At 46.1% G+C, this 144,179-nt stretch overlaps 1 protein-coding gene across 2 annotated transcripts; it reads right to left on the bottom strand.

The window, feature by feature from the left end:
• Positions 1-34,736: 34,736 nt before the first annotated feature.
• On the bottom strand, positions 34,737-138,892 carry PEBP4 (phosphatidylethanolamine binding protein 4). Of its 2 annotated transcripts, XM_075343042.1 has the most exons (8): positions 138,788-138,892; positions 136,954-137,019; positions 134,026-134,144; positions 129,556-129,679; positions 66,992-67,090; positions 42,160-42,208; positions 36,695-36,811; positions 34,737-35,036 (listed from the first exon to the last, which is right to left on the bottom strand). In XM_075343042.1, the coding sequence occupies exons 2-8, from the start codon at positions 136,954-136,956 to the stop codon at positions 34,927-34,929; spliced, it is 621 nt and encodes a 206-aa protein (XP_075199157.1). In that variant the 5' UTR covers positions 136,957-137,019; positions 138,788-138,892; the 3' UTR covers positions 34,737-34,926. The 2 variants fall into 2 exon arrangements, with proteins under 2 accessions (XP_075199157.1, XP_075199158.1); XM_075343043.1 differs by lacking the exon at positions 136,954-137,019 and having other exon boundaries at positions 138,788-138,885.
• Between the last annotated feature and the right edge of the window lie 5,287 nt (positions 138,893-144,179).

The following is a 144,179-nucleotide window of genomic DNA, read 5'->3' as shown; positions in this document are numbered from 1 at the left end:
CAGTACCTCGTTTGCAGGCCGTGTTCCTGCCTTGCTGCTCCGGCAGTACCCCCGTCAACAGGCCGTGTTCCTGTCCCAGGTGAGCTCCTCAAGTCTCCATTGGACTCACCTGCTTATTGAAAGCACACGTGCGTGGGCACCTCTGTGCTACCCTCGTGCCATATTCTCGTGACTTCCACTGGCACACGTGCGTGGGCACCTCTGTGCTTCCCCGTGCAACAGGTACACCGAGACGTGAGATCTGTGCCATACAACCCTCACGGGTTAGGGCAGATCGGTGTACATAGATCGTCTGTGACATTCCAGACGATCGCTAGCAGCAACCCGCTCACTCTTCACCCACCATAGCGGCGGTCCCTTACACCGCACAGTGGACCTTGACCGGCGGAAGCAGTCCATTTCCCATCTTGGCACGCTTCCCCGGGTCCCCCTCGTAACACCCAATGACTTGTAGGAAGGTCTCCATGAGGTATCGCTTCACATCCGCAGCCTTGTGAGTTTTACACGTTCTAATCATAGCATTTCTGTATGCAAGGTGTCGATTCGTATTGAATTGATGATGCCCTACAACTTTGTAATTCACTTTTTTCTCTATCTCATTCCGTTTTCAAGATAAATATGCCAACTCCGTTGTTTTCCACCAGGTGGCGCTATAGGTGGTTTCATTGCGTAGCGCATGGCTACTTTACTATACCCAGACACCACTTCTATGCTTATAGCTGCCGCCGTTCTCAAGTTAATGGCGGTGGACATGATATGGGTGGACACACTGTATATAACTTACCTATGTCATTAGCAAAGTTTCACAAATGTATCTGCTTCATTGCTGGTCCTGGTACCCAACAGCTACTCCTCCATAATTGCTTTTGACACAGGAGAGAGTCTACTGTGCCATCAAAACCAGACCATCCTGTAGACACACGAGGGTTAGGGGTGCTTGTCCACTGACCTGGCTATCTTTAGCAAGACCTCACTAACCGGAGCTCATCCCACTGAATGCCCGTATTCCTTACCCGTGAGCAGAACACTACTGAGATAACACAGGGTGAGGTTACCACACTCCGATAAGACTATTGGGTTTCCAACAGACAACAGTACATAGTACATTCTCAGCAATGACACGAGATGGTGCAAATGACAGAGTGACCCTTCAACTGACTCACCAGGTATTCGAACCTCATCGAATTCAAGGCATCTAGGGCCACTACCTCAGCCACTAGAACTCCTCTTTTGGCAGGAACTGACTGAGAGGAGATAGCAGCAAGCTAAGGAAGCCAACTAAGCACAGTGAGGTATGTGGCCAGGTGACCGGATAGTCCCAACCTGGGTTCTCCAAACAAATTTGTGGACCCAGTGTTGGATAGCGGAGCAGTTCTGTAATCCACCAGCTGGAACCATGGTCCCTAGGCTGAAGTCAAATAAAAATACCGGTGATAGAAACAGACCCCTTTTTATATCCCTCAGCTCCCATTTCAGGACATTGTGCTCCACAGTATTGGGGGAAGAAATTCGTGGCTGTTCCCTCATTGTTTTGCTAATTCAGTTGTCCTCCAGATGACACAGACTAGTACACCGCAGGGGGCTGATGCAATCCCCAATCAGCAGGCATTCCAAAAGTTACCATACATGAAGGACATCTAGACTGTCCTACATGAAACAATAGGCCATGTCCCTTGATTTACCAAACAAAGGAACAATACAACTAGTATCACAAGGTGTCTGGCTCAAAACTCGCTGAATGACAGGCCTACTTCTGATGCTGTTCACACAGCAGAGTCAGACACTCCACACAATGCTGCTTTTTAGTTGCACAGACAGGCTTGGGCGTCGACCAGCTGTACTCTTGTTAGTAATCAGCCTTGCAGGAGTTAATTTCTGCTAGCCGGTGGATTACTTTATGAGTCACATGTTGCAGGAGACCTATCAGAGTCGCCTCTGCCCTTTTTAAGATGGAGGGGTCTGGTCTACCATGAGGATGATAGCTTTATGCGATCCCCGTCCCTGTGCTTTGACATTTCCTGTTGCTGGTGAACGTCTGTGTGCTGTTTGGTGTGTTGTGGAAATACTCTTGTTGTCTTTCCTTTCTTCCTTTAGATTCCTCCAGATCACGTATTGTCTATACCTCTGTGAGTGATTACTGTGAGTTTGAGTTTTGTTTCCCCCCCCCCCCCATCTGTTTATTTGTGTGGGATTAATCACTTCTGTCCCGGCCCTCTTCTGGGTGGAGGGAAGGGGGGCTACTAGACCAGGGTTGTTAAGGAGATAGGGTAAAGAACGCGGCCCAAACATCGTCACCTTCAGACGTATGGGATCAGGGTCAGCCAGGGTTCCCCTAGCCTGTTTAGGCTCTCCTGCTCCTAGTGATTTCATCACACCCTGTGACAACCAGCATAATTAAGAATAGTTCACCCCTACACAAGTGGCTAAATATTCCATATTGACGCTTAGTTGTCACACATCCTGGCTTACCTATTGAAAAAAGTCAGCCAGACCCTTTATCATTCTGTTCTAATGATCTGCTTGGCACAAGTAAATATTTAAAAATGCCATAATGTGGGTTGCCAACACCCAGAACAAGGCAAATATTTTGGGCTCCCCTAAAGGGCGCTTTACACGCTGCGACATCGCTAGCGATCGCACCTGCCCCCGTCATTTGTGCGTCACGGGCAAATCGCTGCCCATGGCGAACAATATCGTAGGTACGCGTCACACGTACTTACCTGCCTAGCGACGTCGCTGTGGCCGGCGACCAACCTCTTTTCTAAGGGGGCGTTTTGTGCGGCGTCACAGCGACATCACACAGCAGGCCACTAATAGAAGTGGAGGGGCGGAGACCAGCCGCATGAACGTCACTCCCACCTCGTTGCCGGAGGACACAGGAACGTTGTTGTTCGTCATTCCTGGGGTGTCACACGTAGCGATGTGGCTGCCTCAGGAACGACGAACAACCTGCGTCCCAAATGAGAAAAGATATTTGGGAAATGAACGACGTGTCAACAATCAACGATTTGGTGAGTATTTTTGATCGTTAGCGGTCGCTCGTACGTGTCGCACGCAACGACGTCACTAACGAGGCCGGATGTGCGTCACGAATTCTGTGACCCCAGCGATATCTCGTTAGCGATGTCGTTGCGTGTAAAGCGGCCTTAATCCTTAAACCATTTCATCTTCCTGAGTCCATTTCATCAGTGCAGAAGTGAACCTGAACCCTGATGCTCCTAGTACATGTATTCTAAATTTAATTTAAATACATAGTTCATGTTTTAAGCTACTTTCTTCTGCTTTTTGTTGAAATTTGTCATTAAATGAATGATTTATTTTTAAAGCACTATTCTTTGGTGATGTACAGTACAGACCAAAAGTTTGGACACACCTTCTCATCATTAGGGCAACTATTAAGAGGAGACTTTGTGCAGCAGGCCTTCATGGTAAAATAGCTGCTAGGAAACCACTGCTAAGGACAGGCAACAAGCAGAAGAGACTTGTTTGGGCTAAAGAACACAAGGAATGGACATTAGACCAGTGGAAATCTGTGCTTTGGTCTGATGAGTCCAAATTTGAGATCTTTGGATCCAACCACCGTGTCTTTGTAGAAAAGGTGAACGGATGGACTCTACATGGCTGGTTCCCACCGTGAAGCATGGAGGAGGAGGTGTGATGGTGTGGGGGTGCTTTGCTGGTGACACTGTTGGGGATTTATTCAAAATTGAATTCATACAGAACCAGCATGGCTACCACCGAACCTTGTAGCGGTGTGCTATTCCATTCGGTTTGCGTTTAGTTGGACCATCATTTATTTTTCAACAGGACAATGACCCCAAACACACCTCCAGACTGTGTAAGGGCTATTTGACTAAGAAGGAGAGTGATGGGGTGCTACGCCAGATGACCTGGCCTCCACAGTAACCAGACCTGAACCCAATCGAGATATTGGGGTGAGCTGGACCGCAGAGTGAAGGCAAAAGGGCCAACAAGTGCTAAGCATCTCTGGGAACTCCTTCAAGACTGTTGGAAGACCATTTCCGGTGACTACCTCTTGAAGCTCATCAAGAGAATGCCAAGAGCGTGCAAAGCAGTAATCAAAGCAAAAGGTGGCTACTTTGAAGAACCTAGAATATAAGACATATTTTCAGTTGTTTCACACTTTTTTAAGTATTTCATTCCACATGTTTTAATTCATAGTTTTGATGCCTTCAATGTGAATCTACAATTTTTAGAGTCATGAAAATAAAGAAAACTTTTTGAATGAGGAGGTGTGTCCAAACGTTTGGTCTGTACTGTACATCTAACCAGGGTTACAAACATAAAGTCATTGCTGAAAGTGCGGTCACCCTTGAAATTGTTCCAGACAATAAGTATTTCTCCCTGAATTATTGCAATTACACGTTTTGTCATACCCATCAGTGATGAGATGCTCCGTACTTATTAGAGCAGTTGGCTACTCAGATGGGCGTGACTCGAGCACCTCAGTATAATGGAAGTCAATAGGGGACTAGAGCATTTTTCTGGAAGATTTCGCTTAAAAAGGCTTGCGCTCCCCAATGACTTCCATTATACTTGGGTGCTCAAGTCACGCCCATCTGAATCTCCAACTGCTCTAATAAGTACAGAGCATCTCATTAATTTCAGTTATTTATCCTGAACATGGTAGTGCTCTATCATCACTAACTGCAATCAGGCACTTCCTATAACCATCCACAAGCGTCTTCCACCTCTCACCTGGAATTTTGGACTCTTCTTTTGCAAACTGCTCCAAGTCTCTCATATTTGAAGGCGTCTTCTCCCAACAGCAATTTTAAGATCTCTCTACAGGTGTCAATGGGATTTAGATCCGGACTCATAGCTGCCACTTCAGAACTCTCCAGAACTTTGTTTCCACCCATTTCTGGGGGCTTCTTGATGTATGTTTCGGGTCATTGTCCTGCTGAAAGACCCATGACATAGGACGCAAACCCAGCTTTGTGACACTGGGCGACTACATTGCGACCCAAAATAATTTGGTAATCCTCAGATATCATGATGCCTTCCACACAGTGAAGGCACCCAGTGCCAAAGGCAGCAAAACAACCAATTTGTATGAATCAGCTCACCGTATAAAAGCTCAATCCCGATTCCGTCCTGGAGCACGGACAGGCACTGCCACAGCCCAATGAAATGCAGAAAAAAGAGGATGTCCAGCTCTTCAGGCAAAGAATCACATCTTTATTTCATCATGCAGACACAGAGAATGACATGACCAGCACTACGCGTTTCAGGTGAAAACACTCACCCTTAATCATGATCATGATTAAGGGTGAGTGTTTTCACCTGAAACGCGTAGTGCTGGTCATGTCATTCTCTGTGTCTGCATGATGAAATAAAGATGTGATTCTTTGCCTGAAGAGCTGAACATCCTCTTTTTTTTCTGCAGTAAAACAACCCCAAAACATCTTTTGAACCTACAACATATTTGACTGTGTGTAAATTTTTTTTGTTTTTTTTTTTGTGGGTTTCTTTTTTGGTAAACAGTAGAATGATGTGCTTTATCAAAATATTCTGTCTTGGTCTCATCTGTCTACAAGATGCTTTCCCTGAAGGATTTTGGCTTACTCACGTACATTTTGGCAAACTGAAGTCTAGTTTTTTTTTTATGTTTTTGTGTCATCAGTGGCGTCCTCCTGGGTCTCCTGCCATAGCGTATTATTTCATTCAAATGTGGAAGTATAGATCACACTGACACAGATGCACCCTGAAGCTGCAGGACAGCTGGAATTTCATTGGAACTTGATTGGGGATATTTATCCACCATTTGGATTATCCTGCATTGCAACCTTTCATCAATTTTTCTCTGATCTTTATGTCAAGGGAGACTAACTACAGTGCAATGGGTTGTAAACTTCTTGATTATGTTGCGCACTGTGGACAAAGGAACATCAAGATCTCTGGAGATCGACTTGAACCTTGAGATTGTTGGTATTTTTCAACAATTTTGGTTCTCAAGTCCTTAGACAGTTCTCTTCTTTTTCTAATCTCTATTCTTAGTGTGGCACAAAGAGAAACACAATGCAAAGATTGAGTCAACTTCTCCCTTTTTTTTTGTTTGGGTGTGATTTTCATATTGCCCACACCTGTTACTTGCCACAGGTGAGTTTGAACGAGCATCACATGTTTGAAACAAAGTTATTTACCCACAGTTTTGGAAAGGTGGCAACAGTTTTGTGAGGCCTATTTTTGAGGTTTTGAGCAAAATTATGTCCAATTTGCCTTTTTGTTCTCTGTTGTGTTTTTTTTGTGTTGTTCCAATACACATAAAGCAAATAAACAGATGTATGACAAAATGTGTATTTGCAATAAATTTCTGGGAGAAATACTTCATTTTCTTGAACAATTTGAAGGCTGCCAACACTTTTGGCCATGACTGCATATTATACATAACATTTAACAAACTGACAGACTGGTTGTAAGGAGATGGTCATGCTGCAGCATTTGCCCTTAAAGACACATGTGCTGTTGTGATGTGATGTATTATAATGTTTGCCTATTTAAAATGTTTTGTGTTGTCATGTGATGAACCTCTGTGTTCTGCCCAGCAACAGGTAGTGAGCAGGCATTGATAAAGTTAGTGTTTAGTTGATTGATAGAGTTAGAGTTAGTGAGACTAGCCCAGAGAGGGAGGGGCTATGTAGCAAAATCAGATAGGACTTCCTGGCAGTGAGTCAGACAGGGCCAAATGTGCAGTAGTGACGACCTAAGGTCTGGCTAGAGAATAGAGCTACTTGATTTGGGTTTCCTTGGAGAGAGTGGAGACCGAGACAGAGGATAGTTAGAGCCTGAGGAGAGCTCAAGAGAGAATTGACCCAGATACAGAGTGAACGGCTGGAAAACGGGTCCTGGGGCAGGATGCCTAGCAGTTTGGACCCTAGTTTATCTAATATATAAAGCTGAATGTGTGTGTGTGTGTGTGTGTGTGTGTGTGTCCCCGGGATTGGCATCTGCACTGTCGCAGCTACAGCCACAAAATTTTGCACTCTCACACGTCTGGACCCCAAGAGCGTCATAGGCTATGTTGTGAGGTGAAATTTTAACCCCGTGCGTTCCAATTTACCAATCAATTTTGCCCCTATCTACATAATGGGGAAAAAGTGAAACGAAAAGTGTATTCGTACCGTCGCATTTACAATCACGAAATTTTGCACACTCACACGTCTGGACCCCGAGAGCGTCATAGGCAATGTTGTGAGGCGAAATTTTACCCCCGTGCATTCCAATTTACCAATGGGGAAAAAGTGAAACAAAAAGTGTATCTGCACCGTCGCATTTACAATCATAAAGGTTTGCACAGATACCTCATGTGACCCAGGGAATGTCGTAGACTATGTTTTGACAGGAAAATTTAACCCTGCACTTTACAGTTACTCTCTAAAAAACATGCCTTTATTAAAGTAAATGGAGCCTGGAACTACAGGTTATTAGTAGAAGCTGTGGTTGGTTGCTATAGGAACAAAAGACATTCATAGTATAAGAAGCTTATATGTGAGGTAATAAGATGTATGTGGGGAGACGGACAGAGAGAGACAGAGAGACAGACAGACAGAGAGAGAGACAGACAGGGAAAGAGACAGAGAGATAGAGACAGACAGGGAAAGAGACAGACAGAGACAAACGGTGAAAGAGACAGACAGAGACAGACGGTGAAAGAGACAGACAGAGATAGATGGTGAAAAAGACAGACAGAGACAGACCTGGAAAGAGACAGACCTGGAAAGAGACAGACCTGAAAAGAGACTGACAGACATGCAGACAGGGACAGAGACAGGCAGACAGGGAAGGAGGAGACAGCCAGAGAGAGAGACAAAGATAGATGGGGAAAGAGATAGACAAAGATAGAGACAGACGGGGAAAGAGACAGAGACAGGCAGACTTGGAAAGAGGCAGACTTGGAAAGAGACAGATCTGGAAAGAGACAGACAGAGCACATTACTTGGCCAATTTAGTTAAATCTGTGTGGAATATCTGTGGTGTTGAAATATATGTTGTGAAATGCTTCTATTACCTTACTTTTTGCCTTTTAATAATTACATTTCTATCTATTTGTTTTGTGGTTTTTGTGTGCAGAATACATTTTTGTTAATACATTCTATTTTGTTAACAGCAGTTATTAACCCGGGCGAAGCCGGGTACTACAGCTAGTAACTCATAAACGGAACAAGCCAGGGAGGAACACAAGTGAAAAACGAAATGAGTGCACCGGGCAGCAGTTCCCTAAGCGTCAGAGAGCTAGAGACTAAAGGGTGCTTTACACGCTGCGACATCGCTAGCGATCTCGTTAGCGATGTAACACGCTAGATCGCACATACGATTTGCCGAGATCGCACATGTGACCGGCGCTACAAAAATGACCTATGTGCGATCTCAGCAAATCTTATCTGCGATCTGGCGTGTCACATCGCTAACGAGATCGCTAGCAATGTCGCAGCATGTAAAGCACCCTTAAGTTCAGCCATATTGGCAAATCAGCTCCTTTAAGAGGAGGACAAGTAACATGTAACTGTGGGTGGAAGATATGACTTTTACGGACTGTACTGTGGTGCTAAGCTGGGTTTTGGTGTAGCAAGTGAGTAAAATGGAGGTAGGAACAAGTGAGTGTGAAGAAGTAAAGGAACGGTGTTAGAGATGCTCTGCGTTCAAGACAAAATGTACGATAGGTTTGTGTACCCACTATCTATTGTACATAAAATACGAAATAAGTCCTACCCAAAAACAAGCCCTAGCAGGAATTTTCAGCATTTTCAGCGTAAGGCATAAAGGGAACCAATCATCAGGATTTTCGTATATATGCTAAAGCCAGTGCTGGATACCAGGTCAAATGGGTATGACCTCACACAGGTCCTGCTGGGTCGATTGTTTAATACTTATGCTAATTCTAACAGAGGGAGGGGATAAGTATACATACCCCCAGATATTATCTGATCCTCAGCTGCTGTCACTCAACAAGCAGCTAATTTTATAAACTTTACTTTTTTAGATTTCAAAACCTATACATCCGAGCTGACCACTAAAGGTATATATAGACTCAGCCTGATAGCACCAGGATAGCACTGGCTTTAGGTTATATAAGAAAATCCTGATGATTGGTTCCCTTTAAATATAAGCCCTGCTCCGAAAATAAGCCCTAGTCGCAGATCAATAATGAAGTGCCCATGCAGCCTAAAAAGTTAAAGAATACTTCATTATAGATAGTAGACACCCCAAAAGAGAAGACAGAAGACTGCGCACTCATAGGCTATGTGCGCACGTTACGTACTAGCCCTGCAGAAATTTCTGCAGCGATTTGAAGAGCACACGTGCGCTTCAAATCGCTGCAGAAAATGTCCGTAGAAAAAAAAAAAAGCCGATTCCATGCGCTCTGCCTGCAGCTCCTGCCATAGACAGAGCAGGAGCTGCCGGCAAAGCGCACGGAAGAAGTGACATGTCACTTCTTGAACGCAGCGCTTCGGGCAGCAGCCGAAGCGCTGCGCTCTAAGACGCCACGTGCGCACGGCCCCTGCACAATCTCCATAGATTATGCAGGGGACGCAGGACGCATGCAGTTACGCTGCGCTACAAAGCGCAGCGTAACTGCATGAATTACGCACACGTGCGCACATAGCCATACTCACCAGATGCCAAATGGGAGGACCTGCAGTGGAACGCACACCCACACACATCAGATAGCACACTCACATCAGATCTCACACACATACACACACACACACACACACACACACACATCATCGAATCGCACACCCACATATCTGATCCACACACATCAGATCACTCACACAATAGATCATACACACACATCAGATCGAACACCCACACACATGTGATCGTGCACAAATCAGATCACACACAAATCAGATCACACACACATAAGATCGTACACACACACACACATGAGATCGTACACACACACACACACACGAGATCGTACACACACACACACACACACACAAAGATTGTACACACACATCAGATTGCACACACACCACATCCAGATCTACTGATTTCTTTTGTCTGGCAGGGGAATCTGGGACGCAGTGCAGTAGAGCGTAAGGACCTGCAGTGGAACACATGGAGGACCTGGGGGGAAACACATTCATGCATTACACTGCAGGCCCTCGCGCTCCACTGCACTGCGTCCCATTTTCCCCTGCTGGAAGCAATTGGTATCGCCGGATGCGGTGAGTATGTGTGAGTGTGTGTGTCTATGATCTGATGTGAGCGATCTGATGTATGTGAGTGTCAGCCAGAAGCAGGGGAGGACCTTTGTGGAGCATACCGGCTGGGAGCACCCGCCGAAGATTGCACGAGGACCTGGGTGCCACGCAGATGCCCGGGATCTGGTAAGTATGATCCTCCTGGGAAGGAAGAGGCAAAACTTTCCCCCAACAGTGTTTCCTCGAGAATAGCCCTACCCCAAAAATAAGCCATAGCGCATCCTTCGGGGAAAAAAAATAATATGGGGAAACCCGGTAGTTGTCATCAAATGGCTGATAAGTAAAACAACGTTTATTAAGAACTGGTGGCCTCCCTCATTGAACTGTTTAACATCTGCTCCTGACAAGCGGAGGTCATTGGCATCATGCTGCCTACAAGGGCTTAACGCCTCCCCAGCACAAGGCCACACATCCAGCCAAACCCGCACCTTCATGTAATGTGCCAGGGTGTAAGAGATGACAACCTTGCCCACGGCTAGAGGGGAAGAAGACTCTGTCCTCACGGGCTTAAAGTCTATAGGGTAAAAAATATATACATTGTTAGATATTTTTATACTTTTTAATTTTTATTCCAATTTTGTTTGTTTATTTTTTATCAATTTCCTTACCTTAACTAGGCTCCAAGCCTAACAGGAGTTGTCCACTACTTTTACATTGATGTCATCCTTAGGATAGGTCATCAATGTCTGATCGGCTGGGGTCCGACACCTTCCGTCAATCAGCTGTCACTGGTGCCACCAAGTGGCTGAATATGCTCAGTTCCGGAACTGCCCTGTATTCTGATAGCGGCCGCGGCCGGGTACTGCACATCCGCCACCTATTGATTTGAATGGGAGGCGGATGTGCAGTACCCGGCTTCAGCCGCTATCAGTAAACTGGGCAGCTTCGGAACTGAGCATTTCTGACAGCTGCTGCCACCACCGGCACAAAGAACAGCTGATCAAGTGTAGCATAAACAGTGTCGGGCGCACCATACTATGATCATTTAACATTGTATGTAAGGGGGACAAAATATTCTGGCTTTTGTAGACTTTTATGTCCCAGGCAACTGCCCCTGTGCCCTCTCCCCCAAGTTACGCCACTATATGGTGATGCTAGCTCTTACTTTTGACTGTAGAGACGAAATTACACATAGGAGGAACTACACATTGTAAACTCATTTGAATGGTTGACACTTGTATGGTGATGATATAGTTTCACTGAATGAAGAGTAATTGAAATTCCTCAATTCTCTTAAACATATTTAATATTCTGATAAAAAGAACAAGCTAAATATTACAATACTTGTTTATAAAATATAACAACTTAATGGGCCAGACTCGGCCAGTAGCTTTCCCTCTATTTGCCTTAAAGGAAACGTCATGTAAACATTTCTTAACTAAATCATCACTCCAGCGTTTTTTTTCGGTTTTTTTATTTCACTGCTGGTGTAGCGTTTTAAAGGGAACCTGTCATGAGAAATGTCCCCTAAAACCTCACAGATTCCCCCTCTGCAGCTCCTGGGCTGCATTCTATAAAGGTCCCTGTTATGATTGTGGCCACTTTCTGACCTAAAAAAAGTGTTTATAAAGTTGTACCTTTTTTGCTTCTGATTCTGTAAATCCGTCACGGGGGCGGGCTGCCTGATGGCCGTTATTCTGCCCCCTGGTCCTGTATGCCGCCCCCATCGCTGATTACAATACTTCTGGACGCCGCCCCCTGCTCCATCCATCGCCGCGCATGCCCAGTGCCCATCTCTCGGGGATGAGCACTGTGCCTAGCGTCACCGCTGGTGACGTGCACGCAGGGTTAAGATTATGGGCGGTGCTGTGATGTTTATTCCTAAGCAACCGCCCATAATCGCGGGGCCGCGCTTTCCCCCTCGGCCTGCTTCGTTCTGCGCAAGCGCGCTGCTGCTGACCCCCACGTCACCTCCTTCCCATCTTGCCCCGAGGCAGGAAATAGATGGGAGGAGCGGTGACTACACCGATCAGGAGGAGACGCGGAGATCAGATTACCAGCAGCGCGCTTGCGCAGAACGAAGCAGGCCGATAAACATCACAGCACCGCCCATAATCTTAACCCTGCGTGCACGTCACCAGCGGTGACGCTAGGCACAGTGCTCATCCCCGAGAGATGGGCACTGGGCATGCGCGGCGATGGATGGAGCAGGGGGCGGCGTCCAGAAGTATTGTAATCAGCGATGGGGGCGGCATACAGGACCAGGGGGCAGAATAACGGCCATCAGGCAGCCCGCCCCCGTGACGGATTTACAGAATCAGAAGCAAAAAAGGTACAACTTTATAAACACTTTTTTTAGGTCAGAAAGTGGCCACAATCATAACAGGGACCTTTATAGAATGCAGCCCAGGAGCTGCAGAGGGGGAATCTGTGAGGTTTTAGGGGACATTTCTCATGACAGGTTCCCTTTAAATCAAAGTCTTATCCTGGTTTTATACTCTCCCTCTGAAGTGTTCATCCTTTTACCGCATTATTCCCCTTGGTCTCCAGCGATTTGTAACCTGCTGGCTTCTTCAGTGTCTCATGAAGCGCTCTGGAGATCATAACTCAGTGCAAGTCTATTGGAGCCTCATTCTAGGTCTCATAGAGGTTAGAGATGGGCGTACCCGGACTGTAAAAGTCTTGATCCGCGCCATTTCAAAGGTGCCTGGGTGCCAGACCTGGGGCCTGAGATTCCAGGTATTGATCCGAATCCGGCACTCAGGAAATTTAAAAAACGATAAAGGAAAAATAATGAAAATAAGAATAAAGCAATTTAAAGCAAGCGCTTCATACTTACCAAAGCTCCGTCGCGGCTCTACGCTGCTCCTGCTGCCTCTCCTTCACTTTCTGGGCCGCTCATCATTGCTCATCCATATGCACTGCTTTCCTGTCCTGGCATCTGTGATTGGTTGCAGTCAGATGCGCCCCTAGCCGGTGTGACAGCATCTGACTGCAACCAATCACAGGCACCACGACAGCTGGTGGGCGGGGAAAGCAGTGCAACTGTCTGCGGGTACATATCGTGGTTTAATCATAAATAAATCAAATAATTGGCATAGGGTTCCCCTGTATTATGATACCCAGCACAGATAAAGCCTACAGCTACAGGCTGCAGCCCCCAACCATGCGCCTATCTTGGCTGTGTAGCAAAATAAAAGGAACCACATGTGGCTTTTTTTTTATTTAAATTATTTAAATAAATAATGAAAAAAGCCCTGGTGTGCGGTCTCCCCTAATTTTGAAACTCAGCCATGATAAAGCCCAACAGCTGGGGGCTGGTATTCTCAGTCTGAGGAGTCCCATGGTTATTGGGACCCCTAAAGGCTAAGAATAGCAGCCTACAGCCACCCTGAAATTGTCACAACCACTAGATGCGACAAGCTATCCCTGAGTGCCCTGGCGCCACAGAACTGGAGCGGCACTGAAAAAGAATGAAAATGCCAGAGGGTAAGGTTAAGCATGGGGGCGGGGTACTTGCATTTAAAGCACCGCTCCAGTGCTGAAAAAAATGTCCTGCTGGAGTTGTGCTTTATCCTGTAGATACGGGGGTTAATCTGCTGGTTAATAGCGATCTCAAACTTCCTGGCCACCAAATGGAAAGCCCAGTTACCGGGAGGAAATTAACTGTATTCCTCCCGGCAGTCTCTGGCTTTCACTCCTAGATGTGGCTGTAACCACACCCCAACATTGACTGACAGCCGACTCATCAGTTCATCAGTACAGAGCCGGCTGTCAGTCAGTGCTGGGGGGACGTGTAGCTACTCCTTTGTGAGTGAAAGCCGGAGGCTGCCGGAAGGTATAAAGCTAATTTCAGGCTTTTCATCTGTAGGTTAATAGCGTTTATTTACACGTTTCTTTTAAAGAGTAGCTAAACTTTTATTTACCTATTTATTAATTTTGTCCAACATAGAAAGTTAGGAAACTTTGCAAGTCACAAAGTATTAGAGGATTTTTCTTGATTGCTGTAAAACAAAAGTTGCATGTAAGAAGCTTACAAATCCTGGCTTTCCCCAGTATACAGTGGCATTCAAAAGTTTGGGCACCCCTGGTCAAAATTACTGTTATTGTGATCAGCTAAGCAAGTTGAAGATGAAATGATTTCTCAGGCATGAGGCTATGTGCCCACGTTGCGTTTTTTCATGCATTTCTGCAGCGTTTTGAACTGCACCTTTTTAGTGCCAAAATGCATGCGTTTTGATTTCCCAGCAAAGTCTATGAGAAACAGGAATTTCTTGTGCCCACCATGCTGTTAAAAACGCTGCGTTTAATTTGCATAAATTTGGGTCAAAAACTCAGTGTTTAAAGAAGCAACATGTAATTGTTTTTGCCATTTGAGGTGCGTTTTGCTAACATTGAAGTCAATGAGAAATGTCCGAAACCAAGAAACATCAAAATTCCTGCGTTTTACCAGCGTTTTAGGTGCAGAAAACATGCGTTTTGGACTACCTAAACGCATGCTTTTTGCACATCAAAATAATGATTTCATATGTCCCTTTACACACACACATAGTCCGACAATTAAAACATAGAAAAATATCTATTTATTGCTATTTTTGTGATAAATATCATATTACCGCTAAGATTTTAATAAATATATCTATTTCCATTATTTATCTACAAAATATTGATTTGATTCTTTTTTTTCCCTTTTTTCATTTTGATTGACTATTTAAACTTTATTTAGCAGTGTCTTTATGTTCAAAACGCAATGGAAAAGCAGGTAAAAAGTGCTAAAAACGCATCAAAAACACGGTAAATACGCGTGCGTTTTTAGCGCTATTTTGTGGTCAAAAGCAACTTTGGCTAAATCAATTACTGCAAGAGGATGCGTTTAGAAATGCAAGGACCTCAACGCAACATGGGCACATAGCCTAAAGGTAAATATGACACATTTCCTTTGTATTTTAGGCACAAAAAAAAATTTCCATCTCTTACATTTTAAAAAATTACAAAAAAGGGTAATGGCCAGATGAAAAATATTGGAGACCCTTGGAGATTTGTGTGCTCAGATAATTTTGACTAAGGATTCAGACCTGAATTAGCATGTTAGGGTTATAGCTTGTTCACTGTCATCGTTAAGAAAGGCCAGGTGATGCAAATTTCACAGCTTTATAAAAATCCAGCCTTCTCTAACCTTGTGCCAAAAACAGCAGCCATGGGTTCTTCTAAGCAGCTGCCTAGCACTCTGAAAATGAAAATGGTGGAGGCCCACAAAGCAGGAGAAGCATCATCTTATAACCTTCTCCTGCTTTGCGGGCCTCCACCATTTTCATTTTCAAAGATGATGGCAAAGCGTTTTCAAGCTGCCCTTTCCTCAGTTTAAAATGTAATTAACAAATGGAAGAACAAGCAAAATTTCTTTGAGAGCTGCTGGTAGGATTGCTAGAGAGGCAAATGAGAATCCCTTCTTGATTGCAAAAGACCTTCAGAAGGATTTAGCAGACTCTGGAGTTGTAATACATTGTTCTACTGTTCCGAGACACCAGCACAAATATGGCCTTCATGGAAGCGTCATGAGAAAAAAACCCTCTCCTGCATCCTTACCATAATATTCAGCTTCAGAAGTCTGCAAAAGAACATCTAAACAAGTCTGAGGACCGATGAAGTTAAAATAGAACTATTTGGCCACTATGATCAAAGGTACGTGTGGAGGAAAAAGGGCACAGATTTTAAGGAAAAGAACATCTCGACAACCATTAAGCAATGGGGGTGGATAAATTTTGCTTTGGGTTGGTTTTGCAGTCAATGGCCTGAGGAACATTTCACGGGTAGTGGGAAGAATGAATTCAATGAAATTTCATGAAGTTGAAAAGAGGATGGCTTGTACAAATGGATAATGATCCTAAACACACGCCGAAATCCAAAATAGACAACCTCAAAAGGCGGAAGCTGAAAGTTTTACAATGGCCCTCACAGTCCCATGATCTGAACATCATTGAAAATCTGTGGCTAGACCTCAAAAGAGTAGTGCATGCAAGACGAGCCAAGAATGGAAGACGAGCGAGGAATCTAACAGAACTGGAAGACTTTTCCAAGGAAGAATGAATGAAAATCCCTCAAACAAGAATTGAAAGACTCTTGGCTGGAAATTGTTGGCCTACCACTGGCTGGATCCAGCTCCTCCAGCTCTCTGGGAATTTAGGGATAGATTTAATGCTATAACTTCGGCTAGAGAGGGGTGTTTATTTTGAAAGAAATGCACTGAAAAAATTCTACAAGATCTGGGGGCATGGCTGGATGCCTGGGCCTTCCCTCCTCGGCGCTGCTTCAGGACAATATTGGAGATCAGGTCCTTCTTCTTATATCTGGTTAATGATTTATCAGAACAGGGTAGGAATGTGTATATCTCTGGAATGTACAGGATTTCTGTTTAAACGGTGTGTGTGTGTGTGTGTGTGTGTGTGTGTGTGTGTGTGTGTGTGTGTGTGTGTGTGTAAGGTTTTCTGACACGAGTAGAATAATGCAATCGATTTTTCAAATTGTGGCTTAAATTGTTTTTAGGTGTGGACTGCAAGTGTACTGTTATTGTATGGTTCAGTTGCTGTTTTTGTAACTGTATGTCTCCTTTTTTTTCCTGTTTTGTGACTATATATATATATTGTTGTTTAACCTTGTTGGTTTAATAAAAATGAACATGGTTTAAAAAAGAAAAGGCTGCTAGAAAAAGTGTTTACAAGCTATGATATTTGCCAAAGAGGGTGCTACTCGGTATTAATCATGCAGGGGGTCCAAACTTTTGCATCAGCCCATGTTCCATTTAATAAAAAAATAAAATAAATATATATATATATATATATATATATATATTTTATTTATTTTTTATATATATATATATATTTTATTTTTTTATATATATCTATTTTTTTATATATATTTACATTTTTTTTATATATATTTGTATTATATATAGAAATAAATAAATATATATATATATATATATATATATAAATATATGTATATATATATAAAAATATATATATATATAAATATATAAATATATATATATATATATATATATATATATAATTTCTAATAATATAATATATATATATTTATAATATATATGTGTATATATATATATAAATATATATGCTATACATATATCATTTCTAATAATATAATATATATATTTATAATATATATATATATATATATATATATATATATATATATGAATATATATATATATATAAATATATATGCTATACATATATATAATAATTTATAATAATATATATATAGAAATATAAATATATATATAATTTATAATAATCTAATATATATATATATATTTATAATATATATATATAATAGATATACATATATATATATAATTTATAATAATATATATTTATTTATAATACATATATATATATATGTATATATAATTATTATTGTTTATTTATTTTTTTATTTTATCTTTTTGCCTAAAATACAAAGGAAATGTGTCCTCTTTAACGTTATGTTTTTTAGAGATCATTTCATCTTCAACTTGCTTAACTGTTCACAATAAAAGTAATTTTGACCAGGGGTCTCCAAACCTTTGCACCCCACTGTATTTGTCTGCCTTCAGCTGCATTGATATCATTAGACTCATTTGGAGTACAGATGATGGCAGTGAAAGGTTCTGTTCAGCCCTGTCTCACTAAATGGGGAGAAGATTGTAGATTTGTAGATTGTAAGCTCTCACGAGCAGGGTTGTCTTTTTTCCCTCTAAATATTGTATTTTCTATAACTGTTACTTGTTTGTATATGATCCTCCTGAATTGTAAAGCGCTACAGAATATGTTGGCGCTATAGAAATAAAGATTATTATTATTATTATTATTATTATTAAGAAGCTGCTGCAGGAAATTGTTCTCATAAGCACAACACTCAGGGGAGACAAGAGATGACCCATCACTGCCATCATCCGTACTCCAAATGAGTGCTGATATCAATATTGCTAAAGGCAGGAAAATAGATGTAATAAAAGTAGGAGTTTCAAAGTCACTTATATATAAATTTTAACAGGTATGAAGACAAATCTGCAAAGTTTAATAGCTTTCCACGATGGATAAAATTCTTTAAAAAAATGAAAGTTTAATTAGTCTTTAATAATAAAAGTTCCGTCTTACAACACTTGAAGATGACGCACAGCTGAATGTTTGGCCAGAATAGATCCAACTTCCACAACTCATAATTTGCCTTTAAATAATGAAATTGAGATAAGACAGAAGGAATAGTGGCATTGCTCTCGTAGCTCAGCCTGCCAGCTGTTAGTGACTATTGTCAGGAACAGACAGTTTTGTAAAAGCTACAGGGTAGGAAAATGGTTACTAGGCAATGTGATTTCACATGTCTTTCCCGTGGTCATGTGCTGTCACTATGCTGTTCTTGTGTTATGTTATTGTCTTTGTTAGCGGAGATGTGAACTTCCCTGCTGGATTCTCTATGGTCGTCCATTCAGCGGTGTGAAAAGGGCTAGTAAGGGTTAAGGTTGCGTGCACGCTGTATTACAAGGCTCCATTAACACGATGGAGGCCAACAAATATTTGTCTCCTGTTAGCCTCCGTTAGAGTATTTTGGCTTTTTTTTTCAAATGCCTATAGGACTACTCCATTAAATGTTATATCAAGTGACAAACCTATTCTATATGGGGACCCTATGGGCGACATACAGTATGTCACTATACGACGTATATGTGCAACCACAGATCTACAAATTAGTAATTTTTGCTTTAGCCATTTTTTCCTTATTTTCTTTACCGTTTTTATGTTTTTTTCCAATACATTTTTATCATTATAAAAAAAATAGATTATTATTATTATTATACCAGTAAACTATTATTTTCACAAATAACTAAAGAAAGACATATAACAAGACGTCCAGAGCTGTCAACATCAGATTGTCTTGGCTTCAAGGTGACAATTGGTGTTTTGTGGTTTTTATACTTAAAGGGATGGCCTCATAATACTGAACCCTTATATATGTCTTAGGCCTCTTTCACACATCAGTGAAAAACACACATTTTTCACTGACGTGATAAAGGTGCGCATGTCTCTCCGTGTGCTGTGATAATGCACGGAAATCATACTCCCCTGTCCCAGCTCCTGCTGTCCATGGTGCTGAAGTCGCCTGCTCTCCTGTGTCCGGCCGCTGTCTCTCTCACTGCTGCAGCTACTACCGGGCCAGTTGTGCAGTGCATAACTACATATGTATGAGCATAATTAGCCGGCCTGGAAGCAGGAGACAGCAGCGGCCGGATACAGCATCGCTGGAGACAGGTGAGTATAAAAAGCTTTTTATTTTAAATGTACATGTTTTTCTGGTGCGTGTTTCACAGATCACATCATAGTGTGGGATATTAGTGTTACCAGGAAAAAAAACGGACTTGTCTCAGTGTGGAGCACACACGTGTACGCCTCACAGAACAACGTCAGTGATAAATCACTGATGTGTGCACAGATCTATTGATTTTAATGGGTCTGCGTATGTCCGTGATTCTGGTATGTATTAAAACTGTCACATACGTACCAGAATCACTGACGTGTGAAAGAGGCCTTAGAGGGAGACCCATGCTTATAAGGCACATGTCAACAGATAATTCTTTAAAATAAAAAAATAATTAAAATTCTTGAAATTTTCCACCAAGTCTATTAAAACACTCCTACTTCTTATTCTGACTTTTTAGCAGTTTTGTTATCATTACAGACAGGAGTATAATGAAAGAGAACACCGCTCTATACAGTAAATAATGTAGTGTCTACCATTCACAATAGATGAGATCACAGCTCACCTCCTCCCCCTCCCTTCACAATGACAATGCACAGATCAGGACAAATCTCTCCTATAGAAATCAGTGTATTAGAGCCTATTGCTGCCTTTGTTTGCTGAAAATAAAAGGAAGTCTGAGGACATAATATAATGCCTAGTGGCCAGTGTGAAATTAGCAAGATTTCTAATTTTTATAAATATGTAAACTTAAAAATATATATAAAAATTCTGGAAAAAATGCATTTATTGTAAAAAGCTGATTCAACCAATGGGTCATTTTTTGATGATTCATGCCCTTTAAAACACCTCGAATTAGCTAAAAAAAAAATGTAATACTTAATTTTGTCTTCAGCCACCATTACTTTTTGTGTTTTCATTTTTTCTTTGTCTACCTCAAATATTTTTTCCTTGTAAAAAAGAATTTCCTAGTATTTCAAATCGGAGTTGATATCTTTATACCTTTGGATTGTTTATAGGTCTTATATAAGTATAAGTTGTCAGAAACCTGTCACACAATGTTTGGCACTAAACTTACCGAGTGTTGTGGCGGCATCCAACGCTGTTCACACTGCAGAATCTGACACTTCTCACTATACCTCCTTTGGTGCTTCTGCGTTACACAGACAGGCTCAGGCCTTGACCAGCTGTGTTCTCAATAATGATCGGGCTTGCAGGCAATAAATTCTGCTAGTCTGCTGGTTACCACCCAAATCACATGTTGTGAGAGACCTATCACAGTCACTCACCGCCTTTTTAAGATGGAGGAGCCTGTCTTCCCATGCCGACTATAGCTTTAGCTACACCGTTCCGTGTGCTGTTGGATCCTAGTCCTGCATCTGATTGTAGTGTGTTATGATTCAGGGACCGAGGAGAATCCAAAAATGCGGAATCCCCAAATGGTAACAGAGTGGCTAGAACCTTAACGGATTGCAGACCTAATCCTAACACACAACTAGAAGTAGCCGTGTGATGAGCCTACGATGACCTAGTCATCTCGACACAGTCGGAGAACTAAATATTCTCACAGATAGAGATAAAGAAAGCTAATCTGCCTCGGAGCAGTCCCCAAAGATAGATAGATAGCCCCCCCACATGTAAAGGCTACGGTGATGTAGAAAAATACAGTACAAAGCTAGAAAAGACAGATTCAGCAAAGGTGAGGCCCAAACTATCTTTATAGGAAAGGATTTGAAGGAGCACTGTCTGCAACCGTAAAAAACCCTAATATATACCAGCACTTCTGATATAGAAAAATCCTGAGGTCACACAACCTCTCCCCCACGATATCAGCACTCTGATGTTACTGGGATCCAAAAACACTAATATAGATAGGGGACTGAATTAATACCAAGCATGACAAACACAATACCTTGAAGAATCATGGAGCTAAGTATACAGACACTCCCAGTAGGGAATGATACCAATCCACCAAGAACTCCACACAAACAAAATAGGAATCAAGCATTAGTATCAAAGCAGAACAAACAACAAGAAAGTGGAAAACAAACAGCAGAGGTACAAAGACCACTTATCTGAGAGGAGTTCTCGTAGTAAGCAGAGCTGGTTACAGAATGTCCTTAACACACAGGAGACATTGACCACCGGCAAGTAACAAGAGAAAACTACTCAGTTAAATAGCCCAATCTGACCCTGATTGCCAGTCCTCTACAGGTGTGTAGCTTTCATTCCACAAATCAACCGCACCGCCAGCACTGACCACAAGAGGGAACCCCAAACTGGAAAATGTATTCACAACAGTAGTGGGTTTTGTGTGAAATTGTTGTGGAGTTCTCTCGCCGTCTCATTGTTTCCTCCCTGCTCTTATTTTCCTCCTATCACTTGTAGTAAAATACCTCTGTGTGAGCGTGCTGTGTGATCAAGTTTTGGTTTCCCCTGTTTGTCCTTATCTGTGGATTGTACCACTCCTGTCCCGGCCCAATCCTGCGGTGAGGGAGAAGGGGTATTAGATCTGAGCTGTCCAGGAGCAGGGCAAGGAAGGTGGCTCAGACATCATCACCATTAGATGTATCTCTGGGATCAGGGACAGCTTGGGTCCCCATGGGCCTGAGGGCTAGTTTAAGAGTCCCAGGTGCCCGGTTATCCCATCATAAAACCTTGATCCACTTGCTGATAGGGCACTACTGGTCTAGTGGCCATGGACTAACATCTTGTCATTCGTAACGCCTTTTCTGATTAGTAGACCTGGCCTCTTGTCATTTGTAGACCGCTATGCAGCAATGAGCCTACTAATCAGAAGAGGCATTAGGGATGACGACATAGAGGAGTAGGTTTGCCAGGCTCTGGCCATGGACCACCAATGAGGCAGCTGAACTAAGGTCCTACAATTTGCTCTGCTCAACTCTAGTAAGTTTTTTAGTATTTGAACAAAAACTGAATTAGCCTTTTTTTTCCAAGCTAGAAAACTATGGCAAATACTTTCCCATAATATAGAGGATTCTCCACAGGATATAACTGTTGTATGAAGCATGTACCTTTTTAGAAAATAGTGACATCATCTTCTTCACTTTTTTTAATGCGATTTTTGTGTTATCTTACAACTAACATTTCTCACCTACCCACAAGACAGGTGACAAATCTATGCCCCCTGAGGATTCGATCACTGAGACCCTTTGAGAACGAGGGTTCGGTGTTTCCTGTGAGAATAGAGTGATAGTGGACATGTGTGACCATTGCTCCTTTCACTGTCTGTGTGTCACGCAGTGACTACTGGGGTTCCGCTAGGAATAACAGAGCCCCTGGCAATTGCCGCAACAAACAGGGTACACTGCGAACACAATACAAAGGGTGGACCCTGGCGCTAGGGAAAGGGGAGCGGGGTCACCTCCTACACTTACCTGAGGCTGTTCTTTGCACTCCCTAATGTCCCTATACGAGTCCTTCTCTTCGTTGCCGATCACGTGCCTAGACCCTTGCTTGCCCTGAACTCACTTTGGCTAGTGAGCAGTCTGGTGAGAGCACTAGTCTCATCTCTGCAATAATCCAACACAAGGGTAGGAAGATAGATGGAGAAAAAGACTCAAAAGGAAAACACTCTAAGTAACTCCAATGCAGATAACACCACAGCTAAGATTGTCTCAAAACGCCGGCTTCTTCCAGAGACTGGTTACTTCCAAAGTGGTCAGCTTAGATATGAGAATCTATAACCGACATCAGATTTTAAAACACATGACTATTTAGAGAGAAGAGGAGTAGTTAGGCTAAGCGTTTTTCGCTGCATTTTTCGGGTGGATTTTTGTGTGTTTTTGGGCTCAAAACTGCATGACTTTGCTTCCCCAGCAAAGTCAATGACTTTTCATTTTTGGTGTCCGCACACAACTTCTTTTTTAGCTGCGTCTTTGAGGTAAAAAAAATAAAAATAAAAAATGGACATGTCAATTCTTTCCTGCATTTTTCACCCATGCAATGCATTGGAAAAACGCAGCCAAAGACGCAGCGAAACGCGGTAAAAATGCATGCCTTTTTTACTGGTGCGTTTTTGCCGCAGGTGCTTTTTTCTGCCTTTTTGTGCGTTTTTTGCGGCCAAAAACGCACAAACACAGCGTAAAAAAACCCGCTGTGTGCGCACATAGCCTTACAAAGAGCTGCACCTGAGATTAAGGCTCCAAAGAATAGCCAGATAAGAAAGAGTCCTTAACCCCTATAGCACCAAAAGAAAGCAATTCTATTTAAACATAAGCTGCAGCCCTGCGCACAATAAGGTGCTGTGAACTTCTGGTCCCAGGCTTGCCATGACACTATGGGGGTAAACTCTGCTGCTCTATTCACACGGGACTTTGTGATCTCCATTCTCAGAATAGGGATAGGACCCACACATACAATCATGAAACCCATGTATATGGAGGTAACCGTTTAACATTTTAAAGATTAGTCAATGACAAAAATATCAGTTCTCAGAAAAGCTTAAAAAGAGTCCCTTTCTTTTTCTTCAAAAATTGTGCAACTTATTTTGTTGCCTTAAATGATCTTGCCTCATGTCAAAGGAAACTGCAATTTTAGCTAAAGCAATCTGCCTGAACTTAATTAGCACAGCAACTCGCCATGAAGGATAAGGCTCCTTTCACATTGCGTTTCAGTGGCTCCGTCGGGGCATACGTCCAAAATACCGCCCCTCCCCCCACAAAACGTGTTTCGGACGTATGCTCCGACAGGGCCATCGAGTATAATGGAGCAGACAGAGCAAGCGTATGCTCTCTTGCACCATTTTCGGGTGTATACACTTTCTGCAGGCGGATGCCCAGACGTAGCAGACTACATTCGGGCATCCGCCTGTAAAAAGCGTATAAACCCGAAAATGGTGCAAGACAGAGCATACGCTTGCTCTGTCTGCTCCACTATAATCAATGGCCCTGTCAGCGCATACGTCCGAAGCACGTTTTGTGGGGGAGGGGCGGGATTTTGGATTTATGCCCTGACGGAGCCACTGAAACGCAATATGAAAGGAGCCTTAAGGCCAGTTTACACGCTGCGATATCGTGACAGATATCGCTAGCGTGGGTACCCACCACCATCTGTTGTGCGACATGGGCAAATTGCTGCCCGTGGCGCACAACATCGCCCAGACCCGTCACACTACTTACCTGCCCTGCGACGTCGCTGTGACTGGCGAAACGCCTCCTTTCTAAGGGGGCGGTTCGTTCAGCGTCACAGCTGCGTCACTGAACCGCCGCCCAATAGAAGCGGAGGGGCGGAGATGAGTGGGACGAACATCCCGCCCACCTCCTTCCTTCCGCATTGCGGGCGGGACGCAGGTAAGGAGAGGTTCCTCGTTCCTGCGGTGTCACACGGAGCGATGTGTGCTGCCGCAGGAACGAGGAACAACTTCGTTACTGCTGCAGCAACAATTTTTGAGAATGGACCCCCATGTCACAGATGAGCGATTTTGCACGTTTTTGCAACGATGCAAAATCGCTCAAAGGTGTCACACGCAACGGCATCGCTAATGCGGCCGGATGTGCGTCACAAATTCCGTGACCCCAACGAGATCACTTGAGCGATGTCGCAGCGTGTAAAGCGGCCTTAAAGTGTCTTCTGACATCCCACATGTGGCTGATGTCTATGGCAAGCAAAGGATATGACATAAAAATTCATCCTGCCCAATTTTCTCCTAATGGTCTTCACTCTACTGGTCCTAATGGAAATGAGACAAAACTATCTGTTATCTGTTTGCAGGTGTTCCCTTGATTATCAGGTGAACATCATAGGGTGGTCCCCCCACTCTGGAGTTCCCTTTATGAGCCGTGGAACCTCTGCAAAAAATTAGTCTACAGTTTCTATGAACACCGTGTAATTCTAAAAAGTTGATTAATGGGGGGTTGGTCCTAGAAATTGGGCATTTGTCTACAAGAAGGTGCCATGTACACAATACAACTATTCACAATTGATTTTTTTTTGTACAGCTCTGGGGGAACCAAGGTTACTGCAGCAGAAGAAAATGTTGGTCATACAAGGCCACCCACTCTAGACCACCAGGAGTGACCCCCATAATAGCAGCCCACCCTTAAAGATACTGTGACACATAAATGTGGAAAAATTAAGTGCACTTGTACATTAACCCTTAATCTTGCATAATACCACAAGAAAAACATAACTCCTTACTTTGACCTTTCCAAATAAACAAAATGCATGCGTGCTAACGCCACAGTTCACTTCTGCTTTTGTTATTTGCTAAGTCTCTAAAATTTTTGGAACTCAAAGAGGGACATGTGAATTCCTATAATGGGGACCAAAGTATAGATGTCATGCACTGACCGGCAGGTACAATTGAACCCCCAGTGAGTGCCACAACACATCACACAGGGTACATCAGGGACACCATACAATGGTGCTCTCTGCACTAGGGAGAGGGGAGCGGGGTCACCTCCTGCACTCAGCTGAGGCTAATCCCTGCCGTCTCTAACGTCCCTATAGGAGTTCTTCCCCTCGTCGCTAATCACGTGCCTAGGTCATGGCTTGCCAGGAATTCACTCTGGCTAGTGAGAAGGCCAGTGAGAGCACTAGTCTCATCACTGCAATAATAGAACACAGGGGAAGGGAGACAGACAAGGGTAAAATAGACACAATAAGGAAAACACTCCAAACTCCTCCAATGCAGCAAAGTTCCATGGCTCCAACTGTCACAACACCACAACTTCTTCCAAAGACTGGCTCCTTCCAAAGTAGACAGCTTAGAAATTATTCTCTCACTGACATCAGATGGTAAGACTTGTGACTTTTAATAGCAAAGGGGAGTGATCACAAGGAGCTGCACCTGAGATCAAGGCTACAAAGGATAGTCAGACAGGAAAGAATCCTTAACCCCTACATCACCAAAAAAAAACAACAAAACCCAACAAATTACATTTAAAAGGAAGGTGTCACTTATTTTTGTGTTACAAATAGTGATTATGGAATCAAGTATTTTTAATACAAAATTAAACTCCCTATTTATTTAGTTTTTTATTTAATTCTAGTTTTACTGAAATACTGGGGGCTGCCATCTTGGATATGCTGTGTGCTGCACTCTCCTCGTCATCCGGAATGTGTGAGTAGCGGCGGCGGGCCACCACCGCTACCTTCCCCACGCTGCCGCTGCCCTCCCCCTGCTCTTCCTGCAGCCGCTACCCTTTCCCCGCTGCCACTACCCTCCCCCCGCTTTCCCCGCCGCCGCTACCCTCCGCCCTTGCTCTTTCCGCCACTACCCTCCACCCCACACGCAAATTATATATGTATATCTAATATATAAAGCTGAGTGTATGTGTGTGTGTGTGTCCGCTAAAGGAATCCGCACCGTCGCATTTACGATCACGAAATTTTGCATAGACACCCCATGTGACTCAGGGAACGTCATAGACTATGTTTGGGCGGGAAAATTTAACCCCGTACTTTACACTTAAGCGGGCTTTACACGCTACAATATCATTAATGAATTATCGTCGGGGTCACGGTGTTTGTGACGCACATCCGGCAGTGTGTGACACTTATGAGCGACCTTAAATGATCGCAAAAGCGGTCAAAATCGTTTGCTGTGGAGAGGTCGTCCTGAAACAAAAAATAGTTTTCTGCTTATTAGCGATGTTGTTCCTCGTTCCTTCGGCACCACACATCGCTGTGTGAAGGAAAGAGGTGGGCGGGATGTTACGTCCCGCTCATCTCCGTCCCTCCGCTTCTATTGGACGCCTGCCGTGTGACGTTGCTGTGATGCTGCACGAACCGCCCCCTTAGAAAGGAGGCGGTTCGCCGGCCAGAGCGACATCGTAGGGCAGGTAAGTGCGTGTGACGGGTTAAGCGAGGTTGTGCGACACGGGCAGCGATTTGCCCGTGTCGCACAACCGACGGGGGCGGGTACGTAGACCCCATTTACAGGCGTATTGAATTGATGATGCCCTACAACTTTGTAATTCACTTTTTTTCTCTCGTTCCGTTTTTGAGATAAAAATGCTAACTCCGTTGTTTTCCACCAGGTGGCGCTATAGGTGGTTTAATTGCGTAGCGCATGGCTACTTTACTATACCTAGACACCACTTCTATGCCTATAGCTGCCGCCGTTCTCAAGTTAATGGCGGTGGACAGGATATGGGTGGACACACTGTATATGCCTTAGTGTCTCATGAGATATATCTACCCCAGCTCCTCCTGTGATTTATATATGCTCCAGCTCCTCCTGTAATGTACATGCCCCAGTGTCTCCTGTCACGTATATGCCCCAGCGTCTCCATTGATATATATTCCCCAAAGTCTCTTGTGAAGTAAATGACGCAGAACCAGCATCTCCTGTGATATACAGTACAGACCAAAAGTTTGGACACACCTTCTCATTCAAAGAGTTTTCTTTATTTTCATGACTGAAAATTGTAGATTCAAATTGAAGGCATCAAAACTATGAATTAACACATGTGGAATGAAATACGTAAAAAAGTATGAAACAACTGAAAATATGTCTTATATTTTAGGTTCTTCAAAGTAGCCACCTTTTTGCTTTGATTACTGCTTTGCACACTCTTGGCATTCTCTTGATGAGCTTCAAGAGGTAGTCACCGGAAATGATCTTCCAACAGTCTTGAAGGAGTTCCCAGAGATGCTTACCACTTGTTGGCCCTTTTGCCTTCACTCTGCGGTCCAGCTCACCCCAAACCATCTCGATTGGGTTCAGGTCTGGTGACTGTGGAGGCCAGGTCACCTGGCTTAGCACCCCATCACTCTCCTTCTTTGTCAAATAGCCCTTACACAGCCTGGAGATATGTTTGGGGTCATTGTCTTGTTGAAAAATAAATGATGATCCAACTAAACGCAAAACAGATGGAATAGCACGCCGCTGCAAGATGCTGTGGTAGCCATGCTGGTTCTGTATGCCTTCAATTTTGAATAACTCCCCAACAGTGTCACCAGCAAAGCACCCCCACACCATCACACCTCCTCTTCCATGCTTCACGGTGGGAACCAGGCATGTGGAGTCCATCCGTTCACCTTTTCTGCGTTGCCCAAATCACAGTGGTTGGATCCACAGATCTCAAATTTGGACACATCAGACCAAAGCACAGATTTCCACTGGTCTAATGTCCATTCCTTGTGTTCTTTAGCCCAAACAAGTCTCTTCTGCTTGTTGCCTGTCCTTAGCAGTGGTTTCCTAGCAGCTATTTTACCATGAAGGCCTGCTGCACAAAGTCTCCTCTTAACAGTTGTTCTAGAGATGTGTCTGCTGCTAGAACTCTGTGTGGCATTGGCCTGGTCTCTAATCTGAGCTGCTGTTAACCTGTGATTTCTGAGGCTGGTGACTTGGATAAACTTATCCTTCGCAGCAGAAGTGACTCTTGGTCTTCCTTTCCTGGGGCGTTCCTCATGTGAGCCAGTTTCTTTGTAGCATTTGATGGGTTTTGCCACTGCATTTGGGGACACTTTCAAAGTTTTCCCAATTTTTCGGACTGACTGACCTTCATTTCTTAAAGTAATGATGGCCACTCGTTTTTCTTTACTTAGAATATGTATTATGGCAAGAAAAAAGCAGCTAACAGTCTATTCAGTAGGACTATCAGCTGTGTATCCACCAGACTTCTGCACAACACGACTGATGGTCCCAACTCCATTTATAAGGCAAGAAATCCCACTTATTAAACCTGACAGGGCACACCTGTGAAGTGAAAACCATTTCCGGTGACTACCTCTTGAAGCTCATCAAGAGAATGCCAAGAGTGTGCAAAGCAGTAATCAAAGCAAAAGGTGGCTACTTTGAAGAACCTAGAATATAAGACATATTTTCAGTTGTTTAAAACTTTTTTGTTAAGTATTTCATTCCACATGTGTTAATTCATAGTTTTGATGCCTTCAATGTGAACCTACAATTTTCAGAGTCATGAAAATAAAGAAAACTCTTTGAATGAGAAGATGTGTCCAAACGTTTGGTCTGTACTGTAGGTACAGCAGCCTCAGTGTCTCCTACGTGTAGAACACAACAGTCTTGATGTCCCCTATATGATGTATAGAACAATCTTGATGTCCCCTATGTAATACATACAGACGTCTGGGTGTCTTCTATGTGACATATATACAGTAGTCTCAGGGTCTCCTACGTGACGTCTACTTCAGATTTCCCACTCCTTAACTTCTATAAATGTAATGTGAGCAATGATGAATTTCCCACTGTGAGGAGACAGACATGTAGTGTAATATACTGTACACCTTGTTCAGAAGTCACTGCAGATAGCCGTACTTTTCAAACTTTATCACAAAGAGTCGACTGATCTCCAGACCGACCAATGCAAATCTGGAAAAGAAGTTGCAAGAAGTATCATCAATACCGCCTGACATCACACACCTCACCAAAGAGAAGCGGCTCCAGCCATCACATTAGGGGTGAGCTAATTGTTTGTCCAAACATAGCAGGATAAATTTCAAGTTAGGCTACTTTCACACATCCGGCTGTAGCAGTGCGGCACAATCCGGCGCTCTGCTGAAAAAAACGAAACCGTTTTTGTTGCCGCCAGTTTTGTTTTTCCCAGCATTGACTTGCGTTGGTGCCGCATGGGCTTGTGTTCCGTCTGGTTTTTGCCGCATGCGGCAGATTTAGCCGATGCGGCGGCTGGATGGAACACTCTCTGGCACGTTTTTTGCTCTTTCAATGCATGCCTATGGACGCCGGATGCGGCGCGATGCGGCAAAAAACGCATCCGGCCGCCGCATGCGGTTTCTTACACTGCGCATGCTCAGTAGCGTGCCGCAACCGGAAAAAAACGGACGGGCCGCATGTAAAAACTTATGCAAAGGATGCGTTTTTTTCACCACATCCGTTGCATAGGTTTCACAGCCGGATTGAGCCGCAGTGCTGAAACCGGATGTGTAAAAGTAGCCTTAAAGGGGTTATCCGGCTTCTTTTGACTTTTTTTTTTTTTTATTACCCTATTGGGCTACATTGGGGCAGGTAAGTAGATAGAGAGCACTTACCTGCCCTGCTGTCATCCCCTCTCCCCTAGAGTGGTCATGTGACCGCTCCTGCCGCGATTTTGCTGCTTCCGGTCATTTCATGTCAACATGGGCAGGACCTTGTTGACATGCAAATCTGGAACAGCATGTCGCCTCCCTGCTGGGCGGCTACAGTGCGATGAGCCCCGCCCCCTTCCCTACACCCTCCCACACATTCCCCCGCACCCTGTACTCTGCCCACAACCTCCCCCTGCACTGCTGTGGGGTCCGTGACCTGGGGGAGGGGCCTGGCGGCGGCTGCAGCGGTGTCAGCGCCAGCATCGGGCCCCTGCTCAGGATCGCACATTCAAATGTACCGGCATCACAGATCACAGATGCCGGTATATTTGAAAGCTGTGCTCTCTTCAGCACAGCGGTGACGTCACTACTGTGCTGATATGTCCAGAGCACAGACAGCGTGCGAACGTGCAGGAGCGGCGGGGACCGAGGACGGGTGAGTATGTACTCCCTACATGTGTTCCCTATGGGGGTAGGGGGGTCGGTACAGAGCGCCGTGTGTGCGTGCGGTGCAGAACCATGTGTGCGTGCGGTGCAGAGCCATGTGTGTGTGTGTGGTGCAGAGCCATATGTGTGTGTGTGCGGGGCAGAGCCCTGTGTGTGTGCGGTGCAGAGCCCTGTGTGTGTGCGGTGCAGAGCCCTGTGTGTGTGCGGTGCAGAACCCTGTGTGCGTGTGCGGTGCAGAGCCCGGTGTGCGTGTGCGGTGCAGAGCCCGGTGTGCGTGTGCGGTGCAGAGCCCAATGTGCGTGTGCGGTGCAGAGCCCAATGTGCGTGTGCGGTGCAGAGCCCAATGTGCGTGTGCGGTGCAGAGCCCAATGTGCGTGTGCGGTGCAGAGCCCAATGTGCGTGTGCGGTGCAGAGCCCAATGTGCGTGTGCGGTGCAGAGCCCAATGTGCGTGTGCGGTGCAGAGCCCAATGTGCGTGTGCGGTGCAGAGCCCGATGTGGTATGGTGTGCAGAGCCCTATGTGCGTGTGCGGTGCAGAGCCCGATGTGGTGTGCGGTGCAGAGCCCTATGTGCGTGTGCGGTGCAGAGCCCGATGTGGTATGGTGTGCAGAGCCCGATGTGGTGTGGGGTGCAGAGTCCGATGTGTGTGTGGGGGTGCAGAGCCCGATGTGGTATGGTGTGCAGAGCCCGATGTGGTATGGTGTGCAGAGCCCGATGTGGTGTGCGGGGCAGAGCCCTGTGTGTGTGCGGTGCAGAACCCTGTGTGTGTGTGCGGTGCAGAGCCCGGTGTGCATGTGCGGTGCAGAGCCCGATGTGCGTGTGCGGTGCAGAGCCCGATGTGCGTGTGCGGTGCAGAGCCCAATGTGCGTGTGCGGTGCAGAGCCCAATGTGCGTGTGCGGTGCAGAGCCCAATGTGCGTGTGCGGTGCAGAGCCCAATGTGCGTGTGCGGTGCAGAGCCCAATGTGCGTGTGCGGTGCAGAGCCCAATGTGCGTGTGCGGTGCAGAGTCTGATGTGGTATGGTGTGCAGAGCCCTATGTGCGTGTGCGGTGCAGAGCCCGATGTGGTATGGTGTGCAGAGCCCTATGTGCGTGTGCGGTGCAGAGCCCGATGTGGTATGGTGTGCAGAGCCCGATGTGGTATGGTGTGCAGAGCCCGATGTGGTGTGGGGTGCAGAGCCCAATGTGCGTGTGCGGTGCAGAGCCCTATGTGCGTGTGCGGTGCAGAGTCCGATGTGGTATGGTGTGCAGAGCCCTATGTGCGTGTGCGGTGCAGAGCCCAATGTGCGTGTGCGGTGCAGAGCCCAATGTGCGTGTGCGGTGCAGAGCCCAATGTGCGTGTGCGGTGCAGAGCCCAATGTGCGTGTGCGGTGCAGAGCCCAATGTGCGTGTGTGGTGCAGAGCCCAATGTGCGTGTGTGGTGCAGAGCCCAATGTGCGTGTGCGGTGCAGAGCCCAATGTGCGTGTGCGGTGCAGAGCCCGATGTGGTATGGTGTGCAGAGCCCTATGTGCGTGTGCGGTGCAGAGCCCGATGTGGTGTGCGGTGCAGAGCCCAATGTGCGTGTGCGGTGCAGAGCCCAATGTGCGTGTGCGGTGCAGAGCCCAATGTGCGTGTGCGGTGCAGAGCCCAATGTGCGTGTGCGGTGCAGAGCCCAATGTGCGTGTGCGGTGCAGAGCCCAATGTGCGTGTGCGGTGCAGAGTCTGATGTGGTATGGTGTGCAGAGCCCTATGTGCGTGTGCGGTGCAGAGCCCGATGTGGTATGGTGTGCAGAGCCCTATGTGCGTGTGCGGTGCAGAGCCCGATGTGGTATGGTGTGCAGAGCCCGATGTGGTATGGTGTGCAGAGCCCGATGTGGTGTGGGGTGCAGAGCCCAATGTGCGTGTGCGGTGCAGAGCCCTATGTGCGTGTGCGGTGCAGAGTCCGATGTGGTATGGTGTGCAGAGCCCTATGTGCGTGTGCGGTGCAGAGCCCAATGTGCGTGTGCGGTGCAGAGCCCAATGTGCGTGTGCGGTGCAGAGCCCAATGTGCGTGTGCGGTGCAGAGCCCAATGTGCGTGTGCGGTGCAGAGCCCAATGTGCGTGTGCGGTGCAGAGCCCAATGTGCGTGTGCGGTGCAGAGCCCAATGTGCGTGTGCGGTGCAGAGCCCAATGTGCGTGTGCGGTGCAGAGCCCGATGTGGTATGGTGTGCAGAGCCCTATGTGCGTGTGCGGTGCAGAGCCCGATGTGGTGTGCGGTGCAGAGCCCTATGTGCGTGTGCGGTGCAGAGCCCGATGTGGTATGGTGTGCAGAGCCCGATGTGGTGTGGGGTGCAGAGTCCGATGTGTGTGTGGGGGTGCAGAGCCCGATGTGGTATGGTGTGCAGAGCCCGATGTGGTATGGTGTGCAGAGCCCGATGTGGTGTGCGGGGCAGAGCCCTGTGTGTGTGCGGTGCAGAACCCTGTGTGTGTGTGCGGTGCAGAGCCCGGTGTGCATGTGCGGTGCAGAGCCCGATGTGCGTGTGCGGTGCAGAGCCCGATGTGCGTGTGCGGTGCAGAGCCCGATGTGCGTGTGCGGTGCAGAGCCCAATGTGCGTGTGCGGTGCAGAGCCCAATGTGCGTGTGCGGTGCAGAGCCCAATGTGCGTGTGCGGTGCAGAGCCCAATGTGCGTGTGCGGTGCAGAGCCCAATGTGCGTGTGCGGTGCAGAGCCCAATGTGCGTGTGCGGTGCAGAGCCCAATGTGCGTGTGCGGTGCAGAGTCTGATGTGGTATGGTGTGCAGAGCCCTATGTGCGTGTGCGGTGCAGAGCCCGATGTGGTATGGTGTGCAGAGCCCTATGTGCGTGTGCGGTGCAGAGCCCGATGTGGTATGGTGTGCAGAGCCCGATGTGGTATGGGGTGCAGAGCCCAATGTGCGTGTGCGGTGCAGAGCCCTATGTGCGTGTGCGGTGCAGAGTCCGATGTGGTATGGTGTGCAGAGCCCTATGTGCGTGTGCGGTGCAGAGCCCGATGTGGTATGGTGTGCAGAGCCCTCTGTGCGTGTGTGGTGCAGAGCCCGATGTGGTATGGTGTGCAGAGCCCGATGTGGTGTGGGGTGCAGAGTCCGATGTGTGTGTGGGGGTGCAGAGCCCGATGTGGTATGGTGTGCAGAGCCCGATGTGGTATGGTGTGCAGAGCCCGATGTGGTGTGGGGTGCAGAGTCCGATGTGTGTGTGGGGGTGCAGAGCCCGATGTTGGGCTGTTATTTCCAATGCTGTAGTGATAACAGGTCAGTGCTGGGGCAGAATACTGACATGGAATGTGTGTGCAGGGGGCGGGCAGGGGTGAGGCTGGACACTGGGGAGGGGTTGGACACTGAAGCTGGGCGGTGCCAGCTCTGACTGAGGTTTTGCACAGGAAGTGGTCAGTTTGCTGGAGCTGAAGGTAAACAAAGAGCTGCAGAGAATAAAGGGTGAATTCAAGAGGAATAAAAGTTAGTAAACAAAAAATAACAATGTAGGGTGATTTATATGACAATACAGCACAGATTAGCTTAACAAAAATTTTTCAGTTTATGTCGGACAACTCCTTTAAAATAATTTTATATGGCCCCCGAAGGAGGCTATAAATATCCAAATGGCCCCTGGTAGAAAAAAAGGTTCCCCACACTTGGTCTAGGTCAATTACTGTGCAGGGAACTGCAACATTCCCCTTTACTTTGAGTGGAGCCATGTATTTTTTTGAACAGCAGCGCCACTTTGCAAAAGACAAGAATGGAGGGGGTCACAGATGTCAGACCCCCAATATCCCATATATCCTAGCTCAAAGCCACATCTTTGGGTGATTTTCCAAATTTTAAGTTTAATAAAAGAAACAACTAAAACATGAAAGACTGAGGACATTTCATTTTATTTGAGACTGTCCAATGTAAATGAGTAGACCAGAATGAAATGAATCAATGACCATTGACAGTAATCATTTATGCTGAGGCATAATGCAAGTACATCAGTCTGATTATGGAATAATGTAGCTTTGCAGGGTGCAGTGAGCCGTAGGTTGTTACAAGGTGACCTGCACTCTTCAGAAGGACGCAGTATCCTTTTGATGGGAATTCTGGGTCATGAACTGAGTGGTGGCCACGGGTTTCTTTAAGCTGAAGCGCGATGCGAATTCATCAGGGTCAAAGTTACCTGAAACAGAGAAGATTAATATTGTTATCGCGGCCTGATGAAATGTGTTGTCTCATACAGCTGAATGTCACTGAAGGGGGATCACTCCTCGTGACCCCACTCTGAGCTCTGCGAGGGCAGCTGTTCTGGTGGACTCGACCGTGACCAGGAATTACAGTCACAGCTAATATGGTACCAAAACTTTTTTTCTGTTAACCTTTAAAAGGGATAGCGTCAGGTCATTTTTAGTCATGCTACTAAACGGTATTCCAGAATAGTAGAACAAGTGCGCTCATTAAGATGCAGACCACCAAGTCCTCCACATGGTAATGAGTCTGGAAGACACAAGCCCAACCTTTTAGTTTCTAACCCGCTCTGCCGCCAACGTCTCTACATGATGCATTGGCAACTCTAGTGCAAGCGAGGGTATACATAGCGCCTCATGAAAAACCCCACACTCTGTTAGGCTATGTGCGCATGCTGCATTTTTTTGACGCTGCGTTTTTGGCTGCTAAAAACGCAAAAAACGCACCCGAGGCAAAAACGCACAAAAAAAAGCACCGTAAAAAAGAATGCATTTTAACCGCATTTTGCTGCGTTTTCCCAATGCATTGCATGGGGGGAAACCGCAGAAAAATGCAGGAAAAAAATTGACATGTCCATTTTTTTTTAAGCTCAAAAACGCAGCTGAAAAAACAAGTGGTGTGCGGACAGCAAAAATGAAAACTCATAGACTTTGCTGGGAAAGCAAAGTCATGCAGTTTTGAGCCCAAAAACGCACCCGAAAAATTGTGTGTGTGTGCGCGTGTGTGACAATCTTGCCAATACCAGGGCATGACACATTATGTTAGGGGGAAAAAGGATTGGACAGTTGAGACGTCTGGCAGATTGGCAGATGTTCACTCCACTCTTCCCATAAAGAACACAGAAACACTCACCCGAGTTGAGTGTATGAAGGAGTCAAGACAGATGGCAGTCAGCAGATCAAGTGCACGCCGATAACTTCTGAGGTGTATGGGCAGCTTTTTGTGGAATTTTCTTTTAAATAGGTGGTTTCTACATCCAAGATGGGGTGACGTAGCGCTATTTTGGGTTGCACTATTATCCATTTTAAGTGTAGCACATGAGTAGAAAAGGGTTAATAATGTTACCTCCGATGGAAGAGACATTAGTGTGATGGGGATAGTACACTTTTCTTTTTGCCATCCCTGCATTTTTCAAGAAATTCAATTAATATTATGGCAGGAGCACAAGAGATTAATGGGTCGGCACACCGGTGGGCGTTATTAAAGCCTGGAATGTTTTGTCCCTTCAAGACCCTCCAATTGTCCTGAACTTAACTGCTCCATCACCTCTTTATTACTGAACCAATGAGCAAAAACTTTCTTTGGAATGTGGATGAAAAAAATACACCCAAAATTCCATTTCTGTTTAGTACTTTGTTGATGAACAATGGAATTCTGGTGTTCCCCTATTTCTATCCCAAGAAACATTTCGAGCTCCCTATCTACCTATACATTTACACCATCTCTTCTGACCAGTGTCATACACTAGTAACCCAGACTATTGGATATCAGAAAAATATAGGCAGTATCCATATATGAACTGTGGGTACTATGAGTAGAGTAAACAAAAACGTTTTCAAGTGGATCGATTTAGTTATTGAGGAGATAACATACCTCGATGTTTCTCCTCAGAGGATGGGAGAGAAGGAAAGGAACCTGGAGGCTGCAGGTACAGACGGAATTCATATCTGTGGTATCCAGTGTTCTCAGGGGGAGTGGGGCCTTTGTAGGCTGTGAAAAAATAGTGGGTTTATGAATAAATTCTGTACAAGCATCAAAGTTAAATTAAATTTAACTAAAGTCATGTAATATGTGATGATTGACATACTCCCCGCCTACGCACACATTCCCAAATTGAAGGGGCTTCTTGTCATAAAGCAGGAGCCCTCAACCATGGCTCAGGATTCACATGTGGCTCGTGGGCCTGTGATGTGTGGCTCACGGCTGTCTTCCAGCTTGGTGGATTAGCATCAGGCCTTGGAAATAGCTATGAAGAGAAGGTCTCCAGATGGTGACTTTTGGGAGTTGCCCCAGATAGAAAAGCAGATCTGAAAGAGGTAGCGTAAGAACCACTGGCTCTTCGTGTCATGCCTCGGTGTGATTTCTGTGGAAAAATTTTGGCTGTCCTTATACTAGTTATGGGGGCTTTGGTTGTCACTACTGTGAGGGGCAGGAGCTGACTGCGACTCGTAACCTTTTCTCAGAGCTAAATGCAGGTTACGACCCTTTCTCAGAGCTAAATGTAGCTCACAACCCTCTCTCAGAGCTAAATGTGGCTCACGACCCTCTCTCAGGGCTAAATGTGGCTCGTGACCCTCTCTCAGAGCTAAATGTGGCTCGCAATCCTCTTTCATAGCTAAATGTGGCTCGCGTCCCTCTCTCAGGGCTAAATGTGGCTTGTGGCCCTCTCTCAGAGCTAAATGTGGCTCGCAATCCTCTTTCATAGCTAAATGTGGCTCGCGTCCCTCTCTCAGAGCTGAATGTGGCTCGCATCCCTCTCTCAGGGCTAAATGTGGCTTGTGACCCTCTCTCAGAGCCAAATGTGGCTCGCGACCCTCTCTCAGAGCTAAATGTGGCTCGTAACACTCTCTCCGAGCTAAATGTGGCTCGCAATCCTTTCATAGCTAAATGTGCCTTGCAACCCTCTGTCAAAGCTAAATGTGGCTCGCAATCTTCTTTCAGGGCTAAATGTGGCTCGCAACCTTCTTTCATAGCTAAATGTGGCTCGTGACCCTCACAGAGCTAAATGTGGCTTGCAACCCTCTCTCAGAGCAAAATGTGTCTCTCAAGGTTAGAAACGCTGGGGACGTCTGGCATAAAGAATCCCAAATCCCAAAATATCAAATCTGGACAAAAGTTATTTGTCATATTCTATGTACTATATATTTTTCCATATACATAGACTTTCTGAGTTCAGTTCTCTCTCCCCATTAATAGCACTGTATGATTTAATTGTACTGGGAATGATTGTGCACTCTTGCTCATCTTAAAGGCTTTGGGAACCTTTGCAAATACATTTTTATTATTATTCATTTGCTTCTTAAATGCAAAATTAGGAATTTTCTCAACAGTCTTTTTATTAAAATATTTCACTATTTTGATACTGCATCTGTAAATCCTTTATCTAGAAGAGTGCTCTGCAAAAGTGTTACAAATCTGTCCCACAGGGTTTGGCTCATAACTTGCCTGGTGTCATGATTGCATCAGAAACTGTTCACACAAAAAATTAACACGCCACACTGTGGTTTCTCTGGTGCTTCAGAATTACACAGGCTTGGTGGTCGACCAGCTGTGTATTCATTTGTGGTCAGGCTAGCAGGAGTTCAATTCTACTGACCTGCTGCTTATCTCTGGGATAACATGTTGTAGGAAGACTTATAATAGCTACTCCCCGCTGTTTTAAGATGAAGGAATCTGTCTTCCCATGCTGACTATAGCTTTTGCTACATCGGTCCGTGTGCTGTTGTATCCCAGTACTGCTGGTGATTGTAGTGCTTTATGTGTGGAGTTCTTTTGTCATCTCGTTGTTTCCTCTCTGTTCTTATTTTTCTCCTTATCACTTGTTGTCTAATACCTATGTGTGAGGATGCTGAGTGAAGAAGTTTAGGTTTCCCCTGTTTGTCCAGATCTGTGGGTTCTACCACTCCTGCCCTGGCCCTCCCCTAGGGTGAAGGAGTGGGGGGGCATTATATCTGGGCAGGACTAGGAAGGCGGCCCAGACATAGTCACCATAAGACGTATCTCTGGGATCAGGGACAGGTAGGGCCTCCTAGCCTGAGGGCCCGTTTAGGAGCCCTGGTCCCCTGTGCTCCTACCACACCCCGTGACAATCAATAAAAGCTCCAGCTCCTGATGACTCTTTCTGCTCCCCTTCCCTTCTTTTAGTGTTGGAGATAACAGCAAAGAGGGAGTGGTACGCAGACCCCAAAGAAAAGAAGACAGATAAGGAAAGCACAACAATTATATCTGTCTGTATACATTGAAAATTCACATTCTCATACTATTTTGAAAACGGATTATGCTTGGGAACACCCCTAAAATGTCCAAACGTGCTCTACTCTAATTATAGTTTGCATTTTAAGACTCCTCCTTAGGTCTTCCCTTCCTTCGAGCCCTCAATGTATAAATCTTGCATAAGAAACACACAGATAAGGTGCCTAATTGATCACTGATCCAACAGAAGCTACGAAATCAAGTGTTTTATACCATACTAGAAGGTGGCCCGATTCTACGCATCGGGTATTCTAGAATTTACGTATTGTGTAGTTCATGTATGATTTTTGTTATATATTATATATATATATATATATATATATATATATATATATATATATATATATATATATAGATGTTGTTGTGTGTAGTTACCAAGTGTTTGTGTAGGGCGCTGTACATGATCTGGGTGTTGTCTGGGTGTGGCAGGGGGTGAGAGCGGTGTTGTTTGTGTGTTGCGTTGTGTGTGTTGCGTTGTTTGTGGAGCGCTGTGTGTCTGTAGCATTGTGTGTGTGTTGCGTGGTTTGTGTGTGTTTTGGGGGGAGGTATGTTTTGTGCAGTGTGTGTGTTGCGCGGTATGTGCGTATATTTATGTATGCCGCGGTGTTTGTGTGTTGGGTGTTGTGTGTGTGCAGCGTTGTCTGTGTGTGTGGGTGTCTGTGTAGGGCGGTGTTTGTGTTTCCCAGTGTGTGTGTGTTGTGCAGTGCACGTGTGTGTGTGTGTTGGGGGGAGGTGTGCACTTCCCATCGTGCTCAATCCCCCAAGCTGCGCACCCCCCATCGTGCTCCATCCCCTAAGCTGCGCACCCCCCATCGTGCTCCATCCCCTAAGCTGCGCACCCCCCATCGTGCTGCATCCCCCATGCTGCGCACCCCCCATCGTACTCCATCTCCCATGCTGCGCACTCCCTATCGTGCTCCATCCGCCATGCTGCGCACTCCCAAACGTGCTCCATCCGCCATGCTGCGCACTCCCAAACGTGCTCCATCTCCCATGCTGCGCACTCCCCATCGTGCTCCATCCGCCATGCTGCGCACTCCCAAACGTGCTCCATCCGCCATGCTGCACACTCCCAAACGTGCTCCATCCGCCATGCTGCGGACTCCCAAACGTGCTCCATCCGCCATGCTGCGCACTCCCAAACGTGCTCCATCCGCCATGCTGCGCACTCCCAAACGTGCTCGATCCGCCATGCTGCGCACTCCCAAACGTGCTCCATCCGCCATGCTGCGCACTCCCAAACGTGCTCCATCTCCCATGCTGCGCACTCCCAAACGTGGTCCATCCGCCATGCTGCGCACTCCCAAACGTGGTCCATCCGCCATGCTGCGCACTCCCAAACGTGGTCCATCTGCCATGCTGCGCACTCCCAAACGTGGTCCATCCGCCATGCTGCGCACTCCCAAACGTGCTCCATCCGCCATGCTGCAGACTCCAAAACGTGCTCCATCCCCCATGCTGGCCGCAGCATCAGCCTCTGTGCCCGCAGCATCAGCCTCTGTGCCCGCAGCATCAGCCTCTGTGCCCGCAGAATCAGCCTCTCTGCCCGCAGCATCAGCCTTTTCTGTCCCCAGCATCAGTCTCTCTCCTCCCAGCCTAAGCCTCCCCCAACATCAGCCTCTCTTCTCTCAGCCTCCACCCTCCCAGCCTTCCCCAGGATCAGCCTCTCTCCTCCCAGCCTCCTCCAGCACGCCGTGCTCCTCTGCCGACACTCACAGATCCGATCGTATACACTCACACACACTCACACCCACCCGATCGCATACACTCACACCCACTCGATCGCATACACTCACACCCACCCGATCGCATACACTGACGCACACACACATTGACGATATTACACATACGCGCTCATACTCACAACATCCGGAGATACCACATGCTTCTGGCCATGTGATCCTCCGGCAGGTCCTGAAAGCTCACAGCACAGTATCGCGGCCGAGAAGCAAGTGATATCCCAGGATGTTGTGAGTGTGTGGATGTGATGTGTGTGTGTGTGAGGTGAGTGTGATGTGTGTGTGTGTGTGAGTGTGTACTCACCTGGGGCTCCGTGTCAGTTGGGGGAATGCGTGCGGGGGGCGGGGCCAGAGCGAGCGTGCATTGCGTGAGGGGGGCGGGGCCTGCAGAGAGCCGGGGCGAGAGACCAATCCGTGAGGGGGGGCGGGGCCATGGCGAACCCAGCGGCCAATCAGCTTTGTGTCACCGTAAGGACATGTCACCGTGACACAATTTTGGAGCATGACAGACAGACAGACAGACAGAATAAGGCAATTATATATATAGATTATGTAGTAAAGATGTCAGTTTAAGGCCCCCTTCACACGTCAGTGATTCTGGTACGTTTGTGCTTTTTTTTGTACGTACCAGAATCACTGACATACGCAGACCCATTATAATCAATGGGTCTGCTCACACATCAGTGATTTTTCACTGAACGTGTCTCCGTGGAGCGTACACGCGTGTCCGTGATTCTGCACGGAGACAAGTCCATTTTTTTTCTGGCATCCAGATGACCCACGGACCACACTATGGTGTGATCCGTGTGTGATCCGTGAAACACGTACCAGAAAAACACTGACATATTAAATAATAAACATTATTCAACTCGCCTTTCCAGGTATCTCTGCAGCTCCTGTCCGGCTCATGAATATTCAAAGCCGGAACAGACGACCTGGAAGTAGCTGCAGAGAGCGGTGGGCGGACGCTGCAGAGCAGAGGAGTTCAGCACCATGGACAGCAGGAGCGAAGGCAGGTGAGTAATGTCCATTTGCAATCATTGATCACGGATTGCACATGGACAACCCACGTGTGCCGTGAATCATGGAACACGGAGGGACATGTGCGTGTTTTATACGTCAGTGAAGAACGTCATTGTTTTTCACGGACGTGTGAAAGGGGCCTAAGGAAAACATAAAATACTATGAAATCAGAAAATAAAGTGAATTCTTCAATACGTGAATCCTAGATTAAGCCTACGTGCCTCACAGATCACCCGTCCACATTTTGCTTGCACTCGTTTGGATTTCTTTTTCTGCATTCCAATCTCATCCAAATGTTTGGTTTTTTTCTGGATCCAAATTTACCTGTTATTACTCTTCCCTTGAGACTTTTTCCAGACAGAAGAGCCGTTCCCTATATAAAAAAAGACAACACGAAGAAATTAATAAATTGGGTTGATGTTGAGGGTCCAAGAACCAAACCGAAGACTGATAAATGTTTATTTTACTGTATCCATCATACAGAGCTACAGTGAATATAAAAAATCTACACACCCCTGTTAAAAATGACAGGTTTTTGTTATGTAAAAAAAACAAAACAAAAAACATACTACAAGACTAATTCCAGAACTTATTTGCACCTTTAAAAATCACCCATAATTTGTACAATTCAATTAAAAACAAATTGAATATTTTGGGGAGGAAAAATAAAAACAAAAAATAACTAACATAATGCTGTTGCATAAATATGCACGCCCCTAAACTAATATTTTGTTGAAATACCCGTAAAATTTGTGAGAACATTCAGAGTTTTTGGTTCTGAGTCTATCACCATGGCACATGTAGAATTGGCAATTTCAGCCAACTCTTCCTTGCAGTAGCTCCAAATCCAACAAGGGGGCATATACCGTATGTACATGGCCCTCTCCAGGTCGCGCACAGATTTTTTTTTTTTTTTTTTTTTTATTGGATTCATGTCTATGCTCTGTCAGGGACCAGGTATTTTGGTGCCCTCTGCAGACAAAACCGATGGTGCCCCCCATTCCCTGAGGAAACCTAAACCCTCACTCCCCCAAGTTAATGAATAGTTCAGAGACCAAACTAAAAAGGACCCCTAATGCACCCCTATCCCCCTCTTTATACTTGCTGGTATTTTTTGGTGAAAATAGTAACAAAAGTGATGAGGGTAATCAAGGTTCATTTTCAAGGTTATACATAGAATCATTCATTGTTTAGGAACCATTTAAGTAATACAAGGGACCTATAGCGATATCCATTCCTGACATCCTACAATATAATGTCAGATCCACGGTTAGACATATGAAAATTAACGGGGGGAAGGGGGGGGCAATTGGTTTCAATTAACCTCTTCACCCCTGAGCCTGTTTTCAGCTTCCTGACCAGGCCACGTTTTACAATTCTGACCAGTATCACTTTATGAGGTTATAATTCTGAAACGCATAAACGGATCCCAGTGATTGAGACTTTTTTCATGACCATATCATCAGGCTTCATCCACCGAAGTTGACAGTTCCTTCAATTTCCCCTTCCGTTAGACCCTTTTTGCCTTGTTTCTTCCAGACCCATCTGCCCCCATCAGAGCCCAGTCTATTGACTTTAGTCTCATTGCTCTAAATCACCTGTTTCCAATCTTCTATTGTCCACATCTTTGCAAACTCGATCCGACACTTCTTATGACGATATTGAAGACTAGGCTTCTTCACCTTTTTTCGGGCCACCATTCCAGACTTATGTAACGTGCGTCGCACGGTGCTTGTATGGACGTCTGTGATCTCACTATTATAAAGTATACAAGTCGCCTCCACGGTCATGTTTCACCAGAACTGATAGACCTTTTGATGAGCTGGCGGATTCTGATGTTTTGCCTGGATGTCACCTCTTGACTTTTGAATGAATGGACGGACTTTATTACGTATTCTTCCAACTGTCAAGGCCTCACATGATGCAGTTTGGCAGTTTTCTTGGCCAAGAGACCGCTATTGATGAGCTGGATGAAGTGGTTTCTATTTTCTTGGGAAGTCTCCTTCATGACTGTTCTTTGATTGGAACTAGTGACCTTTCGCTTGGGAATCAACTTAATAATACGCTGAGCAATTAGGAAATATGAGAACAGCTTGTCATTTGTAGTATACAGTAAAAAAAAATATTTCAAAACACGAGGAGAAAAACTGTCACAATGCAGTGACATGACGAGAATCTGCATAAATAATTATATGGTAAATCGTTCCAAATCAAATTTATGTATGAGATAGCCAAGATGATTGTCTATAAAATAAAGGTCATCTCACGCTTAAAGCTGTAGTGGATGGTGAGATATGGAGCATGAAAGTCAAAAGTTCAAAACATTGTTACCCTTTTGCTCGTCACTGTATATTACTAGAAGGGGCCCAGGATGGGGAACATTATATGAGGATGGGGGACATATATTACTGGAAGGGGCCCAGGATGGGGGACATTATATGAGCATGGGAGACATACAGTCATATGAAAACGTTTGGGCACCCCTATTAATGTTAACCTTTTTTCTTTATAACAATTTGGGGTTTTGCAACAGCTATTTTGCTATGAGGTTTATTGTACTAACAGAAAATGTGCAATCCGCATTTAAACAAAATTTGACCGGTGCAAAAGTATGGGCACCCTTATCAATTTCTTGATTTGAAAACTCCTAACTACTTTTTACTGACTTACTAAAGCACTAAATTTGTTTTGTAACCTCATTGAGCTTTGAACTTCATAGGCAGGTGTATCCAATCATGAGAAAAGGTGTTTAAGGTGGCCACTTGCAAGTTGTTCTCCTATTGAATCTCCTATGAAGAGTGGCATCATGGGCTCCTCAAAACAACTCTCAAATGATCTGAAAACAAAGATTATTCAACATAGTTGTTCAGGGGAAGGATACAAAAAGTTGTCTCAGAGATTTAAACTGTCAGTTTCCACTGTGAGGAACATAGTAAGGAAATGGAAGAACACAGGTACAGTTCTTCTTAAGCCCAGAAGTGGCAGGCCAAGAAAAATATCAGAGAGGCAGAGAAGAAGAATGGTGAGAACAGTCAAGGACAATCCACAGACCACCTCCAAAGACCTGCAGCATCATCTTGCTGCAGATGCTGTCAATGTGCATCGGTCAACAATACAGCGCACGTTGCACAAGGAGAAGCTGTATGGGAGAGTGATGCGAAAGAAGCCGTTTCTGCAAGCACGCCACAAATAGAGTCGCCTGAGGTATGCAAAAGCACATTTGGACAAGCCAGTTACATTTTGGAAGAAGGTCCTGTGGACTGATGAAACAAAGATTGAGTTGTTTGGTCATACAAAAAGGCGTTATGCATGGAGGCAAAAAAACACGGCATTCCAAGAAAAGCCCTTGCTACCCACAGTAAAATTTGGTGGAGGTTCCATCATGCTTTGGGGCTGTGTGGCCAATGCCGGCACCGGGAATCTTGTTAAAGTTGAGGGTCGCATGGATTCAACTCAGTATCAGCACATTCTTGACAATAATGTGTAAGAATCAGTGACGAAGTTGAAGTTACGCAGGGGATGGATATTTCAGCAAGACAATGATCCAAAACACCGCTCCAAATCTACTCAGACATTCATGCAGAGGAACAATTACAATGTTCTGGAATGGCCATCCCAGTGCCCAGACCTGAATAGCATTGAAAATCTGTGGGATGATGTGAAGCGGCTGTCCATGCTCGGCGACCATCAAACTTAACTGAACTGGAATTGTTTTGTAAACAGGAATGGTCAAAAATACCTTCATCCAGGATCTCATTAAAAGCTACAGGAAGCGACTTGAGGCTGTTATTTTTGCAAAAGGAGGATCTACAAAATATTAATGTCACTTTTATGTTGAGGTGCCCATACTTTTGCACCGGTCAAATTTTGTTTAAATGCGGATTGCACATTTTCTGTTAGTACAATAAACCTCATTTCAATCCAGAAATATTACTCAGTCCATCAGTATTAGATATATGAAACTGAAATAGCAAAAACCCAAATTGTTATAAAGAAAAAAGGTTAACATTAATAGGGGTGCCCAAACTTTTCCATATGACTGTATATTACTGGAAGGGCCCCAATGTGGAGGGCATTATTCCAGGATGGGGAATGTATATTACTGGAAGGGGCCAGGATGGGGGGACATTATTACAGGACAGGGCCAGGCTTGAGAACACTGTTACACGAGAGGGCGAACACGCAAGTCTTCACAGGATCTGGAATGCTACAAGGGTCCATACATCTGATGAATATGCAGGTGAAGGCCCAGGATTAAATTATGCATCAGGACCTATCGGCCTCTAGTTACAGAGCTGCACTTACAGTTACTTTACATCTCCACTTGCTTGTTTCAGGGTTTCACCCTAGGCAATCACCTACCCGTCTTTCCCACCCTGTTCAAAATGGGCATCATATCAATGTCTAGAGATCTGCTTACCTTACGAAAGGTTAAATAACTGTATGCCAGATAACAGCTGCAGGCTTTGTGACTATTACAGAACAGTTTTTAACGTATAAGGAAAGACCCTGTAATTTCTTCCTCTGGGGTCATCAATACCCATTAACTTCACCGACACCCCATTGATTTTAATAGAAACTGTAAAGATTTTTTTGTAAATGTCCTCTAAAAGGAGAACATACAACAAGCATAGGTAAATGTTTCTCTGGTTCTTATATAGTAAAGCACATGGAATAGCATTGCTATAGTAATCGACCACAAGTCAAAGGAGGTTGTGGAAAAATAAAAAATTGAGAACATGCAAATTTATGTAGTAGTTTAGCATTGGATGAGCCCGATTGTAGACTAAAGGCCGCTTTACACGCTGCGAAATCGCTCAAGCGATCTCGTTGGGGTCACGGAATTTGTGACGCACATCCGGCCGCTTTAGTGATGTTGTTGCGTGTGACACCTATGAGTGATTTTGAATCGTCACAAAAACGGTCAAAATCGCTCATCGGTGACATGCCCCCCTATTTTCGAATTTCGCTGCTGCTCGGTGTACGAAGTAGTTCATCGCTCCTGCGGCAGCACACATCGCTATGTGTGACACCGCAGGAACGAGGAAGCTCTCCTTACCTGCAGCCGCCGGCAATGAGGAAGGAAGGAGGTGGGCGGCACGTTCCGGCCGCTCATCTCCGCCCCTCCGCTTCTGTTGGGCGGCGGTTCAGTGACACTGCTGTGACGCTGAATGAACCGCCCCCTTAGAAAGGAGGCGGTTCGCCGGTCACAGCGACGTCGCTGACCAGGTATGTGCGTGTGACGCTGCCGTAGTGATAATGTTCACTACGGCAGCGATCACACGATATCGAATGTACGATGGGGGCGGGTGCTATCACGCTCGACATCGCTAGCAATTGCTAGCGTTGTCGTAGCGTGTAAAGCGGCCTTTATGCAATTATCTGGTAATAAGGAACACTGCTAATCAAACTTTTCCATTGGTATTAGCAACTATCGCTGTATTGGCCACATGACGAGTTGTAACAAGGTAACTACAGCCTTCTGGATGAAAATAAACATGCTTTTCATAATTTGCTTTTGTGAATACTTAATAAATCTGGTGTGGAGAAACTAGAAGTGCACTGTACTTCACTAGGAGAGATCTGTTTTGCCTGCATTTCTTCAGTGATATCTGAATTTCTCGGTTTCCCTACAACTATGGAGGCTATTCAGCTAAGTACATCAATGCACTAGTAATGCTCATCCAATGATGGAATATTACATCAATTTTAAGTACTGTATGTCACAATTCCTCTGTGCAGAGCATTTTGCCTTTGGAGATGCTCTGCTGCACTTTCCTATGTTACTGAGATAGCAGTGTGTTTGATAGCACAGGATTCCATGTTGATGCTGATTTCTCAGGTGTTCCACCTTTCACGATTCCTCTGTGCAGAACATCTTGTCTTTGGAGATGCTCTGTTACACTTTCCTGTGTGCTGATTACTCAGGTGTCCCACCTTCCTGGTAATTGATCAGGCTTTTTTACTAAGCATGCTTGCCAAGGACATTGCCAGTTGTATTTCCTGGTTCTGCAGTTGTGCTGTTGGTTTGTGTCTTTGTTCTGATCTTTGTTCTCTGACCCTGGGATGATATTTGACTCCTCTCTGCCCTCTTCCCATTCCTGTTGTGACCTCCTGCCTGTTTGACCTCGGACCGTTACCTGACTAAGTCTCTGCTTTCTCCCTAAACGTATTACGTGCTCTCCTGGACTTCTGACCCTCGGATGTTTCCAAGAATATGCCTCTGTTTTCTCTTTGTGCTTATAAGTGTCCTCCTGGTAACAGACTCTGGCTTTCCTGACTATGCTCCTGCCCACACTCCCTGTAAGTAGTGGCTAGCATCACACTGTAGTTTTCGTTGTCATCACTTATATGTTTGGTACGCAATCTGAAGTCAGCATGCTGTAAGAGTTAACATGCAGTTAACAGCCAGTCAACTCTTATCTCAAAGTGTGTTTTTGTTTACATGCACTGTAAGTTTAAAGGCCCCGTCACACTAAGCAACATCGCTAGCAACATCGCTGCTAACGAACAACTTTTGTGACATTGCTAGCGATGTTGCTGTGTGTGACATCCAGCAACAACCTGGCCCCTGCTGTGAGGTCGCTGGTTGTTGCTGAATGTCCTGGGCCATTTTTTAGTTGTTGCTGTCCTGCTGTGAAGCACAGATCGCTGTGTGTGACAGCGAGACAGCAACAACTAAATGTGCAGGCAGCAGGAGCCGGCTTCTGCAGAGGCTGGTAACCAATGTAAACATCGGGTAACCAAGAAGCCCTGTCCTTGGTTACCCGATATTTACCTTTGATACCAGCCTCCCCCGCTCTCACTGCCTGTGCTGCCGGCTCCTGCTCTGTGCACATGTAGCTAGCTGCAGGACACATCGGGTTAATTAACCTGATGTGTGCTGTAACTAGGAGAGCAGGGAGCCAGCGCTCAGTGTGCGCTGCTCCCTGCTCTCTGCACGTGTAGCTCCGTGCAGTGGTAACCAAGGTAAATATCGGGTTGGTTACCGATATTTACCTTAGTTACCAAGCGCAGCATCTTCCATGCGGCGCTGGGGGCTGGTCACTGGTTGCTGGTGAGCTCACCAGCAACTCGTGTAGCCACGCTCCAGCGATCCCTGCCAGGTCAGGTTGCTGGTGGGATCGCTGGAGCGTCGCAGTGTGACAGCTCACCAGCAACCTCCTAGCAACTTACCAGCGATCCCTATCGTTGTTGGGATCGCTGGTAAGTTGCTTAGTGTGACGGTACCTTAAGCCTCCTAGCTTTATCATTAGTGGATCAGAGTGCCTCCTCTGTGATTAGCAGCTTTTGTCTAGGGAAATGTACACTGACAGCCTGGTGTGGGCGGGGGCAGCTCCAATATCTTTAACTGTGTCAGAACGACTGCAGCAAGTAATCTAAGTCAGTGTTCCTCCACTCCAGTCCTCAAGACCCACCAACAGTGCATGTTTTCAGGACTTCCTTAGTAATGCACAAGTAGTGGAATTATCACATACGCACGTGATAAAATTATCATCTATACAATACTACAGAAATTCTGAAAAAATGAACTGTTGGTGGGTCTTGAGGACTGGAGTTGAGGAACACTGATCTAAGTAATACATCATTAGATTCAGAATCTCTTTGTCTACATCATGCTGCTCTCAGATGAGGTAGCAAAAACCTGCTGACAGATTCCCTTTAAGCCCTGGAATAGCACTATTCCATGTGCTTTACGAACTGTGTAATGCGTCATTTGCCCAGTGGAGGTGCTGCAAAAATAACAAAACACAGTGCTGTTAAAGCTGATCATGAGGGGTTCCACAACAACCTTTGAGATAGGCTTCAAACAGATGTCCATGTTTCAGGATCCATGTTTGGACTGTGATTTCTTCACCAACCCCTTGTCCAAATGCAACATCCTAATGTATGCCCATGGGCAGGGGAGGAACAACCGCGGTTGCAAGGATTGTGACCGCAACCGGACCCAGGGCTGCAGGGGGCCCGCCGGCCCCAGCTTCAGCTGGATGTGCGTCGGAGGTTGCACATCCAGCTGAAATGCATCGCGGCTCAGAGACCTGTTGGGTACCTGTACTGCGATACATGGTGTCGGCCAAACAGAAGCTGGTAGCTTTCAGTTGTATCCCAGTGACTGAGGCGGCACATGGCAAAGATGTCATGTGTTGCCATGGCACGGATGCCAAAGAAAGCTGCAGGCAGGCTATAGAAGAGGATGCTGCACAACGTGGGAGCCAGGGAAAGTTAGTACAGTATATAGCAGGAAGGGGACAGTATATACCAAGAGGAGCCCAGGAGAGGAAAAAAATATACCACGAGGGGGACAGTATATACCAGGAGGGGCCCAGAAGAGGAACATATATACCAGGAGGGGACAGAATATACAAGGATGGGCCCAGGGGAGGAACATATATACCAGGATGAGGGACAGTATATGCTGTACCTTGACGGGGGACAGTATATACCAGGATGGGGGGACCATAATTTTCCAGCATGGGGGCATATATACCAGGATGGGGAACATATATACCAGGATGGGGAACATATATACCAGGATGGGGAACATATATATCAGGATGGGGAACATATATATCAGGATGGGGAACAAATATACCAGGATGGGTAACATATATACCAGGATGGGGAACATATATATCAGGATGGGGAACAAATATACCAGGATGGGGGTCATTTACCTGGATGGGGGACATTTTCCAGGAAGGAGCCCAGTATGGGAAACATTAGTACAGGATGGGAGGACATCACTACATAATGAGGGGGAGTGGGCGACTTGTGTGTCTTTATAGGATTTAAAACACTAAATTAATACCTATATCTGGCCAACATGTGGGGATGGGGGTCCCAGGTCCAAAGTTTGCACCGGGGCCCATCAAACTCTAGTTACACCACTATCGATGGGACTGTTGAGTTTGGGTTAGGAGACCCATTGCCAGTCTGGAAATCGCAGTCTGTGAAACATGCACAAGTGAATGAAATCTTATTATTAGATGAACACTGTAATGAAAGAAGGACTGCACTAATATGACAATACGTCCCTTATATGTACTTGGACATGAGTCTGTGACCACGTGTTTCTTTTCTGTTATCAGCCAGCCTGACTGTTGTGCACTTAATTTCTGAAGACCTCCACAATGCACACATGCACAAGGGTATATAACATCTAAATATACTACGCATATCATTTTCATACACTGTATTTAGTGCAGCTGTAAAATAATTGAAAGCAAAAAGGAAACCCAAGAGAAGCAGCGAAAAAGAAATGGAAGTAAAAATGAGAAGTAGAAGAAGCAAAAGACTAGAGAATAGAAAGTATGTAATGCAGAGAGAAAGGAACAGCAGCATCACTCAGGAAGTGAAGAGGAGGTACAGAAGTGTGGGAGCGAGCCGCGCTGAGGGGGCAGAAGATGCGGCACACAGGGGATCCCTGACACTGGCTGTGTGGGTGGGCTGGTAGGAAAGCCCCATGCTAAAGGCATAGATATGAAGGTTCTCCATATACAGAGTGATATGGTTATTCTGTAGCATAGATATTTTGTGTTTCAATTCTTCGATATTATCAAAATCTCTGCTTGTGCTGAATGAATGTAAACATTTTTATTCTATTTAAATAGTGAGATTATACTTTGAAAAGAAAAAAAAAAAAAAAGGACTTGAATGTGGTCTACGGAAAAAGTTGAAGAAGCCCTAATTTCCGCCAATTTTTTTTTTTTGCAGCATGCTCTGCAAGAAACAAAATCATTAGTCCCTTCGTCAAAGTTTAGAGGTCTTCTGTGCCCACCACGCAGCATTGGACCCATAGAAGTACCAGGAGGTACGAAACGGCCGTCGTCCCCAGGGAGCCTGCGCCCGGCCCTCTTAAGCTGGTGTCACACATAACGACGACGACGTCGCTGCAACGTCACCATATTCTGTGACGTTGCAGCGACCTCAACAGCGACGTCGCTGTGTGTGACACATAACAACGATCAGACCCCTGCTGCGAAATTGTTGCTCGCTCCTGAATGCTTGAAGTCATTTTTTGATCGCTGCTATCCCGCTGCGCCATTCTGATAAGCTGATAATCCTTGTGTTTGACACCGCAGCAGCGACGCTACGCTACGTCTGAAACCACACAACGACCGTCGACGTCGCTATGATCGCTGCTCCGTCGCTGCTTTTTCTAACATGTTTGACAGCTTACTAACGATCATCTATGGTCGCTGCTACGTCACAGAATATGGTGACGTTGCAGCGATGTCGTTGTCGTCGTCGTTATGTGTGACCCCAGCTTTACCACTCTTTTAGCTTGCTTATGGAGAGAATAAAGAACGGCATTGGATTTTTACTGTGAGTGCCGTGAATTTCTTTCTCATTGTGGACCACCACGCAGCATTACACCAGGCTGCGAGACCTGGGTGGCTCCAGAATACTATGTCTTTCCAGACAGAATTGTGAAACTTAATCATATTGAAGGGTCCAGGCCAGATAGTCCAGGCTAAAATGGAGGCAGCTCTGCTCTCAATCACGAAGTACCGTGTTTCCCCGAAAAGAAGACCTACCCTGAAAATAAGCCTTAGTGTATATTTTCTGGATTTTTGGAGTACGTTTGAAATATAAGCCTACTTCAAAAAAATATGCCCTAGTTAAAATTAGGGCTGCCATTAAGGGGAGTCAAACTTTACAATATCTCAGGGCCCCCAGAAACTCTATCCCAATGTTGAGAGCGTTTAAGGACCTTTGATGACTTCACAGTCATGTGACCAAAGGTTTTAAAGAGAATATCACCAGGTTTTTGCCATGTAATCTGAAAACAGCATAATGTAGAGACCGAGATCTTGATTCCAGTGATGTGTCACTTACTGGGCTGCTTAATGTAGTTTTGATAAAAACACTATTTAATCAGCAGTAGATAATTATCATTACAGGACTACTTGGCGTGCTGCAGGTAGTTCAGTATATTCATGAGCTCTGTATAACTGCTATATCTCCAGCACAGAAAACATTGATTTTATCACAATGACATCAAAGAGCTCAGTAAGTGACACATCACTGGAATAAGGGTCTCTGTCTCTACATTGTGGTTCTCTCAGATGGGGGAGCAAAAACCTGCTGACAGATTCCCTTTAATTGCATCTTTCGGAGCAAATAATATAAGATCATGTCTTCTTTTTGGGGAAATATGGCACATGTTTAGGTGAACACTACTCATCAAGACATGTTCTTGATACTCAAAACCCTTCCAAATAACGATCTGATTTGGTGGCATGTTCACATTTCTGCACTCCTGAGAGCTGAAATCTCCCATTATTCCTTGCTAACCACCTAGAGATATCTCGTGTGAGCGGCATTTTGGGAAGTGTACACTTTACTACAGGCTCTGTACAGAAAAAAAAAGGAAACTGTCCCTTTGCTTATACACTGATCCGTTTTTACTCCTGACAATGGCACCTGTCAGGGATGAGATATATTAGGCAGCCAGTCAACAGTCAGTTCTTCATGTGTTGGAAGCAGGAAAAGTAAAGAAGCGTAAGGATGATGACAGAAGCCAAATAGTCATGACTCGACACCAAAATTGCAGGTCTTCTGGCGTGTTCATGGCATAGAGTGATTAATACCCAACAAATAATAGTGCTAGTGTTCATGGCATAGAGTGATTAGTACCTAACAAGTAATAGTGCCATTCCTGGTGAAACCAAGGTGAAAAAAATCAAACAAATTCCAAACTGGTTAAAGTAAAGCTGTAAATGTAATTTAAGTCACTACTTACGGATAGAACAGACGGAAAAGTAGTCAGGTAAGCCGGGGTCTCTTGTAGCAGGAGAACAAGTATGGATACAGAAGTACACAGAAGTGTAGGCAGGTCACAATCCGAGGGTCAGAATTCCAAGAGGACATGTAATAGATTCAGGGAGAAAACTAAGATGTGGTCAGGAAACGGTCTGAGGTCAAAAGTCAGGATGTCACGACAGGAACAGGGAGCGGGGAGAGAGAAGTCAAACAACAGTCCGGGTTCAAAAAACAAAGATCAGAATACATGCAGAAACACAGGCCAACAGCACAACTACAGAATCAGAATGTATGACTGGCAAGGTTCTGGGAGAGCATGCTCAGTAAAGAAGCAGAGCAATTACCAGGAAGATGGAACACCTGAGTAATCAGCACCTCCCAGAACCAGCCTGGAATCCTGCGCTGTCAATCAACCTGCCAGCTCAGTAGCTCAGGAAAGCACAGCAGAGCATCTCCTAATGGGCAAGATGCTCTGCACAGAGGAATCGTGTCACTGACGGCTCAGTAGTCCAGGAAAGCGCAGCAGAGCATCTCCTAGTGTGCAAGATGCTCTGCACAGAGGAATTGTGTCACTACCAGGTCAGTAGTCCAGGAAAGCGCAGCAGAGCATCTCCTAGTGTGCAAGATGCTCTGCACAGAGTAATCGTGTCACTGCCAGGTCAGTAGTCCAGGAAAGCGCAGCACAGCATCTCCTAGTGTGCAAGATGCTCTGCACAGAAGAATCGTGACAGTCAAGTTGTATATGCCGTCCGATCTGTGGACAGCATGGAAAAGTAGAAGCGGAGCAGAATAATATATAGGTTTGTTGGAAAAGAGTAAGAATAACTTGTATTTTATTTACTGAAATCCCTGGTGTTTGTACATGCAGGAGTCCAGTGGGCGGTCCTACTAGTGACTGACAGTCTTTCCTGTATGACGCTGTCAATCAATGAATAGGACCGCCCACTGGACTCACATGTATACAAACACCAGGGATTTCAATGAATAAAATACAACTTTCCCCCCCAAAATGTCTAAGTCTGATCAGCCGCTCCTGCAGATCAGATAACATTCTCATCATGACACGTTCCCTTTAAAATCACTGGTGGGTATACAGAATAAAGTTTTCAGCGCTGGGTGTCGGGCAGGTTGTGTGTTCCTGAACATATTCTAATATTAGCCGCAGAGATCAGCCTATAAAAGTGACAATGGATCCAGCTGCCTCATAATCAGAAGTCACAGCTGGCTCGGCCGGGTTATTAAAGTGTAAGCTGCGTGTTCTAATGATGAGCTGGATCTTGGGGAAGCTCTTTCAGTCTCCCACTCCCTGGCCACGTGTGACAAGGAATCTCCCACTCAGACACGTAAGAGAAACAGGAGGAAGACCAGGCGTGGGAGACGGGGAAAGTGGAAAGCAGAACACAGGGGAGAGGGAGAGTGAGGAGAGGCAGGGAGAGGACCAAGGAGAGACAGGAGAACGCAAGGGGTGAAGAGAAGGTGCCCTCTCCTCAAGTGCCAAGAAGGGGGCCGAGCAAAGTCCTGCAAAACAGATCTCTACCTGACCCTGCTCCTGTCTATAATTACCCACCATAAAGCTAAAACTCCCTGTTGACTACTCTCAGCCCTCCATTACCCTCGGAGGCACTCCCCACCCTCCACATCACTTATCTTGATGGTTCCCTTGGTAACTGCAGAGAGTTCGGCTTTTGGGATGAGTCAGGTTGGTGCTGTGAGATTTGCTCCTGCATATGGGACAGGACAATTCTGTATCATCAGCATCATCCTCTCTCTCATCCCACAGCCTTTTCCTGCAACATATGTCCAGACGCGGGATAGCGTCTCCTCCATAGTGCACCATATATTATATACAGTACAAGTCGCAGAATACAGGGAGAGGAGCTCACTTTACAGCTTTTACATAACTTCATATTTCCTTTACTGCAGGAAGAATCCAATAGTTATGGTTGCCTTTTTAAAAGGGTTGTCCACTACATTTTTACATAAAAAATGCACCCACAGAGTCCAAATTTAACAGATACTCACCTACCGGACCCCCATCGCTCCTCCGCAGTCCTGTCTGTGTTCCCCTCCGGTCTCTTTGCTTCCTCTTCCAATTGCAGTTCAGGCTGCACTAAAGGTGACCGCTGATTCGCTGCAGCGGTCAGATGACATCCCAAACCCCCACTAGAAAAGCAAGGGAAGAGAGCGGTAGGGGACACAGGAAGCGAAGTGGAGGATTGGCTGCAGCGGTCACATGACATCCCACACCCCCACTAGAAAAGCAAGGGAAGAGAGCGGTAGGGGACACAGGAAGCGAAGTGGAGGATCGGAGGGGTTCTTGGAGGTGAGCATTTATTCTTTTTTAGTTTCATGAGGCCCATGGGCAGAGTTTTGATTAAAAAAAAATAAGTATTCCTACTGTCCGAACCTCATGAAGTGTGAATCAGAGACTGGCTCCATTATTCTAGCGGTGTATATTTTATTCTGAAATGCTGGGTTTTTAAGAGCAAACATACTTTAAAAAGTCAGCCAGGGAGGACTAGGGTGACGACGAGTGGCCGGTCCCTAGTGGCTTCTCCCCTAGACTGACCGGTCTCTCCATACACATACATATAGAGAAACCTGTCGTGAAATGAGAGCGGTCAGGGACCTGCCTCCTGGACTAGTCACCTTACATGCATCATCCCTGGCCGGCTTTTTGAAATATGTTTTTTCCCTGGAATGCTGCAGATTCAGACAGCATCAATAAGCTGTCAGGTTTTCTTTAAAGGAGTTCTGTGATATTCATGTATTTTAGAGCATAGCTTCTGCATAACCTCTTTTAAAAATGTGACTTGCTTTGATTACCGTTCATTGATTGTATACTTGTTTATCCTCAAATGTCAAAGCTTACAGGGAAAAGGTGAGAATGCGAAAGCGTTGAAAACAACTTTTGGTGTCACACAGAGTTTTGTACAAACTTCGCCGACTGTCATGGTGGTGCTAGGCTCTGTTCAGATTGAAGATTCTGGCACTCCGCCCGCCTTATGATTTATCTGGTGTCTTGGGTCAACACAGGCAGACTCAGGCATCGACCTGCTGTGTGCCGATTCAGAGATCTGCTGGTCCACTTGCTTCTTTGGCCACATGTATTGGGGAGCCCTATCACATCTGCTCACCTCCTACTTATGCTGGTTGAAACCTTCCACCCATGCCAGCTGTAGTATATTCTATACTGCTGTGTGAGGTGTGGTGTCCCAGAATTTCTGGTGAAAGAAGTGCTCATTGCTTGGGGCAGTTGTGGAGTTTACTCATGTTTTTATGTAGCTTCCTTCCTGCTCTTGTTTTTTCTTCTGAACCTCTTATTGTCTTTACCTTTGTGTGTGCCTGCTGTGTGATAGTTCTGGTTTTCCTTTGACTGTCTTTATCTGTGAAGTTTTATCACACTCCAGGACTGGTCTGGAGCAGGGCCAGGAGGGAGACTCAGGCCTCTCCACAAACAGGAGTATCCCTGATTATAGGGATAGAAGAGGGCCCCCTAGCTTGAGAGACAGCGTAGGAGCCCCGGTTCCCAGCTATTCCATAGTCATTGTGACATTTTGTGGATTGTTCTGATAAAGAAGATTTGTTCTTTGAAATGCGTTGACAAATAAAACCGCACTTCAATTTGTCTAGACTCCTGGTTCATCGGTAGCGTAAATTTCTAACCCATTCATACATTGATTTGATACTTTCTACAATGTGCTCTCACAACCCCATCTGGTGAGCATCATCCCTCATTGTGTCCCTGGTGGTTGCTTGGGTAAGACCCTATTTGCCCTTCTTGTCCTTTCAACCTTTCTATTCTGAAAGACAATCTTGGGCACACCGTTAAAGGGGTAATCCCATCTCGAACTTTTATGGCATTTTCTTAGGACATGCCATAAAAACATAGTAGATGCAAATCCCATCATGGGATTTATCTCGAGTAGGGGCCACAGAGGTGGTTGTTGTGACAAACAGTTTGCATTTCTCATGATTGGGACCTGCATTGGCATATCCCGTGGTTAGTCATTAAAGTTATGAGTAGCCTCCTAAAGCCTCCTGGAAAGTAGCTCTTCCGAATGGTATTGTCAAGATTCATCATATGATTGTTATCCACAAAAAAAAAGAAAACTTTTTTTCATCTGTATGGTCATCCGCTTGCCATCAGTTTTTGTAAAAAATGCTCTATTGCTAGGGAAAGGGGAAGTCGTGACCCCTGACAACAACCTTTAACTCACCCTCACCGACCCTATAAAAAATGCTCTATTGCTAGGGAAAGGGGAAGTCGTGACCCCTGACAACAACCTTTAACTCACCCTCACTGACCCTATACAAGCTCTGCACCTGTCGCTGAGCAGGAATACCTCACCCTAGGCAAACCCTTATCTGAGCCCTAAGTAAGAATGGCATGTATGAGTGCTTGTAAACACCACTAACGCTAAGGGAGACAAAAGGAAACAATAAAGGGGAAACACAAATGCTACCACTTGATCCCAGGTAGATAGGAAAAGTCCAATACTTATCTTAAGAGTAGCTACCTCAGAAGTCTCTGAAACAAAAAGAGGAGACGACCGCTACAAACCACAGCCAGGAACAACTATAAACCGCACCCAAACCACCCCCAGAGTGAGGTTTATAAAGGAAGTTAGAGGCTGACAACTGAGAGGAAAACTGAAAGTTCTCCAGGGTCATAGAGTTCACTGCTGCAGAAATAGGGAACTGTCAGATAACAACACGTGCTGCCAATCTCTGGGATTTTCTAACACCTGCTGCCACTGGATTGTCAGCCGGCCATGACACCTCCATGACACTATCAGGATGTAAGCTTGGGGTCGGGAGACCCGTGGTGAGTCCAGGCATTTTGTCAGGATAATGACCTTGAAATATGCTTGTGTAAACCCAGCCAATGGGGACAGGAAAATGGGTCTGACCTGAAAAATTGAGGAAAAAAATGTTTCAAAAACATTGTGTTGTTCATGCAGGAACCTACTAGTCAGGCCACTTGCACACAACTATTTGCTGAGTTTTTTTATCTTAGTATTTGTTGCCAAAACCAGGAGAGGAACAGCCAGAGGAAAAGTAATAGTAACATGGGCACCACTGCTGTATTTATCACCCACTCCTTGTTTTAGTTTACAAATACTGGAGGTAAAACCCTCACCAAATACTGTGCCCGGGGCCTACGAGAACTCTACAGGTTGGCAAGTAAAATTTATTGACATGACACAATATTTACAAACCAAGAATCTCCTTTGTGTTATGTATTATGATGGTTCATTATCCCTTATAATACTGAAGCTGCTGCGGAACCTCTTTGGTCCACAACTGGAAGTTTTATGTCAGCCACTGCTTAGATCACATGAATCTCTTTCTTCCTCTTCAAAAAGAGATGGATGACTAGTGAGGTACAAATATAATTGCGGTGTTCACACACAGAGGTCATGCTGTGACTTTTATCCTCAACAGCCCCGTATTGCTGCAGGCTTTTTACCGTTTTCTGCAAAATCACTTAAAGGTTGAATGGCTTTTCAGGTGACACAGCTGTTTCCCTGTGAGATTAAGTGATTGTACCGCTACACTGTTTCCTGAACACAGCGGTCGAGTGGCTGCAGCAGCCGTACATCACCAAGCACATTGGTGGGCGTCGTATGGAGCTCGTATGGAGCAGTGTAAAGCCGCCACCACTGGGCTCTGGAGGAAACGTGTTCTGTGCAGTGACGAATCACACTGCTCTATCTGCCTCTGATGGATGAGTTTGAGTTTAGTTAATGTCAGGGGACCATTACCCGCCTGACTGCATTGTGCCCGATGTACAGTTTAGTGGAGGAGAGATAATATGAGGGTGTTTTTCAGGGGTCGACCTCAGCCCTTTAGTTCTAGAGACGGGAAATCTTAATTTTTCAGCACAAGACATTTTGGACAATTGTATCTTCCAGCTTTGTGGGATTAGTTTGGAGAAGGCCCTTTTATGTTCCCTATGACTGTGCCTGGTGCACAAAGCAAGGTCCTTACAGACATGGTTGGGGGAGTTTGGTGGAAGAACTCGGCCGGCCACCTAGCTTAGTAGGAATAGTTTGGGGAAGGCCCTTTTCTTTTCCCCATGACTGTGCCTAGTACCTAGGGTCCATACAGACATGGTTGGGAGAGTTTGGTGGAAGAACTCAGCCGCCCATCTCGCTTAGTAGGAATAGTTTGGGGAAGGCCCTTTTCTTTTCCCCATGACTGTGCCTAGTACATAGGGTCCATACAGACATGGTTGGGAGAGTTTGGTGGAAGAACTCGGCCGGCCACCTAGCTTAGTAGGAATAGTTTGGGGAAAGCCCTTTTCTGTTCCCTATGACTGTGCCCAGTACACAAGGTCCATACAGACATTGCTGGGGGAGTTTGGTAGAAGAACACGATCGGCCACGTAGCTTTGTAGGAATAGTTTGTGGAAAGCCTTTTTCTGTTCCCCTAGGACTGTGTCCAGTACACAAGGATCATACAGACATGTTTGGGGACGTTTGGTGGAAGAACACGACCAACCACCTAGCTTTGTAGGAACAGTTTGGAGAAAGCCCTTTTCTGTTCCCTAGGTCTTTGCCTAGCACACAATGTCCATACACACATGGTTGGGGGAGTTTGATGGAAGAACACAACCAGAAACCTAGTTTTGTAAGAATACTTTGGGGAAAGCCCTTTTCTGTTCCCTATGGCTGTGTCCAGTACACAAGGTCCACACGGATATGGTTGGTTGAGTTTAGTGGAAGAAAATGACTGGCCACACAGAGCCCGGACCTCAGCCTCATCCATCATCTTTGGGATGAACAAGAATGGAGATTTTGATCCCTCTCCAACATCAGTGTCACCTCACAAATGTTCTTCTGGATGAAGGAGCTAAAATTCCCACAGACGCCTCCAAAATATTGGAGAAATCCATCCCAATAGACCAGAATCTGTTAACGTGGCAGTGGAACCGACTCCATATTAATGTCTAAAGATTTATCGCAGGAGGTAACAAAAGCTCCTGTAGGTGTAGTTTACGGGTGTCCTAATACTTGTGTCCATACAGGGTATGCATCAATGATATGAGCACATTATTTTAGGTGCATTACAGGTGCCATTTTTAGATGTGCTGCTCTCTCCGCAGCCAGGAGCACATGTCAAAAAGATCAGTGATAATTATGACGGCTGCCTTCTATCTGCAGTGTGAATAAGATTTGCACATAATCAGCTTCTCCTGTGTCTTAAGAAGAAGAGAAAAAAAATAATCGAAATGAAACCATCTTATTTTCCCGGTGCCTGGACTAATTATTCTAGTAATGTCAACTCGCTAGAATATCTCATTAACCCCCAATGGGAGGAGCAATATCTGCAATTACTGCAGGGAGAAACAATAAGAAGCGCTGGTTATCAGGTTGGCACAATTATAAGCTATTATCTTCTATTGTCACCACTAGTCTGTGATAGGAAAATGTAAAAATAATCGGAGTGATCTCGTTTTACTTTTCTCCCCACCCTTCCCCCCATTTATTATATCTGAGGGCTGCATTATGTCATTGTATTGTCTATTATTCCACTTGTCTTCTTTCTTTATATACTTGATATAGTCTACGGTGTCTTTCCACAGCATTTCTTGTTTATTACGGGGTGAACTATTATTGGTGCAATGTGAACAATGTACGGTATTAAGATTTCACAGGTTTTGTTCCGATTTTAAAAAAAACAAACAAAACAAAACACCATGAATGTAATTTTTTTTTTTGTATTTACAGTATATAGTATGTTTTTTTTCTATTTCTATTTTTGCTATATCCTATATCAAAACTACCAAAAATACCAAGCACAAAAAAAGAATAAATAAGTTTATTAAATTACGTTAAGTGTAATAATGAGCAATGACACAGGAAAAAAGTATTCAACGCATAAAGAAAGAAGTGCAAAAAGCCATGGAAAGTCATGACACTGTCAGCTAAAATCTGTAATGCTCGCGGGTGCATACGAGAGTTGACCCAATGGGCCACAGCACACAGTACACCTGAGGGGCATGACTTAGGCGCACACTGGGTATTCACAAGAGCCTCTAATGGTGAGGATGGACTGGACTGCCCGTAGCCACCAGAGAGAATCAGTGCTACGACAGCTGGCCCCAGTGGTATGGACACTGACAGTCTCCGATAAGGCAGATGCAGCCGGGACGGTTTATGTGACAGGCACAGCCAGTATGGATAAATGCAGCAGCGGGTACGGCAGATACTGGAATACAAACTGGGGTAAGTAATACAGCACCACCACAAGGGACTTGACGACAGACAAAATGTGTCCAAAGGATAGAACAAGTTTCTCAGGCACCTCCCATAAGTGGAGGATAACAAATACATAGTGCCGCTCAGCCATAGGCTGAGAAACACTTTTGGGTTAGGGCACACTGGCCCTTTGACAATAAGTGTGCACACCCTAAGTGTGCTCCCAGAAGACCTGTGTGATGTGTGCAGGTCTTAGGAGGTGGCAGAAAGAACGGAGGAAGCATGTAACCACTGCTGAGCGGCCATGAGGGAGGGGGGGGGCAGTGTGGTGACGCCGGTAATGGTGTTACAAAATCTTTCAGTAATTAGAAAACAATCCTGCCACTCAGTGAAAAATAAAATCGGCTGGTTCAACTGTTGGCCTATAAAAAGCAGTCTAATTACCAAGATGCCACACAGGAAACATCACATGATGGGTAAAACCAGTGAGCTGTCTTAAGACCTTTGCAATTCTATTGTTACAAAACATACTGATAACATTGGTTACAAAATAAATTTTTAAACTACTGAATATTCCAGTGAGCACTGTTGGGGCCATAATCAACCGGCCACAGCCAGGAGCTCCCCGCAAGATTTCACACAGAGGAGTGAAAAGAATTATCACGAGTTGTCCAAGAGACAAAATCTTCCTGTGGAGAGCTACAGAAAGACCTGGAATCAGCAGGTACAATTGTTTCAAACAATAAGTTATGCACGCAACCTCCATGCCCTGTATGCACGCTCACCATGCAAGACTCCATTGCTGAAAAAAAAATCATGTTCAGGCGCATTGTAAAGTTTCCTCAACAACATTTAGACAAGTCTGTGAAATACTGGGAGAATATAGTCTGGTCAGATGAGACTAAAATTCAACTCTTTGGATGCCATAATACACATCATGTTTGGAGGCCAAAAGGTGGCACTGCATACAACCCCAAAAACACCATACCAACAGTGAAGTTTGGAGTTGGGAACATCATGGTGTGGGGCTGTTTTTCAGCATATGGCACTGGCGAACTTCATATAATTTAAGGAAGGATGAATGGACAAATTTACAGAGACAGTCTTGATAAAAATCTGCCATTTACCAGGGTGATGAAGATGATATGAGGGCGGACATTTCAGCAAGATAATGATCCCAAACACAAAGCCAAGCAGACTCTGAATTGGTTTCAAAAAAAGAAAATGCTGCTAGACTGGCCGATCACCGGAGCTGAATCGAGTAGAACATTTATGGCAGGAAATAAAGCTCAGAGTTCAGAGAAGGAGCACACGGGACCTTCAGGATGTGAAGAGTGTTTGGAAGAGTAGACCAAAATCCCACCTGAGCAATTCATGTGACTAGTTACTCCGTACAGGAGGTGGCTTGAAGCTTCATCACCAACAAAGGCTTTTGTACGAAGTATTAGGCTATGTGCCCACAGGGGAAAGTATCCTGCAGGTATATCCGCAGGACATTCCGCAGGAGCTGCCAGAAAACCACAGCACAACTTTGTCTGTTTCCATGCTGTGGTTTATTTGCGGAATGTCCTGCGGATATGGTGCGGGCATTCTGCATTGAGGATACAGTACCATGGCTTCGGCACTGCATCCTCAATGCAGAACAAGTGCTGAGTGATCGGGGAGTTTATACTTACCTCCATCACGCAGCACTTCACTGTCTGGCCATCAGCATCTGCACTGTGCAGGAGAAGGTGGGCGGGCCTGAACTCGCTCCGGCTGTCACATGACCGGAGCTCCTGCAAGCCCCACCCACCACCTCCTGCTTCCTGCTCCTAGCTCCACTGCCGTGACGTCCTCTGCACCGGAAGAAAGTGACGGGGGGGCTGCTATCAAGGCAGGTTAGGCTACTTTCACACATCCGGTTTTTGCTCTGCGGCACAATACGGCGCTCTGCAGAAAAACCGCAACCGTTTTTTTTGCCGCCGGTTGCGTTTTTTTTTGCATAGACTTACATTAGTGCTGTATTTTGCCACATGGGCCTGCGTTCGGTCCGGTTTTTGCCGCATGCGGCAGATTTAGCCGATGCCGCGGCCGGATGGAACGTTGCCTGCAACGTTTTTTGCTCCAGCAAAAAAAACGCATCGCGCCGTGAAACCTATGCAACGGATGCGGTGAAAACACCGCATCCTTTGCATACGTTTTTACCTGCGGCCGGTCCGTTTTTTTCCGGTTGCGGCACGCTAAGCATGCGCAGTGGAAGAAACCGCATGCGGCGGCCGGATGCGTTTTTTTACGCATCGCGCCACATCTGGCGTCCATAGGCATGCATTGAAAAATGCGCCGCAGCGGCTGGATGCGGTGCGATGCGGAAAAACTGCATCCGGCCGCCGCATGCGGTTTCTTCCACTGCGCATGCTCAGTAGCGTGCCGCAACCGGAAAAAAACGGACCGGCTGCATGTAAAAACTTATGCAAAGGATGCGGTGTTTTCACCGCATCCGTTGCATAGGTTTCACAGCCGGATTGAGCCGCACGGCTCAAACCGGATGTGTGAAAGTAGCCTTAGCCTCTATCTCCATAGTGGAGCGCCGGGATTTCCGCAGGTAAATACGCAGCAATAATTGACATGCAGTTATGTGCGGCTGCGGGACATCCGCAGGATATTCCGCAGCCGCACATTCCGCAACGTGGACACAGCACTCCCCATGTCCCATAGGATAACATGGGGAGTGTCTGTACATGCTGAAACCTGCAGATTTATCTGGAAAATCCAGATAAATCCGCAGGTTTTCCGCGGAAAAATCCGCAGGAGCAAGCTCCCATGGGCACATGGCCTTTACATAAATTTCAGTAAGGGTGTTCAATACTTTATCCGGTGTCATTTCTCATCATTACAAATCACAAAATTTATGGACATCTATGTTTTGATTTCTTTGCATGTGTGGATTGGATGGGTTGTCACGGACATCTGATGAGAAATTCATGGTAATAACACCTTTAGAAATATATTTACTTTGACGTTTTCAGTTGGTGACTTTGTCAATACTTATTTCACCGTATGCTGTATTATATATACACAAACACACACACACACACACACACACACACACACACACACACAATATCACAAGAGTACACCACTCACATTTTTGTAAATATTTTATAATAGCTTTTCATGGCACAACACCGAAGATATGACACATTGATATGTAAAGTAGTTGATGTACAGCTTGTGTTATGCCTAGGACACACTGCGAATATAATCGGAAGAGTGGAATGCAATTTATTTAAAAAAAATAAATAAATTGCTGTTGACTCGGACCAATGTTACTCTATCAGGTAGTTCCTATCTGTTTTTTTTTCTCAGGCAGCATCGCACAGAGAAAGCAATCACAGCATGCTGCGAGTGTATGCGAGAGCCGTATTCACTCGCTCCCATACAAGTTTATAGGTGCGAATGAAACATTGGATTGCACTCGAATGACATCCAAGTGCAGTGCGATATACACATCAGCTGACAATGCAGGAGATGGAGAGATTAATCCCTCCCTCTCCTCCGCAGCTGTGCTCCGAACACAGGATCGGATCACAGTTGCATGACTCTCAGCTCACGCTTGCTGCATAGTGGAAGCTGAAGGTCATTAGTATATCGCATCGGATCCCATACGCTTGTGTGGCCCTAGCCCAACAGTGTAAATTTTGTGCCCTCTAAACAACTCAACACACAGCCATTATTGTCTAAACCACTAGCAACAAAAGTGAGTACACCTCTAAGTGAAAATGGCCACATTGTGCCCAATTAGCCTTTTTTCCCTCCCCGTTGTCATGTGACTCATTGGTGTTACAAGGTGTCAGGTATGAATGTGGAGCAGGAGTGTTACATTTGGTGTTATCGCTCACACACTGGTCACTGGAAGTTCAATGGCACCTAATGACAAAGAATTCTCTGAGGGTCTGAAAAAAAGAATTGTTGCTCTACATAAAGATGGCCGAGGGTATAAGAAGATTGCCAACACCCTGAGACTGAGCTGCAGCATGGTGGCCAAGACCATACAGCGGTTTAACAAGACAGGATCCAAAGATCCAAGAACAGGTCTTGCCTTGGTCGACCAAAGCAGCTGAGTGCACATGCTCAGTGTCATATCCAGAGGTTGTCTTTTCAAAAGATATGTATGAATGCTGTCAGCATTGCTGCAGAGATTACAGGGTTGGGAGGGTCCTCCTGTCAGTACTCAGACCATACAGTGCAACAAATTGGTCTGCAAGGCTGTCGTCCCAAAAGGAAGCCTCTTATAAAGATGATGCACACGAAAGCTTACAAATAATTTCCTAAAAATAAGCAGGCCAAGGACGTGGAGTATTGGAACCATGTCCTGTGGTGTGATAAGACCAAAATAAACTTATTTAGTTCAGATAACGTCAACCGTGTATGCGGCAACCAGGGGAGGACGACAAAGACAAGTGTCCTGCCTACAGTCAGGCATGGTGGTGGAGTGTCATGTTTTGGGGCTGCCGGGTGTGGGGGGGCTACAGATTATTAAGGGAACCATGAATGCCAACATGTACTGTGACATACAGAAGCCGAGCATGATCCCTTCTCTTCATATTCTAACATGATAATGACCCCAAACACCTCCAAGGAGACCACTGCCTTGCTAAAGAAACTGAGGTTAAAAGTGCTGGACTCGCCAAGAGTCTCCAAACATAAACCATATTGGGCATCTGTGGAGCGTCCTCAAACGGAAGGTGGGGGAGGACAATGTCTCCAATATCCACCAGCTCTGTGATTTCATCACGGAGGATGGAAGAGGATCCAGTGGCTCCTGTGAAGATCTAGTGACCTCCATGCCCAAGAAAGTTAAGTAAATTTTTGAAAAATAATGGTGGCCAAACAAAATATTGACACTTTGGGCATAATTTGGTTTTGACGTAGGAGTTTATTTACTTTTATTGCTAGCAGTTTAGAAGTTCATGGCTGTGTGTTGTTATTTAGAGGGCATCAATTTTACACGGTTACAGAAGCTGTACACTGACTACTGTACATTGTATCATGTGTCAGATCTTCAGTGTTGTCCCATGAATAGATTTAATAATATATTTACAAAAATGTGATGGGTGTACTCACTTTTGTGATAAACTGTATGTATTATATATTTGTCAGCTCACACTACTGAACAGATTAGCAGACCACTTCCCAGTCACCTGTATGTCTGCGAGCATCCAGTGTCTCCAGTACTTGGCTCTTGGATTTTGTCTGCTGGGGGCATCTGGATCGACCATTATCAGAATATAGACCTTATCCTAGGATGAGAAAAGAAGACAAGAAAATTTAAACTGCTACTAATTTTTATCAAATTAATTTAACAAAACTTAGTTGAAAAAAAAGGAAGAGTGTTTGGTTCTAACAGTAAAACAAATCAAAGTTCAGAATGTTAAGGCCCCTGACATACATTACATGAAAGTTGGCCGAACCCTCCCATTTTGGTGAGACCAGATGACCCTCTGATGTGTATGGGGGTCTCCTGATATCTGTTGGGGGAGAGGAGGAACTCTCTAGCAGCAGCTTTCTTCCCCTCCCCAAGTGCTAATGTGTATGGGGGAGTCGCATGACCGTTCTCATGTGTATGGCCAGATGTCTTCTTACGTTTCGACTACCCGAGCATGGTAGATGTTCTCATCACTACTCTATACTTAACAGCACAGCGTAAAAGACGATGGCAGAGAAGATGCAAGAACAACCAAGCTGCCTCAGGAAAGCCACCACTGGCATTTTCCTGAGGTGGTTTTGCCTTGGAAAACTTGGGGTGTGCGCCAGTGTCTAAATTATACACTGGGTGTAGAATTATTAGGCAAGTTGTATTTTAGCAAATTTTTTTTTTTATTATTAAAACAACAACTATGTTCTTAATTAACCCAAAAGACTCATTAATATCAGAGCTTAAAGGGAACCTGTCAGCAGAAATTTCCCCTAAAACCTAAAAGATTCCCCCCTCTGCAGCTCTTGGGCTGCATTCTAGAAAGGTCCCTGTTATTATTGTGCCCCCTTTCTGACCAAAATACAGAGTTTATAAAGTGGTACCTTTTTGGATTTGGATTCTGTAAATGTGACACGGGGGCGGGCTGCCTGGCGTCCGTTATTCTGCCTCCTGCCTCTTTAGGCCGTCCCCCATCACTCCTTTCCATAGCTGTGGACGCCGCCCAGTGCTCATCTCTCGTGGATGAGCACTGTGCCCAGTGTCACCGCTGGTGACGTGCGCGCAGGCTTTAGATTATGGGCGGTGCTGTGATGTTTATTACCAAGCAACCACCCATAATCGCGGGACCGCGCTTTCCCCCTCGGCGTCCTTCGTTCTGCGCAAGCGCGGTGCTGCTGACCCCACGTCACCTCCTTCCCATCTATTTCCTGCCTCAGGGCAAGATGGGAAGGAGGTGACGTGGGGTCAGCAGCACCGCGCTTGTGCAGAACGAAGGACGCTGAGGGGGAAAGCGCAGTCCCGCGATTATGGGCGGTTGCTTGGTAATAAACATCACAGCACCGCCCATAATCTAAAGCCTGCGCGCACGTCACCAGCGGTGACACTGGGCACAGTGCTCATCCACGAGAGATGAGCACTGGGCATGTGCGGGGACCTGTGGAGCACTGGGCGGCGTCCACAGCTATGGAAAGGAGTGATGGGGGACGGCCTAAAGCGGCAAGAGGCACAATAACGGACGCCAGGCAGCCCGCCCCCGTGTCACATTTACAGAATCCAAATCCAAAAAGGTACCACTTTATAAACTCTGTATTTTGGTCAGAAAGGGGGCACAATAATAACAGGGACCTTTCTAGAATGCAGCCCAGGAGCTGCAGAGGGGGAATCTTTTAGGTTTTAGGGGAAATTTCTGCTGACAGGTTCCCTTTAATATTTTTGGAAATTGAAGTGTTTTTTTTTTTTTTTTTAGATTTGGCTATCTTAGGAGGATATCTGTTTGTGCAGGTAACTATTACTGTGCAGAATTATTAGGCAACTTAATAAAACCAAATATATTCCCATCTCACTTGTTTATTTTCACCAGGTAAACCAATATAACTGCACAAAATTGAGAAACATTTCTGACATGCAAAAACAAAACCCAAAAAATTAGTGACCAATATAGCCACCTTTCTTTATGATGACACTAAACAGCCTACCATCCATAGATTCTGTCAGTTGCTTGATCTGTTTACGATCAATATTGCATGCAGCAGCCACCACAGCCTCCAGACACTGTTCCGAGAGGTGTACTGTTTTCCCTCCCTGTAGATCTTACATTTTATGAGGGACCACAGGTTCTCTATGGGGTTCAGATCAGGTGAACAAGTGGCCCATGTCATTATTTTTTCACCTTTTAGACCTTTACTGGCCAGCCACGCGGTGTAGTTGGATGCATGTGATGGAGCATTGTTCTGCATGAAAATCATGTTTTGTTTTTTTTTAACGATACCGACTTCTTCCTGTACCACTGCTTGAAGAAGTTGTCTTCCAGAAACTGGCAGTGGGTCTGGGAGCTGGCTTCACTCCATCCTCAACCCGAAAAGGTCCCACAAGTTCATCTTTGATGATACCAGCCCATACCAGTACCCACCTCCACCTTGCTGGCGTCTGAGTCGGAGTGGAGCTCTTTGCCCTTTCAGCCTCTGGCCCATCCATCTGGCCCATCAAGAGTCACTCATTTCATCAGTCCATAAAACCTTTGAAAAATCAGTCTTAAGATATTTCTTGCCCCAGTCTTGACGTTTTATCTTATGTTTCTTGTTCAAAGGTGGTGGTTTTTCAGCCTTCCTTACCTTGGCCATGTCCCTGAGTTTGGCAGTTTCACAGACTGCTGCATCCCTCTGCAAGACATCTCACAATTTTGGACTTTTCAGAGCCTGTCAAATCTCTCTTCTGACCCATTTTGCCAAAGGAAAGGAAGTTGCCTAAAGTAAGCACCCCTTATATAGGGTGTTGATGTCATTACACCGCACCCCTCCTCATTACAAAGATGCACATTACCTTATTTACTTAATTGGTAGTTGGTTCTCAGCCTATACAGCTTGGAGTAGGACAACATGTATAAAAATTATCACATGATCAAAATACTCATTTGTCTAATAAGTCTGCACACAGTGTATGGCTCAGCCTATAGTATATGTTTTGTAGGAATCTTGTAGGGTATGTACACATCCATCTCAAAAACACAAACCTTGACAAAATTTTGGACATTTTGCTCATTGGCTATGTGCACACATTGCCTTTTTGCTGAATTTATTTTTCTATGAAACTGAGCAGACACTCAAAATCCATCTCAAAACTGCAAAACTCCTCAAAAACAGTTTCCTCTCAGTTTCTGCTCCAAAAAACTCCTAGAAAATTGTTGTGTGCACAGGTTCTGCTCCAAAAACTCAGCAAAATACCAAGTACACACTAAGGGGGCTATTTATCAAGATTGGAGATTCTCATCCCATTCATCATGTCCCGTCCCAGCCTAGCTCCGTCCACTTTGTCAGAGGTGGGGCAAAAAGGTATGTGAAAAAGACAGAAAACGCATTTTTTTTGTGCAATCTCACATTGTGCAAATGAAAAAAAAAAAATGCGGCTTTAAACTCTTTTGGGGACAGAAATCTGGCAATAAGCCTTTGATGAGTTGCCTCCTTAAGGCCCCGTCACACACAGAGATAAATCTTTGGCAGATCTGTGGTTGCAGGGAAATCATGGACATAATGTTCCATTTGTACACAGCCACAAACCTGGCACTGATTGTCCACAATTTTACTGCAACCACAGATCTGCCGCAGATTTATCTCTGTGTGTGACAGGGCCTTTAGTCTTTTTGCTTAGTTTTTGGAGCAGAAATTGGCTATGTGCACAGTTTTTCAAAATGTTTTGAAACTGGAAATTTAGCAGAAACTCCCCAAATCCTCCTCCAAATCTCAAAACTCCTCAATCTTTAGAGTTTGCACTCGGTGCCCATGAGCACACGGAGACTTTTTGCTGAGTTTTTGGAGCGGAAATTGAGAGGAAACTCTCCAAATCCTCCTACATAATCACAAAACTCTTCAAAAACTTGGAGGCTTTGCTCAGTACCGCCTCAGAAAACTCTTTAAAAAGATTTCATGTGTATATTAGATATTGAGCAAAAACTCCCACGTTTTTAATGAGTTTTTGAGATTTGTGGGTGAATTTGTAAATTCCAGTCAATTTCTGCTCCAAAAATTCTTCGAAAAACTCCATGTGCACAGCTAAAGGCTATATTCACTCTTGTGTTTACAGGAGCATATCTGCTTCAAAATCTTCCTCAAAAACAGCTTTGAAAACTCTTGGAAGTCTATTTTTATGGGAAATGTATTTTGCTATTCATATGAGGAGTTTGAGTGTTTTTTAAGCTTTTTCTTTTTCCTTGAAGAAGTTCCAGTGAACACTTGGAGGGATAAAAAAAAAATAAATAAAGGTTATGTGTTTGTCATTTCTTTATGGATCCTGAAGGAAACATCTTCAGGCTATCATTGCCAAATCAAAAGCCTGCAAAGAAAAAAAACCAAACAAACAATCTACAGGTAAAATCTATACTGCAGGACAATTTTGGATTTTAAACTTCACGGCATGGGAATAATATCTGGTATATTGTTATCCACTTTGCTGCTACTTTAATCCACCGCTCACAAATCCAAATCCAGAGTTTCCAACCTTCATGGTTCCTTTCCATTTAGTGAAAGCATTGCTTTTTTTTTTTGCTCGCGCCCGCTTCAAAATACGCAAAGTCATGTGCATTGTTTATTGTGTTTGTCCCATTTGTATGTTTTTCTTGGTGCAAAACAGGATTTAAGGTGTTTTTTAATGCAGAAATACAGTAATTCCGCACCTAAAAACGATATAGCGATTTTACACGCTATTATGTTGCTTGCCAGTATATGGAAATAAAAATGCACAAATAAAACCTACACATTCTGCAACGTCTTTTAATAAACAGTAGGCGTTTATTTTCCGGAACTCACATCCACTTTGCTTAACTGTAAAATGCAGTAGAAAATGTGTTGTGTGTGCGCTACCTGGGAACGTACAAATAAGGCTAGTTTCACACTTGAGTTGGGCGAAATCCGCTGGGTCCGTTGCTGCGTCGTTTTGACGCATCCAATATTTTTGTGGTGTCAACGGATCCGTTATTTCAAAGTAATCCTTTAGCTGATTCCTGTGAAATAACGGACCGTTGCATCCGTTTGGCGTCCGTTAGGCGTCCGTCTAACGGAATGCGTCAGCTCTGGGTTTTTTTCTTTTTTCATTCTGGGCATGCTCAGTAGAAATTAGCGGAATCCAGCAGCGGATTCCATTGTTAAGCACTTAGCAACGGAATCCGCTACCATAGGGAACCATTATAAATTTTAATGGAAGCAACGGAATCCGCTGGTCGGCATCATTTTGACGCAAGCATTTAACGTTACATTCAGAGTTGCTTCCGCTCGGCAGAAGCAACGGAGCGTCGGCCAACGGAAGCAACGCAGGTACTTTTGGCACAATCCGTCATCAATGCAAGTCTATGGGAAACAGCGGAATCCGTTAGCGGATTCCGCTGTTTCTCAAGACAGCGGATTGCGCAAAAAAAAAAAAAAATAACGCAAGTGTGAAAGTACCCTAAGGCGATTTCTCAAATATTTATTTTAATTTTTTTTTGAAAACCTAACTTCAGATGTTCAGGATTTGGTGCGGATTTTATGTTCAGATTTTCCACATGTCAAATTTAATTTACAGTCCTAGTAATGTGGTTGAGTTTTATCTTAATCTCATCCACATGCTGCATTTATTTTCGGTACAGAATCTGAGTGGAAATTGACTTTTGTGATTATTTAAAGCTGCAATATGTCAACTTGTGGAAATATTGGTGCAAAATTTACCCCTTCATGTGAACGGGAAACCTAAACTGCATTCCTGGCATTGCTTTTTTTTTTAATATGCTTCTACAACAAAAAAAAAAAATCTTAAAATAAAAAACAAAAACAAAACATAAAAACAGATGTGGAAAATATCAGAGGATTTTTGATACTGAAACATTTCGGAACCTTCAAGTAAACTCCGCACCAAATATGCAATTTGTGAGCCCATTCTAAAATGCCATTGCAGAATTTTGGTTGTTTATTGAATAATTTACGGCTTGGAAACCTTGCCACATTTTTGGGTATGTGCACACTGTTTTTGAGGACATTTGGGCAGCAGAAACTGATTGGAAATTCTTTAAATCCTCCTCATAAACGCAAAAGTCTTCAAAATGATGTGTAATTTCTGCTCAATTAGGCCAGTTTCACACATCCGGCTTTTCGCTGGTTTGCCGGATTCGGCGCACGCCAGTACAGCGTAGACAGTACTGTATACAATGTACTTGGTGTGCGCCAAATCCGGCGAAAAGCCGGATGTGTGAAACTAGCCTCATCGGCTCCAAAGAATCAGCAAAAAGACTCAGTGCGCATATACCCTACATGTATGTACAAGAAATCTTTGACACTGACAAACCTTCAGGAAACTAGTGTTTTTGGTTTTTTTCTTGAAGTGTATTTTGTGTTTTCTTTTGCTTGTTTCTTGAGCTTTTTTTTCCCAATGGTTTTAGCTACTGGTAGTTTTTTGGAGGGATTTTCCATGGTTATTATGAACTTTCAAGCGCCCTCATTCAGAGAGCGGCGCAGCCCCTGAGTTTTCCAAAGCAATGTCATTTCAAAAACAAGACTGAGCGCACGTACGTTAGGGATACGTTTCCATGCAGCGTCTCATAGTTTAAGCTAATTGGATGAGCTTTATAGAAATCTCATCCATGTAAAAAAACAAAACGCAAGTACTAATAGGTGTAAAAAATGTTAACATATAAACCTCACTAAATACTCATGGTGGGAACGTAGCCTTAGGCTATGTTCACACTAGAAAAATGATTTTTCTTAAGAAATTTCTTAAGAAATTTCTTAAGAGTGAAGGATTAGTGCACCTGCGTTAAAAAAACGCATCAAAAACGCACCTGCGTTTTTGCCGCGTTTTCGGTGCGTTTTTGGTGCGTTTTCGGTGCGTTTTTGATGCGTTTTTACCGCTGGTTGCTCCCTGCGTTATTGTGCCAATTATCTATGGCAAAAAACGCAGTTAGCTGCAGAAAAGAAGTGACATGCTCATTCTTTTTCTTAAGAAAATCTACTGAAAGAATTTTCTTAAGAAAAAAACGCAGTGTGTGCACAGCTAATTTTTTTTGCCATAGGTTTTGCTGGGGAATGTCTGCAGAAAGGTTACAAGAATTTCTCAAGAAATTTCTGCAGCAAAAACGGACCCAAAACGCAGGTAAAAAACGCAGTGTGTGAACATAGCCTTAGATGCTAATTTTTCAAGAAGGTGCTTCAGGAAAACTCGGGAAGTATTCTTCCAAGGTGTCTTTTTTGGCTTCATATGGGTTGTTTTTTGTAGTGGCTCAGCCAGCAGTGTTGTTGTTTTTTTTTTCCTTCTATGTATAAATTAGTTAACGGCTTCTGCGCATGAAGAATGGAACGGTCACTTCTTTAAAAAGGTTATCCACTACTAGGACAACCCCTTCTGATTCCACATGTTTCCCCCAGGCAAAAAAATAAAGCCTATACTCACCTACCTGATGGCACAGCTGGGTAAGACAGGCGCCGTCTCTGGTATAGCAAGTACTACCGGGATAGCTGAGGTTGGTGGCATGGCCAGGACGAACAGTCACAGTCTCTGGTGTAGGAAGAACTACCGGGATAGCTGAGGTTGGTGGCATGGCCAGGACTAACAGTCAGTCTCTGGTGTAGCAAGAACTACCGGGATAGCTGAGGCTGGTGGCATAGCTGGGACGGACAGTCACAGTCTCTGGTGTAGCAAGAACTACCGGGATAGCTGAGGTTGGTGGGATGGCCAGGACGAACAATCACAGTCTCTGGTGTAGCAAGAACTACCGGGATAGCTGAGGCTGGTGGCATAGCTGGGACGGACAGTCACAGTCTCTGGTGTAGCAAGAACTACCGGGATAGCTGAGGTTGGTGGGATGGCCAGGACGAACAATCACAGTCTCTGGTGTAGCAAGAACTACCGGGATAGCTGAGGCTGGTGGCATAGCCGGGATGGACAGTCACAGTCTCTTGTGTAGCAAGAATTACCGGGATAGCTGAGGCTGGTGGCATGGCCAGGACAGACAGTCACAGTCTCTGATGTAGCAAGAACTACCGGGATAGCTGAGGTTGGTGGCATGGCCAGGACTAACAGTCAGTCTCTGGTGTAGCAAGAACTACCGGGATAGCTGAGGCTGGTGGCATAGCTGGGACGGACAGTCACAGTCTCTGGTGTAGCAAGAACTACCGGGATAGCTGAGGCTGGTGGCATAGCCGGGATGGACAGTCACAGTCTCTGGTGTAGCAAGAACTACCGGGATAGCTGAGGCTGGTGGCATGGCCAGGACAGACAGTCACAGTCTCTGATGTAGCAAGAACTACCGGGATAGCTGAGGTTGGTGGCATGGCCAGGACTAACAGTCAGTCTCTGGTGTAGCAAGAACTACCGGGATAGCTGAGGCTGGTGGCATAGCTGGGACGGACAGTCACAGTCTCTGGTGTAGCAAGAACTACCGGGATAGCTGAGGCTGGTGGCATAGCCGGGACGGATAGGCAAGGAAGTAGTAGGCTATGTGTGCACGCTGCATTTTTTGGTTTGTTTTTGCGCGTTTTTTGGGTGCAGTTTTGGTCTCAAAACTGCATGAATTTCCTTCCCCAGCAAAGTCTATGAGATTTCATTTTTGCTGTCCGCACAATACAGTTTTTTTTGTCTGCGTCTTTGTGGTGACCACAAAGATGCAGCAAGTCAATTCTTACTGCGTTTTTCACCCATTGAATGCATTGGACAAAAACGCAGCAAAAACGCATGTTTTTTTCATGCGTTTTTCCTGTGGGTGCGTTTTTGTGTGTTTTTTTGGGGACAAATATGCTGCATCTTTGTGGGCAGAAAAGATGCAGCGTGCGGACATAGGCGTACACTGTAACAAAAGCACAGTTTAAAAGGAGACCTGACAAGTAACTGGCTAGGGCACCGAGACACTAGCTAACTAAACACATTGACCAGTCACCTCCCCTAGTGGGAGAGAGCCTTATGTACCCAGTGCCTCTGAGCGATAGGCTGAGAGGCATTTCCTGGGAGTGACACGCTGGCACTTTAAGAGAAGGGCAGAGGCGCGCATGCACCCCAGTTACACTCCTGGAGGACCTGTGCCACGTGCACAGGCCCCGGTAGAAGGAAAAAACAAAAAGCCAGCACCAAATGTGCACTACAGCACTAAACATTCCAAACTGTACTTATGATTAATAAATTTTTGAGATTTTTGGCAAAAAATTGCAATTTCTTGAGCTGCTTCGCCACGTCACGGCAAATCTCATTTGAAGCAGTCCTACACTAAAATATTTTTATAAAATGTGCCATACGGCCTCACATATGAATAGTAGAACTGCTCTTAGCAGCACTCACCTGGTCTATTTCAATCCCGTACCCATGACTGAGTCATGGCTGTGGGCGGGACAGGTCCAAGCAAATGCTGCATGAAGTAAATAGCCTGTGGACAAAGCCTGATGACTTAATGTGAACAGTCACCAACCGCCAAAATCCAGACAGATGGAATACATCCCAAATTGGGGTGCATAGCAAGGTGGAGGTCAACCACCGACCAATTCAATGAAGAAAAAACAAAAAGCCAGCACCAAATGTGCACTACAGCACTAAACATTCCAAACTGTACTTATTATAAATAAATTTTTGAGATTTTTGGCAAAAAATTGCAATTTCTTGAGCTGCTTCGCCACGTCACGGCAAATCTCATTTGAAGCAGTCCTACACTAAAATATTTTTATAAAATGTGCCATACGGCCTCACATATGAATAGTAGAACTGCTCTTAGCAGCACTCACCTGGTCTATTTCAATCCCGTACCCATGACTGAGTAAAAAAATTTTTTATAATAAGTACAGTTTGGAATGTTTAGTGCTGTAGTGCACATTTGGTGCTGGCTTTTTGTTTTTTCCCGGTAGAAGGAAGAAGAGTGCGCACATGTGGGGGAATGAGGAGACACCGGGGCATATGGCGAGGGACGGCCGCACCAGTGAGTCAGTGAGCGTCCCTGCATGGAGGAGAGCGGAGAGCGCAGGGACATCAGAGCTACAGGTGGTCCTACTAGTAGACAACCTCTTTAAACAGTGTTGAGTCTTTGAAAACCGAAGCTCAAAAGATTGAGCATATGAACGTAGAGTCGGTTTTACATAGAAATGCATATTCTCTCTTTTCAGTGTTTCATAAGCGCTTTATCAGGCGGTTATGGAGCAAATCCACCTGTAAATTATGTCGTGTGCACATACGGTTATTGACAACATGACAACAAAAAGAAGGTAGCCCTATAATAACCATGAAATAACAGTCTACTCAAAACTGAGGGCTCACTAATGAACTAAGAGCTGACACTCTAATGACAGATACAATAGTGTAAAAGAGCTGATATGCCATATTGCTGGAGAATAGCTATTAAAGACCCCCATCTGTTTCCACCCCACCCCCCAATCAGTAAGTGTGCGGAGAGTCACACAGCTTTCTTGCTTGGGAAAAACAGGAAGAGAGAAACACTGGCAGCAAAATCCTACAACATGAAGATGATAAAGAGCTCCTGCCCTTCAATAAGCGCGGAGTCTATGGTTATACGAGGCTGTGATCTCATTATGGGGGCTGCAGACAAACAGGACCAGAAGAACCTGCTGTAACGGATAACATCAGTAAAATGATTTGTGAATGCAAAAATTTGGATACTTATAGATAAACTTCCAACCACTCGTTTTGTTAATGGTCAGATCCACCTTGGTCCAATCAAGCACAGGTCCTCTTAATATTACCGAGTCCAGTGCATCTTCCCACACACTTACAGTGCCTACAAGTAGTATTCAACCCCCTGCAGATTTAGCAGGTTTGATAAGATGCAAATAAGTTAGAGCCTGCAAACTTCAAACAAGAGCAGGATTTATTAACAGATGCATAAATCTTACAAACCAACAAGTTATGTTGCTCAGTTAAATTTTAATAAATTTTCAACATAAAAGTGTGGGTCAATTATTATTCAACCCCTAGGTTTAATATTTTTGTGGAATAACCCTTGTTTGCAATTACAGCTAATAATCGTCTTTTATAAGACCTGATCAGGCCGGCACAGGTCTCTGGAGTTATCTTGGCCCACTCCTCCATGCAGATCTTCTCCAAGTTATCTAGGTTCTTTGGGTGTCTCATGTGGACTTTAATCTTGAGCTCCTTCCACAAGTTTTCAATTGGGTTAAGGTCAGGAGACTGACTAGGCCACTGCAACACCTTGATTTTTTCCCTCTCGAACCAGGCCTTGGTTTTCTTGGCTGTGTGCTTTGGGTCGTTGTCTTGTTGGAAGATGAAATGACGACCCATCTTAAGATCCTTGATGGAGGAGCGGAGGTTCTTGGCCAAAATCTCCAGGTATGCCGTGCTATCCATCTTCCCATGGATGCGGACCAGATGGCCAGGCCCCTTGGCTGAGAAACAGCCCCACAGCATGATGCTGCCACCACCATGCTTGACTGTAGGGATGGTATTCTTGGTGTCGTATGCAGTGCCATCCAGTCTCCAAACGTCACGTGTGTGGTTGGCACCAAAGATCTCGATCTTGGTCTCATCAGACCAGAGAACCTTGAACCAGTCTGTCTCAGAGTCCTCCAAGTGATCATGAGCAAACTGTAGACGAGCCTTGACATGACGCTTTGAAAGTAAAAGGTACCTTACGGGCTCGTCTGGAACGGAGATCATTGCGGTGGAGTACGTTACTTATGGTATTGACTGAAACCAATGTCCCCACTGCCATGAAATCTTCCCGGAGCTCCTTCCTTGTTGTCCTTGGGTTAGCCTTGACTCTTCGGACAAGCCTGGCCTCGGCACGGGTGGAAACTTTCAAAGGCTGTCCAGGCCGTGGAAGGCTAACAGTAGTTCCATAAGCCTTCCACTTCCGGATGATGCTCCCAACAGTGGAGACAGGTAGGCCCAACTCCTTGGAAAGGGTTTTGTACCCCTTGCCAGCCTTGTGACCCTCCACGATCTTGTCTCTGATGGCCTTGGAATGCTCCTTTTGTCTTTCCCATGTTGACCAAGTATGAGTGCTGTTCACAAGTTTGGGGAGGGTCTTAATTAGTCAGAAAAGGCTGGAAAAAGAGATACAGTTAGGTCCAGAAATATTTGGACAGTGACACAATTTTCGCGAGTTGGGCTCTGCATGCCACCACATTGGATTTGAAATGAAACCTCTACAACAGAATTCAAGTGCAGATTGTAACGTTTAATTTGAAGGTTTGAACAAAAATATCTGATAGAAATTGTAGGAATTGTACACATTTCTTTACAAACACTCCACATTTTAGGAGGTCAAAAGTAATTGGACAAATAAACCAAACCCAAACAAAATATTTTTATTTTCAATATTTTGTTGCGAATCCTTTGGAGGCAATCACTGCCTTAAGTCTGGAACCCATGGACATCACCAAACGCTGGGTTTCCTCCTTCTTAATGCTTTGCCAGGCCTTTACAGCTGCAGCCTTCAGGTCTTGCTTGTTTGTGGGTCTTTCCGTCTTAAGTCTGGATTTGAGCAAGTGAAATGCATGCTCAATTGGGTTAAGATCTGGTGATTGACTTGGCCATTGCAGAATGTTCCACTTTTTTGCACTCATGAACTCCTGGGTAGCTTTGGCTGTATGCTTGGGGTCATTGTCCATCTGTACTATGAAGCACCGTCCGATCAACTTTGCGGCATTTGGCTGAATCTGGGCTGAAAGTATATCCCGGTACACTTCAGAATTCATCCGGCTACTCTTGTCTGCTGTTATGTCATCAATAAACACAAGTGACCCAGTGCCATTGAAAGCCATGCATGCCCATGCCATCACGTTGCCTCCACCATGTTTTACAGAGGATGTGGTGTGCCTTGGATCATGTGCCGTTCCCTTTCTTCTCCAAACTTTTTTCTTCCCATCATTCTGGTACAGGTTGATCTTTGTCTCATCTGTCCATAGAATACTTTTCCAGAACTGAGCTGGCTTCATGAGGTGTTTTTCAGCAAATTTAACTCTGGCCTGTCTATTTTTGGAATTGATGAATGGTTTGCATCTAGATGTGAACCCTTTGTATTTACTTTCATGGAGTCTTCTCTTTACTGTTGACTTAGAGACAGATACACCTACTTCACTGAGAGTGTTCTGGACTTCAGTTGATGTTGTGAACGGGTTCTTCTTCACCAAAGAAAGTATGCGGCGATCATCCACCACTGTTGTCATCCGTGGACACCCAGGCCTTTTTGAGTTCCCAAGCTCACCAGTCAATTCCTTTTTTCTCAGAATGTACCCGACTGTTGATTTTGCTACTCCAAGCATGTCTGCTATCTCTCTGATGGATTTTTTCTTTTTTTTCAGCCTCAGGATGTTCTGCTTCACCTCAATTGAGAGTTCCTTAGACCGCATGTTGTCTGGTCACAGCAACAGCTTCCAAATGCAAAACCCCACACCTGTAATCAACCCCAGACCTTTTAACTACTTCATTGATTACAGGTTAACGAGGGAGACGCCTTCAGAGTTAATTGCAGCCCTTAGAGTCCCTTGTCCAATTACTTTTGGTCCCTTTAAAAAGAGGAGGCTATGCATTACAGAGCTATGATTCCTAAACCCTTTCTCCGATTTGGATATGAAAACTCTCATATTGCAGCTGGGAGTGTGCACTTTCAGCCCATATTATATATATAATTGTATTTCTGAACATGTTTTTGTAAACAGCTAAAATAACAAAACTTGTCTCACTGTCCAAATATTTCTGGACCTAACTGTAATTAATCCAAACATGTGAAGCTCATTGTTCTTTGTGTCTGAAATACTTCTTAATACTTTAGGGGACCCAAACAGAATTCTTGTGGTTTGAGGGGTTGAATAATAAAAGACCCTCTGAATAAACTTTTCACAATTTAAAAAAAAAAAAAAAAAAATGAAATAACATTCTTTTTTGCTGCAGTGCATTTCACACTTCCAGGCTGATCTACAGTCCAAATGTCACAATGCCAAGTTAATTCCAAATGTGTAAACCTGCTAAATCTGCAGGGGGTTGAATACTACTTGTAGGCACTGTATATTCCATCTGTCAATTAACGGAAAAGGGGGCTGGAGATAGATGAAAACAAGAAATGGGAAGGTGCACTGAACTGTTCACCAAGCCAAGACTGCACAAAGTGCCTGTGGTTGGTTTGCACAGTCATTTTATTCCTTGAAAGCAAGGATGCCAAAGTCAAATACACAGAGGGCCAAAGTTAAAAAACTTTGGACAAAGTTGTGGACCAATCTAGTTGTGGGCCCCCACATAGTCCTCCATACAGAATGGGCCTCACATAGACCTCCATACAGCATAATGGGCCCCACGTAGACCTCCATACAGAATAACAGGCCTTACATAGACCTCCATACAGCATAACGGGCCCCAAATAGCCCTTCATACAGAATAACGGGCCCAACATAGTCCTCCATACAGAATAATGGGCTGGCCCCACAAAGTCCTCCATACAGAATAATGGGCCCCACAAAGTCCTCCATACAGAATAATGGGCCCTACATAGCATAATGGGCCTCACATAGCCCTCCATAAAGAATAATGGGCCCCACGTAGCCCTTCATAGAGAATAATAGGCCCCACATAGTCCTCCATACAAAATAATGGGCCCCACATAGTCCTCCATACAGAATAATGGGCACCTGGCATCAAGGGCCAAATAAAATTAGCCGGAGTACCAGATTTGGCCCATGTGTCAGAGTTTGACATAGGTGCGCTAAAGAGACAAAATGCACTTTTAATATCATATGATTGAAATGATTCTTAGGGCCAGACCCCAAGCATCAGCGATTATTGGCGTATTGTAACCAGTGATTCTCCAAAACCCTATGTCTAGCCATCATACCGCTCAGGAAGGAGACAGGTTCTGTGTATTCTGTGTACCAGAGATGAACGTGCTTTGGTCAGACATGTGCATATCAACCAAAGAACAAAGGCAAAAGACCTTGTGAAGATGCTGGCGGAAGCTGGTAAGATTGTGTCATTATCCATAGTGAAACGAGTACTGTATCAACATGGGCTGAAAAGCCACAATGCTAGGAAGAAGCCATTACTCCAAAAGAAACATTAAAAAGCCAGATTAATGTTTGCAAATGCACACAGGAACACAGACCTTATTTTTGTTGACATTTCCTGTGGTCTGATAAAACTAAAATTGAACTGTTTGGCCATAATGACCATCGTTACGTTTGGAGGAAAATGGGAGAAGCTTTGAAGACTTAATACACCATTCCAACTGTCAAACACAGGGGCAGCAGCATCATGTTGTGAAGTTGTTTTGCTGCAGGAGGGACTGGTGCGCTTCACAAAATAGATGGCATCATGAGGAAAGAAGATTATGTGGCAATACGGAAGCAACATCTCAAGACATCAGCCAGCATCTTAAAGCTTGGATAGAAATGGATCTTCCAAATGGACAATGACCTGAAGCATATTGCCAAACTGGTTACACAGTGGCTTAAGGATAACAAAGTCAATATTGTGGAGTGGCCATCACAAAGCCCTGATCTCAATCCTATTGAAAATGTATGGGCAAAGCTGAAAAGGCCGGTGTGAGCAAGATTACCTACAAACATGACTCAGTTACACCAGTTCTGTCAGGAGGAATGAGCCCAAATTCCTGCCAACTATTGTGAGAAGCTTGTGGAAAGAGATCCAAAATGTTTCACACAAATCACACAGTGTAGGGGCAATGGCACCAAATATTTATGAAATGGATGGAAACTTTACAGATGTTGCCAATAAACCTATCAGAAGCTTCCAATGATATGACATTGTAGCACCTATGGGTCAGGGATTAAATGTACTTGTCAGTGGGCTGGTGGTGTCGGGTCCGGGATGTCAAGAGTGGCCCTACCCGGCTTTGTGGCCCTGATGTGTACAATAAAAGGGAGGAGGATGGAGGATGGGATGATGGAGGTTGAGAGTTGTAGTTGTCTCGTGACGCCACCTGTGGTATGCGGCCAGGGATTAGCCGCCATTTCGGGTGATATCCTCCGGGGCGGATGTGCCGCAGCAAGGATCGTTGTATTCCCCACAGGTGGAGCAGGCCCTGGTGAGGATGATGAGGGACTATATTGGCCGTTGGCGCCTAAGCGCAGGGTGCCAACAATACGAGGCTGAATCAGCTTCTGTGGCTCCAGGTCTTTTTACTCACAGTTGAAGTGCTGCCCTCAGAGTATCAGTGTCTGCCGTCATGGGCCCCAGCCGATCCCGGATAATTCGGAAGTCACCGTCGTTGTTCCCACTGTGTGTCCTTTCTGGTCGGGGTTCCTCCAATACCGTGGGTGGAATGTGGAATGGGCTGCACTCTCCGCAGACCCTGGAATCCCCAGTAGTTGTGGAGAACCCGGTCTGAGCTGCTTGCTCCAAGCCGCAGGTCCTGTGGTGCTCCCAGAAGTGTAAAGGTAGAGAGAATATGTCTGGACCGAAGTGCTGACTGTGCTCCTCACCCCAAGCTGTGCCCAGGGCTAACCAACCATGTGTGAAGATGCTCAGTCCTTTTCTACAAGTGGTTCCCGCCCCCTGGTGGCTGTCCTAGTGACCAGGAACGTCCCATGCCTGGCCCACCTAGGCCAATCCTAGTGGGAAAGCACCTGACTGTGTGTTTTGTGAATGTGAGAAACACGAGCAATTAACCTCTTCCTTAACCGGGATAAGTACCGCAACCTTAAGTGAGGTGCAGTACCCTGTGGTGACTAAAGCCTCAGGGGTGCCACAACATCATCATATGTGCGGTCGCATATTTTTTAAAGGCATAGTACTCTTAAGGTGGCTTTACACGCAACGATATCTCTAACGATATGTCATCGGGGTCACGGAATTCGTGACGCACATCCGGCGTCGTTAGCGACGTTGTTGCGTGTGACACCTATGAGCGAGTGTTAAAGATCAAAAATACTCACCTAATCGTTGATCGTTGACACGTCGTTCATTTTTTAAAAAAAAAATCGTTGCTGGTGCTGGACGCAGGTTGTTCGTCGTTCCTGAGGCAGCACACTTCGCTACTTGTGACACCCCGGGAATGACGAACAGCACCGTACCTGCGTCCTCTGGCATCGAGGTGGGTGTGTCGTTAATGCGGCCGGTCTCCGCCCCTCCGCTTCTATTGGGCGGCCGCTGTATGACGGCGCTGTGACGGCGCACGAACCTCCCCCTTAAAAAAGAGGTTGTTCGCCGCCCACAGCGACGTCGCTAGGAAGGTAAGTACGTGTGATGCATCCTAGCGATATTGTGCGCCATGAGCAGCGATTTGCCCGTGACGCAGAAACGACGGGGGCGGGTGCTTTTACGAGCAACATCGCTAGCAATGTCGCTGCGTGTAAAGCAGCCTTTAGTGTACGTAAATATTTGACTTTGCAGAAAGTAATAAAAATGCCTTAAAGCAAACGGGAAAGGTTTATATTAATTTCATGTCAAATAGTGAGAAAAACATGCAGATGTGTCTTTATAAAGAGAGGAGGGAAACTTTTGGTTTTAATTGTATATCTAACAAAATACTCCAACATATCATAGTGCTGTATAGCTCATAGGCCACAATATAAAATAACATACACTGTGTGCAGAATTATTAGGCAAATGAGTATTTTGATCACATGATACTTTTTATACATGTCGTCCTACTCCAAGCTGTATAGGCTGAGAGCCAACTACCAATTAAGTAAATCAGGTGATGTGCATCTCTGTAATGAGGAGGGGTGCGGTGTAATGACATCAACACCCTATATAAGGTGTGCTTAATTATTAGGCAACTTCCTTTCCTTTGGCAAAATGGGTCAGAAGAGATTTGACGGGCTCTGAAAAGTCCAAAATTGTGAGATGTCTTGCAGAGGGATGCAGCAGTCTTGAAATTGCCAAACCTTTGAAGCGTGATCTGATCACCAAACAATCAAGCGTTTCATGGCAAATAGCCAACAGGATCGCAAGAAGCGTGTTGGGCAAAAAAGGCGCAAAATAACTGCCTATGAATTGAGGAAAATCAAGCGTGAAGCTGCCAAGATGCCATTTGCCACCTGTTTGGCCATATTTCAGAGCTGCAACGTTACTGAAGTATCAAAAAGCACAAGGTGTGCCATACTCAGAGACATGGCCAAGGTAAGGAAGGCTGAAAAACCACCACCTTTGAAAAAGAAACATAAGATAAAACGTCAAGACTGGGCCAAGAAATATCTTAAGACTGATTTTTCAAAGGTTTTATGGACTGATGAAATGAGAGTGACTCTTGATGGGCCAGATGGATGGGCCAGAGGCTGGATCAGTAAAGGGCAGAGAGCTCCACTCCGACGCAGACGCCAGCAAGGTGGAGGTGGGGTACTGGGATGGGCTGGTATCATCAAAGATGAACTTGTGGGACCTTTTTAGGGTTAAGGATGGAGTGACGCTCAACTCCCAGACCTACTGCCAGTTTCTGGAAGACAACTTCTTCAAGCAGTGGTACAGGAAGTAGTTGGTATCGTTCAAGAAAAACATGATTTTCATGCAGGACAATGCTCCATCACATGCATCCAACTACTCCACAGCGTGGCTGGCCAGTAAAAGTCTGAAAGATTAAAAAATAATGACATGGCCCCTTTGTTCACCTGATCTGAACCCCATAGAGAACCTGTGGTCCCTCATAAAATGTAAGCTCTACAGGGAGGGAAGACAGTCCACCTTCTCGGAACAGTGTCTGGAAGCTGTGGTGGCTGCTGCATGCAATGTTGATGGTAAACAGATCAAGCAACTGACAGAATCTATGGATGGTAGGCTGCTGAGTGTCATCAGAAAGAAAGGTGGCTATATTGGTCAATAATTTTTTGGGGTTTTGTTTTTGCATGTCAGAAATGTTTATTTCTCAATTTTGTGCAGTTATATTGGTTTACCTGGTGAAAATAAACAAGTGAGATGGGAATATATTTGGTTTTATTAAGTTGCCTAATAATTCTGCACAGTAATAGTTACCTGCACAAACAGATATCCTCCTAAGATAGCCAAATCTAAAAAAAAAAAAAAACCACTTCAATTTCCAAAAATATTAAAGGGAACCTGTCAGCAGAAATTTCCCCTAAAACCTAAAAGATTCCCCCTCTGCAGCTCCTGGGCTGCATTCTAGAAAGGTCCCTGTTATTATCCTCCTAAGATAGCCAAATCTAAAAAAGCCACTCCAACTTCCAAAAATATGAAGCTTTGATATTTATGAGTCTTTGGGTTGATTGAGAACATAGTTGTTGATCAATAATAAAAAAATCCTCTAAAATACAACTTGCCTAATAATTCTGCACGCGGTGTATACCGCAATATACCCGCGCTCTGTATAGGAAAAAGCCGTCAGATACAGATTTTCAATACAGTAGGAAAATAATGATATAGTTACATATTCTGACCTGATTCAGGGCAAAAGGACATTTTTTTCCAACCTCCTATGAACAAAGCCCTATGGATATGATTGACCTTCATTATACATTGGCAGCTTTTTCCACCGTATACACTAAATTAATGGCTTTAATGCATAGTGCACAGCTCGACGGCTGATGGAAGGCTTCAAGGTGTGATGCTGTGCAGTTTTGTTGTCCATCCACTTCCTTTGTAAAAAAAGAAATATATATGGTATATATTGTACAGTATATGTATATATATATATATATATATATATATATATATATATATATATATATATATATATATATATATTATATACACACACACACACACACACACACACACACGCCTACTATAAACCAGGGCCGGACTGGGACTCGCTTTCAGCCCTGGCATTTGGGGGTGCACAGGCCCACTTTTCGCGTGGTGAATGTGTAATATCTTTGTGCACTTGTAGATTGTGTAACACGACCATATAACATGTAGTCACGGCTGTGTCCAGTATTACAGCTCAGGCCTATTTATTGCTCTTAGTAGCAGGACCTGGTGAAGCCGCTATTTTCCCTTCAGAGCTGGGTCTCGCAGATAATGAAGAGGACGCTGCTCTCCACATAATGCTGCGGTCACATACCTGATGGGCAGGGATACAAAATCACATCCCCCTGAACTAATATTGATGACCTATTCTACAGAGAGGTGATCAGGGAAGCTGTTGTCACTGGGGATAATTTTGGACACATACCACTTAGGGAAGGTGCAATGACATTTTTTGGGGCAGATCCCACCATGGAAACCACTATGAAAAATCCTGGAATGACCCTCTGCCTCTCCTCGCTGTGCACAAGATCAGGATTTTGAGCATCTTTTACCCACTTCAGGTTTCTAAACACCAAGTGATTAAAAGAAGTGACCGCTCCATTCTTCTGGCGTTTTCCACTCGGAAAACGCTCTGTATTGTACAATGCAGATCAATGGGAAGGCTCGGAAGATGCCGGAATCTACAACTCCCAGCTTGTCATTAACAATGGAAGCAGATGCTGGGATTTGTTGTTATCAGACTGCGGACCATACAGGATACACAATACTGATAAGACGCAGGCAATATCACAAATCATTTACATCCAGGTACCATTATAGGTGACATCTTCTGAGTTGTTCCCATCCTTTTTGTCTCCACGCAGTACAGACGCCATGATGAGGTTTCGTGCCCACCGCTCGTCTCTGAAGACCTCCATCTTTATTCTTCAGCAGCACTTCCGCACACAGCATCTTTAAAAATAAAAGTATCAGTATACTGCCCCATAAATATAAATATCTCCCATGCTGTGCCCCTGAATAAATAATTGCTGTGCTTCCTTCACAAAATATCCCCCCCACACTGCCCTTATCCAAAATACCTCCCACACTGCCTCTCTCCTTACTATACCCCCACGCTACCTCTTTCCATAATGTCCCCATACACAGCTTCTCTCCATAATGTCCCCTCCTCACTGCTCTCTTTATAATATACCGCCACACTCCCTCTCTCCATAATATCCCCCCATATTGCCCCTTTATTATTATTATTATTATTATTATTTATTTATATATTCCCCCCAAACTGCTCTTTTGTAACCCCCCCACACACACACACACACAATACAATGAACCCCCCATTACCCCTTCCCCCCACACAATACACTCCCATTACCCCTACACACACACACACACACACTCTCTCTCTCTTCTCTCACTCACACACACACACACACTACAATGCACCCTCCATTACCCCCCCTCCCCCCCACAAACACACAATACAATGCACCCTCCATTACCCCCCCTCCCCCCCACACACACACAATACAATGCACCCCCCCATTACCCCTCCCCACACACACAATACAATGTACCCTCCATTCCCCCCTCCGGAGACATAATACAGTGCACTTCCCATCATCCCCTACACACACAAATTACACTACCCGATCACTACACACGCCTGCCTCCCCCCCGTCCCTTGGAATACAGTACTCCCCCCTCTGCCTGTCACAAAGCTGTGTTCCTTCACAAATGTTCCCCGTTATGTGTCCTCAGCCCCTCCCCACTCATCCCCATTAATTAAACCTGTCTTTTCGGCTCCTCCATGGAGCACTTACCGCTGCCTGATGTATCCTGTGTGGCGCCCGCAGCAATGTGGTGACGTCAGCAAGATGCTGATCTCATCACGTTGCTGCACGTCGGGGGCGGGGCCCAGTCCTGGCGCACTGTTCAAATGTATTTACGTCTGAAAGACGCAAATACATTTGAATAGGAAGGAGAAAGCTGCGGTCACCGGCACCGCCGCGCTCCTCAGCAGTGTGTGCATGCCGGGCACACTATCACACAGCAGGGCTGGCACAGCACAGCGCCTTCTGGTCCTGCTGCAGCTAGTGTGCCTGGCCTGCACACACTGCTGAGGAGTGTGGCGGTGACTGCAGATACAGCGGCCCACAACAGGCACCGGCCCATCTGGCATTTACCAGAATTGCCCTATGGTCAGTCCGGGCCTGCTATAAACTATAAAATGTAATTTTTTTTTCACCGATGCCAGCCTGTCAGATACGATTCAGACAAGAAGCCCCCTGTATGCGCTTGCTCTCCCAGCACATCGGGTACAGACACAATGTGAACAGGCGCTTACATGCACAAGATGTAGATAGAAAGGTGCACATTAGGTGACAGCACAGAAATGGTTAAGCAACCATGTTTGTATACTGGAAACACTTAATGGTCCCTGTTTTAAGGATTTAATAGCAGCAGAGACGCCGCGGTTAGGCAGGAGAGCAGACGTTCCTTGGAGATGGGGGGTGGGGGGGTATCGGTCTTCGCGTTCCGTGTTCTACAGTAATTGCATTATTTAAAGCTGTGTTTCTGTGACAACTGCTCAGCCTGACACATGCAGAGCGTGCTGCTCACAGGCAGTGCATGGCAACACTGCGGAGCATTCTGGGAGACACTACAGCACGCTTTCCTTTGTCTCACTGACTAATGTGCTTGCTTGCTTGCTCGCTTACGAGTAACCACTTCAGTGCTGGTTCTAAGTAGGTGAGAAATTCAGGAGCGATTCTTTGTTTTACAGAATCTACACTATGATTAGGAGCAGATCTTGCAATATTAATGTGTTGTGCAGATTTCCTCCAAGCTCTGCAGCTATGTTCACCGCGGCCAAAACTCCTGGCAGCAACAATGCCGTCTTGCCACGTTTTCGTTGCGTTTTTAAGTACCTTCTTTCATATCCACAATACAGGTCTAAAAATTAGTTTTATTCACCAAAAAGACATGAACTATGCTACTGCGGGCTTTTTTTTTTGCAACTTTTTTCCCCCCACTTTCTCATCACTTTCTATGGATGAAAAACAAATGCTGCAAAGAGGCTGAAAGAATTGACATACTGTAGCTTAAAAAAAACGCTGCAGCCGCATGCTGCTCATGCTACTCTAAGCAGCCGAACCGTGCTGCATCGTCTCCACACTTGTCTCCCATTGAGCACATTAATTGGGAACCTGTCAGCTGCAATATGCACCCAGAGCCACGAGCAGTTCTGGATGGATATATCTAATCCCTGCCTAACTGTCCCTGTATACAGTAGCATAGATAAAGAGATCTTTCGAAAAAGTATTTCTAAAGATTTTTTATATTATGCTAATGAGAGCAGGGACTAGTCCTAAGGGCGTTACTTCCCCCGACTAGTCCACCCTCTTAGCATGGTAGCACGCCCACAGGGATGTACTAACATGCTATTCAATGCAGCATCACCAGCGGTGCACCACATACCTGTGTCCACGGTGACCGCTGTTCTGAATGCCCCGCACTACCAGGTCATGTGCAGTATGATGCTGGAGTATGCGTCCTGGCTTGAGAGAGGTCTAGTGCGCGTGACTGGAAGTGCCGGGGTATTCAGAAGAGCGGTCACAGTGAACACAGGTACGCGCATCATCATTGGTGATGCTAAATTGAATAGCAGGTTAGTACACCCCTGTGGGTGTGCTACAATCCTAAGAGGGTGGACTAGTCAGGGATATAACACACTTGGGACTAGTCCCTGTGCTCATTAGCATAAGCTAAAAGATCTTTAGAAATACTTTTTCTAAAGATCTCTTTATCTATGCTAGTGTATACAGGGACAGTTAGGCAGGGATTAGCAATATACACCCAGAACTGCTCGTGGTCCTTGGTGCATATTGCACCTGACAGGTCCCTTTTAAGACATAATTTGTTGACAGTTGCACAGGCAGCTGCCAGCAGCGGATTCTGATGAGTTGCCCAAGTGTATTCAGCGACAGAACATTAATCAGACAACTATTAATGACCTCACTGATAGCAGCCAAGACTGTATATGTGGTGATTTCTGTATGTGGCGCTCATACTCCACACTGAATAAATCCAGATGTTTTGAGAACTTTTTATTTTTCATCATTTGCAGATGTCTATTCATCCTGTGATTTTCAGAATTCCACATCTTTTCCTTCTTGGTGTTCCAATTTCAATGTTGAGAGGTATAGAAACATAACACCGTGTTTCCCCGAAAACAAGACCTAGTCGCGGTTCAATAATGAATTGTCCATGAAGCTAAAAAAAACTTAAAGAATACTGCAGAACACTTTGTTATAGAAAGCAGACACCCCCCCAAAAGAGAGAAGAAAGAACATTAAAGACCCCGCAATCATACTCGCCAGATGCCAAACGGGAGGACCTGCAGTGGAACGCATCAAAAACGTGCGGTGGAACACACACATCAGATCGCGCACACACTTACCACAACTGGCGATACCAATTGCTTTCGGCCGGCAGAGGAACCTGGGACGCAGTGCACTGGAGCGTGAGAACCTATGGTGGACCACATCGATGCGTTCCACCACAGGTCCTCTATGCATTCCACTGCACTGCGTCCCAGGTTCCTCTGCCGCCCGGAAGCACTTGGTATCGCCAGATGTGGTGAGTGTGTGTGTGTGTGTGTGTGTGCGCGATCTGTGTGTCATCATTCACATGATGAGTTTTCATTCCTTGCATTTTTGACCTGTTTAAAATCGCAGCACATACATTCTTTCAGACGTTTTACTGCAGTTTCTACCCAATGAGATCAAAATGGCTTAGTATCAAACTTGCACCACAAATATGCTTAATTTTCTCAACACTTTCCTGGCCATAGTATGTGTTTTCATTCAGAAAAGCAAAAAAATACTGTGTGAACAGAACCTGAAGAATGGAAATGCTTCTCAAGGTTTGGATGGAAACTCTGCAGTAGAACACGGCAGCAGCGAGAGAATTTTTAGTGAATTTATCATAATGAAGTCAATGAGTATGAATAAATCCTCCACTTCTGGATTTTGCTGTAGACCAGGGGTCTCAAGCACGCGGCCCCTAAGGCTGCTTCGTGCGGCCTGAAGGCATGTAGACTCTGTGCCGATTGCGGCCAGTGCAGGAGCAACCACAGTTAGTGCTTTACTTCAGATGAATGTATTCTGGTGCCGCACAGAGAAGCTCTCGGCACATCTTTACCAATAGCAGCCGCCAGCCGATAAGAGGAAAGCTGGTGACGTGGGTGTATGAGATCAGCTGCTAGCTTCTGATTGGGTGGCAGCTGCCACTGGTAAAGATGCACAGAGAGCTTCTCTGCACGGTGCAGCAGATCTTCCACCTGAAGTAAAGCGGTGACGGCGGCTGCCACTGCACTGGCCACGATCGTCATGGGGCCTACATGCCTATGGGCCGCAAGAAACAGGTGAGAGGACACTGAGGGAACGATGGACAGATGAGGAGAAGAATGTTTTTTTTCTGTATGTAAACAGTGGCATAATAGGGGATATTATCACAGGATGGGGCATTACTACAAGATGGGATAATGTAAAAAGAAAGGGACATTACTACAGGATGGGGACAAGGATGGGAACATTATTACAAGATTGGCACAAGGCTGGGCACGTTACTACAGGATGGGGACAAGGATGGGCACGTTACTACAAGGGGAAAAGGATGTGGTAACACTAGTCTGGTACCCTGCCACTCCAGTTGTAATACTAGCCCAATCCTCCTCCTGTCCCATAATAATGCCAGCCCGATGTCCCGGCAGTCCTGTTGTAACGCTAGTCTGGTCCCCTGCTGCTCCCGTGGTAACGCTAGCCCAGTCTCCCGCCAGTCCCATGGTAATGCTAGCACCATGCCCAAACAGTCTCGAGGTAACACTAGCCTGGTTCCTTTCCACTCCCGTGGTAACGCTAGTCCGGTTCTCCACCAGTCCAGTAGTAACGCTAGTGCAGTCTCCTGCCAGTCCCATGGTAACACTATCCCAATCCTCCTTCAGTCTCGTGGTAACGCTAGCCTGGAATCTTGTTACTCCCGTAGTAACGCTAGCCCAGTCCCCCATCAGTCTGGTGGAAACGCTAGCTAGCCCGATCCCCCACCACTCCTGTGGTAATGCTAAACCAGTCCACCACCTGTCTCATGGAAATGCTAGCCCGATCCCCCACCAGTCCCGAGGGAACGCGAAACTAGTCCCTCGCCAGTCCTGTGGTAATGCTAGCCTGGTCCCCCTCTCATCACCTGGTAATGCCAGTCCTGTGGAAATGCTAGCCTGGTCTCGTAGTAATGCTAGCCCAATGTAGATGCTGCTGTTATTAACGATTAGCATCTAAGGAGTTTAGCAGAGGGACAAGTCTGCTCTGCACAGTGTCACATTAAAGGGGTGTCGTCTCCTAAAAGAATACCTTCATATTATGCCGTCTCATTGATCAGAACAATCTTTTTTTAATGTTGGATTAATACAGAATCAAAACCAGACAAATACTAAGGCTACATGTATGCCGCACGGAAACACGTTGTGTGCGCAGACCCATGGATTTTAATGGGTCTGCGTATGTCCGTGATTCTGGTACGTATATGTACCATAATCACTGACGTGTGAAGGAGGCCTTATGAAAACTTTGTGAAGGCCCTAGCTCGTTAGTGTACAAATACCAGACCTGTGTTTCGTAATGAGCTGTGCAGCGGTGTGATCATAACGAGACACTTTTATCCATTAGTAATTAGCAATGAGGATCATGACCAGGGCCGGCTCCAGGTTTTTGTGGGCCCCGGGCGGAAGAGTCCCAGTGGGCCCCATAAACACGCAGACACACACACACACACACACACACACACACACACACAGATACGTACATATACATATTACAAACTCACAAAATACATATAAACAGACAAATCTATACAGTTATATACACTGACATACATACACATCATACATGCCTACAGACAGACACACACAGCTCTGCTGCATACAGACACACACTGCTCTGCTGCATACATACAGATACACACACACTGCTCTGCTGCATACATACGGACAGACACACACACTGCTGCTGCATACATACATACAGACACACACATACTGCTCTGCTGCATACATACATACAGACACAGCTCTGCTGCATATATAGACACACACACAGCTCTGCTGCATACATACAGACACACACTGCTCTGCTGCATACATACAGACACACACTGCTCTGCTGCATACATACAGACACACACTGCTCTGCTGCATACATACAGACACACTCACACTGCTCCGGCGGTTTTTCCTCTTTTGAAAAAGCTGGCCGCCCATTATTCAATCTCTTATTCACTGCTTCCCCCGCCCACCGGCACCTATGATTGGTTGCAGTCAGACCCGCCCCCACGCTGAGTTACAGCTGTCTCACTGCAACCAATCACAGCCGCCGGTGGGCGGTTCTATATCATGCAGTACAATAAGTAAATAAATAATTTAAAAAAAAAAAACTGCGTGCGGTCTCCCCCAATTTTGATACCAGCCAAGGTAAAGCCACACAGCTGAAGGCTGGTATTCTCAGGATGGGGAGCCCCACGTTATGGGGAGCCCCCCAGCCTAAAAATATCAGCCAGCAGCCGCCCGGAATTGCCGCATCCATTAGATGCGACAGTCCCGGGACTCAACCCGGCTCATCCCGAATTGCCCTGGTGTGGTGGCAATCGAGGTAATAAGGAGTTAATGGCAGCAGCCCATAGCTGCCACTAAGTCCTAGGTGAATCATGGCAGGTGTCTCCCCGAGATACCTTCCATGATTAACCTGTAAGTGAAAGTAAATAAACACATACACCCGAAAAAATCCTTTATTTGGAATAAAAGACAAAAAAATACACCCTCTTTCACCACTTTATTAAAATCCCCAAATACCCCTCCAGGTCCGGCGTAATCCACACGAGGTCCCGCATCCAGCTCTGCTACATGAAGCTGACAGGAGCGGCAGTAGAACACCGCCGCTCCTGTGAGCTCCACGCAGCAACTGAAGTGAATTGCGCTGTCAGTGGGGACGTCACTGAGGTAATGCCGGTGTGTGTGTGCGGTGATGATGGGTGTGGTAGTGCCGGTGTGTGTGCGGTGAAGATGTGGGCGGTGATGTCGGGATGTGAGCGGTAATGTCGGGATGTGTGCGGCGATGTCGGGATGTGTGCGGCGATGTCGGGATGTGTGCGGCGATGTCGGGATGTGAGCGGCGATGTCGGGATGTGAGCGGCGATGTCGGGATGTGTGCGGCGATGTCGGGATGTGTGCGGTAATGTCGGGATGTGTATGATGATGTCGGGATGTGTGCGGTGATGTCGGGATGTGTGCGGTGATGTCGGGATGTGTGCGGTGATGTCGGGATGTGTGCGGTGATGTCGGGATGTGTGCGGTGATGTCGGGATGTGTGCGGTGATGTCGGGATGTGTGCAGTGATGATGAGGGCTCTCGCTCTCGGCTAAAGAAAACTTAACGCAACGCGTTATTTCACTGGATTCATGGCCTTTATTATTACACTTTTTGCAACGCAAGTGTGAAACTAGCTAAGGGACGGCAGCCACAGTTTCCTGCCGAGGACTGCGGTCCTCGGAACTCGGCCCGGGGGCAGCAGAACTGAAGGAGAATGGGCAGGGCCCGGGGTCAGCTGAAGTGACGAGGCCGAGTGGGCCCCCCCAGCTCTCCAGGGCCCCGGCATTTGCCCGGGTATGCCGGGTGCTGACGCCGGCCCTGATCATGACAGCAAGCAGAGATCGCCAAACTTTGATACAGTAATGATATTGAGACCCTTATCCCTGCTGTTCTGTTCGGGTTTACTATACAGTTATAATGTAACTGTTATTTTTGAAAAAACTAAACAAAAATAAAATAATACCAACCCATAGAAAGAACCTCTCAAATGAGGAACAGTCAATTAACCACAAGTTTCAGAACTGCATAATGAATATTTAAAAAAATAAATAAATTCAAATTCGATCATTTTTGACCGAACAGAACAGCAGGGTTATAAAAAAGGATTGTACCAGTTTACTAATTTATCCCCTAATAATAGTATGTGGATAACTTTTGATCTTTGCGGGTCTGATCACTAGAACCGCCAGATAGGGGCTAGGAAGAGCCCCACTTGAATAGCGCAGTGATCGAGTTCGGGCAACCTTTGCTACACACAATCTCCATGGGACTGTCAGAGTTAGCAGAGTACAGCTCTTTGCTATTTCCAGTAATCCCTTAGAGAATAAATGGAGTAAGGGGTACTTTGCACGCTGCGACATCGCTACTGCGATATCGTCGGGGTCAAATCGAAAGTGACGTACATCCGGCGCCGGTAACTATGTCGCAACGTGTAAAGCCTAGATGCGCCGATAAACGATCGCAAAAGCGTCATAAATCGGCGATCTGTGTAGCGTCGGCCATTTCCATAATGTCAGTACGATGTTGTTCCTCATTCCTGCGGCAGCACACATCGCTGTGTATGAAGCCGCAGGAGCGAGGAACATCTCCTACCTGCGTCCACCGGCAATGCGTAAGGAAGGAGGTGGGCGCGATGTTTACGTCCCACTCATCTCCGCCCCTCCGCTTCTATTGGCCACCTGCCGTGTGACGTCGCTGTGACGCCAGATGACCCCCCCTTAGGAAGGAGGCGGGTCGCCGGCCAGAGCGACGTCGCAGGGCAGGTAAGTGCGTGTGAAGCTGCTATCACAAGATATCGCATCTGCGACGGGGGTAAAGGTGCCCGTGCTCCATCACTGCACTATTTCTAGCCCTATTCTAGGGGATCCAGTGGTCGGACCCTCAAGGTTCAAAAGTTATCCCCTATACTATTACGGTATAATTTGGGATAATTTAGTAACTTGGTACAAGCTTTAACTTTTCACTGTAAAAAGAAGAAAAAAAAACCCCCAACCATGATATTACTTTGGTTCCATATAAGATGGAAAAATCCGATGCGCAGTCGCCTATTCATTTATCTGTAAACCTCAGTATAAGCCTCACAGGCACAATGGAGGTTTTGCAGCAGATCATTCGTAGAATTAACCATGGATTTCATCCATCTGTATTAAAAAAAGATGAAATTCGAAGGTTGAATTTCCATGCAGAAAAGTTCCCCGTCTTGTGGTGGAGATCTGTGCACATGGCCGGTATTGTAATACTCTGTGGATTTTACCTGCAAAAATCCACAAGCGACAGTTTTTTTGTCCCCTGTAGATGAACCCTAAGGGGTTACAATTCCTATGCTGCATGTTATTAGACTGTTTTAACAACGCGCTGTTGATGCATCCACTATTATCTGATTATGCAAACAAGACGCTGCAGGATCTCTGCGCGGCTATGGAATTAAATTTGACTGTGAGACGCGTGGTTGATGTCATCGGCGGGTGATGCAATGACCACTAAAATCCTCCAGAGTCCATACTTTTACTGTAGGTAAACTGAACCATGCTCCAAATCGGTCTTCAAATGGTCCCCCACCAAAACAAACCAACAAAAAACCCGGACATTGTTTCTTGCAAAAATCCAGTCCAGCCTTCATGGATCAGTCATGCATCAGTACTATTTGGATGGTGCTATTTGATCCCTGTCTGTGCGGTTATTTGGTTAGTGTGTGACAGTATAAGGCTAGTTTCAGACTTGCGTTCAGCGCATTCCGTCACTATGGAGAATAGCGCAGTCCGTTAACGGACCGCGCTATTCTCCATAGAGTTGTATGGATGACGCACTGTAACGCAAGTGTCTGCGTTGCATCCGCTGGACGACGCAGCGGCGTTATTTTGATGCTGCGTCTAGCGGATTGAACGCAGCATGTAACGTTTTTTGGAGCGTTAAAATAGCGCACCATGACGGATTCCTTTGGAATCCACCACGGTGTCTAATGATTGTCTATGGTGGCGGTTTCCGCCACTATGCGCTAAGCGGCGGAATCCGCTGACTGATTTCGTCACGTTCTACTGCACATGCTCAGCATGTCCAGCAGAACGATCGAAATCGTTTAAAATCACTCCTGGTCTCTGTCCCCCCTCTCCCTCCTCTCTCCCCTCCTCTCTCATACTCACCGATCATGGGCGCGACGCTGCACAGCTGTGTCACTGCTCCGGCAGCTTTTCCTCTTTTGAAAAAGCCGGCCGCCCATTATTCAATCTCGTATTCCCTGCTTTCCCCGCCCACCGGCGCCTATGATTGGTTGCAGCCAGACCCGCCCCCACGCTGACTGACAGCTGTCTCACTGCAACCAATCACAGCCGCCGGTGGGCGTGTCTATATCGTGCAGTACAATAAATAAATAAATAATTAATTAAAAAAACGGCGTGCGGTCCCCCCCAATTTTAATACCAGCCAGATAAAGCCATACGGCTGAAGGCTGGTATTCTCAGGATGGGGAGCCCCACATTATGGGGAGCCTAACAATATCAGCCAGCAGCCGCCCAGAATAGTCGCATCCATTAGATGCGACAGTTCTGGGACTGTACCCGGCTCTTCCCGATTTGCCCTGGTGCGTTGGCAAATCTGGGTAATAAGGAGTTATTGGCAGCCCATAGCTGCCACTAAATCCTAGATTAATCATGCCAGGCGTCTCCCCGAGAAACCTTCCATGATTAATCTGTAAGTTAAAGAAAATAAACACACACCCGAAAAAATCCTTTATTTGGAATAAAAGACAAAAAAAACTACCCTCTTTTACCACTTTATTAAAATCCCCAAATACCCCTCCAGGTCCGACGTAATCCAGAGGTCCCGCAACACATCCAGCTCTGCTACATGAAGCTGACAGGAGTGGCAGTAGAATACCGCCGCTCCTGTGAGCTCCACGCAGCAACTGAAGTGAATGGCGCTGTCAGCGGAAACGTCACTGAGGTAATGCCGGTGTGTGTGCGGTGATGATGGGTGCGGTAGTGTCGGGATGTGTGCAGGAATGATGAGGGCTGTAGTGTCGGGCTGTGTGCGGGGATGTCTGGCTGTGTGCGGGGATGCCGGGTTGTGTGCGGGGATGCCGGGCTGTGTGCGGTAATGTGTGCGGAGATGTCGGGCTGTGTGCGGGGATGTTGGGCTGTGTGCGGGGGTGTGTGCGGGGATGTCGGGCTGTGTGCGGGGATGTCAGGGTGTGTGCAGGGATGTCGGGCTGTGTGCGGGGATGTTGGGCTGTGTGCGGGGATGTTGGGCTGTGTGCGGGGATGTTGGGCTGTGTGCGGGGATGTCGGGGTGTGTGCGGGGATGTCGGGGTGTGTGCGGGGATGTCGGGGTGTGTGCGGGGGATGTCGGGCTGTGTGCGGGGATGTCGGGCTGTGTGCGGGGCTGTGTGCGGGGATGTCGGGCTGTGTGCGGGGGCTGTGTGCGGGGATGTCGGGCTGTGTGCGGGGATGTCGGGCTGTGTGCGGGGATGTCGGGCTGTGTGCGAGGCTGTGTGCGGGGATGTCGGGCTGTGTGCGGGGGTGTGTGCGGGGGTGTCGGGCTGTGTGCGGGGCTGTGTGCGGGGATGTCGGGCTGTGTGCGGGGGGGTGTGCAGGAATGCCGGGCTGTGTGCGGGGATGCCGGGCTGTGTGCGGGGATGCCGGGCTGTGTGCGGGGTTGCCGGGCTGTGTGCGGGGATGCCGGGCTGTGTGCGGGGATGCCGGGCTGTGTGCGGGGATGCCGGGCTGTGTGCGGGGATGCCGGGCTGTGTGCGGGGATACCGGGCTGTGTGCGGGGATATCGGGCTGTGTGCGGGGGGTGTGTGCGGGGATGTCGGGCTGTGTGCGGGGATGCCGGGCTGTGTGCGGGGATGTCGGGCTGTGTGCGGGGGGTGTGTGCGGGGATGTCGGGCTGTTTGCGGGGGTTTGTGCGGGGATGTCAGGCTGTGTGCGGGGATGCCGGGCTGTGTGCGGGGATGCCGGGCTGTGTGCGGGGATGCCGGGCTGTGTGCGGGGATGCCGGGCTGTGTGCGGGGATGTCGGGCTGTGTGCGGGGATGTCGGGCTGTGTGCGGGGATGCCGGGCTGTGTGCGGGGATGCCGGGCTGTGTGCGGGGATGTCGGGCTGTGTGCGGGGATGTCGGGCTGTGTGCGGGGATGTCGGGCTGTGTGCGGGGATGTCGGGGTGTGTGCGGGGATGTCGGGGTGTGTGCGGGGATGTCGGGGTGTGTGCGGGGGATGTCGGGCTGTGTGCGGGGATGTCGGGCTGTGTGCGGGGCTGTGTGCGGGGATGTCGGGCTGTGTGCGGGGGCTGTGTGCGGGGATGTCGGGCTGTGTGCGGGGATGTCGGGCTGTGTGCGGGGATGTCGGGCTGTGTGCGAGGCTGTGTGCGGGTATGTCGGGCTGTGTGCGGGGGTGTGTGCGGGGGTGTCGGGCTGTGTGCGGGGCTGTGTGCGGGGATGTCGGGCTGTGTGCGGGGGGGTGTGCAGGAATGCCGGGCTGTGTGCGGGGATGCCGGGCTGTGTGCGGGGATGCCGGGCTGTGTGCGGGGTTGCCGGGCTGTGTGCGGGGATGCCGGGCTGTGTGCGGGGATGCCGGGCTGTGTGCGGGGATGCCGGGCTGTGTGCGGGGATGCCGGGCTGTGTGCGGGGATATCGGGCTGTGTGCGGGGGGTGTGTGCGGGGATGTCGGGCTGTGTGCGGGGATGCCGGGCTGTGTGCGGGGATGTCGGGCTGTGTGCGGGGGGTGTGTGCGGGGATGTCGGGCTGTTTGCGGGGGTTTGTGCGGGGATGTCAGGCTGTGTGCGGGGATGCCGGGCTGTGTGCGGGGATGCCGGGCTGTGTGCGGGGATGCCGGGCTGTGTGCGGGGATGCCGGGCTGTGTGCGGGGATGTCGGGCTGTGTGCGGGGATGTCGGGCTGTGTGCGGGGATGCCGGGCTGTGTGCGGGGATGTCGGGCTGTGTGCGGGGATGTCGGGCTGTGTGCGGGGATGTCGGGCTGTGTGCGGGGATGTCGGGCTGTGTGCGGGGATGTCGGGCTGTGTGCGGGGATGCCGGGCTGTGTGCGGGGATGCCGGGCTGTGTGCGGGGATGCCGGGCTGTGTGCGGGGATGCCGGGCTGTGTGCGGGGATGCCGGGCTGTGTGCGGGGATGCCGGGCTGTGTGCGGGGATGCCGGGCTGTGTGCGGGGATGCCGGGCTGTGTGCGAGGATGTCGGGCTGTGTGCGGGGGGTGTGTGCGGGGATGTCGGGCTGTGTGCGGGGATGCCGGGCTGTGTGCGGGGATGTCGGGCTGTGTGCGGGGGGTGTGTGCGGGGATGTCGGGCTGTTTGCGGGGGTTTGTGCGGGGATGTCAGGCTGTGTGCGGGGATGTCGGGCTGTGTGCAGGGATGATGGGTGCTCTCTCTCTCGGCCCAAAGAAAACTTAACGCAATGCGTTATTTCACTGGAATCCGTGGCCTTTATTATCACAATTTTTGCAAGGCATCCATCACATGCGTTACACAACGCAATGTAACGGATGCCGTTCAACGCAAGTGTGAAACTAGCCTAAGTTTACACTATATTTTGAGCTATAACCAGCAGACAATATAATTCTGTATCCAATTGTCAAGAGTGTGTCACGGCCAGATATGATTTCGGGGGAAAACAGGGATCAGAAGGTCACAGTGTACTGTTGATCGAAGGTATACTTTAGTGCCAGCTCGTTATTTACCCTTTGTTGGAGCATACTTAATTCTGTCTTGTACTGAACTGCTTAAGGTTCTTTTCTACCCTGCAGTGATGTAACAGGTAGTTGTAATCTCAGCTGCAGCCGCTCCCTTCTGCTATAAATATCCGCTCCTCATGCCACCCTATGCCGGCTATAGCTCATACCTATGTTGCCAGCTTTGAAGGAGCCAGTCTCTGGAGAAGCTGAGGTGTCGCTTCTGTTGCAGCTGAGAAGATGTTCCTGCTGGAGAAGCTGTGGAGTGTTATGTGTTGTGTCTTTCCCCACCTGTTTGTCTTACCTTCCTTGTGTTGTCTTATTGCAGTGGCGAGACTAGCATCTTGCTGGCCTTAACTAGTGAAATTGAGTTCAGAGTAGCAAGGGCCTAGGCATGCATTGGTGCACATGGGGGGACCAGGTAGAGACATTAGGAAGTGCAGGGATCAGCCTCAGGTGAGTGTTAGGAGGTGACCTCGTTTCCCTCTATCCAGGGCCTTCCGTTGTATTGCTACCCTGATGTTTCCTCTGTGTTTCGCACTGCTTGCCGGAAGACCTCTCGTACCTGGCATGACATCTGTAGTCACATCGTGACACTTAAGGCTGCTTTACACGCAGCGATATCGCTCGTGAAAACACCTGCCCCCGTTGATTGTACGTCACGGGAAAAATCGCTGCCCGTGGTGCACAATATCGCTAGGACGCGTAACCCGTACTTACCTTCCTAGCGACGTCACTGTGGGCGGCGAACAACCTCTTTTTTAAGGGGGAGGATAGTGCACCGTCACAGCGACATCACACAGTGGGCCACCAATAGAAGCAGAGGGGCGGAGACCAGCCTCATTAACGACACGTCCACCTCGTTGCCGGAGGACGCAGGAACTCTGCTATTCGTCGTTCCCGGGGTGTCACACCTGCTGCCTCAGGAACAACGAACAACCTGCGTCCAGCACCAGCAACGATCTTTTGAAAATGAGCGACGTGTCAACGATCAACGATTAGCTGAGTATTGTTGATCGTTAGCAGTCGCTCGTAAGTGTCACATGCAACGACGACGCTAACGAGGCCGGATGTGCGTCACGAATTCCGTGACCCCAGCGATATCTCGTTAGCGATGTCGCTGAGTGTAAAGCGGCCTTTTGGGTCTGCTCACACGTATGACTTGAACAATTGCAATGCAAGAAAATCGGATTCAGTATGAGAAAAAATTCACAATATGGTGCGAGTGGATGCCGAAATTGTGCGAGACACGCAAATACAAGTCAATGGGTACGAGAAAGAAAAAAGGACACCACACAGACAGCACATGGACCATCCTGGTGACGTCCATTTTTATGGATACAAAACTATTCTGTAGCAGAGAACACTGTAAATGGCCCTGTAAATTAATAATGTTTGCTGAAGAAAAACAGATTGCACACGGACAACACACTGACCGCACACTGATGACAAGTGAGAAAAAAAATGCGTCCCACTATCCTGGATGAGAATGGGGCAGTTTTTCATATGCTTGTGTGACTCCAGCCCAATAGTCAGGAACAGCTCATAGTGCCTTGCATAACTGTTCACTCCCTAAAGTCAGTACTTTGTAGAGCCTCCTTTTGCATCAATTACAGCTGCCAGTCACATAGTATAAGTCTCTATGAGCTTTCCATATCTTGCCACTGGGATTTTTGCCCATTTTTGAAGGCAATACTGCTCCAGCTCCTTCAAGTTTGCAGTTCACCAGAGGAAAACTATCTGTCACGCTAGGTATGTCAAAAGGGAAGGGGAGGAAGAGGGAAACCATGTATCCAAGGGAGGGGGGACATGGTAACCCCTGATAAAACCTTCAGGGGGCCCCTGGCTCCCCTGATGTCACTAGATAGGTGCGGAACCTATGCACCGAGCAGGATACCTAGCCCTGGCTGACCCTAAACTGGGCCCTAGGTAATGAACAGGGGAGATGAGCACTAATCAACGCCACTAAAGTCCTAAAGAACACACAGGGAAAACAAATAGGAGAAAACAAACAACATTTCTCCAGATGATTACAAGCCAACTGCTTGCAATCAGGACCTTATAGAAACTTAATGCTATCATCAGCAACATACCAAGGGAAAATGCAGGTATATAAAAGACACAGAGGTTGAGGGATAATGATTAGCAGCTGAAAGGAAAATATCTCCGCAGTCCTAAATGGGAAAGAGTAAATCCTAACAGAAGACACACAAAACTCCATTCATACCACTGAGGAAATTATGGCATATCAAGGAGCAGTTTGTGCAGCCAAACACAGCGATCTTCTGCAGCCGGACACAGCAGAGTTGCATGTCAATCGTGTCACAATCTTCAAGTCTGACCACAGACTCTCAATTGGATTAAGGTCTGGGCTTTGACTAGGCCGCTCCAATACATTTACACGTTTCTCCTTAAAACCACTCAAGTGTTGCTTTATCAGTAGCTTTGGGTTATGGTTTTATTGGAAGGTGAACCTCTATCCTAGTCTCAATCACTGACAAACAGATTTTGGTCAAGAATATCCCTGTATTTTGCACCATCCATCTTCCCCCTCAACTCAGACCATTTTCCCTATCGCTGAAAAACATCCTCGCAGAATGATGTTGCTACCCACCAAGTTTCACTGTGAGGATGGTGTTTTTGGGGTGATGAGTTGTGTTGAATTGATGCCAGACATAGCATTTACCTTGGTGGCCAAAAGGTTTAAGTTTTGGTGTCATCTAACCAGAGCACCTTCCTCCATACATTTGGGGAGTTTCCTACAGGTCTTTTTGGTAAAATCAAAACAATTCTTCCCATTATTGGCTGTAAGTAAAAAGCTTTTTTCTGGCCACTCTTCCATAAAGGCCTACTCTATGGAGTGTACGGCTAATTTGTGGTCATATGGACAGATACTCCATTCTCTGCTTGGCAACTCTGCAGAGCCTTCAGAGTTACCTTTGGGCTTTTTTGCTGCCTCTCTAATTAATGCCCTCCTTCCTGGGGCTGGGAGTTTTGGTGGGTGGCCCTCTCTTGGCAGATTTGCTGCGATACCCTGTTCTTTCCATTTGATGATAATGAATATGATAGTGCTACGGGGATCATCAGCGATTGGGATTTTTTTTTTTTGTAGAACCCAACCCGGAATTGTACTTCTCAATAACTTTGTCCCGGACTTGTTTGGACATCTCCTTTGTCTTCGCGGTGTTGTTTCGAGATCCCCTTGGTCTTCGCGGTGTTGTTTCGAGATCCCCTTGGTCTTCGCGGTGTTGTTTCGAGATCCCCTTGGTCTTCGCGGTGTTGTTTCGAGATCCCCTTGGTCTTCGCGGTGTTGTTTTGGTTAGTGGAGCCTCTTGCTTATTGGTGTTGCAGCCTCTGTGGCCTTTCAGAAAAGGTATGTATATACTGACAGACCCCGGGACACTTAGCCTGCACACAGGGGGGGGACTTCCTTTCCCCAAATATGTGACGTATGAAGGTAATTGCTTCCACCAGAAATTTTTAGGGGCTTTTTAGCAAAAAAAAAAAAAAAAGTGAATTCATACGCACATGGCAATTTATTTATTTTATCCAATAAATTTTATTTTTGCCTATATTTTTCCTCACTTCACTTTCCCAACTTAGAATATTTAGTGCTGATGCATCAGACACAAATCGGATTATAAAGACATTTAAAAACACAGATTGTAATGTAACAACATACGTAAAAAGCCAAGGGGGTGTATGTGAATACTTTGGTAACGCACTGTCCATAAGTAGTGTCGACCAGTGCACGGTACCCCAGGTGATTTCAGATCCTAGCTACACTTTTCCATGCATATGCTAAAAATGGGTGACACATGGCCAATATTTACAGTCAGGGCCAGAAATATTTGGGACAGTGACACAAGTTCTGTTATTTTAGCTGTTTACAAAAACATGTTCAGAAATACAATTATATATATATATATAATATGGGCTGAAAGTGCACACTCCCAGCTGCAATATGAGAGTTTTCACATCCAAATCGGAGAAAGGGTTTAGGAATCATAGCTCTGTAATGCATAGCCTCCTCTTTTTCAAGGGACCAAAAGTAATTGGACAAGGGACTCTAAAGGCTGCAATTAACTCTGAAGGCGTCTCCCTAGTTAACCTGTAATCAATGAAGTAGTTAAAAGGTCTGGGGTTGATTGCAGGTGTGTGGTTTTGCATTTGGAAGCTGTTGCTGTGACCAGACAACATGCGGTCTAAGGAACTCTCAATTGAGGTGAAGCAGAACATCCTGAGGCTGAAAAAAAAGAAAAAATCCATCAGAGAGATAGCAGACATGCTTGGAGTAGCAAAATCAACAGTCGGGTACATTCTGAGAAAAAAGGAATTGACTGGTGAGCTTGGGAACTCAAAAAGGCCTGGGCGTCCACGGATGACAACAGTGGTGGATGATCGCCGCATACTTTCTTTGGTGAAGAAGAACCCGTTCACAACATCAACTGAAGTCCAGAACACTCTCAGTGAAGTAGGTGTATCTGTCTCTAAGTCAACAGTAAAGAGAAGACTCCATGAAAGTAAATACAAAGGGTTCACATCTAGATGCAAACCATTCATCAATTCCAAAAATAGACAGGCCAGAGTTAAATTTGCTGAAAAACACCTCATGAAGCCAGCTCAGTTCTGGAAAAGTATTCTATGGACAGATGAGACAAAGATCAACCTGTACCAGAATGATGGGAAGAAAAAAGTTTGGAGAAGAAAGGGAACGGCACATGATCCAAGGCACACCACATCCTCTGTAAAACATGGTGGAGGCAACGTGATGGCATGGGCATGCATGGCTTTCAATGGCACTGGGTCACTTGTGTTTATTGATGACATAACAGCAGACAAGAGTAGCCGGATGAATTCTGAAGTGTACCGGGATATACTTTCAGCCCAGATTCAGCCAAATGCCGCAAAGTTGATCGGACGGCGCTTCATAGTACAGATGGACAATGACCCCAAGTATACAGCCAAAGCTACCCAGGAGTTCATGAGTGCAAAAAAGTGGAACATTCTGCAATGGCCAAGTCAATCACCAGATCTTAACCCAATTGAGCATGCATTTCACTTCCTCAAATCCAGACTTAAGACGGAAAGACCCACAAACAAGCAAGACCTGAAGGCTGCGGCTGTAAAGGCCTGGCAAAGCATTAAGAAGGAGGAAACCCAGCGTTTGGTGATGTCCATGGGTTCCAGACTTAAAGCATTGATTGCCTCCAAAGGATTCGCAACAAAATATTGAAAATAAAAATATTTTGTTTGGGTTTGGTTTATTTGTCCAATTACTTTTGACCTCCTAAAATGTGGAGTGTTTGTAAAGAAATGTGTACAATTCCTACAATTTCTATCAGATATTTTTGTTCAAACCTTCAAATTAAACGTTACAATTTGCACTTGAATTCTGTTGTAGAGGTTTCATTTCAAATCCAATGTGGTGGCATGCAGAGCCCAACTCGCGAAAATTGTGTCACTGTCCAAATATTTCTGGACCTAACTGTATATATAATGAAGAAGAAAAAAAAGACATTTTGTACTCTGAAATGCAAAAGTATGAAATCCATGAACATATGAATATAGATATGCATTACTGCTAAGGAAAATCTAAGAAAAATGAGATATTTAGCATACAAAAAGACATTTTTATATCTGCCCAGTCGCCACGTCACGGCATATTTCATAACTGTTTACCTACTCTATATTGAATTGCCAGGAGTGGAGAACAGCTCAGGATAGTTCAAAAGCAGAAGTTGTGCAGCAGAATAGAAGAGAAGTGACCAGCACAGGATCCACCCTCACTGTCGCATCACTGCATAAGGCCTGTTTCACACGTCAGTGATTCTGGTACGTTTGTGCTTTTTTTTAAACGTACCAGAATCACTGACATACGCAGACCCATTATAATGAATGGGTCTGCTCACACATCAGTGATTTTTCACTGCACATGTCTCCGTGCGGCGTACCCGCGTGTTCGTGATTGCCGCACGGAGACATGTCCATTTTTTTCTGGCATCACTGATGTCCCACGGACCACGCAGTAGTGTGATCCGTGAGACACGTGCCAGAAAAAAAATGTGCTTTTAAAATAAAAATCATTTTTACTCACCCGGCTCCAGCGACGCTCTCTGCAGCCTGTGCAGCCTGCTGCTTCTGAGCCGGCTCATTACTGTCGCGCATATTCATGATGCACGACACAGCCGACCCGGAAGCAGCTGCTGCGGGGGTCAGCGCTGGCCGGATGCTGCACCGCGGGAGCGATCAGCACCATGGAGAGCGGGAGCGCGCACAGGTGAGTTGATTTCTAAGTGCAATCACGGGCCACGGAGGACGGAGCCCGGATTGCACTTAGACAACCCACGTGTGCCGTGATTCACGGCACACGGAGGGACATGTGCGTGTTTTTCACTGACATGTGAAACGGGCCTAAGGTACAGTGTTCTACTCTGCATACATCCAACACTGCAAGGAGAAATGCCGTGACGTGGCGACTGGGCAGGTATAAAATAAAAAAAAAAAAAAAGTATTTTTGTATGCTAAATATCTCATTTTTCTTAAATTTTCCATAGCAGTAATGCATATCTATATTCATACATTCATGGTTTTCATACTTTTGCATTTCAGAGTGCAAACTGTCTCTTTTTTTGTAATTTTATCTCATGTTCAGTTACACACCTATTCACATTAATATACTTCGTGCTCAAAAAACACGTACAGGAGGCTTATCCAAGTATAAAAAATATCAGTTTTATTTTCAAATGGATAAACAAGTTAAAGTTTTTTTTTAGACTTTCCATATAATAAATGCATGAGGTAACAGGTGGATTCAATAATGCCCACCCACCAAGGGACCAGCACACTTTATCCCATCTCTATTCCATAGGCACAATGGCCTCACAGATTAAATGACAATTATGTATTGCTGGAAAAACACAATGGGATCGTATATATTAGAATTCAGTTACATGGTAAAGAATCCTCTGAACTTACCCATAGTGTATGGATAGAGGACTCTGTTGTGCACGTTCAAAGGTGGGTGAGAAAGTGATCTTATCCCGGACGCGCGTGTCGCTTATGCTTGATCAGCGGGCGTAGGTGAGTGGTCACCTATTCACATTGCAGTTTGGTGAGTGCCGTCAGTCTTTTTACCTACACGGCCAACATACTGTATGACCATTCACGTCCTCAATCTGGCCCATTAGAATACATTGCAGCGTCTATATTTCTACGGTCTATGTAGCACTAACTTAAAAGTGAAGAACTGGTATAAAAAGAGAAGCCAGATAAATTATCATCTACAGAGAAAAAAAAAATCTGGGGTCATGCCATGTTTGTGGCAAGGTTAGCCAAATTTTTCTTTAATTTTATTTTTTTTTTTGCCTTTATTCCCGTCTCTGCAGGAAATGGCACTTTATTTAATGCAGAATTTGACTACATTGATAAAATAAACAGCCTCTGATAATGAATGTCATCATTAATGTTTTAGGACGGGAGAATTAGTAGATGGCATCATTAAGTGTCTGCTGGCCCCCTGCTGTCACAGCGCCGGTATTACACCGCCCGTCACATCAGTGGCAGCAGCAGTAGGGAGAGATACGGCTTATTAAGGGTGTATTGATTTTTTTTTCTCTCCTTTAGGTGTGCTGTCCGAGTGGAGGCGGAGGGACCCCCTATTCCACCCTCTGCCCCCTCCCTTCAATTTCATGCTATCTATCCTCCTCCGCTCTGGAGAAAACCATTCGGGCTTCCCCTGCCTGCGGGGGCTGTAGGGAAGATACCAGAGAAGTGCGGATGGGAAAGGGGAAGCTGTGTTAATACAGGCTTTGTTATGCAGAGAGTGATTTTCATAGTAAAATGGGTTAAAGGACACGGAGGAAACAAAGTGAAACTCTCCGGTCAGATGCTGATGACATCATAACCTGCAGGTGACATCATACTGCACCTTGTGCTCCCACAATAAATAGTCACCCTCTACCTTTCATATTAGGATCGGTAGACCTAATGTCTCCTCAATGTTCAATGCACTCTGCTGTGCAGCCACGTACGACTAACTGTGGCATTTTACAATGGGACAACTGATCGGAAGTGCAACAGTTCTGTCACATGTCCGCCATTCGGAGTAATGCAGCCGCGTTTCTGCACCCGTGCTATGGGCATAAGTCTAATGACCCAAACTGACTGCAACAAACGACCACACAGTAATATCACAACACAGTAGAAATGTCACCGGATGCTTTCTCATTGATGAATGGTCCGATAAGTCGGCACTGACTGCACCTTAAGTTTTTTCCCCATTTCTTTTGACCCAGACCATCATTCTCCCTCCTTTTGCTCCCCTGGTGCAGATGGATGGTGTCAGTGTCCAGCGAGGAATAAAGTAAACTCAGCAGCAGTGTTAATATGATCCATACATCAGGCAGCGGACGGCGGGAATCGCTGCCATTTATCAGCACTGAGTGGTGGCTGCTGAGCTTGGCAAGGCCGGCAGAATGAACTCATCATTAACCCGTGTACTGGAGCGCTGCGCACACAGCCACCGAGAGCGGCACACCAGGAGAAGGCTGGACGAAACCCACCGTGCACGGGGAGAATGGGAAGCAACCGGGTCACCAAGATATCAATTAGGGAACCTTAATAAAAAAAATATTAGCAGTCCTAAACTGCCTCTAAACTTAAAGTGATTGTCTCAACTGGACAATCCTTTTTCTGAAGGAAATTGCTCTGGTTAGTAACTAAGGGAGGATGTATTCCATTGCAAATCAGTTAAGGGTAATGATGAGCAGACACTACCATGCTCGTTACTCGTAACTAGTGATGAGTGGGCACGACCATGCTCGGGTGCTCTGTACTCGTAACTAGTGATGAGCGAGCACTACCATGCTCAGTAGTCATAACTAGTGATCAGCGGGCACTACCATGCTCGGGTGCTTGATACACGTAAGTAGTGATGAGCGGGCACTACCATGCTGCGGTGCTTGGTACTCTTAACTAGTGATCAGCGGGCACTACCATGCTCGGTACTCGTAACTAGTGATCAGCGGGCACTACCATGCTCGGGTGCTCAGTACTCGTAACTAGTGATCAGCGGGCACTACCATGTTCGGTACTCGTAACTAGTGATGAGCAGGCACTACCATGCTCGGGTCCTCTATACTCGTAACTAGTGATGAGCAGGCACTACCATGCTCGGGTCCTCTATACTCGTAACTAGTGATGAGTGAGCACTACCATGCTCGGGTGCTTGGTACTCGTAACTAGTGATGAGCGGGCACTACCATGCTCGGGTGCTCGTAACCAGCAGTTGGATGCTCGGACAGATGCGACTCGTGTACTGGAGTATATTGGAAGTCATTGGGAAACTGGAGCATTTTTCTAGAACATCTTCTGCCAAAATGCTTGAGTTCCCCATTGACTTCCATTATGCTCGGAAAACGAGTCGAGCCCATCCAAGGGTCCAACTGTTTGCTACATGTACTGAGCATGGTACTATTCGCCCATTACTAGTTAAAGGGCTGCCCACGTAGCAAAAGTATTTGCTATAAGTTAAGTTAGTATAAAAAAAATAACAGGTCTATAAAAAAATATTTTTTTGTAATCATCGCAGGTGACTTTGCACTTTTCTGAATCATCTTTTTGTCTTGATTTCAACAATGTACCGTATATAGTTTCCATACAGCAGCATCATTATTATAAGGTATAAAATACAGTATACTGGCGGCATTAAGAAAACAAAAAAAAAAAAGCTTCACCTCACAAAACAGTTTTTATTGAACCAAAATAATTTCACATTCCAAATAGAAACCAAAATATGAGCAGAAATAAAAAGTGCTTGACATTAGACTGTCGTTGATACGACTTTTCATGGTTGTCCCTATTATATAACATCCAACAGTAATCTGCCTTCATTGAGTCATTGTTTCATTACTTAAAGGCCGCTTTACACACTGTGATATCGGTACCGATATCGCCATCGGGCGTACCCGCCCCCATCTGTTGTGCGACACGGGCAAATAGCTGCCCGTGTCGCACAACATCGCCCGGACCCGTCACACTACTTACCTTCCCTGCGACGTCGCTGTGACCGGCGAACCGCCTCCTTTCTAAGGGGGCGGTTCGTTCAGCGTCACAGCAACGTCACTGCAGCGTCACTGAACTGCCGCCCAATAGAAGCGGAGGGGCGGAGATGAGCGGGACGAACATCCCGCCCACCTCCTTCCTTCTGCATAGCGGCCGGGAGGCAGGTAAGGTGAGCTTCCTCGTTCCTGCGGTGTCATACGGAGCGATGTGTGCTGCCGCAGGAACGAGGATCAACTTCGTTACTGCTGCAGTAATGATTTTTGAGAATGGACCCTCATGTCGCCGATGAGCAATTTTAATCGCGGACACCGCTGGTAACCTCAGTGACAGCTCAGCAGATCGAGCTACTCACCTCAGTTGCTGCGTGGAGGTGACCGGAGCGGCGGTGTCTGCTGCAGCTCCTGTCACCTTCATGCTGGAAGCGACGCTGGAGGTCCGTGGATTACGCCGGACATGGAGGGCTTTTTGGGGCTTATTAAATTGGTAATGAGGGAATTTGTTTGTGTTTTTTATTTCTAATAAATTATTTTTTCGGGTGTGTGTGTGTTTATTTACTGTAATTTACAGATTAATCATGGAGGGTGTCTCATAGACGCCTGACATGATTAATCTAGGATTTACTGGCAGCTATGGGCTGCCATTAACTCCTTATTACCCCGATTTGCCAACGCACCAGGGTAAATCGGGAAGAGCCGGGTACAGTCCCAGAACTGTCGCATCTAATGTATGCGGCAATTCTGGGCGGCTGCTGGCTGATATTGTTAGGCTGGGGGGCACCCCATAACGTGGAGCTCCCCATCCTGAGAATACCAGCCTTCAGCCGTATGGCTTTATCTGGCTGGTATTAAAATTGGGGGGACCGCACGCCATTTTTTTTTAATTATTTAATTATTTATTTCACTGCACAGTATACATGCCCACCGGCTGCTGTGATTGGGTGCAGTGAGACACCTGTCACTCAGCATGGGGGCGTGTCTCACTGGAACCAATCATAGGCGCCTGTGGGCGGGGAAAGCAGGGAATACGAGATTGTTTAATGAGCGGCCGGCTTTTTCAAAATAGTAAAAGCCGCCGCAGCAGTGTGAATGCCGTGCAGCGCAGCGCTGGAGATCGGGGAGCGGTGAGTATGAGAGAGGAGGGGAAAATGACCGACAGACTGTGAGAGAGGGACAGAGATAGTGACGGACCGACAGAGAGAGAATAGAGACCGAGAGGGAGAGACCGACTGACAGAGAATAGTGATTGACAGACATTGGGAGACATCGCTCGTTTCCAGTGTTTTAGGAAACATGTGAGAAATGTATTTAGAAAATCAGATGTCACTAGGATGGTGTGAGTGCCGTCCCGTGACATCCGATTATTTACACGCTCCCATAGACTTGCATTGGAGAAACTCGCAAAAAATCAGCATGCTGCGATTTTTTTCTCAGTCCGATTTGGACTGAGAAAAAAATTGCAGATGAGAGCTGAATCATTGACTAACATGTGTCCGATTCCAATGCGAGATTTTCTCACATTGCTCTACTGCGAGAAACTCGCAAGTGAGAAGCAGCCCTAATGCGGCTTAAAGCCTGAACGTGTGCACAGCAAGTCATTTTTCCAATCTTGTGCATTGTTTTATTTTTTTTATTTGCTGCAGTTTTTCAAGTGGATTCCGCCTAAAAAAAAAAAAAAAAAAAAGAGGTTGTGTGCACATACCGTACACTGGTCTTTATCTAGGCAGCTCTAAAGGCCCCGTTACACGCAACAACGTATTAACGATAAGTCGTTGGGGTCACAGCATTCGTGACGTACATCCGGCCTCGTTGGCGACATCGTTGCGTGTGACACTTACGATCGACCGCTAACGATCAGAAATACTCACCAAATCGTTGATTGTTGACACGTCGTCCATTTTCAAAATATCGTTGCTCGTTCTGGACGCAGGTTGTTTGTCGTTCCTGAAGCAGCACACATCGCTAAGTGTGACACCCCGGGAACGACGAACAACAGTGTTCCTGCGTCCTGCTGGCAACGAGCTGGGAGTGACGTTAATGCGGCTGCTCTCCGCCCCTCCGCTTCTATTGGTGGCCTGCTTCGTGACGTCGCTGTGATGCCGCACGAACCTCCCCCTTAAAAAAAAAAAAAAAGAGGTTGTTCGCCACCCACAGCGACGTCCTTAGGGAGGTAAGTCCGTTTGACGCATCCTAGCGATATGCACGACGGGGCAGGTGCGATCGCTAGCGACGTCGCTGCGTGTAAAGCAGCCTTTAGCAGAGATCTTCTGCCCAGCCATCATAACAATTAATAGGAGAGAGCTCAAAATCAAGACATTCACTGAAAAACTTTTGACGTGTTTCCATGGCATGGGATACGTTTTACAGAAGTACAATTTTTCATATACGAAATTCCAGAATTAGGAGTCTGCATAAGCTCTGAGGAAGGCACAACTGTTGGCCTTTCATTTTTTATCGTCATGGATGTGATAGAATAGGGGTCCCCTGCTCAGACCCACCGCTGTGTGCAAGAAAAGAGAGCAGATCTGTAAGAGAACCTCCACCTTGGAGTCATTCATTAGAATTTTCTGACCTAGACGTTAATTTCCCTGTGACCCGGGGTCAGTTTTTAAAAATGTGGCAAAGAGTTAGAAATGTGATAAACTAAATCACTGGCTTCATGTAAAAAATAAAATAAAATAATAATAATATAAAAAAAAAAAAAAATGTTTTTTGTAACTGAACAACATTTATATTAAGATGGCCTCTGCGGTGATCTCCTGAACTAACAAATATGAGTCCGAGGTCTGAAATCCACCGCCCGTTCATGATTCATCAGCATAAGTTCACATGATGCATATTTGGGGCCTAATATCTGCAACCTTCTACAGGACCAGTGAAGTGCATGAGTTTTATCTTAACCTCATCTATACGCTGCTTTTTTATTTGCCTTGGTAATTGCCTGGTGTTGCAGTTTTATTACCCAATTTCTGTTGCAGAAATACATGCTGCAGTTTTTGTTGCAATTCTGTGTGAAAATGCACAAATAAAAGACGAAAACGTACGCAGATTTTCATGCAGAAAGTATTTGGATTTCAGTTTGCATAATTAGTGTACATTTTCATCACAGATTTCCAATGTGTGGATTTACCTTAAAAAAGGTGTCCACAAACATTAAAGAGAACCGGTCAGGTGCAGTATGCACCCAGAAACGCGAGCAGTTCTGGGTGCATATTACTAATCCCTGTCTAACCGTCCCTGTATACACTGGCACTGATAAGATCTTTAGAAATACTTTTTCTAAATATCGCTTTATAACGTATGCGAATGAGAGAGGGGACTAGTCCCCAGGGCGTTATATCCCCCAAACTAGTCCAACCTCTTAGCATGTTAGCACGCCCACAGGAGTGTACGAACATGTTATTCAATGCAGCATCATCAGTGGTGCCACGCATACCTGTGTTCGCTGTGACCGTGCTTCTGAATGCCCATCCCTTCCAGTCACGCGCAGTAGACTCCTCAGTAGCCGGGACGCATACACCCGGCTTCATACTGCGCATGACTGGAAGTGCCCGGCATTCAAAAGCGCAGTCACAGCGGACACAGGACGCTGCATTGAATAGCGTGTTAGTACACCCCTGTGGGCATGCTAACATGCTAAGAGGGCGGACTAGTCAGGGGATATAATGCCTTTGGGACTAGTCCCTGCGCTCATTAGCATATACTATACGATCTTTAGGAATACTTTTTCTATAGATCCCTTTATCTATGCCAGTGTATACAGGGACAGTTAGGCAGGGATTAGCATTGTACACCCACAACTGCTCGTGGCTCTGGGTGCATATTGCACCTGACAGGTTCCCTTTAAACCTTTTGAAAACGAATCAATAAAAAGCATCGTTCACCAGGTACGGGCTGACTGCAGCTGCTGTGTAGATTTATTTGGTAGATCATCATCAAGTAATCTTCAGGTCATGCTCACAAGCATCTGTCCTATTACCTCTCTAGGACAGCTTTCTGTCAGTGTAACAAGGCTGAGTTCATTCTTATTTTCATTACTTCCAAAGATAACTAGCGCTAATTAAAGGCATCCAGGAATTTATTTATAATGACATTTCTGAAGGACCCCTTTAAGAATGAACGATCATTTTTTGTTGCATTTCAAAGTGATCACACTTCTTCCCCAGGTTTTGGTGGTTGCCTGAGGAAGAAATGTGACCACTTTGAAACGCGTCAAAATAAACCGCCCTTAGGCCTTGTGCACACGCTGCTTTTTTGTTGCAGTTTGTGGCCCTAAACTGCATGGCTGACCTTCCCCAGCAAAGTCTATGAGAAATCTGAAATGCTGTGCGTACGTTGCTTCTTTTTCGCCTGCAGTTTCGGTTGTAGAAAAAAGTAGCATGTCACTTCTTTTCTGCGTTTTTCCCTGCATTTTGCCATTGACAATGTTAAAAAAAAAAAAAACAAAAAAAAAACGCAGGTGCCAAAACACAGGCAAAAAACACATGTGTTTTTTCAACCAGAGTTGCGTTTTTCTGCCAGAGGGTGTGTTTTTGCTGGAGAAACAAAAACTGCAGTGTGCGCACATAGCCTGGCTCCTTCATTGTTCCTTCACATAGTTCCTGGCGCCTTTGGTCCGTGGATTCTGCAGCAGCTGATATTATTCCAGGCTCATGAGTTGCACACAAGTCACAATGTATATGGGAATGATGAAAAGCAAAACTTTGGGAATACTAGACTGAAAAATACAATGAACGATCTGAAAAAGTTAAAAACATGTAAATGAAATATGCATAATTGTTATGAATAATAGGAATATAAGAGATGTTTAGCCATTGTATTGATCAATGCAAAAGAGCCCGAAAACCACGCCAAGGTAATCTCTATTTTTGGGGTCTTTCTTTAGTTAGTATGCACTTTTTATCTGAGAACCCTGCCCCACCCACAGCCATTTGTTTCACTTCACATATATAGCTTGGTCCCTTGCTTCCCATACAGAGCAAGTTTTTTAACTGCTGGTGAGGTTACACATAGGTTAGGGACCCTAAAAATAGAGATTACCTTGGTGTTGGTTTTGGGGCTCTTTTGCATTGATCAATGCAATGGCTAAACATCTATCATTCCTATTATTCATAGCAGTTATGCATAGTTCATTTTTTCAGATTGTTCATTGTATTTTTCATTCTAGTATTCCCATAGCAGTTTTGCTTTTCATCATTCCCATATACATTGTGACTGGTGTGCAACTCTTTATCCTATTGTGTAGTTATGTTTTTGAGTCTTGCACCATGTTCACACCATACATTCGTTCCAGACGTACATTCTTTCGTCATTTCAGGGTTGTGTCAGGGACAACCCCACAAGGTGAGCGATCACCCTGCACCCCTGTTGCATGTTTACTGGGGTAAGACACTATTGCACTTGTTTGTCCACACCTTTCTAGCATGTGTGTGCAGAGCGGGCTGTAGGCGTGCCCGGGAGTGATTACAGCCACGTTACCTGTATATAGTCAGTGGCCGCTCCCTACACTGCTCCGATAACTTCATTTTCTCGCTGTAGCTACTGCTCCAGTAAGCCGGCTTCACAGTATTTAAAAGGGAACTGAAGTGGTCCCCCCCCATGTCCTCCATCCACCAACTGTTGTATATTCAATTTATAAACAAGATACCTAATAAGCCCTTTATACTGGATGACATTAAAATATGTGTTAAAAAAAAAAAAAGGTCCATTTTTAATATGCAAATATCCTATTGACTAGTCAGCTGATGGGGTGTTTGGTTGCCCAGACTAGTTGTCCCCCGCAATATGTTATCACGTCCTTATGGTTGTGATAACATGATTTAAAAGAACTGACTGTCTCCCTCAAAAACTCGTGCATTTGCGCAACTTTTTTTTCACTACACGTTATTGCCTCTCTGAAGACGGGACTCTTCATAGGCGCACTGCACATGTCCGGAAACAAAGCAGAAGCTTGATTTTTGGCTCCTCCATGGATGTCAGGCTTCTTCTTTGTTTATAGGCAGCGCTCCATTGAAGTGTACACCTGTCTTTAGAATGACGTGTAGGAAAGAAAAAGTGTGAATGAGTATTGGGTACAGGGAAAACATGAAGTTAAATCCTCTCTGCAGCCGCTCACTTCCAATCATCGGAGCGGTGTAGAAATTAATCACCACTGACTATACAGGTAGCGTGGTTGTAACCACTCCCTGGGATTTTGATTGACAGCCTGCTCCACACACACACACACACACACACACACACACACACACACACACACACACAGTGGTACACACACACACACACACACACACACACACACACACACACACACACACACACAGTGGTACAGACTGACACACACACACACACACACACACACACAGATTGCAGCCACACTAGCTGTTGACAGCCACAGTCTGAAGGCAGGGAGTGAGCGACGGCAGAGAGAACAAAACTCCCATTTATTCCCTGTAGCTGCTGGGGCATCTGTCAGGTTCCCTTTAAATGCCCTTTACCACGGACCACCCCCTTATCTGCAGGTAAAAAGTATCTCTAGATATAACATATGAACCAATATACTAGTCTGTTGTTGCTATAGTTATTCATCATTGCTTTATTCAATTGTTACAGTCTGATCATAGCTGGAAAGTGGTAGATAAAAAAAAAAAATCTCACAGCAGCCCCCCTGCACATCCCACCAAATGTAAAACAGCTGTACAGACAGAGGAACTAAGGGCAAATAAGGAAATCAGGCTTTGTTTCCCCTAGCAACCAATCACAGAGCAGTTTTCATTTTACCAGATCAGTTTCCTAAATGAAAGCTGCGCTGTGATTGGTTGCTAGGGGCAACAAAGCCTGTTTTCCTTTTAGACACTTGATAAAAGAGGCCCAGGATTCCTTCATAGTAAAACTGTAATTCTATAATCACAACAACACTGCCATCTAGTGGATGGATCGAAACATTGTTCTTAAAGCGGTGCGCTGTAATCTACTCAATCTGTGCCCTATTCACAGCGGAGGCAAATATTCTGTGGTATCATGGCAGTGAGGGAGTGTGTGTGTGTGTGTGTGTGTGTGTGTGTGTGTGTGTGTGTGTGTGTGTGTGTGTGTGTGTGTGTGTGTATGTATGTATGTATGTATGTATGTATGTGTGTGTGTGTGTGTGTGTGTGTGTGTGTGTGTGTGTGTGTGTGTGTGTGTGTGTGTGTGTGTGTGTGTGTATGTATGTATGTATGTATGTATATATATATATATATATATATATATATATATATATATATATATATATATATATATAATGTATTTTTTTTTATTGATGTCGATGTTTTTTATTGATTGTTGACAGGTGTGCTGCCACTTTCAGCAAAAAAAAAAAAAAGCACTCAACCCATATTTATTTAACCTTTTCAGTGTATTTAACAGAAAGGCAAATAGAGCTACCAAACAAAGCTCTGTTTGCTACGAAAGGCAAACAAAGCACTAAGTGCAAATTTGGACCGGTATGAACGGCTCACAAAATTCATGTTCCAGAATTAATAAAAACAAAAATAAAACATCTGACCCAAAAGGCAAGAATTGGGAACATTTACAAGGAGGCTTCAGAACAAAATGGAAACCACAATGTGGTGCCAGATCCCAGTGTACAAAAAACCCCGACAGAACCCAATGGTAGAACCCACCAAGATTTGTCATTTTGACTTATGCGGGCGTCACACGGTACGATATATCGGGCGATAGGTCGTCGGGGGTCACGTCGATAGTGCCGCACATCCGGCATTGTTAGAGATATCATAGCGTGTGACAGCGGTGAATGAGCAGAAATACTCACCTTCTCGTTCATTGATGACACGTCGCTCACTTTTTTTTTAAAAATCGCTTGTCAGGTTGTTAATCGTTCCCGTGGCAGCACACATCGCTCTGTGTGACACCCCGGGAACGACGAACACAGCTTACCTGCGCCCCGCCGGCAATGCAGAAGGAAGAAGGTGGGCGGGATGTTATGTCCCTCTCATCTCCGCCCCTCCGCTTCTATTTACCGGCTGCCATGTGACGTCGCTGTGACGCTGAACGTCCCTCCCCCTTCAGGAAGTGGATGTTCGCCGCCCACAGCGACGTCCCCCGGGAGGTAAGTGCGTGTGACAGGGGGTTAACGACTTTGTGCGCCACGGGCAACTAATTGCCCGTGACGCACAAACGACGGGGACGGGTACGATCGCTCGTGCAAACGCACGATAGATCGTACCGTGTGAAGCCCGCATAAGCGTTTGTTCAGAAAAGTGTATAATTGGTTCGTGTGCATTTTAAGAAATAAAAAAACAAAACATTTTTAACCCATTCACAACCTTGCTATTTTCCATTTTTTTGCCCTTTTGTTTTTTCTTCCCCTTCTTCTAAGAACCATAACTTTTTTTATTTTTCCATCAATACAGCCATATGAGGGCTCCTTGTACTTTTGAATGACACCATTTATTTTACCATATAGTGTACTGAGAGAGAAAAAAAACAAAACAAACTAAAAATTGTGCAGTTGCACTTTTTCCCCCCCCATGTACACTATATGGTAAAACTGACCTGGCAATATAATTCTCCAGGTCATAACGAGTACATAGATACCAAAACATGCAGTTTGTTGTTTGTTTTCTTGACATTAAAGCGGTGAAAAAAAAAAATAATTTTGTAAAAAAAAAAATAAAAAAAAATAATTGATATTTGTCGGGATCTGTGGCTTAACGATGCCAGCTTTTTTGCGTCTTGAGCTGACATTTTTACAAATACCATTTTTTGGGTAGATGCAATGTTTTGATCATCTCTTATTGTAATGTTACGGCGACCAAAAAAAAACCCCAAAACCTTAATTCTGACTTTTTTTTTCGTTATGCCATTTACCAATCGGATTCATTTGCTTTATATTTTACTAGAGCAGACATTTCTGAAAGCAGCGATACCAAATATGTGGTTTTTTTTTAAATAGTTTTATTTTCAAATGGGACAAAAAGGTGCATGATTTGAACTTGTGAATTTTTTTTTTAAAACTTTTTATTGTATGGTCTAGTCGGTGATCGCTTGCGTTGTACTGAGCAGTGCATCAGGTCTGCTCTCTACAGTAGATATTATGGTCTATGAATGTTGGCACATAGCCAGCGTTCACAGGAAGAGCGCCATGACAGTGGCAGGAGGTCATCAGCTGACCCCCGGCAGTCGTGAGAACCTATTAACGCCCCACTATGATGTCACGGGAGCTCCGAGATGGAAGCAGTGAATCCCGCACGTGTTAAATCCCACTGACAGAGATCAGATCATCCGATATGTGCGGGAAAAAACGCGGGCTTGGTGTGTGAGCTTGCATCAAAGGGAGGGACACGACCTATGACGTACCAGTATGTCATAGGGTTAAACCAAGGCTCCCACGTCACCTCCATTGATGATCAGATACTTGGAGCTACAAAGATTCCTAAAAGTCAATTACTTCAATATGGATATGGATAAAAAGAGGACAATAATTATCTCTGGTGGTGTCCTACAACCCACAGCTTGAGGTACTGGGATAATCTGCTAAACAAAAAAAAACAAAAAACAAAACACCAACCTAAAACTTCACCATATCCTACACAAGGATGACAGTCTAAAAATATTTTTCAAAACACCCTCCCTTGCCATGTTACAGGCAACCTCCTATTTTAAGAAACATCATGATCTAAAGTTCAATGTCCTCAGATACACCAAGAGGAACTTGTCCTTGTAATGTGAAGAGCTGCAAAACCTGCGCTCATGTAGAGACCAAAGACCAGATACAGATCCCCAACACACAGCAGGACTATAAGGCTATGTGCCCATGTTGCGTCGGAGTACCTGCAGTTTATTCTGCACGTTTTCCTTCCCTTGGATTTTGACCAAATGGCTTTTGGCCATTTTTCAGCGCTAAAAACGCATGCGTTTTTAGCACTTTTTACCTGCGTTTTCACCTGCGTTTCTGCAGATGCGTTTTGTTGATCAAGACACTGAGAAATAAAGTTGAAATAGTCAAAAAGAATGAAAAAAAAAATTAAAATCAGTTTTAATATAATTATATGTAAATTTAACAATTATAATGAAATTATAGCGGTTATTCACATGATAACCGAAAAATTGGTGAAATTTATTATTTTTTTACATTAAAATTTTCGGTTATTGTGTGTGTGTAAAGGAACATTACAACCCTTTAATTTTTTGCCAGAAAAGCATGCATTTTTGGAGCCAAAAACGCATTGAAAAAGCAGGTAAAAAAGCATGAAAAACGCAGGAATTGTGCTTTTGGTTGCGTTTTGCCATTTCTCATTGACTCCAATGTTAAGGAAACGCTGCAGAAATGGCAAAAACAACTGACATGCTGCTTCTTTTTCAGCATGGTTTTTGACCCAAAATATGCAAATTAAACGCTGCAGAAGAAAAAGCAAAGTGGAGACAGGATTTCTGCTTTTCCCATAGACTTTGCTGGAAATCAAAAACGCATTCGTTTTAGCGCAAAAACGCTGCTGCTCAAAACGCTGCAGAAACGCGGAAAAAAACGCATCGTGGGCACATAGCCTAAGATTTCCAAGACTGTCACATGTTCTTCTTCCAATATGGTGTACTTAATCCTGTGCACTATATGTCCACTTGGGGAGGATTCATGTTGGAGAAACAGGGCAGAGACAGAGCATGGATGAGGTCTCATTCCACACGATTACAGACAAAAACAAACAAAAAAAAAAAACACACCATTTACCTGCAGCCAAACATTTCTGTGGTCCAGGACACAACACAAACAGCATGAAAGCAGACATATTAAAAGGCAACTTCCGGACGGCTACCCTACCAATTTCTATAAAACTTTTCAGGGTCAGGGTGGGTTAGTCCCGTTCCTATGTAAAACCTTTAATGCTGTCGCTCTAGATTGCCCCTTTAGGGTAAGTTCACACAGTGCGTTTTTCGCGGCGTTTTTGCTCAGAAAACTGCATGACTTTGCTTCCCCAGCAAAGACTATGAGTTTTCATTTTTGCTGTCTGCACACAGCGGGTTTTTTTTAGCTGCGTTTTTGTGGTGCCCAAAAAAAAGCAGCATGTCAATTATTTCCGTGTTTTTCACCGCGTTTTTCATCCATTGAGTGCAATAGGATGTTGAAAAACGCAATGAGAAACGCAAATTGCAAATATAGCTGCGTTTTAATGACTAATAACGCAGCTATAAACGCAAGGGGTGGGTACTATAGTGACATGTACAGGAACAGGATTCCTTCTGTCAGTAAACAGAAGCGTGAATCCTCCTGGAACCGCCACCGCTGCTTCCATTTCCCGCCCTGTGCCATGTCAGCTCCCGTGCGGCACCATGTACGGGCGGGAGATGGAAGCGGCTGCTAAATCAAAAGTGAACAGTAGAAAAAGGTCATACTCCCCTGTCTGCAGACTCTCGGTGCCATGTCCGCTCCCAGCTCCTTTTCCCGGTACCGCCACCCCTGCTCCAGCTGTGTGCAGACGGCCGGGACACCTCCGATAGCTGCAGGACCTGGCGGTGGATCACCTGATGCGGTCACCTGACGCATCAGCTGATCGTAAGTCTCGCGGTGACGCTGACTTTTTACATCCGGCCGGGCAATCAGCTGATGCAGTCAGGAGACTTCATCAGATGATTACCGGCAGCTCCGTGTGTAGTGTTTTTTTTTTGGGGGGGGGGGGGGGTTCACCAATGCATCAGCCTGGACTGTACAGCGAGCGCCGAGTGACTGATTCCCCGGCGCTTGCAGTCAGTTCATGACAGCTGCAGACAGGCCGGGGTGATCTCCAGAGTTCAGGTGAAGGCACCGGAGATTAGCCCGGGATGTCTGCAGCTGTCATGAACTGACTGTAAGTGCCGGGGAATCAGTCACTCGGCGCTCGCTGTACAGTCTCGGCTGCTCTCTGGAGCTCAGGTGACAGCTCCGGAGTGCAGTGCAGGTACCTGACTCCAGGCCTGGCATTACTGGAGTTTCCTCCGGTAGCCAGTCCAACGCTGCACTGAAGTGTGTATTTTTTTTTGCACTGATGCATCAGCTGATTGTATAAAAGCCGGTTATACAATCAGCTGCTGTGTCATGTGATTCATGTCATTTAACCTGACATCATCTGATCACTTTGCCTTCCAGCAAACCGATCAGATGATATTGGATCCGGATTGGACGTCGCGGGACCCTTGACCCAGGATTACGACAGAGGGGGAGGGGGGGGGATTCTTTATTTCAATAAAGATGGTGTCACTAATTGTGTTGTGTTTTATTTCTAATAAAAATATTTCTGTCTGTGGGGTTTTTTTTTTATCTTTACTAGAAATTCATGGTGGCCATGTCTAATATTGGCGTGACACCATGAATTTCGGGCTTAGGGTCAGTTTATAATATACAGCTAGCCCTAACCCCATTATTACCCAGCAAGCCACCTGTCACCAGGGCAGCTGGGAGAGTTGGATACAGCGCCAGAAGATTGCGCTTATATGAAAGCGCCATTTTCTGGGGCGGCTGCTGAGTGCAATTCGCAGCAGGAGTGCCCAGAAAGCTTGGGCACCCTGAGCTGCGGATTCCAATCCCCAGCTGCCTAGTTGCACCTGGCTGGACACAAAAATTGGGCAAAGCCCACGTCATTTTTTTTTTTTATTATTTCATGAAATTCATGAAATAATAAAAAAAAAAAAAAAAAAAGGGCTTCCCTATATTTTTGGTTGCCAGCCGGGTACAAATAGGCAGCTGGGGGTTGGGGGCAGCCCGTACCTGCCTGCTGTACCCGGCTAGCATACAAAAATATGGCGAAGCCCACGTCATTTTTTTGGGGGGGGGCAAAGAAATCCTGCATACAGTCCTGAATGGAGGATGCTGAGCCTTGTAGTTTGACAGCTGCTGTCTGCTCTCCTGCATACACTATTGGATGGAGGATGCTGAGCCTTGTAGTTCTGCAGCTACTGTCTGCTCTCCTGCATCCACTAGTGGATGGAGTATGCTGAGCCTTGTAGTTCTGCTCCCCCTGCCTCTCCCTCTAGCACACAGTCCTGGATGGAGCATGCTGAGCCTTGTAGTTCTGCAGCTGTCTGCTCTCCTGCATACACCAGTGGAGAATGAAGAACATATTGAAGAAGGAAATGACATCAGACCTTTTTGCTTTTTTTTCAACAATCTTTAATGGCATTGTTCACTGATAAAAAACATATAACGCAGTGAGCAAAAACGCAGCAAATTGCGGCAAAAAAACGCACCAAAACGCGGGAAAAACGCATGCATTTTTTGCATTGTTTTTTTCCCGCTGGTGTGTTTTTGTGCGTTTTTTGCAACAAAAACCGCACAAAAACGCAGCTTCAAAAAAACGCAGTGTGTGACCTTAGCCTTACTTCCCAGACCATGTTGGCCACTATCACTGTTATCCCAAAACCAGGCAAAGACCATACCATTTGTTCTAATTATCGGCCAATTTCATTAATAAATGTAGATGTGAAAATCTTTGCATAACTAATTGCTAACCGCCTGGGCCCCCTCCTTCCCAATTCCATCCATAACGATCAGGTTGGGTTCATACAACACTGGGAAGGCCGGAATAATACTAATAAAACCTTCCTGATCACATCCTATTTTTGAAAGCAACATATCCCAGCATGTTTCTCAATCAACGCTGAAAAGGCTTTCGACCGTCTAAATTGGGTCTTTCTTCGGTCGGCTTTAATCCAGCTAGGTATCAAAGAACTCATGCTTAATAGAATAATGGCCCTATACCTTCACCCATGGCAAGAATCAGAGTTAATAGCACTTTGTCCCCCTCTTTTTCAATAGCTAACCGAACGCAGCAGGGATGTCCTCTCCCCCCCCCCCCCCATCCTTATATTTTATAGCGAGCGAACATTTCGCAGTAGGCATCCGTAACTCACCCGACATTACTGGACCAAGTATGAATGGGAAGTGCGTTAAATTGGCTCTCTATGCAGATGGTCTTTTGCTATACCTATCTAACCCATCTGTTGCCTTCCTGGCTCTAATACAAAAATTTGAGAGATTTAGACGCGTGTCAAACTTTAAAGTTAATTGTTCTAAGTTGGAAGCACTTAATGTTTCCTTATGTTGCCTCCCTCCAAAGCTCCTTCCCATTTAAAGGGAACCTGTCAGCAGAAATTTTGCTCTAAACCTAAAAGTTTCCCCTTCTGCAGCTCCTGGGCTGCATTCTAGAAAGGTTCCTGTAGTTTGTGCCCCCTTTTAGACCAAATTAAATACTTTATAAGGCCCGCAACACACATCCGTTGAAAACGTGCGTGTTTGGTCCGTTTCCGTACATACCGGAGATTGGGCCAAACGTGCACATATGTTAATGTATGATGAAACTCACACGAGCGTGTTTTTAGTTTGTCCGAGTGATCGTGTGCGTTCCACGTATTTGCCTCCGTTTGGCACGGAAGCATGTTCGTTTTTGAGACGGAGCACGCACACACGGACATAATGTTAGCCTATGGGAGTCCAAATAAAACGTTCCTTGCATGGATGTGTGTTTATGTGGTCCGTGAGAAATGTCCGTGTGTGATGCAAAATGTCGTTACTACATGTCGGAAGACAGAGTCGCGCGCTGAGAATGAACTCGGGTGAACTTCACCCGACTTCATTGTCATGCTGCGGCTCTGTCTGTGTGCCATGTACTGATTAGCGGTCACCTGTGAAGGATTCACCGGTGACCGCTAATCCCCCGAGTGACTGAAGTGTCCCCCCCTCTCTCATACTCACCGATCCCCGGCGCTGCACGGCGTTCACACTGCTCCGGCGGCTTTTCCTCTTTTGAAAAAGCCGGCCGCTCATTAAACAATCTCGTATTCCCTGCTTTCCCCGCCCACCGGCAAATATGATTGGTTGCAGTGAGACATGCCCACACGCTGAGTGACAGGTGTCTCACTGCACCCAATCACAGAAGCCGGTGGGCGTGTCTATACTGTGCAGTGAAATAAATAAATTAAAAAATCCGGCGTGCGGTCCCCCCCTATTTTAATACCAGCCAGATAAAGCCATACGGCTGCAGGCTGGTATTCTCAGGATGGGGAGCCCCATGTTATGGGGAGCCCCCCAGCCTAACAATATCAGCCAGCAGACGCCCAGAATTGCCGCATACATTATATGCGACAGTTCTGGGACTGTACCCGGCTCTTCCTGATTTGCCCTGGTGCGTTGGCAAATCGGGGTAATAAGGAGTTTTTGGCATCCCATAGCTGCCAATAAGTCCTAGATTAATCATGTCAGGCGTCTCCCCGAGATTCCTTCCATGATTAATCTGTAAGTGACAGTAAATAAACACACACACCCGAAAAAAACCTTTATTAGAAATAAAAAACAAACACATTCCCTCATTACCAATTTATTAACCCCTACAAAGCCCTCCATGCCCGGCGTAATCCACGGTACTGCAGCGTCGCATCCAGCTGTGCTGCATGCAGGTGACAGGAGCTGCAGAATACACCGCCGCTCCTGTCACCTCCACGCAGCAAATGAGGTGAGTAACGCGATCAGCTGAGCTGTCACTGAGGTTCCCCGCGGCCACCACTGGATGTTTAATGAGCGGCCGGCTTTTTCAAAAGAGGAAAAGCCGCCGGAGCAGTGTGAACGCCGTGCAGCGCCGGTGATCAGGGATCGGTGAGTATGGGAGAGGGGGGGACACTTCAGTCACTCGGGGGATTAGCGGTCACCGGTGAATCCTTCACAGGTGACCGCTAATCAGTGCATGGCACACAGACAGAGCCGCGGCATGACAATGAAGTCGGGTGAAGTTCACCCGAGTTCATTCTCAGTGCGCGACTCTGTCTGCTGTCAGCCGCCAAGTATCAACGACATTTAACATCACACACGGAAAACACACACACGTCAGTTAAGTTTCACACGCACACACGGCCATTCCACACGCACACGTGGTTACAATACGCCGAACACACAGCCACCACACGTGCGTTATTTACGGACCAAAAAACGGATAACGGACGTGAAAAACGGCCCGTATCACACGTGCGCTGTTTTCAAGGACGTGTGTTTTAGGCCTAAAGTTGTACCTTTTGGTATGCAAATCTTCTAAATTATCCATTATTATTATTCTACTTGCGAAGTAGTGAGGAGACTTTAGGCCACAATGCTCTGCTGGTAAATAAGCAAATTGTCTCTTCAGGGAGGAAGGAGAATAACTCTAGTGCCACCTATTGGAGGTAGCAATCCTAAAAGTCAAAAGTAACCCTTTAAATCTTAAGTCATACGACAAGGCTCGTTAAAGAGTCACTTTTGACTTTTAGGATTGCTACCTCCAATAGGTGGCAATAGAGTAAAGCGGGCTTTACACGCTGCGATATCGGTCCCGATATCACCAGCGTGGGTACCTGCCCCCATCTGTTGTGCGACAGGGGCAAATCGCTGCCCGTGCTGCACAACATCGCCCAGACCCGTCACACATACTTACCTGCCCGGCGACGTCGCTGTGACCGGCAAACCGCCTCCTTTCTAAGGGGGCGGTCCGTGCGGCGTCACAGCGACGTCACTGAGCGGCCGCCCAATAGCAGCGGAGGGGCGGAGCTGAGCGGGACGTAACATCCCGCCCACCTCCTTTCTTCCGCATAGCGGCCGGGAGGCAGGTAAGGAGAGCTTTCTCGTTCCTGCGGTATCACACGGAGCGATGTGTGCTGGCGTAGGAACGAGGAACAACCTAGTTACTGCTGCAGTAACGATTTTTGAGAATGGACCCCCAGGTCACCGATGAGCGATTTTGCACATTTTTGCAACGATGCAAAATCGCTCATCGGTGTCACACACAACGGCATCGCTAATGCGGGCGGATGTGCGTCACCAATTCCGTGACCCCAACGAGTTCGCATTAGCGATGTCGTAGCGTGTAAAGCCCGCTTTAGTCTACTTCCTCCATGAAGAGACAATTTACAAAATCTGAGGAGTGTGCTCCAGAGACTGAGGACCAGTCCTCTGATCTTACATGGATATTGTGACTTCACACCACTAATCTAAACTAAATAAAAATTCACTCCGCTTAGTGTTTGTTTAGTTTAATGTCCATTATGCCAGCTGTGCTTGGTTTGTGTATATATTTGTGTTTCTTCTAATACTTTGTTAAACCATGCCTGATGAAGAGACCCGGGTAGTCTTGAAAGCTTGTTTTGTAAAAAAAAATTTTAGCCATTAAGTAGTATCAGAACTACAAGGACTGCAGTGGAACCTTAGATTATGAGCATAATTCGTTCTGGGAATGTGCTCTTAAACCAAGTTACTGTTATATCAAAGCGAATTTTCCCAGACGAAATAATTAAAACGCAGACAATTCGTTCCAGAACCCAAAAATATTTACTGTATTTATAACCCTTCCTGTAATAATGTGCCCACCCTTGTCCCATTCCTGTAGTAATGGGCCCATCCTTGTCCCCTTTTACTAATGTGCCCCATGCATTCTCACCTGTCCTCTGTTCCCTCAGTGTTCACTTCCCTGCTTCTTGTGGCCTGAAGGCTTGTAGACCCGGTAACAATAGTAGCCGACGCAGATGAACATTTTGCCGGCGGTGAGCAAGAGTCAAGCTCTCTCTGCACAACTATTGCAATGGCAGCTGCCAGCCAATCAAAGGCAAGCAGCTGACGTCATACGCGTCAGCTGTTTGCCAGGCAGCTGCTTTTGGGAATAGTTGTGTAGAGATAGTTTGAAAAAAACGTTCACCTGAAATAAAGTGCTAACAGCGGCGGCCTCTGCACTGGTTGCGATCGCTACTAGGCCCATGTGCCTGCGGGCCGCAAGAAGCAGCCAGAGCGCGGTGAAAGGACAGAACTGGAAGTGTGCGCAGTGCTTATTTGCTCAGATTGTGAATTCTTGCTTGTAAACCAAGTTACAAAATTTGCAAAAAGCTTTGCTTGTCTTGCAAAACGCTCGTAGATTAGATTACTCGTAATCCAAGGTTCCACTGTATTTTGCTTTCCCCCCCCATCACGGATTGCACACGGACTCATTATAGCCAGTGCACATAACCAATCTTCCATGCAGACCACAAAGATTTGAAAAAAAAAAAAATTCATAGCAAACATTACATTGGTCTGTTTTAATGACCACAATAATGCATGCAGGTCCAGGTCCGGATTGCAATGTGAGAGAGCACATGGAGACAGTCACTGGCATGTTTGCAATTTGCAAATGCTACTGACCCATTTTTCCATACAACTGTCTGAACATGGCCTAAAAAAACCCCCAAAAAAACCTGTTCTGGGTGATCCCTACAGTCACAATTCAAAGACTACCATTAAAAATGGAATTACTCCATTCTGTGTCATGCTCTTATGCCGCTTACCTCCTGGGCGTTAGTGTATGTAAGTGCTGGGGCATCACTCAGGGCTTGGGTGTAGTTTTCACAGGGTGGGACATGTTGGCAGGACACATCGCCTATGCCTGGATACACAACATGGAGATCATCTCTAGGGGAAAGAAGGGAATAAAAAGTGTAGAAAAGGATATGGAAAAAAGAAACAATACGCCCATAGTGCCCTACAATCACACAGAGCAGGAGATATTACCGCAGTGACAGGGCACACTACCCAAAGTTACACGTAGTCCCAACCAGCTGCTATTGATGCTGTGTACATCCAATTACTGCCTCCTCTTTCACGGTGAAGGGATGTGGTCTTATAGGAGTTTAAAATGGAAAAAACTGAAGGCACTTTCCCATTAGCAGGTTCCGGCCAGCCCATAAAATTGTAGGCTGTTTTAGAAGACTAAGGCGGGCTTTGCACGTTGCAACATCGCAAGCCGATGCTGCGATGTCGCACGCGATAGTCCCCGCCCCTGTCGCAGGTACGATATATTGTGATAGCTGGCGTAGCGAAAATTATCGCTACGCCAGCTTCACATGCACTCACCTGCCCTGCGACCGTCGCTCTGGCCGGCGACCCACCTCCTTGTTAAGGGGGCGGGTCGTGCGGCGTCACTGCGACGTCACACGGCAGGCAGCCAATCGGAGCGGAGGGGCGGAGACGAGTGGGATGTAAACATCCCACCCACCACCTTCCTTCCGCATATTCTACGGAAGCCCCGGTGACGCCGGTAGGAGATGTTCCTCGCTCCTGCGACTTCACACACAGCGATGTGTGCTGCCACAGGAGCGAGGAACAACATCGGACCGTCGCGTCAGCGTAATTATGGATTACGCCGACGCTGCACCGATTACGACGCTTTTGCGCTCGTTAATCGTATCATCTAGGCTTTACACACTACGATATCGTCTGCGATGCCGGATGTGCGTCACTTTTAATTTGACCCCCACAGACATCGCAGCTGCGATGTCGTAGTGTGCAAAGTACCCCTAAGACTAAGAGCAGCATTGGTGTATGCGCAGATTTAATTCCCCCCCCCCCATCTGTGCATGTGCCAATGCCGCTCTGTCTTCTCTACAGTGTCTTCAATAAAATGGCACCAGAGATTTGGTACATGAATGCTCTGACTCCGGCACCATTTTAATGAAGACATAAATATACTAGGAATGTGCATGCGCCACCAACAGTGGTATCGGCAGGAGAATGCAAAATTTAAATAAAGAAAATGGGGCAAGCCAGGATCCACTAGCTCCAACTGTGGATCCGTCGGGGAAAGTCGTGCAAGCCTAAGTCAGAGCCAGGAGATCACTCAGTACCAGGGAGGAGGCAGAGTCAAGGGAAAACCAGGTCAGAAGCTGAGAGGCATCGTCAGGGACCAGAGAAGAAATATACTGGAGTCAGTAACAAGCAGAGGTCGGGAGCCGGGAGAGTAGGTAGTAGTGGGGGAACACAGAGACGGAACAACAAAGAAGGGGACGAAGAGGGAGGACGCGAGTCAGCAAAGACGGACGCAGTCAGAAGGTCAGGACTCAGGAAGGATGGACTCGGTACGGAGGCTGGGACTCAGAGGATGGACAAGGTAGACGGGCAGGATCAGGCAAACTTACGGGGACCAACGAACACAATGCAAAGCAGAAATATAATTGGCACAGATCCAATGGAAATTACACCATGATAACGACGCCATGATCCTGAAAGGGATAGGATCCTCCCACTGGCCAAGCTCTGGAAAATGCCGACCACCAGAACAGGCACCAATAACTCTGCAACAGCAGAGAAACATGTATCATGACAAATTGAAAGGAAACAGGGAACAACTGGGCAGAGATTCATACAAACTAACTGCAGGGAATAGCAATAACAATGTTTTAGTAAGAAAACCTTAACAGAGGAGCTGGGACTTTAGACACCCATCCATCCAGAAATAAAGCCAGCACTGAAGCATGCGAGTATAAATAGCCCCTCCCAAAAAGGTGATTGTGAAAAACAAACAAGAAAGTGCAAACACCTGAATAAAAGTGAAACAAGAAGACAGAGAATAAGGCTGCTTTCACACTACGTTTTTTAACATGCGTCATGAACGTTTTTTTGCTGTAAAAGCGGATCCTGTTTTTACAAAGAAAAACGCATGTGTTATTTTGCAGGATCCTGTCACTTGAAGTTTATGGGCGGGCATTGGAGTCATGTGATCGGGAGTGAGGGGAACTGAACGTGATAGATTGGGAGCCGGCATCTGACAGCTCTGGATGCTGGTAACCAAGGTAAACATCAGGTAACTAAGCGAAGCGCTTTGCTTGGATACCCGATATTTACCTTGGTTATGAGCGTCCGCAGCTGCTAGGAGCCGGGCTGCCTGCTCTCTACACACGTAACCAAGGTAAACATCGGGTAACTAAGCAAAGCGCTTTGCTTTGTTACCCGATATTTACCTTGGTTACGAGCGTCCGCCGCTCTCAGGTGGCGGAGAGAGAGAGAGAAAGAGAGAGAAAAAAAAAAAAAAAGAGAAAGAAAGGAGAAAGATCACGCCAGGCTGGTTTCTGGGCATGCTCAGTAGAGCAAGCAGGATCCCGTCTATCAGCATGCCAGCGTTCACATACGTTTGCATGCAGTATGGTCAGGATCCAGTGAAAAACAGTATTTGGACGCACAAGTAGCGTTTATGAAAAAAGTTAAATATCTGGCTATTCATCACATTTGCAGCAGGTCGTAACAGCTAGGGGTGCTCTACCAAGTATTAAAGACTATGGTCAGGAAGATGTTGAATAATTCTCAGACTGCAACAGTCGGCAAATATGGCCTTATGTGCGGAATTTGGAGAAACCATTTGTGAAATACTAGTTGTGCTGAGCTACTTAGAAGAGAACCTTTCCTAGCCCCCCCTCCCCCCTCAATTACCACCATTTCTCTTCTCAAGTCTTTTCGGCCCTTTATCAACCACCTTCTTGTGGCTTTGCAATAACTATATACTCAACTAAATCAAGTTTTATTCTGTGGTAGGGCTATGCATATGGATGGTCCTGATGGGAGCTGATTCTCTTGGATTAGTCTTGACGACCATCTAGAGAGGATGGCTTTCGGGGTGCAATTAACATTATTTTCTAGAGTGAGGTCACTGCCAGCTCCTTTAAAATCTTTTGCATGCAAAGTCCATGCATATCTGGTCATGTGCAATAAAGCCAGGAATACGTTCGCTAACAAACTATGCATGCCAAGAAAGGCAGAACATCACATGAATGTGTGAGATTTTCAAGGAGCTGACAGTTATGTCACTTCTGAAAATGTCAATCGCGCTTAGGAAATCGTGCTTGAGAGGCAGGACTAGTCCGGGGGAATTAATGCCCCGTCAAACTTTTCCTGAGTCATTTGCATAGCATGGACACAGAAGTAGGCTTGATCTTAAAAGTATATATCATGTTCTTCCCAAAATAAGACACTGTCTTATACTTTGTTTTTGCCCCCCAAAAAGCGCTAGGGCTTATTTCTGGGTAGGTCTTATTTTTGAGGAAACCGGGTTGGGGGTAAGTTTACCCACCCCCCTTTCCCACGAGAATCATACTTACCAGACCCCGGACACCTGCGTGGCTCCCAGGTCCTCCTGTGATCTTCCACAGGCGCTCCCAGCAGATATGCTTCACAGCGGTCCTCCCCTGTTTCTGGCCGACACTCACATACATCAGATTGCGCACACACACAGAATCACCATCAGATCACGCACAAACTCACTCAACACATCCCACGATATCGATTGCTTCCGGCCAGCAGGCAACAATGAGACGGCGTCCAGTGGAGCGCGTGGATCTACAGTAGAAACGCATCAATGTGTTCCTCCGCAGGTCCTCGCACTCCACTGCGTCCCAAGTTCCCCTGCCAGTCATAAGCAATCGGTATTGTGTGATGTGTTGAGCGTGTGCAATCTGATGTGTGAGCGATTTGGTGTGTGCTATCTGATGTTTGTATGTGTGCATGTGCGTTCCACCGCAGGACCTCCCATTCAGGGTCAGGCGAGTATGATCTGTCTTTTTTAGCTGCATGGACACTTCATTAATGAACCGCGACAAGGGCTTATTTTCGGGATAGGGCTTATATTTAAGCCTTACACTGAAAATTCCTGCTAGGGCTTATTTTTGCGGGAGGTCTCATTTTTAGCTATAGCAAAGATACACGTGTGTAGAAATAAGCTGGAGTAGGGACATGGTGGTGGCTTAGAGTGGCTATTAAAGCGGACAGGTTTCCTTTAAGTTGCTCAACACATCTAACACAAATGTTTTTTCGAAATTCCTCATAAAATGCTTCCTGGAGACAGATCATTTATCCATCATTTATTATACATAGGCACCAGGTCACCTGAAATGCTTGGGAACCAGGAGCAAATTTCCAACTGCATTCCAGGGATCTGAAAGAGTACGATCATCTCTATAATACAATACCAGACAAAACCTTTGCCCACTTACCTACAAAACTGAGCATCATCACCAGTAATGGGATGTAGATCACATGCGGCATGGATCACTGTGAAGAGGCCCATAAATGACAAGTGGAACATCTGAAGAAGCGACACCTTCCACATCACCTGAAGAAAGCATAGAAGTCAGAATACAAGCATCTAGAATTCCCCAGGTTTCATAGTCTCTCAACTCTACCTGGTACATAATGTATATACTCGTAGAACACGTGAGTTTAAAATTGGTGCCAGAATGGATGAGATCTAACTTGTTATGATCCGGAACCATGGAAGATCACCATAAATAATTGGTAAAAGGTGACAAGAGCATTGGCAACTAATCTGGCCGCCATCCCCTTCCTAACCATCACAACTAGAAGTAGCCGAGGGGTGAACTAACATCCTGTGCATCGCGAACCCAGCCGAAGAACTATCCTAAAGGAAGGAAAGATGAATAACTCTCTGCCTCAGAAAATAGATAAAGAATAGCAAGCCACCCACATTCAAAGACTGCAGTGATATAGGAAAATCTTAATTACTCACCGGTAATGGGATTTTCAATAGCCCATGACAGCACCACATGAGAGATAGGTTCCGCCCACATCAGGACAGGAAACCCACTGATAAAAAGGCGGTACCTCTCCTCCACATCAGTAGGTTTTCAGAGCCAGAGAGGACCAACAAAACACAACAAACAGATTAATCATACCACCACCCAAGGAAAAACACCCATAACTAACACTCCCCGAAGGGTGCCCACAACCAGTGAATAGGGGGGGAACTAAGGGTGCTGTCATGGGCTATTGAAAATCCCATTACCGGTGAGTAATTAAGATTTTTCCCTGCCGCCCATGACAGCACCACATGAGAGATTTATATAGACCATCCACCTTAGGGAGGGACCACCGCCTGCAAGACCCGTCTCCCAAAGGAAAGGTCAGTTGTGGAGGACAAGTCCAGCCTATAGTGCCGAAAGAAAGTCCCAGGAGACGACCAAGTAGCCGCCCGACAGATCTGGTCAATAGAGGCATCCGCCCTCTCTGCCCAAGACGTAGACACTGCTCTAGTGGAGTGCGCCCTTATGCCCGGAGGAGGAGTGGCGTCTTTAGCCGAGTACGCCAAACCGATTGCATCCCTGACCCATCTGGCCAAGGTAGCCTTAGAAGCCCCATGCCCCCTGGACTGCCCCTGAAAAGTGACAAACAGGACCTGAGACTTCCTCCATTCCCTAGTCCTATCTAGGTACGTGACTAAGGCCCTCCGGACATCTGGTAACAATGGAGGAGAAAAAACTCACCAGTCCCAAGCGCCGGTCATATTTGAAACAGAGATCCCTCGTTACATGGGCGCCGCCATCTTGGATCCTAGTGCGCATGCGCACACCAGTCACTTCCTGGTCGCATTGCGCACGTCACCATGGAATCGCGTCACTTCCGGCCGGAGCGTCCTGCTTCACTCCAGCGTGCTGCACAGCAGGGACAAGCCTTCCAGCGGCCGCCGTGAGTGCGCACATCCCTGGAGCGACGCCGGGCCGAGCTCCCGCTCCAGGCCCGCGCCTCACCGCCGCAGAGGTCTGAGACTGAGGGGGGGTGCAGCCAGGCCCGAGCACCGGCTTCAGGTAAATACCAGGCTTCCACACCGGGTCGGACCTGGGACAGCAATGGGTTGTCCATACCAGGACAGGAAACCAAACTGATGTGGAGGAGAGGTACCGCCTTTTTATCAGTGGGTTTCCTGTCCTGATGTGGGCGGAACCTATCTCTCATGTGGTGCTGTCATGGGCGGCAGGGAAAAAACATATTACACAGATAGATGATAGGATTAGCAAAAGGTGAGGCCCTACTGACTAAATAGGACAGGACAGGACAGGGACTAATGGTGGCCAGAGAAAAACCCTGCAAAAATCCAAAAACCTGATCGTACAAAAAAGCCCTCAGATCGCTAGATCTGAACTCAGTCCTATACCAGGCGTTCTTGTCATACCAATGAACAGAAAGCAGGAACCATTACAAATTCAAGAAGCAACAAACACATGGACTTATAGGAGCAATACTCCAAACATAGCTGCAGGGAGCTTCCCAGCTAAGCAACTGAGAGGGAAGATCCCTGCATGCAAATAAACTGAAAACAATCACAGAAAATGACAAACTCAGATAAGAGCAAAAAGAACCAAGCAACAAATAAAGAGCCAAGCACTTATCTGGGGTAGATGTGGTCTGGAGCAGGATGAAGCAGGCTGGTGTACAAAGAACAACTGACATCCGGCATAGCCTGCTATCAGACCAGGGTTTAAATAGGCAGAGAGTTAGCAATGGAAACGCCCATTGCTCAACACACCTGGTCTCTGACCAAACCATTCCTGGCCACAAGAGGGAGCCTCCCAGCAGCAAAAGCATAACTGACATTCACAACACTAACTCCTATGATGTGGTCCTGTACCGAACTGGAAAGATACTGGAAGAAAGTAATAGAATTGATCGGTAGAGTGTTTAAGGTAATCCTGGAAAAATCTCCACTAGTTTGTATATTGGGCTACGTAGAGGATATACAGGTAAAGTGGCTACTGCACGCATGATAGAAGTGGCACGAAAACTAATAGTATAACATTGGCTAGACAGTAACAGGCCCAAAAGGAGTATATTAATAAGATTAACTGATTTATTAACGTGAAAAAGGGGTATACAGAAAAAGAAGTTCTCTTAAAGGGAACCGGTCAGGTCCCTTCTGCCATCCAAGCCAGCAGTATGCATATTTGCATGGCAAAATTTCCATCCTATCCAGCCCAGTATAACATCATTCTCTAAAATCAATATAAAAAAATAAAAAGCATTATTTCTTCAGTTTTTCATATGCAAGTTAGGACCTTGACTAGTCGACGGAGCATTAGTTCCCCAGACAAGTCGGCCCACTCTCCGTGTTATCACGCCAGCCCACTTACCATCGTATCACGCTCCGGTGGTTGTGATGACAGGATTTCCAAGATTTAACTTTTAATATCATTAATCTAAAAACGTAATAACACAAAGTGCAGTGCATGAATAAATCATTGGATAGATACTATCTACTACTATAGATAGGCTACTCCAGCAAAATCTGTGCACCAAAATCCAAATGACTCCTTCCCTTTAGAGCCCCACAATGTGCCTAAACTATAGTTAACACCCCCATACTTGGCATTATTGTAGTGAGGAGAGCCCACTTAATTTACGGGGTGCAGGTTTCCAGAAGCATGAGCTGGGCACAATGTATGGGCACTACAATGTACTGGGCACAACAAGGACCTATCTTAATTCTGCAACATTCATTGTGTTTGCCTCCATGAATGTTTTCCAGAGACTAAATTGTCACTACACCTGAAGATGAACTCCGCGAGTGGTGTAATTTCCAAAATTCGGTTACTTGGGGGATTTCTTCTGTTTAGGCACTTAGGGGTCTGCAAATGGAGTCCACAAACTATTCTAGGAAAATCTGTGGGCGTCCATCCCAGGATGGGCATACATCTGGTGACAGGCCCGCTATGGGACGGGTGCGCATCTGGTGACAGGCCCGCTCTGGGACGGGAGCGCATCTGGTGACGGGCCCGCTCTGGGACGGGAGCGCATCTGGTGACGGGCCCGCTCTGGGACGGGAGCGCATCTGGGGACGGACCCGCTCTGGGACGGGAGCCCATCTGGGGACGGGCCCGCTCTGGGACGGGAGCCCATCTGGGGACGGGCCCGCTCTGGGACGGGAGCCCATCTGGGGACGGGCCCGCTCTGGGACGGGAGCCCATCTGGGGACGGGCCCGCTCTGGGACGGGAGCCCATCTGGGGACGGGCCCGCTCTGGGACGGGAGCCCATCTGGGGACGGGCCCGCTCTGGGACGGGAGCCCATCTGGGGACGGGCCCGCTCTGGGACGGGAGCCCATCTGGGGACGGGCCCGCTCTGGGACGGGAGCCCATCTGGGGACGGGCCCGCTCTGGGACGGGAGCCCATCTGGGGACGGGCCCGCTCTGGGACGGGAGCCCATCTGGGGACGGGCCCGCTCTGGGACGGGAGCGCATCTGGGGACGGGCCCGCTCTGGGACGGGAGCGCATCTGGGGACGGGCCCGCTCTGGGACGGGAGCGCATCTGGGGACGGGCCCGCTCTGGGACGGGAGCGCATCTGGGGACGGGCCCGCTCTGGGACGGGAGCGCATCTGGGGACGGGCCCGCTCTGGGACGGGAGGGCATCTGGGGACGGGAGGGCATCTGGGGACGGGAGCGCATCTGGGGACGGGAGCGCATCTGGGGACGGGAGCGCATCTGGGGACGGGAGCGCATCTGGGGACGGGAGCGCATCTGGGGACGGGAGCGCATCTGGGGACGGGAGCGCATCTGGGGACGGGGAGCGCATCTGGGGACGGGAGCGCATCTGGGGACGGGCCCGCTCTGGGACGGGAGCACATCTGGGGACGGGCCCGCTCTGGGACGGGAGCAGATCTGGGGACGGGCCCGCTCTGGGACGGGAGCACATCTGGGGACGGGCCCGCTCGGTGCCCATTAAATTACCCATTTTTTGCATAGTTGATGTAAATACCTTACATATATAACTATTTCAAGTTATGTAAGCAATAGTCAAACTGAAAGTAATGTGCACGGAATCTGGCACCCCTGTGCCCGGCCACCTGTGCCTTACACATAAAGTAGGTTATCTGCACAGGTACATGACACAACGTGTGGTGCAACACACTGCTACCTGCCCCAAATGTGTGACCAGGTCCCACAGAGGGGCTTCTGTAGCTCTCTGACCTGTGCCAGTCTCTGCCAGCCGCAGCCCCAGCTCCTCCGGCCGTCACCCAGCTCCGCCCCTCCACTCCAGTGCAGCTGTTATTTTGGTAGTAGCCCCATCCCCTCCACGTGGCTAGCAGCCGATTGGCTGTAAGGATCTGCTCTCTGGTTGGCTACGCCTGGTGTCAATCACGGTCGGTGTCCACAGCACGAGGCACAGGATAGTCATGCTGTAGTCACGGCGGTTGCTATGATGAGGGTGTAGTCTGGGTTCTAGGGCATTGCACTCACATAGGTTCGCACTTTACGGCAGAGATTGATCTATACAGCATGCATTCATTTTTAGTGAGTGTCCAGTTTTTGAAAATTGTAATTGTAAGTGGCTATTAGAGCCTTTGTTGTGTTATACTATACTCTGCTTCCTGTCAGTGAATAGAAAGCTTCCTTTATTTTTTTTTTAAAAAAAGGTCCCCTAAAGACGTGTTCACACAGGGTTTTTTTCGGAATGGAAAAATCCAGCAGAAGTCATTTGTTTTAATACTTTTTTTCCCACCTTTTGACTTCAGTGTGAAACTTGGTGCAGAGTCCACAAGGAATCGGTAACCCCATCAGAGCTGGAGCCAGCAATGAGCATGTGCTGTTAGTGCCCAATAAAAGGTAATTTTGCTGAAAAAACATAATAGATGTGTTGAGGGGCACATATTAGCAAGATTTATCAGAAAAAAAAAAAAATCGGTTTTGGTAACTGGACAACTTCTTTAAGAAACAGCGAGGACATTGAATTATTTTCTTATTTATCACCTCATCGGATAAAAGCTTGTATAAATAGCAATGTGGTTTTCCCATTGACATCAATAGGAAGCTTTCAAGACTACGCAGGTGTCTTCATCAGGCTCAGTATAGGCCACATTCACACGACTGTCCTGTTTTTTCACAGATGCTACATGTAGCATCCATTCCTTTCCGTACACAGGCGGTATGTCATCCGTGTGCCTATCATTTTTTTTTGGCAGACCGCAAAAAAAAACGGAAGCAGCTAGATAGATAAATAGAAGGATTAAAGGGAACCTGTCACCTGAAATTTCGCTATTAAACTAAAAGAATCCCCTTCTGCAGCTCCTGGGCTGCGTTCTAGAAAGGTTCCTCTTGCTACTGGCCCCCCCCCCCTTTCAGACCTAAATAAACACTTTATAAAATCTTACCTTTTGGTATGCTAATGAGCTTTTATGGCCACGGGGGCGGGCTGTATTGCTCAGTCCCGCGATACTGCCACTGGGCTTGCACGAGACTTCAGTAGCACTGAGTAACATGAGATTGGCGGCCTCATCTGTCAATCAACACTGGGGGATGGCGAACAGCGGCAGGAGGGGGAATAACGGACGCAATACAGCCCGCCCCCGTGGCCATAAAAGCTTATTAGCATACCAAAAGGTAAGATTTTATAAAGTGGTTATTTAGGTCTGAAAGGGGGGGGCAGTAGCAAGAGGAACCTTTCTAGAATGCAGCCCAGGAGCTACAGAAGGGGATTCTTTTAGTTTAATAGCGAAAATTTTGGAGACAGGTTCCCTTTAATATAGTTAGAGGGATAGATAGAGAGACAGCTAGGTAAAAGGATAAATGGGGAGATAGAAGAATGGATGGATGAATGAATAGAGAGATAGATGAGAAAGACATATAATGTCCTACCCCCCTGCATATTCTAAGCTGGCACCCTTTAGTGACTTTCATGTGGCCCTAAAGGGTTCTTAGCCTTGTATTTAGCCAAAAAATAATTTAAAAAAAAAAAATGACGTGGGGTCCCCCCTATCTTTTGTAGCCCGCTAGGGTAAAGCAGACGGCTGCAGCCTGAAGACCACAGCTGGCAGCTTCACCTTGGCTGGTAATCCAAAACAGAGGGCACATCACGCTGTTATTTTAAATTAAATAATTTAAAACAATAAATGTGGGGTCCCCCCAAATTTGATCACCAGCCAAGGTAAAGCGGACAGCTGTGATCCGGTATTCTCAGACTAGGGAGGTCCGCGGTTCTTAGACCCTCCCCAGCCTAAAAATAGCAGGCTGCAGCCGCCCCAGAAGTGGCTCATCCATTAGATGTGCCAATCCTGGTACTTTGTCCCAGCTCATCCTGATGCCCTGGAACGGTGGCAAATGGGGTAATATATGGGATTGATACCAGCTGTGTAATGTCACCTGGCATCAAGCCCAGGGGTTTGTGATGTCACGGCATCTATCAGATACCCAACATCAGAAACCCACTTAGTAATAAAAAAAAAAATCGACGACAAACAAATTTTTATTTGAAAAAAAAAAAAAAAAAACACTCCCCAACACATTCCCTCTTTCACCAATTTATTGGAAAGAAAAATCAAATCCGGGTCCAGCGTAATCCAATAAGGGGGGTCCCCCAACGATCCATACTCACTGTACCAGTCAATGAAGAGTAGGATGTTCCCCATTGACTGGGAGAGCAGTGCACTGACCTGAGCTAGCATCATGAGATCAGCCCAGGTCACTGCAGGGGATGACCAGCGCTGAGTTCAGGAGGATAGCTAGTTACATTACCTGTGGTGATGATCTCCACTGCATTCCTGACGTCAGCGCTGGACACTGACTTCTATGCCACCGCGCTCTCACATCACCTCTCGCGTGCGACCCATGACATCATCACTAGTCACAGTCTCAGGCCGCTCGCGAGAAGTGATGTGAGAACATGGCGGGCATAGAAAACGGTAACAAGCGCTGACTTCAGGAGTGCAGCGAACTTCATCACCGCATTTAATGAACTTTTTATTAACCTCCTGACGGCAACGCTCATCATCCCCGCAGCTGCTCGCAGACTGCTGTGCGGGCAGCCTCAGGGCTGGTGCGGGAGCAGGACACAGACTGCAGGGGCACCCGACGGAGGTCACACGGAAGTGCTTCCGTGCGGCTTCTGGGGATTTTGCGGTCCCTTTGATTTGTATTGAGTCACGGTTCGTTATTACGGAACACAATAGGACATGTTCCATAATAACGGAACAGACATACGGCATCCGATGTGTTTTTTTGTAGGATCGGATGCACACGGAAGTGCTACCGGAACGGTCGTTTGAATGAGCCCTTATTCTGACAGTATTTGGGTATGTTCACCAACAAAATCATAAATAACCACCAGATTTTTACATATTTTATGTATTTTTTATGAAAGTTTTTTTTCCTGCTCTTATAAATCAGTAGCCAAATTTGGAGCTGTTTTTCAGGCAAAACCACCCCAAGAATTGATACGTTGCAACTGTTGATCTTGATAAAAAAAGTTATTCAAAATTCTGCTTCAAAATCCACATCAAAAATAGCTTCAAATACTGCGGATTTTTTAGCAGAATTTTGACTAATGTATCTATGAAATTCTTTAGGATTTTTATTTAATCCAATCTCTCTGACCACTGAATGACTGTCTTTTTCAGTCGGATTACTCCCAAAGTTGCTTTTTCCTGAAGCGACTGTGAAAAAAACCCTTTGGCCATCAGATTTAAAGACATCATGTGCACAAAGCGAATAATCGAAAACTCCAAGTTTTTGCGCACTTTTGAGTTATTGGAGGAGGATTTGAAGAGTTTCTGCTCCAAAAACGCTTCAGAAAGACATACAGTTGGGCTCAAAAGTTTACATACCCCAAATTTTTGCTTTCTTGGCCTTTTTTTTCCAGAGAATATGAATGATAGCACAAAATGGTTTTTCTTCATCGTTCCTTATGGGAGACCCAGACCATGGGTGTATAGCTTCTGCCTCCGGAGGACACACAAAGTACTACACTAAAAAGTGTAGCTCCTCCCTCCTAGCATATACACCCCCTGGATAACCAAATATAGCCAGTTCAATGCTTTGTGTTCAGGAGGCACACATCCACACATGCATTCTCATCTGATTTTGATTTTTGGAAAGAGTTTGAAGAAAAGCGGGTCCAAGCCTGGACTCCCGGCATGTCCCTTCTTACCCCACTGTGTCGGCGGTGTTGTTAAGGTTGATTTCAGGGCTGGAGCCCTTCATGCCGCGCTCCTTCACCATCCCCTCGGGCTCTGGCTTGAAGTGGGAGCCAGCACGGTTCTTCCTGCCTTGCAGGAGACCGGTCTCCATCCGCAGCCCCTTTTGGATCCTGCCGGACGGAGCACTCATCCCTCAGGGACCTGGCCCTGCGTCTCACAAGCTAAGTATCTGAGACGTGGTTATCAGGGGGGTCCCTTGTACTTTATTGTTGGGGAGAGTGTGCTGTGTAACTATGCTGACTTTTCCGGCCGGTTCTCTGGTTTTCACCGGAGAATCGCGCCGATGGTGCCTGCGCGCTGGCCGCATTGTTAAATTTAGGCCCCGGCTTCGCCTGAGGCCTACTTTCGTTTTCACTGCCCCTGCATGCCAATCATGCAGAGGGACAGTGCGGCTCCGCCCAGCGGCTATTCGGCACAGGGAAGGGACACTCCTCTCTGAGGAAAGATTCCCTCCCCTGTATACCTCCTTGGCCCTCCGGATCCCGCTCTTTGAGTAGGCCCCGCCCCCTCTCCTCGCTCCGGCGCCATTTTATCAGCGTTCTCACACTGATCGGAGCTGGCTGCAGCATCTCTCTGGGGGTCCGGCCTGTGGGATCTGGAGGGCACACAAACGGTCTGGTAAGCCACAACCTCCAGTTGTGGACCTGCTTATATACTCTCTGGGGACCATTCTGCTCAGAACCCCCACTTCAGCAGCATGTCTCACACAAGGAGCAAGGCTGCAAGGCTGTACTCAATATGCACTGCATGTAAGCTCGTACTGCCTGAACCGAGCACATATCCACATTGTGATGCCTGCTCTAACATGGTGGTGCCTCAGCCTGGAGTCTCACTCCCAGTAGTCCCTCCGGCTGCTCTGGTTCCGGTGGCTGAACCTCCTGCTTGGGTAGAATCCTTCTCTAAGTCTATCTCCCAGTCCTTTGCCGACTCCATGGGACAGTTGTCCCGGACTCTGCTGAGCATGCATCAGCCCCCTTCTCAGGGCGCTGCTGCTACGGCTCGCTCAGCAGAGCTCACAGAGCTCAGACCCCGTCCTCCTAAACGGAGACGCAGGGACTCCTCTCCTTCCTCGTCCCGCGGCTCTGATTCACGAGCTGAATCGCAGGACGAGGAGGATGCCTTTACTGTGGGCTCGGACGCTACCTCCATGTGCCCCATTGATCTGACCGAAGGTGATGCAGATGTTAGTGATTTGATTGCGTCCATCAATTCTGTACTGGACCTCAATCCACTAGTATCAGAGGAACAACCCTCTCTGGTAGAAAAGCACCAGTTTACCTCACCTAAGAGAGCAAGGAGTGTGTTCTTTAACCACTCCAGTTTTCAGGCCACTGTGACCAAGCCCAGGGCCTGTCCTGACAAACGCTTCCCAAAGCGTAGTTCTGATGACC

Source organism: Anomaloglossus baeobatrachus, chromosome 4 (genome assembly GCF_048569485.1).
Source record: "Anomaloglossus baeobatrachus isolate aAnoBae1 chromosome 4, aAnoBae1.hap1, whole genome shotgun sequence".
NCBI lineage: Eukaryota > Metazoa > Chordata > Amphibia > Anura > Aromobatidae > Anomaloglossus > Anomaloglossus baeobatrachus.
This window is presented reverse-complemented; position numbering and strand designations above follow the sequence as displayed.

Bases quoted from the DNA above. Each gene is read 5' to 3' on its own strand.
- PEBP4 (XM_075343042.1), bottom strand. The intron at 36,812-42,159 runs GTAAATTTGGAT...ATTTTTTCACAG, and splicing joins CAAGGGAAGAGTAATAACAG to CCTACAAAGGCCCCACTCCC. The intron at 35,037-36,694 runs GTATGTTATCTC...TCTCTGTTTCAG, and splicing joins CTCTGAGGAGAAACATCGAG to GTAACTTTGACCCTGATGAA.